The sequence below is a fragment of the Simochromis diagramma genome, unplaced genomic scaffold, assembly GCF_900408965.1.
Source record: "Simochromis diagramma unplaced genomic scaffold, fSimDia1.1 OVJJ01000371.1, whole genome shotgun sequence".
Taxonomy (NCBI): Eukaryota; Metazoa; Chordata; class Actinopteri; order Cichliformes; family Cichlidae; genus Simochromis; species Simochromis diagramma.
In genome coordinates, this window is record NW_024386920.1 from 3,488,957 (window position 1) to 3,632,483 (window position 143,527).

Sequence of the window (143,527 nt, forward strand, 5' to 3'; positions counted from 1 at the left end):
TTCCCATTGTCACCAAGTGCTTATTCATAGGGGGTTGTGTGGGGCCACTCTTGGTACACCAGCTTCCGCTCACAGTCCAAAGACATAAATGGGTTTAGGATAAAGTGTGAATTGTTGTCTGTCTTTATGTGTGGGTGCACCCTGCCTCTCGGCCGTGATAGCTGGGACAGACCACTCCATTGATTTATGTGTTTATTCTTGGCACAAAAGCCTTAATATATCTTTGTACTAACCAACACTGCCTCAAATGACATTGCCTAAAGACATTTTATAAAAACATACACAGCAAAGTCTGTTTACGTAAACGTTAACGAGTCAGAATCAGAATGCTTTATTAATCCCAGAGAAAATTATGTAAAAACAAATATAATAATAATATAACAATAATGTTTTTTTTAGCTATTATTAAAAATAGCCAATATCCAGTTCAAGCTATCTGTTGGTAACATATTTATTTATTTGACTGTATTTGGAAGAAGTTGGATTTCCCATCATCCCTGAATGTACCATAGTCTGTATGGAGACAGCGAGCAGCGGCGGCTCCCAGCGGAGCAGCGCTGCGATTGGCCGGGCCAGCGAGGAGGGGGAGGGCTTTGTCTCTCCTCCCCTGCCTCTGCTCTCCTCCCATCCTAGAGGACAGAGCGATGCGGAGACAATAGGACGCAGAGCCGGAGGAGGCTGCAGGATGCTCGACACCACATCCACCGACGCTGCTCGGAGGCTTCTCGCTGGACACCGATATCAGACGTTTCTCTGGGCTCACCTGGTCTTAGTATGTGCTCACACCTCCCTGTGTGTTTACCAGTAGCAGCCTGGGCCGACAGGGCGGACTTCACAGTCTCCATATGGGTATCAACTGAAAGGTGAGTAGCGAATTAAACCCGGGCTGACCGTTTATCCTCACCTGCACCCTGACCGACCAGGCTCCGTTACTGTGTGTGCCGCTATGATGTGTGCATGCAGTGCATCATTAGGCCAATGCCATACAGCAGCGTTCACACTGAAAACAAAACTGTGATTTCTTCTCTATGTTGTATGTACATTTTCTAATGTCATTGATCTCTAGCAAGCAACAATATCATTGATTGTAAGCATTTTAGGTTGTTTACAGTATCGGATTGTGTAGTGGAATTTTTATTATTGATCACAACACAACATCTAAAAGCCCTCCCTCACCCCCACTATGCATCCCGTGTTTTTGCAGGAGGAGGAAGGGGTGGAGGAGGGGGGTTGGCAGTCAGGTATCTGCAGGAGCTAATGCATGTCTGTTCCTTTCCGCTATCTAAGCTCTGTTACACTAAAGTGACAGTGGTTGTCCCTTCAGTGAGTGCTGTCTGAGCACACACACTGCAGGTGACGATGCAGACCTGCTGAAAGCTGAAGCCTTTAGTGATTGGAGGATGATACAAGACCAGAATGTTTACATTCTGACTGGTCTACCTGCTGTCTATGTTTGCTGGATTATACTGGGCAATTTTGGGGACTTGCTTAGAAAAATGAAGGGTTACACCCTATAGCCAATCTATACAAGCCGATCTAAGCTATTATTTTGGATAAATCATGTAATCAATGCCTCAATGCTCATCCACAGTGCCTATATATTGTGTTGATGAGATGCCAGCTGAACTTGAACTAGGGGCCGGGTGGAGAGCTGAGTGAGCAGATACCTATAAGTAGACAGAATAACCCGGATGAGGAGGTGATGGGAAGGAGTTTAAATAATGATTCTAAAGAACAGGGACTGGGTTGACTGGCTTGAAGATGCGGGTAGGACGATTGATGGATAAGACTGGTGAATTTGAATAAAAATAACCAGTATTACCACAAGGATTTTGAGAGGATAGGTCTTCCTTATTCAATTTTGATTAAAAAATCCAAATACCAAGTTAAATTTTGTTTGCTAAATATGAAGACGAAGCCCTGAATATAGCCTAGTTAGCATAAATACTAATTAAGCTAGTTGTTGCTGCCGTCTGTTTTACGCACCAATGATATTGGTGAGGTTTTTCAGTCAAATTCATCGCATCTGCTCTGTTAAGAGTTTTCAGTGATCTCCTGTTTATTGTTGATGCTAGTTAATGCTGTACGTATATTACTGGATCTTACCACTGTGTTTGATACAGTGGACTACAACATCTTGAACACTCATTGTATTGTTATTTGTGGGATGGCTTTGAACTGCTTTAAGTCTTATTTGAGTTGTAGGTGGTTTTCCATTAGCATTGGCAGTTATTCTTCTAAAACCTACCCCCTTAACCAGTGGTGTACCTCAAGGTTCCATTCTTGGTCCACTTCAGTTGTACACACACCTTTTGGGTTTATTTTTTTAAAAAACCCATCATGTTCCTTACCACTTTTTTGCAGATGAAACCCAGATTTACCTCCCTCTTAAACCCGTCTCTCAACCCTGTGATAGTAAAACTGAAATTTTAGTGATTCCTGCGGCGAATAAGCAGCCAGTTACATTTTTCACTATCCCTTTAGATCTTGAGACTCATTTCTTAAACCTCAGGTTTAAAGTCTGGGTGTTATCTTTGATTCATCTCCTTAATTAGACAGATCACAGCAGTTGTTATAGCCAGCTTTCTCAAATTAAGATATTAAATATAGTTAAAAACTTCTTTCTTTTCATGATCTAGATTGGATTACTACAAGTTATTATATGTTGGGTTGAGCAAAACACTTAAAACATGTCTGCAGCTGGTTCAGACTGCAGCTGCTAGACTCCTGAAAGACACACGGAAGCGTCACCCATTCTTAAACTATTACACTGGTTTCCTGGGAAGTACAGGATTCATTTTAAAATATTGTTGCTTGCGTGTAAGTGTTTACATGGGCTCGCCTACGTTAACTATCAAATCCTTTAGTTGTCCTATGCCTCTCACTTAGGTCTGTCGATCAGCACCTTCTAGTAATTCAGAATTCCCAACTGGCTCGTACAGGCGACAGAGCTTTGTTGTCCCCCAAACTCCAAAAATAACCAGCAACATATATTTTTTTAAATTTCTCCAAGTGCATCTCTTTTACTTTTAGTATTTCAATTTGTATTATTTACTGTTCTTTTTGATCCCTTTTAAAATTGTTATTATTATTTAATCATTTTATTGTGGAATTTTTTTTTATTAGTAAAATTTGCTTGATTTTGATTTCAGGCCTTTAAAACGTTCTAAATAAAATCTGTAAAATCAAACTAAGGTGTAAATATCTACTGCTGAGGAGCTGTAATATAAGTAGGTACTAGAGATTTTGGCAACCACATTCTGTTTTTGTTCACTTTCCACACACACACACACACACACACACACACACACACACACACACAACACACACACACACACACACACTGACTGGTGTTTTGCTGCTGGCCTCCCTCTGCTCCCTGCCAGTGCACATTTACACACAGTCACTTTGATTATGTGCGTGTGCAGCAGTCAGCAGCTTTTTTTTAATAAATAGAAGACAAATCAAACGTGTCCAGAACATTTAAAGGCTAAATATTTTTGTTGCTGCAGTTTCTCACGTGGAAGGCAGGAATGTGTTTCTTCGCAGCACATCTATCAGGAGAATAGAAACAGTCACTGAAATGCAAAAAAAATTAAGCTGTTATTGTTGGAGGGCAGCGCGGCTGCATCAGTGGGGGTGGACGTGGCTGTGATCGCTGCCTTGGCTCGTCGAATGTGCTCCGGCTCGGCCCGCTGGTTGCATAAGCAGTCTGGGATTTAGTCAGCTGCGGCCCCTGGTCGCTGCTCTGTTTCCACAGAGTGTTAAACCTGGTGGCACAGAGGGTCAGTGTTGAGCGAGTGGGGAGGGCTGGGGGGATGTGGTCAGCTGAAAGGAACATGCTGTATTTTGTGTCTGTTCCCAGAACGTTGAATTTTGCAGGCTGTCGGAGAGAACAGTCTGCAGGAAAGGAGGACTAACACAAGCATCAATCTGTCAACTGACTTTTTAGGTTTAGTATAAAACTGTCCCAAACTAGAGACCAGAAAATCTGAATTTACCATGACTCAGGTTAGCATCTTCACATTGTATAAAAAGAACCAGAAATATTCCTTTCACAATAATACACTGGACTCAGCGTGTGGTTCTTATTTGTGCTTGACGAATAATTTATTAAATATTAAACAATTATAGCAATTGTTGACGATTAATTCGCTTTGAGATGAATGGATCAATGATATGCTTTGGGGAAAATGAACAATGTGTATAATAATGTGTAGTGGAGCGAATGTTGAAGATGATTACAACAAATAATTAATATGTGAAAGGCTTATTTCAACATTAGATAACTTTGTATAAACTTACAGTATGTGGTATGCAGTTGCCCCTAACTTAATACAACTGTTTATGTATTTATACTTCTAAACACCAAAAAGTACAACAACAGCGGTGTGAGACAGAGGCTGCCATTCTCCTTCACCTCATCCTGAAAAGTTTCCCAGCATTATTTGAACGTGAGCTGCAGGGAAAATACCAAATTTGAACCCTTTTGATCATCTCATTTTACCCATCCAGCTGCTCTGCAGTTGTTCCTACCAGCGATGCAAAGCACTTGCGACACGCAGCTGCTTTTGCATCGAGTTGTTTCTATTGTTAAAGGTGAGCCTATGTGATGCACTCACGCAGTGGGACTGCAGACTTCCCCTCCACACGGAGAGCCGACATTTATCCTGGCCTGATGACTCACTGAGCTACATGAGTCTTACTGCTTCTATATAAATACAGATGCAGTTTTAGCTGTGGTAAACGAAAGCACACACATACAGCAGCAGGCCAAAAAACACACAGGTCTATAGAAGCTGGAAAAGGAAAAAAAAAAGACCTGAAAACAGAGTGTGTTAGATAAAGGCAGAGTGTGATGAATGCTGGGATTGTCTGGTCTACACACACACGCACACACCATCTTCATGTGAATATTAAATATATAAAGATGCAGAATCTTCTGAACTTTGAGACTGTAGCTTGACCTACATCACAGACTTTTTTTGCACATACTAGCTGGAAAAACTTAAGCTCTAGATCTGCTAATAAGAGCTGTGGGAACAGTTTGCAGATCACTGCTGCAACTAACCACACAAGCTGCTGTACCTTGTCAAAATTTTCCTTTTACTTTGATTTTATGAAACCAGTTTATTCTCAAAGCTGAAATTCGCTCCGTGCTCTCTCCTGGTTGTGTACACCTAATGAAATCGGGCTGGAAGTTTGGCTCCATTAAACGAATTGGTCGAGCACAGTGGAAGTGCGTTAATCTGGTTATGCTTAAAATGATTAGGGACTCAATCTAGTCAAGATCATCAGACCTAAGGCAGAAATCAATTCAGTATTAATATTGCTTTCCAGGGAGTCCTGAGTAAAGAGGTACGAAATAAGTTAAATCACATTAGCCAGTCGTTAAAGGTCTGCAGACTGTGCTGGACAACTGAACCAGTACAATGGCATTAATAGATATGGGTTCAGGAGATGATTACTGGGCCTTTTTGTCAGCCTGGGTCATATGTGGTATCTTCACAGCCACTGTAATTCCCATTTTTCTGAAGATACACTTGGTGCCAAATAGTGTGCATGTTTCCTCCTTTTTTGCAACATGTTTACTGCGTCCACAACTTTAGTTTTTTATCCATTTAGATAAAAATTAGATTCACCCATTAACTCACCATGCATGTCTGTGGGGGGAAACCAAAAAGCTCCAGAAAAGTCCAAGCTGCCTCGTGGAGTTGAACCCAGAAACTTCTTGCTGTGACGCGATGGTACAAACCACCACAGCACGTCTTTTTGCATGTTTAAATCTAGTTTGGTTTTATTCAAACAGTGGCACTTTATATTATAAAGGATAGAACTACAACAATGTGAGAAATACAATCCCTTTCCATCTTTGTGTTAGCATCTTTAGGACTCATTAGCGCTTGCTAACTGGTGCTAATTAGCTCTAAGCATTGCAGAGTGTCAATATCTGTGGCTTATCTGGGTTCCTCATCTACAGAGAGATAACACTGTTAGCAACACTTAAATCACTATATCACTATTTACTCATAACTGTAATTCTTGTTGTAAAATAACTAATTAGTTATTGGAAAATCAGTTTAAACTGTTTATTCAGTTATTTAGCACTTTTTGATGGAGCTAAATGGGAAAAAAAATGGAAAAGTTCAAATTTACTGCCCCAGTTTTCACTCAAAACAGCTAGCTTGGTTGAATTTGCAGCTTTAAGTAGTTATTATTGACTGAATATACATTGTACGTTCATGAATGTTATCGTGATAACATACCAGAGCCAAACGCACACTCACAGAAAAAGAACGAGGCACAATCCTGCAGTGCTACAGTAAGCACTTCTGATCCCCGGCAGAAACAAATGGTCTCTTCTGTTTACAACTCCCTCCTGTGCATGTGTGTTTTTATCACATGCACCCAAGAGCTTTTATTTAGAGGAGAGAGAGAGATACAGTACATCCTCTCTGTACTGCCATTTATCACCCAAACTGACTCATCTCTCCTCACCTGCTGCCGTCAGCCTCTCTTCCTGTCCGCTTCACACGCAAAAAAGATTAAACTCCCACAGAGAACGCAGAGGGCTGTGGAGGGGCGACGGGGTACTTAAAGTAGCACATTGCTGCGTGTGTGTGTTTGATCACATAGTTGGCAACTTAACGTTGTGATGCATACAACTGAATGCTACTTTCTGCATCTAAAACCAGACTGTGCAATGAAATGTTATCCATCTGTGGATGTGTGCGGAGAATATGAGATATGTGAAGTACATGGAATGGCAGGCGAGTGTGTTGATGATGAGGAGGCTGCTGTAAATATAAAGCCAATCCAAGTGTCTGCTCATATAGAGTGGCTGCTTTCCAGCACCTCGGGTTGTGTAACGAGTGTGTGTGTGTGTGTGTGTGCGCGCTCCTATAGTTCCTCCACATTCGCCTGGATCAGTGAGGGTCAGTGCTTGGCAGGTCCAGCCGCTCAGGAAGAGAAAAAAGGGAAGCAATCACTAAGAATAATCACACTGCAGCAGGAATTGGATTTGCTAGAAAGGACTGTTATTGGCTGCCTGTGTGTGTGTGTGTGTGTGTGTGTGTGTGTGTGTGTGTGTGTGTGTGTGTGTGTGTGTGTGTGTGTGTGTGTGTGTGACTCAGCTCACAGCTCAGCTCTGGTATCCCCCTTGGCGAGTAGCATTTAGAATTACTTAAGCCTTCACTGCAGATAATTAGCATTTTCAGCGGCTATCACACTGCAGATCAGAGCAGCACGCTGTGAGCTTCGGTGTCGACAGCGTGCTGTGCATTGCCGACCTTGGAATGCAACACAAACATCACATATCACATGCTCCTGTTTTGGTCCCACAAGAGGACGAGAGCCTGTTTTTCTCTTCATGTGCCCGTCCTATCACAGCCAACTTGTTGTACTTGAAATGAGGAAGAGTAGAAGGATGAAGCAGTTTTCAAAATGTTTCTCCTCTCTTCTTTCTGTACAGTGACACCAGCTGTTAGCTGCTATTGCTGCTCCTGTCCTACCCGAGTCAGTTTTTTTTGCACCCTGAAGCAGTCCGCACCATGACCTCCTCTCCGCTGGTTTCTCGAGCCAACATGGACATCCTGGATGAGCTGCAGCTGATTGCTGCCCAGAATTTGGAGAGACTAGAGGTCAACAAGTACTACGAGGTGATCAGAGAGCTGGGCAAGGGAACCTATGGCAAGGTGGATCTGGTCATTCACAAGATCAGAGGTAAGGGACCACCACAGAGTACATGACGTCTTAAGTGATTGTGCTGTCACCTTTTTGTTTTGGTCTCTGCACCTTAAGTGTAATTTCGCTTTTGGCTCCTAATGAGATGTCCCTTTGTTTAGACAGAAGTGTTAATAGTTAGATTAGTGGATGGAGTGCTCAATTGCAAGCTTGGTTAAATAACTGCATTCATAAATGTACAGACAGAAACCTCCTTAGTGAAAAGTTACAGACTAATAATTAAAATAGCAGAAATCTCAAGCACGGTCTTCTTGGATAGACGACAACACCCCCAACTGGTCACGGCAGATGGCTGCGCCTCCCTGAGCCTAATTCTGCTGGAGGTTTCTTCCTGTTAAAAGGGAGTTTTTCCTTTCCACTGTCACCAATTGCTTGCTTGAAGGAGGTCATCTGATTTCGGAGGTTTTCTCTGTCTTTACCTAACAATATAAAGCGTCTTAAGGCCCCTGTTGCTGTGATTTAGTGACATAAATAACGCTGAATTGAATTCAAAGAGTTTCAGTTCACTCCAATCAGCACAGGGGTTTAACTTTAAGCCTCAACAAAATCTAAATAAGTGAGTAATTTAAAATAATACCTCAGTAAAGTCGTGATACAAAAACAGGTTTTTTTGTGCATCTGTAAAAATACATCTGTATTTTTCCCAAAAGGTACAAAAATGGCACTGAAGTTCCTGAAGAAGAAGACAACCAAGCTGAAGTCTTTTCTACGGGAGTACAGCATCTCCCTGTACCTGTCTCCGTGCCCCTTCATCATCAACATGTTTGGCATCGCCTTCGAGACCGACGAGTACTACGTGTTTGCACAGGAGTACGCCGTGGCGGGAGACCTCTTCGATATAATTCCTCCACAGGTGCTGATTCGCAGATAACGATAGTAATACAGATGATTACTGATCCACAGTCAGAAGAAAGTTGGCTTAAAACTGTAAAATCCTCTGAATAAAATAGTGCTTTTCCTTTCTTTGGCCCTCAAGGTCGGTCTTCCTGAAACAGTAGCAAAGCGCTGTGTACACCAAGTAGCCATCGCTCTGGACTACCTGCACTGTAAGAAGCTGGTCCATCGGGACATTAAGCCTGAAAACATCCTCATCTTTGACCGAGAGTGCCGCAAGGTCAAGCTCTCTGACTTCGGAATGACTCGCCGGGCTGGCTCACCAGTGAAAAGAGTGAGTAGTGTTTGAGTTTTGTACGTTTTTATATTCGCACGTTTCCTCCAGTGACTGTAACCTGTTGGGTTTCCCCTCCAGGTGAGCGGCACCATCCCCTACACAGCTCCGGAGCTCTGCGATGTGTCCCGCCACGAGGGCTTCTGCGTGGACTACAGCACTGACGTCTGGGCCTTCGGTGTGCTGCTGTTCTGCATGCTGACCGGTAACTTCCCTTGGGAGAAGGCTCTGCCCTCTGACTCTTTCTACCAGGAGTTCATCCGTTGGCAGAGGAGGAGGACGAACACGGTGCCGTCGCAGTGGAGGCGCTTCACCGAGCAGGCCCTTCGCATGTTCCGCCGCCTGCTATCGGTGGAGCAGGACCGCCGCTGCTCCGTCAAAGAAGTGTTCGGGTACTTCAGCCACTCCTGGATGTTAGACGCGGAGAACGATAACAACAATGGCAACACGGTTGCTGGAGGTGGCGGCGAAAGAGTTAGTGGCGGAGGCGGCGGCGGCGGCGGAGGAGGTGGAGGGGGAGGAGGAGTCCGAGGGGAGGTGGACGGCACAATCTCGTCATCATCGTCCGGGGAAGAAGACGAGGAGCTTCTCGTGGAGAGGATGAAGCAGCAGACTCTGTCACCTCGCTCCCCAGTGTCGCCCCTCTCTCCCATGTTGCCAATGGCGGTGAAGAGGGGGAGCGGAGGCAGCGGGGCCAAAGGAGGGATGATGGAACCCGGCGGGGGCCACCATTTCGTGTCCGTCTCCACCAACAGCTCCGTGTCATCCACCAACAGCTACGATCGAATGCCCCGAGAAAACGGCTCACCTGGCGGCCGCATGCTAGTGCCGACACCCATAGAAATCTGCGTCTGAGCATGTCAGGGCTCACCGGCACACACTTTTATACCTCTCATCCAACCACGTAGATGTTCATGCATGGGAAAAGAAACAAAGCGATAACAAAGCACTAACACGTCTCCTGTTTTAAACATTGTGGGAAAGGAAGAGCGCAGACACACACGCGCCGGAGGACTTCCGAGGACGTCTTTGTAGAACGCACACATTCCTCATGATTGGTCGAATGTCCTGTTTTAACACTTGGAATTCAAGGACACGTTCAAAATGCAAGTGTAGAAAAATGAAGAAAAAAACGCTACATTAGAGATTTCACCACTAAATCGATCTGACAAGAAGACCAAAATATATTCCTTAAAGCAATACTTGCAGCAAAAAAAATGAATTCAAATAACATAAAAAGATAAAAAAGTCAGCAGGAGTTGGGCAGAACTCCTCGTGATCTCTTCAACACTGATAAGAAGGTTTTTTTAAGAAGCCAAGGGACAAAAGATTCGTGTTTTTGACCGAAACAGAGCTCAAGCTAACACCTTACAAGATAAAAAGACTGACTGAGCCGCGGTTTCAGTGTTTTACTTGTAACAAGAATATGAAAGTGTGAATGTGTCCGTGTGCGTCGCCGTGCGTTTGAATCTAAAACAAGTAGTTTAATTTTTCTTTGAGAATTTTATTATTTATTTGAATCTTTAAAAAAAGAAGAAAAAAAAAAAGACTACACAATCTATTTTTTCTATTTTTTTGTAAGGTAGCTCTCTTTGTTTCCCATTCGACTCAGCATTGTGATATGGTGTTGAGGTATAGCTGTGTAACAGGTGTGGTATGCTGCTGTACATACTGAATACTTGCGCATTATGTGAGATGATCTACAGCTTTCCTTCATCTCAGACTAGATGGAGCGAATGCGTGCGATGTCTCTGCTCTTCACCATGAACATATCTACTTCACAGTTGGAAGACTTTTTTCTACTCACTCCTGAAATTCCGTTTGTATGGTGTTCCTTTGAAGCGTTTTTTCCAAAAGAGAACAAGAAAAAGATCTGTCTGCTTTGCTCACGTTTTCATCCAGACCTTCACCTAAAAATGTGTTTTCTTTTAAACTTTGTCTGAAAAAGAAAAATGATCTGTTCCAATTAAGTGCAGGGGGAAAAAAGCAAACACTCAAGAGTCACTTTTTATAAACTGCATGATGAGTAATTCAAACTTCGAATCTGAACCGGCTTTAGGAGGAAAAAACGGTAAAATGTTGTGATGTGATTTTTTTTTTTTTGCAGTAGCACAATTTCTTGCATCATGTCCCAGAGTGAATATTGCTGTTATGACCTCTTGAGACATCCTAGGGCTAAAAGAAAAAAAATCTGAATATACTTACTTAGTTTCTATCCAGTGTGATGTATTTGTAATGCTATTAATGTTGTGTGCTCATCTCACCACCTTCAGGAACTAAAAAAAAAAAAGCTAAGCATGAAGACAGAGCGAGAGATTTGAATTTGAATCAAATGTAGGGACTTAAATGTTTTGCTTTTGGATTTAAAAAACAACAACAAAACTAATCCATTCCTTTTTGACTTCATGAATATCAATTGAATTATTTTTCTTTGGGGGGGTGGATCATGCGTAGTGTGTGAATGGATGTTCTCTGTGTTGCTTTTCAGACATAAACTGCATGAAACTGTATGTGCTAAAGCCCTCTTGTGAAAAACTGCTCAGTGTTTATCCCGTCACAGGCTGTAGCACTCTATAGTTGTAGTTAGTATACCGGTGACAAACAACACGTCAGTAGCCTCAGCTCGGATCTGACAGAGGACCAGCTCAGCCCCTCCGCATGATGCGTTGGATCAGCGAGAGAGTAAATAACTGCATCTTGTGACAATCTCTGACCTCATCGGCAGCCTCCTGATTCAGAACAAAGGACGGTCCTGATGCGGACACTGCTCCCCATCTGTCAACTTCAAGCAGCGCTGTGCTGTGCGGAGTAAACCGTGCGAGCCCAAGCACATCCCACACTCGCATGACCGTATGAAGCCACATTACCTCATCGCATCATTGTTCCTTTGCAGCGTTCACTCCGAAACCATCTTTCAACATTCGCGCTCTTCCCAAATAAACGTGACGTGCTTGAAGCACCCATGGCAACGTGCAACGATAAGCAACGTGAGGATTCTTGTAAATAGAGACACGTGGGAGGTTTTATTGACAATTCTTGTTACGTAAAAAAGAGCCGACACCAAACCAGTCTCCCAGTAGTGTAGATATTATTATTGATTGGTTTGTGAATTTGTGTTTTCAGCGTCACCACTTTGCTCTTGCTCGGAAAGCAGATGTGTCAAGCGAGAGGTGGATCTGACTATGAAGCGATGTTATGCGTTTTGTCAGTCACAAGTCACTGGCCAATGAGCATGGCCTCCACAATTCGCTTTTCTGACAAAAATTTGCAAAGTGAAACGAATGATGTTTTTTTTCCATTTACCACAAATGGCTGGAATTCCTATTTTAGCCACAGGGATCATTGCCTGGTGGTCAGTATAAACAGTTTGGGTTTAAAGCACCTCTTTAATGGTTTCACTTTTCAGACATGGACACCATGGCCACCTTTAATACTATTTCTGTAAAAGGGCCAGTACGTAGGGCTCGGTGATATTAAATGATAAGACTGCAGATTGCCAGCAGCTCAATACAACTTCTGGTGGCTTTCACCTCATTTCAAACACAAAAAATGGCCCTAATAGAGCCTTTGTTTCTTTGGCACATTCTGGGCTACACAGGCTCTCATGCTGCTCTACAATATTTCATTTTCCTTTAAGCTAAGTTTAGATTTGCTATAACTAAAGGGGACCTATTCTGCTCCTTTCAAAGTAATTGTTATTTATTTTAAACTGAAACGAGCTACTTTAGCTCCTCCCCTCTAAGACAACTTTCTTCTGATTGGCTGCCGATTGTAAACAGAAGGTTTGAATAGCAGACAGGTGGGATGACAGTGTCTGCAGCTAAAGCTATGTTCCTGGGATGACTGTATTGAGTATATCACCTCCCTCTCGTGACATCATATTGATCCAAGGGTAGCTATCAGAACCTGAGTGTTTAAAACAAGTTTTAAGGTAGTTTTCAGCTCACAGGCATTATACATCCAAAGACCTCACTATCTAAGCATCATTAATATGAGTATCTAACACTGTAACAGTATGTTTACGACAAAGACATGAAAATGAATAAAAGGTTCCCTTTACTTTTATGCTATGTAGGCAGTTGAGTTTTGAAAATTGTGTTTAGCAAACAGGATCCAGGATTTTTTTTCATCTGTGCCAAACAACCCCTGAATTCAGTGTTTTTAAGCTGTCTTAGTTTGGTGTCATTCAGCTTGATTTTTCTGAATTATTCTCTTGCATTAGTAAAGAGATCAACATTAGCTTATTATACCCCTAATGTAAGAATAGCCTGATGTTGCTTTTTACACAAGTAAAATTTTAATTATGTCGCGTATTTTGAAATTGAAATATTCAATTTTCTTCTTTAGCCTTGCTTCTTTTTTCCAAGCATGGAACCATCCGTAGCTAAATTAGCTAGCTAACATTTTGATAGTGGAGACAGAGCTATTGGTAAAGTCAGATGTTTTAGCATCGTCTTGCCAACATTCTTTAAAACAGAAAATTTGACTTTTTATCACGTTGTCTTATAAAACATTATACCCAAACCTCCAGTCTAACCTAACAATCCAAAGTAACTGCTGTTGTTAGTTATAGACAATTAGCCAACAGGATGTTATTTCTAATGAATGAATGATGATCAGTTGCAGTCCCTGTTTTATGAGTTAGCAAGCAAAACACAGAATATCAAAATACCAAAAAGTAAATCTTTATTTTGAAAGACACGCCCAGTACTGCTGTAGTTTCCTATCAGAATAATTTTAAGATAGTAAATGATTCACTAGAACATGTGGTACAAGCACTGTGCTCAGATGAAATACCAGTGCAGTATACAGTACGCTGCAGACGAGGACACATCCGTTCACAAGCTGGGAGAGAAGATGAGTGACACAAAACTAGAAAGTGAGATGTGCATTTGTCATACGCCACCTTCCCCTTGCTCCCTCCCAGCGTCTGAGTCAGCCACCGCTGCCTCCTCATCCTATTCATATTGTGACGTGCTGTAATGGCGTTCCAGTGTCTTTCTGTCCGGTGACATAGCTGTATTTCAAAGCATCATGGTTTTTGTGGCGTTTTAGTGAGTAGATGACCACAGCACTAGAACTTGTACCCGGTTCTGTCTTTGCAATACAACTGTCTTCCTGTAAGCTGAGATTTAGTCAATAAAATAAGAATTCTTGTTCGAGTGATATTTGCATTTTTCTTGTTTTTCCCCTCCCAAGAGTTCTTTGGCATGCAATTGAATTTCATACAGGTGAAATTATGTAATCGCATTCACACAAGGGAATCTTTAGGGGCATCTAATACCGTAAAGAATGTGGACAAATTGTATAACCAAGAAGAAATAAGTAATTTCAACACTCCATGGTAACCTGTGAATAGGCACTTGGTGATGGTGGGGGAAAAGAACTTCCTTTTAGCAGGAAGAGACCTCTGGCAGGAAAGGTTTAATTTTAAATTTTAATTTGGGGGCTCAGGTTAATGATTAAGTTAAAAAAAATTATTTGCACCAAAGCAGATAAGAGGAGAATCATGCACAGAATTGTTTTCTGCCATTTAATATGACGATCGTTAAGACATGATGGTGAATTATGCCTCTGTATATCAGGAGGAGGACTTTAAATTCAATTCTGGATTCAGGGAGCTGACACAGTAACTAACTTCTAATATTTAAGCCTAACAAGGCCATAGACGCCTGATAGCATGCAGCTAATGATGAATTAGCTTGTGACCTTCAATTTTTACTAAAAATCACAGTAAAGAGCGTTTGTTTTATAGTTTAGCAAAAAGTTGCTTTAACCTGTCGTACCCCAGTGCAGTCGAAGAACACTTGTTGTATATAAATGACTTTTTTGCATTTTTCCTGTACATACAGCAAACGTTTAAACTGATACAACATAAAGAAAATTAGTAGGCCCTTTACTTCTTATTCACTAAGTGGAGATGAACATAATGACGTTGGAAAAGAACAGCTGTGTAACCACAGTGGGTGATGGCTGAAATTAGTTGCCTCAGTTTCACAGTTGTGCATGCTGGGGCACTGCCGTGGGTTACTCAGACACTAACCGTGTACTTTATTTTCATTTTTGATAATTGTTGTTCTTTTCCCGCCCCTCTAGGACATTGTAACTAATTAATTTGCTTGAAAATATCAAATCACTCTGATCCCAGCAAATACTTGGATTCAGACAGATACTGATACACCATTCTTTATTCAGTTATTAGTTGTTATTAATATCTGGCTCTCTTCCACAGCGTGCTTTTGTCCTGTCTTTCTTTCTCCCCCCAGCCGGTCAACCGCAGATAGCCGCCCCTCTCTGAGCCTGGTTCTGTCGGAGGTTTCTTCCTGTTAAAAAGGAGTTTTTCCTTCTCACTGGTGCCAAAGTTCTTGCTCATAGAGGGTCATATGATTGTTGGGGTTTTCTCTGTTTTCTTTGTATTACTGCAGCCTTACAATATAAAGCACCTTGAGGCGACTGTTGTTGTGATTTGGCACTGTATAAATAAAACTGAATTGAAACTGAATAGAATGGACTTCAAAGGAAAAATGATATAAAAAGTCAAAAGGCAGTCAAACAAGAAAACAGAGTTAAGAGAATGGCAAACTGCATTGTAGCCCTTCTTTTACACTTTGTCTTATAATAATAATGGATTGCATTTATATAGCGCTTTTCCAATTCTACTATTTATTCACTCTCACATCCACACACTGGTGGAGGCTACAGTTGTAGTCACAGGGGCAGACTGACAGAAGCGAGGCTGCCATATCGCACCGTCGGCCCCTCTGGCCATCACCAGTAGGTGAAGTGTCTCGCCCAAAGACACAACGACGAGACTGTCCGAGCCGGGGCTCGAACCGGCAACCTTCCAATTACAAGATGAACTGCCAACTCTTGAGCCACGATCGCCCTTTTAAATAGTAGATTTACTCATGCATGAGTTCCACCTGCCTTTGTGTTTTTGCTAAGTGTTTCTCATAAAGACAAAGCAGGTGAAATATGGTTATGAATTAAACAGCAAATGCATTGCTAACTAGATATTTCACATAACAGCTGTTAATGTCAAACTTAATATCATGAATTAATAAGGGAGCTTTTCTGTTGCATTAACTTTGGCGCCCTCTGCATCCCAGTAAAATTACTGGTTATTACCAGTAAGGCTTTCAGTAGTTTTGGATCAGTGTGATTTTATAAAATGTCCTTTTGAACAACCAAGACAAAGGTGCAGTGGATTAAGTAAGGGCCCTGTCAAAACTGGATAATTGTTATTCAGATTACATCTTTTAAACGACTGCGCCCAGAGCAGCATCTACGGTTTTATCCAGTTACTGGAGGTGTCCCAGGTTTAAATGCTTTCATCCCTTCCTTCTCTTTTGGGGGTGTGTGGTTGTTTTATGTATTGCATTCAACAAAAATCTGTAGATGGCTGCAGGTTTATGCTGCTGTCCCTTGTCTGCTTTCTTCCCAACCATATAAATAAAAAGACAAAAATGTCTCAACTTTGGAAAAACTGAGCCAAACTGTGGACATCACCTCAGTATGCAGGATGAAGGGATAAATGCTATAACTATATATCAATTTCACATTTATTTTTTATCATAATATATAATTTCATATTGGTCATTCTGATGCTTTGCAGTATTCTAATATGTCTATATTATGAGATAAAAACTTTACTCAAGATAAAGATAAATGTTTTGGCTTCCCTTCATTGGCTTCCTGTTAAATCCAGAATTGAATTCAAAATCCTGCTCCTCACATACAAGGTCTTAAATAATCAGGCCCCATCTTATCTTAATGACCTTGTAGTATCATATCACCCTATTAGAGCGCTTCGCTCTCGCTCTGCAGGCCTACTTGTTGTTCCTGGAGTATTTAAAAGTAGAATGGGAGGGAGAGCCTTCAGTTTTCAGGCCCCTCTTCTGTGGAACCAGCTTCCAGTTTGGATTCAGGAGACAGACACTATCTCTACTTTTAAGATTAGGCTTCAAACTTTCCTTTTTGCTAAAGCATATAGTTAGGGCTGGACCAGGTGACCCTGAATCCTCCCTTAGTTATGCTGCAATAGATGTAGGCTGCTGGGGGATTCCCATGATGCATTGAGTTTTTCCTTTCCAGTCACCTTTCTCACTCACTATGTGTTAATAGACCTCTCTGCATCGAATCATATCTGTTATTAACCTCTGTCTCTCTTCCACAGCATGTCTTTATCCTGTCTTCCTTCTCTCACCCCAACCGGTCGCAGCAGATGGCCCCGCCCCTCCCTGAGCCTGGTTCTGCCGGAGGTTTCTTCCTGTTAAAAGGGAGTTTTTCCTTCCCACTGTCGCCAAAGTGCTTGCTCATAGGGGTCATATGATTGTTGGGTTTTTCTCTGTATCTATGAAGCGCCTTGAGGCGACTTTTGTTGTGATTTGGCGCTATATAAATAAAATTGAATTGAATTGAATTGAATAAAAAAATTCTTTCAGAAAAACAGTGAACAAAATATTTATTCTTAAACAATTACATGACCTCTGGTGCTCCAACAAATGGACAAGACAATACAAAAAAGTTACCATAAAAATAAGACGATGACAAAAGTGTGACAGTGAAGCAGTCCATGTCCTAAAACAAAACACCGCATCACTGACGGACACATGGAGGCGGCGTTGGAATGTGACGAGTAGTGTGTAACCAGGACAGAAAAAAGGCGTTACATCTGAGGAGATGAGCACTTCCTGCTACATGTGTCATTGCTCCAGTCAATGTGGGGTTGACACAACAGAAGAAAACAAACATAAAAACCCATTCGAATATCTGAGATTCAGCCCTGAGATTAACACACATACAACATAGCTTTAAAAAATCCAAGCATTTTGCAAGACTGTAATAATAAAACATTCTCCAAAATCTCTATTTGGTACAAGTGCTTGAAACTGGAAAACGAAAAACAAAGAACTACAGGCTCAGTGACACACCTGCTTACTTAAAAATGGTTGATTAAAACATTTATTATTTCACTGCAACAAAATATAAAAACGGCAAAACAGAAAGATGGCACAAATGGAACAGACATGGTGTTTTCAGGGTAGGGAGATGTGTGTGTTTGTATCCTGCTGCTGCTGGTGAGACACTAAGCAGACGAAGCCTTCAGCTGCCTCTGTGTGGATGTCTGTTGACATCGAGTAATGGCTTAATGGGCCTCACACAGCACAGCGCTGCTCCTAATGGCGCTAAGGAGAAGTACACAGACTTTAACACCAACACTGATCACAAAGACTTTTTCTTCTAAAACAAAAAACTGAGTCTGACGTCCTCAACAGGTACGCTCGGTTTGAGCCAGTCCCACAGAGTAGGTGAGCACCTGTGCAGTCAGAGGGTTTTACTAGGAGGCGGCCCAGCACGTATCTGGTATTACTAACAACAGAGTCTGCTGCATAAAAGTGCATGCAAGCTGCCCTCAGGAACACCGTGTGCAGTACATCCACGGATTTGTTGTTGGACCACAAGCTAGTGAAGGAACACCGAGTCCATGTAGCGCTGGTAAGTCAGATAAGGCTTCTTCAAAAGCAGCATGTAGGCCCAAGTAAAGACATCAGGAACCTTAATACTAGCGCGGCCATTCCTATTCAATTTAAGACTGATGGAACACCAGAGTAACTGTTGCCCCTTCTTGTTGGGTCTGAAGTCAAGCGAGCAGCTGAGTGGTCCTGTTTGTTGAGATGATGAAAGGGAAATCTAACACAGGATTCCCTTTCCTTAAGGAGTGGAAGAAAATTAATTGTTTAATAATTTATAAACCCCTAACACAGCTCCTAACAATTCAGACTGAAGTTTGTTAAGATCCAAACTGATTTAAAGATCGTACAGGCAGAAATTCTCTCAGGCCGAGGTGGGAGGCAGGCAGTTGGATCTGACTATTTTAAGTTGACAAGGTGACCAATGAGCCTCAAAAGCCAGATATAAGAGCCTGAAGCCAACAACGTTTGGAGGCAGTGGTCAGCTGAAGACAGTAATACTGCAGCTGGAGCAGAGGGCCAAAGTGCTTCCTGTGAAAATACATTCAAATACATGCACGCTTTGCGGCTCGCTCAGTAACACCTGCTGGGTGAATCTGCACGGGAAACAGAAAGCATAATGATCCAACAAGGTGTTGCATTAAATCTGGAACCCTGTTGTGTTGACGATAATCAGGTACCTTTACTCTGGGAGGGTACTACCTTGAACCACCAGCCCCTTCTTTCTGTCTCCATGACTGGCTGTTTAATTCAACATCAAAACTGCTTTAGCAATAACTTAAAAAAAACAAAACACAACACTCAATCCAACCTCTTTGACAATTGCTAAAGAAACCAATACAAGAATAAATAACCCAAATATAATCAAATACTTAGAAAATCTTTAAAAAAATTAAATATCTTTGATTGTTATTCATATTTAATTCAGAAGAAGAAGAAAAAAGAAACCAAAACATCCCATATAAATAACTACACAAATAACAAATTCAGCGTTACTTCAAGAACGGTTCTCGTCAGTCCGCGGGTGGTGTTGGCTGATGAGTACTGTCAGACTGGACTGAGGGAGGTGACCGGGGTCCTCCAGTCCCAGTGCCTGGTGGGGGTTAACAGTGCAGTTGAAGGACAGAGGGTGAAGTTAAGGTTTGCGGGTGCTAGCTGTCAGTCAGAACAACCCTGGTCCAGTGTCGCCATGGTTACCAGCGAGGTGGTGGGAAGGCCTGCGAAAATGCTGCAGGTGAATCTTCTAACAGGAGAAAAACAAAAACAAAAAAAAACCTCTCAATGCATTTCATAGAGAGCAAAAAAAGTAGCAGCAGCTGCCACTACATGAGTCGTCACACCAGGGTTCGGGATCCTAACCACCAGTAGTAGAGAAGTGTGATTCGCTGCTCCAGAGAACATGTCTCCGCTGCTCTGGAGTCCAGTGCCGACATGCTTTACACCCATGAACCCGACACTTTGCATTGCGGTTGGTGATGTAGCTGCTCAGCCATGGAAACCCTTTCCATTAAGTTCTGTACACACTGTTCTTGAGCTAACCTGAAGGCCACATGAAATTTGAAAACAATTTTCAATTTGTAACAATCGACTCAGCAGAAAGTTGGCGACCTCCGCATTCTGCACACGCGCCTCAGCATCTGCTGAAATCGCTGTGTGGTGTTATGTGGCCGATCACTTTGTGAATGAGTTGCTGTCTTTCCCATTCACTTCCAGATTGTTATAATATCATGAACAGTTAACGGAAACAGTTAAATGGAATCACTCATTTCTGGCTGCATTTCGATGTTCTAGAGGTAACAGCACGTCTACATATGATTTGATTGTGACTGAGGTTAAACTAAAACCATGCTCAATTCTGTTTTTCAGGAAGTTGATGCCTCGTGCAAATCTGTACTGTGGGTTTAGAAAACGAGCTAAATTAAAATTAGCTTGTGTACTTTTGCCGCTCAGCAGATACCCCAAACCAAGATAACCACTATACTGGCTCACAGCTTTAAAAATACAAAAAACGCTCTCTTGTTGCCCGATATATTTCAACTGTCAGTGGTTTGATCAGCAGAAAGCAGAAAAAGTATTTACTGACCTCACGAGGTTTCTGTCCCCTTTCGTCCCATCTGCTCCCTGGAGGGGCCTTTGAATGTCTTGTTCTAAGAAGACATCACAAATCCAGAGGTTACGTTTTTAAATGATCACAAGCCAAATCTTCAATAAGAGCAAACATACATTTTCAAAGCGCACACAAATACAGTTTTAAAGAGCACTGCTGCTCACCTTGTGCTTCTTACACTTCATGGAGAAGTTTTCTTCAATGAGTACACAGTCTGCAGAACAAGAACAGAACAGGAGTTGGCAACGATGCACTGATTCATCTGCAAGGCTCAAACGCCCCCACGTGCAAGTTCAGCCTGAGCGGAAGTGATAAGAGCCAACAGCCCTTCACAAAGGAGCTATTTTCAGAACAGTGCACATGCGTGCACGCACACACCGAACACAAAGCAACAGTCGTGGGTGTATGTGTTCAACTTTAACTTTGTACCTGTTAAAGTTTAATTTGAGACTTCAGATGTGGAGCAAAAAAAGTAAATAAGAAAGAGTAAAAACAGTAGTCAGAGGGGCAGATGGCATACATAAATCTAAAGTTACTCCATCAAAGTGTGGGTGGTGGCAAAAATTCCAATCACCAGAGGAAAACCTGCAGGGCTGCGTGCTACTGTAAGTAAATTCAACACTCAAGATAAGCCTGAAAAAATAGACTGTATATAAAAGATGAACCTGGCCACCAAGCCCTAAAACATACTTCGCTTTTTTGACTATTAGAGAAAAAAATGCTGTATTTAAGAAAACTTGGAACTACCAGTTAAGACTATAAAACACTCAGTAAAAGGTTTATGGATGTCACCTAGAGCCAGGGCCGTTTTTCCGCAGACTTCTATACAACTGAAAGCATTTTTCCCCAAACACAGGCGCCAGCAGAAAGAATCCAAGTTTGAGGCACTTCCGCATTGGCCAGAGTCAAATATGCACAAGGAGATTACTTCAGATTGTATCACTTCCCCTGCATTATCTCATTTTTATTTTGTGACAAAAGTCAAAGGAGCCTGGCTGATTGGGACCCACACCCATTTTCACACCTTGGCTCAGGTGATTAGAGGATCATCAGGGGGTCCTTTTGTCCCTCTTTGGGGGGGGGGGATACTCCCACTGGGTTTATATCTGGGACTCTCCGCCATTTGACCTTAGAACTGAAGAAGCTTCTCGGATGAGAGGTGAAACGTCTTCAAGCAACTTAAAGAAGTCCAGACGCTTTTCTTTGCAAGCTCCTTTGACTACGATGACCTGGATGACTGAGAACCTTCACAGACATTTCGTGACAAAAGTTTCAAACTATGACGAAAATTATTGGTCAATGAAATTAACTCGGGTCCATCTTTTACATGCAGTCTACAACTTAAGCATGCATGCAAATTTTAAAATTGCACAAGACTGGCATGATAAGAGTTTTTGCTCTGCTGCGTACCTGACTCCAGAGCACACCTGTAGTGGTACTTGTTGGGGCAGCCTTTGAAGAAACAGCCCAGCGTAGCACCTGGGTCATTGCACGCTGAACACGTCTGAAAAAACAGCAGATGAGGTTAAGAGAAGACATCGTGCACACTTCTGCAAGCTGTGATTTCCACTTTTACTACATGGGACAGGATATATAGCACTAAGGTAATTACTATATAGTTTTAATTAAAACACTGCCTCCAGCAGCAGTCGTCATAATGTACAATGGCTGATGTAAACAGTGAGGCTCTTTAACAGTCTTTCAAAATAAAGCGAAACCGAAAGGCTGCATTTACCACCAGTCTGACTCATGATGGTTTAAGATGGTTAACACCTTATCACCTTGGGAGAAATTGAAAGAACGCTGCCTTGGTGTACCCTTCATACAGGAGACACTTTGACTTTAAGATGCCAATGTTGATCTTCAGTCGTATCAGGCATCAAACTAAAAGTCCCCGAGGCATGCTCAAGCTAAAATATACTATCACCTCTATTAATTTCTATGCATAACTCCTACTCCGGTGGCAGCAGGGACATGCTGGCACTAGCTGCTCCTCCAGCTGCAGTGTCTCAAGTGTATGTGTAGAACAATGGATGAACACAAGCTAGCTCAGGTTATCTTGAGCTGTATGACCTCAACCAACAGTCAAAAGTTTGCCGTGACACATTTTGCAGGGACTGTTTTATGAAACACACATTTGATATCATCATATAAATATCGAAGGCCTTAAGTTATGCAAGATTTCTACTAATGACTTAAAAAGAGATCAATGTTTAATTTAATGATCTTATCTTAAAAAGAGGCAAATGAACCATTGGGGGAATTCTGGATTAGGTCATCTGAACTACATGCTGAATAAGGATAGTTTCAGAAACTAGAACCTTTAAATCAACTTTCGGTCATTTTCGCCTTTTCTCACAAGGTTTCTAACTGGTTATATCAAATAGGTTATAAAGGGCTAAATTAGAACCTAACTCTGACTGCACAGTGCTTGTAATTATATGGTTGTAAAGCCACTGGCACCATTTTTCTCCTTAAGAATAACGGCCTTGGAGGACCCATGTTGGAACCGGGAGTGGCGTCACTCTCGAGGTTACCAAGTCTTGGTAGCAAAGTTGGAAAATCAGGATTTCATTTGCTCCTCAGCAAGGGGGAGCGTATATATTTATTACTAATACATCACTAACAACACTCCCTATGCTTGGATTTTAGTACTTAAAAACACTGCTGCAGCACGTTCACAGACAGAACCAGGTCAGTGCATATGACTATTTTAGCCAGTAGAAAATATACAACAGTAGCTACACAGACTACAGTTAGTGAGACTGCTCCAGGTTTCCGAGTTGGAAGTCTGAGTTCAGGGAGGTGTTCCAGGTGAGAAATCCTGACTGGCTATTTGCAAATTTTGACTTTTGGCCTCAAAAGGGAATGCACTGTACCCATCTTACTGTGTAGATGGTTAAAACTTTGCCAAAAAGTAAAGAGATCTCCCCAAAAATAGCGTCTCACTGTCGTTTTCCCTGCACCAATAATTTCCAGTGTTTTTCTAACTGAGCTAATAAGCTAATTATTCACATTTCCTCTTGCAGTGATTTGAAAGCATTTAAAATATATAACTCTCTTACAGGCACAGAAAACAAGCCACCTGCAGTACATTAACATCACAATGCTGCTTTCATTTCCAGCTTCATTATATCAGCTATGAGTCCATGTGCTATTGTGCAACACTCCAAATTTAAAGTGCAGATTTACCGTCTCCTGGCCTACTTTGACAGCCTCCTCCAGGCCGTACACTTTGCCCTTCACAAGGAACACGCCTGCAGACCAGATGCCGCAGTCTTCATGAAGCCAGTATTCACAAGGTTGGAGAAGCAACATAGGGGGACTATACCAGTCCTCCACATTCGCAGAGCTAGCATCTGTCCGCACTCGTTTAGCTGCAGGGCTGCCTGTGCCGATGCTGCTGTTGTTCCATCGGTGGTTCTCCATTAGGCCCCTCTTCTTCAGCTGAGCTCCAGGCCTCAGGGCCCGCACAGCGGGCACAGCGGCACACTTCCTCCCCCTTCCTCTCATGCTGCAAGATGAAGAGTCCGAATCACTGTAGTCATCCTCTTTGAGGCCTAAAGTGCTGGCTGGTTTTTTGGTGCTCGGCTGGTAACCTTCAGGGAAGTAAGGGCCGTGAAGGTCCCCCAAGTCCATGGCGTTGGCTGACTGCCCACACAGGCAGCAGATAAGAGGGCGCTGATCCTGACCGTGAGTGGACACCCGGCCCAGCTGCAGACAGGAAGTGCTGGGTACGACTGCAGAAATGAAGCCGCTGGTATTAGCCTGCTGCTGCGAGCCCTTCTTGTGCTGCGCCCTTACCTCCTCTGGGTAATTGACGACAGTACACAGCGACGGAGAGGACTGCTGACGCTCCACGTGGATAAACGGAGAGAAACTGTCTGGCCTCATATCCCTTTTATCCTCCTTGTAGTTGACATACTTGAGCTTGATCTCAGGCTCTTTTGGGGAAAACATGGACGAAGACTGACCCGGTTTATGTTTCTTTCGCCTTCTTTTGGGAGTGCGAGCAGCCTTCGTCTTGGCAGTGGGCGACGCTTTGCTAGCAGGAGATCTGCTGTTGGCTTTGCCTTGGTTTTTCTTTGGAGATTTTGATGGTGGAGAAAATCTTGCCACCTGGATTTCCACTGAGGGGTCTGGCTGAGGAAGCAGTTCAGGCTCCTCCTTTGAGTTATTATGTAGAGCAAACTGAGGACTTGACTGTGGGGAGGTTTTCCTCTTTGACTTCACAGGGCTAGTTTGGGGTGGGTGCACAGGTTGGGAAACATTCATCGGTTCAGTCTTTGAACTCTCTCTCCGCGCAGCAGACCGGGGGCTTTTTGGAGGTGCGCTGCGCCGCGACTTTTTAGAATTACCGATCATTTCTGAATCAGAGGTAGAGTCTTTGCAGCTGTCAGTATTCAGGTTATTTGATTTGTCTCTTTTCAGAGGAGTTACTGCTTTCTGTTTCGCTGGTTTCGCTGAGGCAGACACTTTTACTCGGCTTCTCCTTTTACCTGCTAACACAGAGTCTTTCTTCTTAGAAATAGATATAGTGGAATCGCTAGATGTTGACTGGGAAGCATTAACTTTGTTACTAGTGCGTATGCATCCTGATACTTTATACCTGCTTGAATTTATATTCATAACTATGGCCTCTAGCCGTGTCCCTCTGCTGGAACGTACTGGCAGCTTCTTTTCTTTCAAACTTCTCTCTAGTGCCTTTGCATTCCCGTTCATGTGAGGAATAACAGTCTTGTGATTGTTTTCAGGAACTTCCGCTGCACAAACATCATCTGTCAAGTCGATCAAAGGCTCCAGCGCAGCCTTTCGTCTACTGCCCGGCTGTTTATTTTCATCACTTGAATCCAACCTTGTGGTGCCATCGCTGATGCCAGAGCTTGGCTGAATGGCCCCTTCTGTATTCAAGCTATCACACGAGACCCCCTCAGTTGTCTCAAGATAAGAGTTGTCGCCGCTGGGTGAGCTTGAGGCCTGAGGCAGCACAAATACATCTTCCACATCATCCAGTGAGGTAGCAGAGGGGGAAACAGGGTCCTCCAGAGGACTTATATACTCCCTGCTCAGTGAACAAAGGTCTCTGGCACCCGCACTGTCTGAGGCAACCACCTGCTCTGGTGTCTTAGACATGAGAAAGAGCACCTCAGCGCCTGCTTTCTCCTCGTCCTTCTCTGTGACAGGGGTGACAGTCTCTGGAGAGGATTCGGCACATGCTCCTGAACAGTTATCCAGATGTGGGCTGTCATCACCAGCAAGGCTGTGATCCTCTTTGCCTTGCAGCGGCTTTTTAACATCCACGTCACCGAAAGTGACTCCACTGTTACACTCATGAGAGTCCTGTGTTCTGTCCACATTGTTCTCCAGTCCCCCTTGAGCCTGAGACAATGACTGAAAAAGTTCCGTCTGTGTGGCGAGGTCCTCGGGCCCCTCAACCTGCGCCAAGTAATGCTGGTTCACTGCATAGCCGGTCTCCCCGAGCCCTTTATCTGTGTCACAAGGAGGGTGGAGGGAGAACTTGCTGATAGGCGACACACTGTACAGAGGCGAGTGTTGAGATAGGGTGTCTTGAAAAGAGAAGACGTGAGACCGGCTCACGTATGAAAGGGTGACTGTAGTGCGCGAGAAGGCATTGTCTGGCTGAATTTGATCCCCTGACTGGTGTGCGATGTCTGAGGAGCTGGTCTCTGAGAATCCCTGTAATCCAGGGTTGCTGTTCCCAGAGTTTGGGAACCAGCCGGGGCTCTTGACCATCGACAAGCCATCAAAAGCCGTGGTGGAGTTGAGGACACATTCTTCCCCTTTCCTGGTCAGGTCGATCACATTGGGGATGCAGGAAGTAGAGAGCTCTTGAGGCTGTAGATCATCTATGCTCCCTGGTGGCTGCTCCATAACAACTGCAGTAGAAAAGTGAAGAAGATATTCACGTTAGCTTATAAATGGTGGCATACAGAGATCAATTTCTGAGTTTATTTCACCACTACACAGGATAACCAGAGTGGCTTTCCTAAGACCAAATACTCTTTCCCCCCAAAAGCTCCAAATCACAGTTTTACTTTTTACCATTACATTGAGTTGACACTTTGTTACACTGTTATTCAACACACTCAAAAGTAAGCTTATTTCATTTGAAGCAAAGAACTGAACCACAACCCCGTACAAATGAAGTCATGCTATTAAAATTAGCTTGGAAACTGACGTGTGCTTGATTTTCATTAACGCTGGAGAATATGGCAAGGGTTAACTGACAATTTACGCCTTGGCTTATTTCCAAATTGTCTTAATAGTATTAAATGTTCTGAATAAAAAGTTGTTACGTTTACCCAATAATCTCTGTCCGAACACTGGGCTGACTTTTTAACTACTAGAACTAACAGGTCGAGCTTGCTAACCACAGTTAGCTTAGCCACAGCTAACGCTAGCTAGGCCCGGCTCCGGTAACATTCTCTAACTGCATTAAAGATTTGAGAACTTTAAGGGCTTTTTAGTTGAAGACTGGAAACCGTATCATACAAAACGTGATTTATCAACTTCTACTTATCGACAACAGCCACTGTTCATTTCGGCGAGGTCCACTGCCCGCAAAGTGTGATTATTCCGATAAATTGACAACTTTTATAGCTCAGTGACAGACACCGTGGCTTACATCCTACTGCGGCTCTTACTAACTTTAGTGCGAAAACAGCAGCCAATGTGATTTAAAGATGTTTTATTTTGTTTAAAATTGTGGCCTTTGCTTTATTAAATGAGTTCCGAATTGAAGAATAGATCTTAAAGATTTAGAGAAAGACATCCTGTTCGCTAGTAGAGGTCCAAACAACACGTAAACCAAGGTATTATCAAATTACGGGTTACTTTTCATGGAGTTTGGCGAGACGTTCTCTCAATTAAAGAGAACAGCAAGCATCGGGGCAAGGCCCGGCTGGATGAAACAAAGACAGAGCGGAGGTAATGCGCTGTGCTGTTCTGCTGCTGATCAAAACTTACCCGGACGGGAGAAATCGCAGCTTTTTCAAACGTCCAGTTAAGAATCCCTCCCGCCCCACATCTCCTTCAGCAACACATCTATTCTAATGAACCCCAGTAAAAATCACAAAGTGAGAAAGCCCTAAATTAAATAAAGATCCACACACTTTCCAGGAACACACTACTCTGATAGCACCACTGTCAAGTTGTACATAATCTAAGGCTTCCGGGCACTCCTTTCACAATAAAGTAATTACCAGTAGGTTTAGTGCTATAAAATTTTAACATGTCAATAAAAAGCAAAGTCCAAATACAAAAAAGGTTTCGCGAAATGAAACTTAGTATCTATTCCAGATAAATTAATTTGCCAGTTATCCAGCGGTTGCGTGCAAGCTGTCAAAGCTTCAGAACTTGACCTTGAAGTAGGCTAGCCTACTTCAAGGTCAAGTTCTGCTGCTAGTCACTGATGATGAAAAGTTTTTTGTGTTTTCTTTTTATTCAGCATTGCCGTCATCTGATATCGGGTGCCCTGACAAGTCAAACCGAGCAATGAAACAGTTGTCACTTGGCTAAGGAACAGAAAGGCATTATGGGAGAGGAGTGGTGTGATCTAATAGAAAGTACTAATCAGTGCCTTACTTTTGAGTGTTTTATGATCTTTCGTTGCTACTGATAGCAGTATTAAAGAAAGGCCAACAACAACAACAACAACTACTACTAATAATAATAGTTCAGTTTCATTATATTAGCATCAAGTCACTACACTTGAGGTGCTTTATATTGTGAGGTACTACTAATAATAACAATAATACAGAGAAAATCCCAACAATCACACGACCCCATATGAGCAAGCACTTGGCGAAGGTGGGAAGGAAAAACTCCCATTTAACAGGAAGTAACCTCTGACAGAAGAGGCTCAGGGAGGGGACCCATGCCACACCGTGAGCCATTGGAAGTGAGGTGAGAGAGACAGGACAAAACACAAGTTGTGGAAGAGAGCCAGAGATGAATAATAAATAATGATGAAATCCAAAGTGGTAACACACTTTAGGTTCAATAGCACAGTGGTAAGACTGAGATAAGGAAGTATTCCACCAATTAGTATACCACTAACATACACATAATGCATACTGTACAACAAAAGTTACATTAAAATCACTTGGTGATGTGAATAACAGTTGTTACAGTGTAATGTGTGACCGTACAGCAAGACGGTCATGGGAGTCTGTGTGGAGTTTGCATGTTCTCTCTGGGTTCCTCCTACAGTTCAAAGACATGCATGAGGTTAGGTTAATTGGTGATCCTAAGTGGCAGTAGGTATGACTGGTTGTTGCCTTCACAAAGTATGTACTGTACTATGCAGTATGCAAAACATATGCAGTCTGGCATGTACTACTTCATCATAACATCACACTTTAAACTTTGAACCTGTTTCTGTACAGGTTTTCTATAGTTGAAAATAGCTTAGCGTGCCTTAGATCTGAGTTATTTTTAATGGCCTCAAAGCAACCTGTTAATGCAGCAGAGAAATGAAAACCACAGGACTGTTCATAGGTAAGTAACAAAATTAGTTCATATACTACTGTCTAATGAATTGTTTTGCTAAAGCACAATAAACAGCTGATGACCATTATGAAGAAGGTCGTAAACAATGGCAAGAAAATAGTTTTTCAGAAATTTAAAACAGGCCTTTGTAAACATGTTCCCGGGTTTATTCAATTCCATTTTAATTATATAAGGCCAGATCACAACAGTCACCTCAACACATCTAATTATAAGTCTCATTTTGGGTTATACTAAATAAATTACTACGTCCATTTGTTAAACCATGGTCAGTAATAGAATATGCTCATTGTCGCCAAACCTTTTCACTCCAGCCTCAAAGTAATGTCACAGCAATTACTGCGTATGACTATAGCCAGACCCTTTGACACCAAGGGACAACCTTTGGAGCTGAGAAATGAAGCCAGTGTGGAAGTACAAAAAAATAGTTCCTCTACTGTAATTTTTTTGCACTTCCACTCGTTCATGTTCAATTTGGTCAACTTTGCAGAATGAAATATGTTTAGAGTTTGGTACAAAAGCCTGGGGCTCGCTCGGGCCACTTCGGAGGTGGGGTGCCCCCGGCCTCTCGGCCTGGGGCTCGGTCACTCAGGCACAGCTGGCTGCCGGCGGAGCTCACGGGCGCGTCACTGCAACTCCCCCTGGCTTCTGCTCCACGGCTGCTGAGTGAGCCCTCATCTGGGACTCTCCTCAGCTCTTACTGGGACAGTGGCGCGGCTGCCCCTCTGTTGGTCTTCCTTGGTCTCTTGTGTTCTGGGGGCCTCTGGATGTCTGGAGTTTTGATCTCCTCCATACCTGCTTCATACCCTGGAGGACGGGGCTGTGGCTCCCCACACTCCCTAGCAGATCGTTACATGGAGAAACCTTTGGAATGCAAGCATGCTGATCCACACAGGTATGCACACAGGTGTACACACGGGTATTCACAGACGCGGACTACAGCTTTCTTGGCTGCTGCCTCAAAGCACATTGTGCGCTGTCTATCTTGCGTGCTGCACAATATCGTTTATTATTTAGTATCTACTGATATCTACTGCTAGCTAGTTTATTGTGATGGTGCCGTTTTTTTTAAATTATGTTGCTCTTTGTTGTTTGCTTTCTCTTCTGTTTTTTTTCTCCATACAGGTGACCCAGGTGTTTTTGTTTTTTTTGTTTGTTTTTTTTTCTCCCCCCCCCTTCTCCCCTTTGGTTTTCTTTCTCTCCCTCTCTTTCTTTCATTCTTTCTCCCTGTCCTATCCCCCAGTCATGTCTGTCCCGTTTGTAGCAACTGAAAATAAAATAAATTCATAATTATAATAAAGGTCAATCAAATGGACCAATATGGCAAGGCCATGATGATCCACTTGGTAAAATAAATCCGCTTGGCATCTTTCTTGGCCTTAAGACAACAATTCTGATGGCTAAAGATCCAAACGGGACACAAAAAAAAAAAAAAAAAAAAAAAAAAAAAAAAAGTTTGGTACAAAAAAAAAAGGGGGGTTTTGGTTTCTGTGAATAGCTTTTAAGATGAATAATGATACTGAAAATGTTAGCGGACACTTTTATTTCAAAAAATATATTCCCTAATATTTGTTATGTGTGGAGTTGTTTATTTTCTCATTTACATTCTGTTCAAATCAACTGGTTGTTGTGTTTGTTTCATTCAAAACATGTTACAGGGGACGTTGCAGCATGCCTTCTCATGGAAAAACTATGCGTCATTAGCACTAATTAAATGGTTGTAGTGTTTCTCACGTTTTTCATTTCATTTTCATGTCTCTGGAGTCATACATACAAATCAGCAAATAGCTAATATTAGGAGAGAAATCCATATCCAAATCTGGGATGTGGTGTCTTGCTGAAAGGTGAACTTCAGTCCTTCATTGTGACTCATTTTTGCTGTAGAGAAGCGACTTCTTACCATGATCCTACCACCACTACGATTGTATTAGTCAGAAGATATGTACAGCTTTGTATTTACCAGATATTCTTAATGGGGGTGGGTGTCAGTTTTAAACAGTTTTATTTGATTGTGCTTTGCCCAACCCTCTTTGACTTTAAGCATTACAATAAAATAAGTTGTGTTCAGTGTTTGTTGAGAATATTTATCCCCATAAAAAACACACCCCGAGTTCAAATGTGGTTCAAAACTTCAAAACACACAGAAAAGGGTGCAAAAATATTTATTGCTAATAAACCTGTAGTCAGTTGGTGTATATTTGCTTTATATTTACAATAATAGAGTACAGAGGAATGGGAATGTGAAAGAAAAATCCCAACCACTTAAATAAATACAAAGGGACTGCCACTGAACAAAGACTACAAACATAAACCAACTCCAGCAACTCCTATACAGTTGGACCAATGATTGCAGTGAGAGAAAAAAAATCTATATAAACTTTCATATATATTTAAATTATAGTCAGTGAATCTTGTCCTGATGCATTCAGCTGTCGCGCACTGATTTTATCTGATTTTTTTCCCCAAGACTGCAGAAACATCTTTGATGTTAATTTCAAAGTAACACAAAGCAGCAACATGGGTGAGCACTTTTTTTCTAATGCAGACAAGCACTTTTGTTCTATAGCTTGTTTACTGAGCAACACTTCCATCTGTGCTGGAATGATAACGGAGAGGAGGAGCGTTAACGTGCAGACTGAACGCCAGACTCATTCCTACGGTTTTGTTATGCAAGTATTACTCGTCATTATGTAGTTGTAGTTTAGCCATTTAACATCACATTTATGCTTTTGGCTAGCAACAGTCTAGAGAGTTAAAACAGTAGCTTACACAGTCATAGTTCTAGTGTATGCATGAAAAATGCTCATTTAAAAACAGTATTTACAGTAAGGAAAAAAAATACAAAAAAGTCACAGTTAACTGAAGTGCATGGAATGCAAACTAAACATGAAATTCAAACTTCATAGCATGTTTTTAATAATAAATGATCTGTGTTTGGTGACCAGTGTGTAGTTGTTACTAAATAAGTCATTACAGAGCTAAAATATAGTGGGCTTCTAAACATGCAGCAAGGTAGGGGGACGTGACGTGTCACTGTCAGAACTCCTTAGTGTCTTTATTTTCAAACAGGTGGAGTCTCTGCTCCGCTGTCAGCCCTTCCTTCAGACTCTGGTGGGATGAAGAGAGAAAAAGCAGACGCTAAATAAGTTTATGATGAACACAACTCTGGACACGTGTGCTGTTTCTGAGCAAGCAGTGTTTCTCCCAGTGTAAACCTGATGTCACCCAGTGAGTTATCCCTCTCAAATAGAGTGTTAACACACCACACTACAACTGATAGCAAACCCTTCTTTAGCATGTGTGCTATGGAGTCCCAAAACTGATAAAAGGTTGCATAAAATGGGTTTAACTCAACTGTTTTACGTCAACACTTTTCCTTCACCTCGAAGTTTCTCCATTATAACTTATACATATATAAGTTCTTTTAATGTTCAGCTAATTGCACATATTCAAAAGCAGACTCCAAACCTCTTTGTTCTCACTGTTAACTTGCATTTTATTTTGCTCTTTTCACTGTAAATCATATGTTGCTTTTTAAGCTTTTACTTTGTGCACATTGAATTAAAAGTATAACAAAATGTGCAATAAATAAAATGACCATTGTGATTGAAGTTCATATCTTGGCCAACGTTTTATATTTGATTTACATTTACCTTTGTCATGAAGTCACTCAAACTGAAAAAGCATTTTCCAAGCTAGGCAGCTTCACATCAAAGCACTGTGGCAGTTAGCAAGGCTGTGACCTCTTTACTTCCTCCCTTATTCATTCACAACTTCCCTTCATAGAGATCGTGCTGATTAGTCGCCAACCGCATCTTTGAACTGGGAACTGATGCATTGGTGCATTAGTAAAAATGTGTTTAACCAACAAGAACAACAAAATATTGAGTCGACTAGATGCAGACACTTCTAGTATTATTTTACTGTGAATATTAAACTATTACTAAGACAAAAACTCTCATGTTAACAAGTCTATTTAAAGATATTCAAGCAAAATTACTTTTGTGATTTTATTGAGAAAGTGAAGATGAAGGAAAAGTTTTTCCATGTTGTTCTTGTCATTTTAATCATTTACCTGCCTAACAGTGCTGATTAATTAAGAGTTCAGGTGCATCTTGACTTGTCTGACAAACAGCTTTTTATTAGGTTTGGGACTTCATTGTTTAGCACTGTGTAAGTAACCCCCTCATACAATACAGTTCATGGCTGATAAAGTGAAAGGACCCACATATTAGTAATCAAGCCCAGTGATAAGTCACATACACAGTCACTCTGCCAAACCTGACATTCATTCTTCACCACCATGCAAGTGTGGAGTATTTGTGCATACTAATGTGCAGAATCTGATCTTTTGAGTGGCTTGAGAGGTGGAGGACAGGAGGGTGTGCTTATCCACCCATGGGTGCGTCTGGTTTGGTTTACCTAAAGGAGAAGGGGGAGGAAGCTTACACGTCGTCAGCAGCCCTAACTGTCCCAGGGCATGTCTCGACTCACAGACTGAAGACAGAAGGGGGAAAACACACAGGCAAGTGTGTGTAAGACTACTGCGGTGTTTCATTTGCAATACAATGCCTACAATGCAGTTCTGATGGGAGTCACGACATGGATCAGGAAAATGCAGCCGGTTTGCATGCAATGCTGCATGCAACTTAGCAGGTGACCTGTAGGTGGCAGCAAGTCACTGGAAACAACTTCTCAGGCTTTTGAAGGCTGGAGTTAACCACTTTCAATATCTGCTGTTGCTTGAGCAATGATACAATGGGTGATAGAGTTCAATGAGAAAACCTGAATTAACACATCTGATAAAACTCTTTGCATGCCCCTTCACAGGACACTCACCTTTGACCTCATGGTGCGCTCTGAGCGTTTCGCTGCAGCAGCTGCCATCTTGAGGATGTCAGGGTTGCTTTTGGACTTCATGATATCTGGAGGAAAAAATGTGTCGGTCACAATAAGATAAGAGTCTGGGTGTGAGTCGATTCCAACATGAGGTGTGTTTTGCGGCGCGTTTTCGTACCATAGCCCCCTCGTTCCACCTCCTCCAGCGCCGGCTCCCCGAGCGCCTCATGAGCCAGCTGCAGCTGGTCTCTGAGCCGGCCCAGATCCCGCTCTGCTTTGGCCTTGACAATGCTCAGCTCTGTGTAAATGTCCTTGTACTTATCTGTTGCATATTTCTTATCCTGAAAGCACATTGTTTGGCAGTTCAGAGAAAGGATTTATCTTTAGATCTGTGATGAATTTATGAGGGGGAAAGAAAAAAACTGAAACTTACTCTTTGGGCTGCTTGCAGTTCATCTTTGAGGGAGTTGATTTCCTGCTTCAGGTACTGGACTTCAGACTCCTTCACTCGCAGCATAACCTGGAAAACAAGACGAAGAAAAAATTATGCTAAAAATATGAGCCAAGTCACCTTGAGGGTGGAAACATTTCCTGAGGAGAGGCTATTAAAACCTTACTAGCAGAGACTCGTTTTCATACGTTTCACATCCAGGAACTTATGCGACTTGAACCTTACTTCTAACTCGTAGAGCTCCTTCCCCTGTATTGTGGTATTTGTGTCTCCCACTCCATCCTCAGAGGTCATGGAGCGCATCTTAGTGATTTCTGCTGCCAGTCGGTTGTTCAGCTCCTGAAAACATCCCACAGAAGCAAATCAGAAGACTCAGAATGACAGTGCACTTTCATGCCCACTGGGGCAGTTATAACACAGTTATTTGTGCGCTCAGGTGAGCAGTGTGCGTTTCTGTCGGCACCTGGTTGTGCGCGTTGAGCTCCTGGTTCTCTCTCTGACACTGCCTGAGGGCCTGTCGCTCTGCCTCCAGTGCCTGGGCCAGGTGGGCGTTTTCCAGGCACTTCTGGGAATACTGTTCCGACAACACCTCAATCTCCCGCTGGAAGGAACACAACTCCTCCCTGAAATACAATTCAACACCGTGCTGAGAGGAAAAAAATACTTCAGGAGTGAAAAAAACCTGAAGGTCAGGCAGGTCTTTAGCATCTGTTAGTTTGGGGTTAATGCTGAGTACTTTTATTTCAGAGCAAATAAACAGCAGCAAAATGTTCCCTGCAATTTAAAAAAAAAAAAAAAAAAAAAAAAAAAAAAAAAAGAGCTTCTCCTTTTATCCGGCATCAGAGTGAAAATAGAGAATGTAAAAAAATCGAAGCCAGTTTAAATGCAGTGTGATTTATAGTCAACACCTGCACTTCCACACATGTTCCTGTGTGAAGCATCACAGGGTGTCAAGCTGCTGAACACAGTGCATGCATGCATGTCCCAACAAGTCAGCAGTGACACCTGCACCGTCAGCAGAAACCTATTAGTACAATTATCTTACACTCAGAGTTGAGCTACACGAACCATTACTTTTTTCAGTCAACTCTTAAATACATGTGGAACATTTGTACAGACAATTTTTAACCTTGGGCTCAATTCCAACAGTTTTCTCCTTTTTAAGTCATCTTGCGGATTAATCTGAATTTTTCCTCCTGTCCAGTGGACTACTTAGTCAACAGGAATATTCTTTTATGTATCCATGACGAGCATGATTGTTGGGATTTTCTCTACATTAATGAATTATTATTAAGGTCTGTGCCTAACAATATAAAATGAACTGAATTTTATTTCTTCTACAAAAAAGCAGTCTAATGCTTTGATAGCTAACAATAGGTGTTCAGCTCAGCTGAGATTTGAGTTGAGGACAGCTGTGGCCAGAACATAACTCACATAATATTCATCCTATAACCATTTACATGGAAGGCTGCTTTCCTTCAATGTCAGGGACATAGACTCAAACCATGCCAGCCAAAATCCACCACTGCATAACAGACCTCCACACCGTACGGAGTAATGGTTCAGTTTTTACCTAAAATTGTCTTTATAAGATATTCTAAGTATACAGCGGTCCCTCGTTTATCGCGGGAGTTAAGTTCTAAAAATAACCGGCGATAAGTGAAATCTGCGAAGTAGCCTACTTTATTTTTTACAGTTATTACAGATGTTTTGAGGCTGTAAAACCCCTCATTACACACTTTGTTCAGACAGGAATGAACATTTTTACACTTTTCTCTCTTGTTTAAACTCTCAAAAGTTCAAACCTTCGTAGAAAAATAAGACCAGTATTATAGAATGAAACCAAAGGCACCTGCAGGTGACGACGTTTCATCGACATTGTTGTGTTTGTGTGGGAGAAAACTTACAAACATACAGTGCAGCACTTCAGAGTCACGCTGGTAGTGATCCAACATTTATGTAAATTTGACAAGCTGAAGGCGTTCTGTACTGTACAGGAGACACGGCACGAGATTGATTGACAGTGGTCTACAGCCAATCAGGACGCAGAATACAATGCACTGTATCTTGTCAAACAACTACTTCACAGCATTTTTGACATGTCCCACCAGGCATGATCACTGGTTCAGCCAGCCTGATAGTTTGTCAGCCCTCATCAGCTGAGATGAGAGAGGGGTTACAAACACTTTGGTGCTTATGGGTATGAGAAGAACTCACTCATGCTGTCTGCGGATCTCCTCGATGTCTGCATTCTCCGTATTGCTGTTGGCTTTGCGAGCCTTTTCCAGCTCCTTCTCCAGCTCTGTACGGTGGGCGTTTTTCATTGCTTCAATAGCTGAGATAACAAACAAAAAGTTTCTTTTTAATCAAAACTTACTGTAACGCATTGTAAGCAAGTTATGATGAGCTAAAGATATAGTAGGAAAAAGATACAGTTGGTACGACTTTTCTATTTACCTGCGATGGTGGCTGCCGTCTCCTCGGCCAGCAGCCTCTCCTTCTCCTCCTTCAGGTTCTCCAGCTCTCTCTGGTGTTTCTTCTGCAGCTCGTCGATCACTTTCTGGTGAGACTCCTCCATTGCAGCGAAACCTCTCTCACAGGTGGCCTGTGGCAAAAAGCGAGCACACTGCAGCTGTGAGTTTACAGGTCACCTGAACGTGGGACCAAAAGGTTCTCCTGATCAGGAGCTGAGCAGGAGGAAAAACCTCCTGGACCTTTATATATCATTATATGTCAGTAAAGATCATCAATTTAGTTATAGCAATTCACTTGCAAGCTTGAGCTTGTCAGCCATGAGCAAGTTGAGCCTGTGTGAGTACAAAAAGGATTAAAAGGAATGACAGGATACACAACGCACGGAAGAAAAGGGCAAAGACAATGAGAGAGATGTAAGAGAAAAAAAAAAGCTGCCATTTCCTGTCCACAGCACAATATCCGAGCTTCTGGAAATCCGGACTCCAAACAGCACTTGTATCCTACAGCTAACGCACAAATCCTAATCTGCCTGGAGGCCAAATCTTTGGTGGAATGTGTGGTTAAGCTGACAATTATATAACTGGGTGTCTCAAACATTACATGTGTCATAGGACATCCCAATCAGCTTGCAAAACTGCCACTTCTGGGTGGTGAGAATAAAGTGAGGGAGAATAATAATCCTCAATAAGAAGAGATTTCAATAGCCTTTGCACTTGCCCAACCTAAAACCTTGCCCTACTTCCGTCCTGTATTCGCTGCCACTAATCTGGGTGTTTGGTTGGTGGCTGTGCCCCGATCCAAGTCCTTCTGTTTGTCTGAAGTCAAAGAGACTATATGAGGAGCCAACACAAGTAAAACTCACTGGTGTGCTACAAAGCTGCGTGAATGATGAATTAAAATGTCATCTTCATAATGCAATCTTCATGCAATCTTGCTACTTTACCAGTCTGTATTGCACTATCCAAACATACCTATTGTCATTGGGGCTGGGCATCTCAGTTTTACTCTTGTCTGACCATATACAATGTTCTCCAGAAGCCATTTGGCTTCCAAATTTATAGCTGCAAATTTGAGTGGAGGTTGAAGGCTTTGATTCAACCTCCAGGAGGGAGGGTCAGGGGCTTCTTTCTTTGTTAACTCCCTCCTAGTCCATGGCCACATAACGCTGGCTTCACTCTGGACAGTGACAGTTAGCGGTTTCCAGCTCATGGCAGACTTGAGCCTTGCTGGTTCCTGGGCTGGTCCTCAACTTTCTGGCCAATTTCGTGTCACGTGATGGTGATTCTAGGTGTTACTGGTCAATCCAAAAAGTACTGGCAAAGAGAAATTACCAGCTGCAGTCAATCATGATCGCTAATAAATAACTAACAGTAATAAGCCTTGGTGTTGTCAAGTTAAAAGATATATTAGAACCTTTGTGACCACTTCTTAAAAGGTTTTAATGAATATATGTTTATATTTGAGCCTTTCAGAGAAAATCCAAAATGAATTTGAAATTGTTCACCCAATTCTTGTTTATAAAGTGAATAAAGATGTATGCTATACAATCATTCCAAAAGAATTCATTATTAATAACAACACTCATATCCACGATGAGTGTAAATAAACTTTTGACCAAAGCCGTATGTCCATTCCCTCTTCTAGACATGCAAAATTATAACTAGGTCCCGTTTGCCCTGTTAAAGTTGAATTGTGTTTTTCTGCAACATCTACTGAATTCATGGTGTCACAGATTTCATTATCACAGAACGTACTGTAGCTGTGAACGACAATTACTACCTCAAAACTGAAACTTAGCAGACACAACCCCAAACACTCATTCATGTAAGCATATCAAATTAAACACCCCTGCATTAAGTGCTCAGAAACTGTGTTTAATAAACAGGTATGGCTGATTGTGTTAATGTATTTGTTTGTGCCTCTGATAGCAGGATGATTTATGGGGGATGGTTTTATTTACTTTTAGCTCTGGTAGTTTATGGATGGAAATGTGAGGCCTAACATAGGAACTAATAACCATTGGAAGCCTATCCTATCTGGATTCAGGAGTTTTTGGAAGCATACCTTTGCAAATTAGAGTATAATTATGGAATTTGTATTAAACCTTCTCCAATACAAATCCTACTGAAAAACTAGGAGCTGTTGTCCTTTATGTTCAAGAAAATATCAAATAATTTCAGATCAAGATATTTATTCAGTGACGTCTTGTCACTGAGGGCATTTTCCCCATTGCAGAGGTGTGCAGTTTTGGGCAGCTCTTGGAGCCAAAGGGGAAACCCGCCCCCAACCCTGTATATGAGGACAAGCCTTTATTATCTTAGGAATGGCATTTAATTTTTCTGCTTGAGAAAATATTGGGTTTCATCACAAGTGCTGCCAATTAGCTGCTGACAAGTTCAAGAAAAAAAAGCTAGTACTGAATGCACTGAAATGTTAGCTCCTCAGTTGTCTTCAGTCACAGTATGGAATAAACAGTCGAAGCAGCAAAAGGAAAAGAATTAAAGTTAATATTAATCTGAAAACAGAAATGGTCTTTTTAAAATTCTTAACTCTAAAAGACTTCAAGGTGCTGCAAAGGATCAGTTATTTGCTTTGTAACTAAAACTGCCGAGATTAGATCAGTAAAGCACACTCAACTACCAATAGAGGAACTCATTTCACAGAACAGTCGGGCACTGACAGATTTCTGAAGCCCAAATTTGAGAGAAGCCATCAGCTTCAAACTCCAAGTCAGAGTTTGAGGCTTCAATCTTGTATTCATTAAGGTAACTTTGACAAAACATCAACAAAATGGGTTCCTCAATAAACAACTAAAGCAGCATCAGTGATAACATAAACCTACAGCAGGTTAGTTTTCATGCAACACAAAAGAAAATTGGTTTACGGAACAAAGAGCGAGAGAAGGGAGTAGATGTTGGGGAAGGGAAGGGGATCTGGGAATGCCACAAAGGAAAACAAGGCATCACAGATGGAGGATGGCAAGGACAAGGAGCACTTCCACCTTCAGGTTTTCCAGGTCTTTCTCGTATTTCAGCCGCAGAATGGTTACGTCGCCCTGCTCTTCGCGCCGTCTCATCTCTTCGGTCATGACTGAGACTTGGGTCACCAGCTCTTGGATGCGCTCTCTCAGGGTTAAGGCGTGATCCAAAGGTACGTTGTCATCTGCTTCATTCCTGCCTGCAGTTGCTAGATTCATCATGCTTCGCAGCTCTTCCATTTCCCGGTCAAACCTCTCCAGGAGACTACTCCTCTCCCTCTCGTGCTGCTCCTTCAAGTTCTCCATACAGTTCGTCAGCGAGTCAATCTCTTTTACATTCTCTTCTGAACGGAGACGAAGTGTCTCGTTGGCTTTTGCCATTTCCTGCCTCAACTTATCAACTTCCTGCTCGTAGCCATCTTTGACTTCTCGTAGCTCTTTCCTGTGCTCGGCTATCATATCATGAAGCTCAATGGTTTTATCGACTGAATCAATGGATTCTCCTTCAATCTGAATCAGAGTTTGAGACCCTGGGGCAGCTTTCAAATACGCCTCAGATAGCTGACTTTGAAGATCTGCCAATTTGGACTGAAGCCCACTGGCAACTTCTCTTAATTTTGGACAATTTGGACAATTTACGCCAGGCATCTTTACTTCTTCCTCTTTTTTCTTTAGCTCTTTCTCATACTGGACTTTGAGCCTAATAATCAAGTAAGATATGTATGCTTCTTTGAGAGATTCACGCAGATGTTCGGAAGATTGTGTTTGTTGGCCAAAGCTTGCTAATGCCAAAGAATGGAGTTTATCATCTTTATCAAGCTTCAAACTGGAGGCAATCTGCTTAAATCTCTGCGACTTTTCCTCCAGAATTTCTTTTAACTGTTTAAGAATCAGAGCATTTGTTTCATTATCAAGCCAGCTATACATCGATCCCAAATCTGTCACTCTGTCACTTCCAGCGTCTGCCTGCGAACAAATCCTCCTAATCAAGAGTATTAAACTCTTCTCTGCCATCATCTGTTCTTCTACCCCTCTGTCACGGCTCTGTCCGTCTTCCTTTGATTTTGCTACAGTGGTGCCCAACAGTTGGCTCCAGAACTCTCCCTTTAACACGAATGACGCATCTTTTCCACTCGGGTAAAATGTCTCTTCCTCTGAAGAGGAAAATAAAGTGCTTTTTAATTCACCAAGCATACTCTCAACATCAACATCTACCTGTTCTAACATTTCTACAACCTGATTCATCGATTCAGACCTCATCTCAAACTCTTGTACTACTTTCATTAAAAGTCCTTTATCATCCACATGCTTCTCTTCTGCCTCAACAGATTCAGCATCCTTTTCATCTGCACTCATGCTCATTACTAGCTTCTCTCTTAGCACCCTTATTTCATTTTCTGCTTCTTCTAGCTTCTCTCTGCTGACCTTCTCAATTTTCTGATTTAGTTCAACTAGTTTACTGTTCCTAGCTTCTAGTTCCATACAGTGCTGCTCTGTAGTCTGAAGGCTTGACTTGGTCTCAAATAACTTTGCTTCTGAGGCTTCAAGCAGCTCTTGGAGTTGCTCTTTCTCTGGGTTTAATTCGTCATCTTCATAATCTCCCTGGAAGCCCAGACCTTTCAGTGTGGCCTCTCTTAACTGTAGCTTCTTTTCAGTGTCTTTAAGGATGCTGCCAAGCTCCTCCAATGTAACGAGCGCTTCATGGAGCCTCAAGGACTTCTCATTCAACTCCCTCTCATAATACTCCCTGTCTATGGCATTGGCTTGGTTTTCAGCCAGTTCAGCTTTTAGTCTTTTCAGCTCCTCCAAGACAAGGTGATGCTGTTTGCCACCTTGCTGGCTGATGAGCTCAGCTTTCAGTCTGTCTATCTCTCTGTCAGCCTCAGTCAGTTGATTTATTATCTCCTGACATCGCTGTTTCAATGCTCCATTTTCACTAGTTAAAAGTTCAATCCTCTGAGACAGCATCCCAATAGCTTCATCACTCGACTCTGAGTAGTTCTCAGTTTTGGACAGAAGACTGTAGGAGCCCTTTAGGCTTTCAAAACTTTGCTTGTGAACTTTCCCCACCATGTCCTCCATGGTTAGAAGACGAGCTTCATATTTGCGGATGCTCTCTCCAGCTCTAGCTAAACTCTTTTTTATGGTTTCATTTTCTAACTCCTGCTGGTGCTTCCAGGTCTCCAGCAGCTTCTGAAGTTGATGCTTCTCTGCTGTGTCTTGATTACAGCTGTGTAATTTCAACACTTTCGCCAGCTCCTTTAGAGTCAGAGGATTGTCATGCGTTAAGTCCTCTAGTTCTTGAATAGCCTCTGTGGTGTCCTGGATTAAAAAGCTAACTGGTTTTTGGACAAGTTCAGGGGGAGGGCCTTCCAGGATTGATGTTTTGTGGGATTCAGAAAAGTAAGGGTCCTTGATGGGAAGGTGAGAAAGCGAGAGGCCAAGCTGTGCCTGCATATTGCGCTTTTTCAGCTCTTGCAGCTTCAGGAGCTCTTTGGTCTCCTGGTACTTCTTTGTTAAACTCTGCGCTTGAGAACTAACCAGTTCGGGCCTCTTCATCTGGGGCGTCACATCAGCCTCCAGACCCAAAGGTTGCTCCAGCTTGGAAAAGGGGACCAGACAGTTGGTTAACACACAGCAGGGGAGACACAAAGCTTGCTTATAATTTCCAGCGCTAACTACTAATTATTTCTCTTTAAATTATTATTATTAAATTAAAAAGTGACATTACATTAAGCATTCCCACATAACAATACCAAATTATGCAAATGAACAGATTCAAAACAAATCCAAAAATTTCTTTTGGTTTAAAGGTGTAAATTAAAAGCAACTGAAAGATTTAAATAGCTGGGGTTAGTTAATACCAATAGCATGCACATTTAATGGTTAAAGGTTACTTTAAGTGGTAAGTAATGCAATATTAGTTTCAGCTGAGTGGTTTATTCAAGGATAGAAAGGCATACCAGGTCCTACAAACACACATTTCACAGGTTTCACGTCCAAGTCTGAGAGGAGATAATGAAATGCATTATGCAGCTCAAATCTAATGCTTCAAACACCCTCCCAACTTTCGCAAAATAATTCACTGTCTAGAGTAAGAGCACTATACTTGAAATCTGCCAAAAACAAAATTATATATAATTTACATATATATGTATTTAAAACATCATTCAGCCTCACTCTGTAAGAACCCATCCATACATCAAAACACAAGCAAAGAAATCGACATCATACATTTACGTCAGTACACTTCTACATATAAAATTTGTTAAAAGAATAACAAATGGATGTCTTTACAGCAGTTAATAGAAGAATCGGATGTCCATGCAAATGAGTAGAATACAGGCCAAGAGGTTATTATTCCATGTCAAGACAAACATTTCAACAAGTGAAGCAATCGTGCCAGAGACTATGCAGGAAAATGTCACTCTAAACTCAAAGACAAAGTTCTCTTCATGAACTTGGCAAGAAACAACTGAAAAATGAATCAAAAAGAAAACAAGTTCTACTCAAGTTTCACTTTTTCCATTTTCTATTGCTATAAATTGAATGATGAAGTCGAAATGCAAAAGAGAAAATTACAAGGAGAAAAAAAAAAATGCCATCATTTCACTTCCGCTTTTCTAATTTTGATTTCATGTTCATCTTTTTGTATCGATTCTATGAGAAAAAACTAAAATACGGTAAATGTTTAAACACACTTCAACATTATTCTTATATTTGTGTCTGTTTATCACTTTTCACATGTAATTAACACTTACAGTGAAATAACACCTCTCCAGAAACTGCAAAACTACAGTCCTTTGGTCCAAAATCAAGAAAATTACTCAAATAACTCCTCGCATGAGTCCTGATAAAGTAAAAACCTACAACACAAAGCGAGCAGATTAACTAGTATAAGCCAATTTAGTAATGAAATCTTATCGTTTTCCACATGCAATGAAGTCATGCAAAGGCGTTTATCTGTAGCCACTTTGTAGCTTCGTCAGTTTGGTTGCGATTTTCTCTCGATAAAATACAACATGCAGAAAATGTTACGAAATGAAGTAGAAACCACTGCTCAGTTAAGAATGTACTGATCGAGTTTACAACAGGACTTCCCATAAGAGCAGAATAAAGGGACAACTCACCGGAGAGATGTAACCAGATCGGTCATCCTGCTCTCTCTCCAGAGCCATTCTCAGCTGGATCTCCAGCTCCTGTTTGTGCTTATTTGAGTCCAGGAGCTGCTTGTGACAGCTCTTCAACTGTGCCTTCAGGTCCTCAATCTGTAAAAACGGCAGGAAGAATATTAGAATATAAAATATATAATGTAGTGTGTGTATATATATATATATATATATATATATATATATATATATATATATATATATATCCATCCATCCTCTTCTGCTTATCCAATTCAGGGTCACAGGGGGGCTGGAGCCAATCCCAGCTGCCATAGAGTGAGAGGCAATTTTGAATCACCAATTATCATAACCTCACTAACTGCAGCAAACGCCCAGTTATTGGTGCTGTGGGAGAAGGCAGAGTACCCAGAGAGGAGGGAGGAGACCATGCCACCCCCCACAGAAAGGCCCTGACCATATGGTTATTTGAATAGGAGAGACTTAAAGACAACCTGAATAAATGCAAACACGCATTTTTACAATGATGACTTCATTTATTAAAGAAAAAGTTACGCAAATTTACTTGGCCCTATGTAGGAAAAGTAAATTCCCCCTAAACCTAATAACTGGTTGTGCTACCTGTGGCACCAAAAACTGCAACCAAGCATTTGCAATAACTGCAATCAGTCTTTCACATCACTGGGGAAGAAATTTTGCCCACTCTCCTTCTTGTTTGAGGTCTTTTAAAAGCATCTCAATAGGATTTCAGTCTTTTTGTTTTTGTTTTTAGAGCCCCACACCATCACACTACCACCACCGTGTTTGACTGTTGGTAAGATGCTGGCTTCATTGGATTCATCTTTCACTTGTTAAGCAAATACCTAAACTGTTACACTACAGAGTTATTATTCATGACTATGTTATACTGTATGCAGCAATCAATTCAATGACAAGTTTAAATTTACTGAAGCTCTTAAACCGATTAAAACTAACCAAATAAAATCTAAAATGCATTTTCCCCCTGAAGCTTAAATACAGGCTTAGCTCTGTACTTGCTGACTGGATTCTTCACTCTGTATATTTGAATTTCACTCAAAACAACAGCAACAATCTAAATCAAACAAGGAAACATACCCCTTGCTTATAACTCTCCAGTAGCTGCTCCAGCTCTACAGTCTCTCTAGGTTGCACTGCGGTGGGCAGCGGCACCCTCCTTTCCTCCCGCATGGGCGTCTTCTCTACCTGTCGCCAGTGTTCTTCGATCACCTCCTCCACCATCTGCTGCCTCTCCAGAGATACGGGACCTAGCGAATCCGGAGGTTCGTCTCCCCTCTTATCGTCGGTCCCCTCTCCTTCTTTAACCGATGCAGGGTCTGAACTTGTCACATTCTCGTACCTCTTCCGTCTCTCCTCTCTTCTCCGACTGCGCTCGAGCTCCCCCATGTCTGCCTGGAGACTCTCGGCTTCCTGCGCCCGCTGTTGAGCCAGAGCCTGGGCTATGGGCCTGAACTCTGCCCAGTCAAATGTCTTAGAGCGGCCTTCTCGCCTGCGCTCGCGAGCTCGGCTCTTAATGACTCCAGAAGTGGCTTCTTTGTCTACAGATGAGGCCTCAGAAGAAGGAGAGTCCTGAGTGACATCTGGTCTGACGAGACCCTCTAAAGGAGAGAATGAGCCATGATCCTCGGTCGAGCTAAACGGCGAAAGAAAGCAAAGTAAGTTTCTGCTTTCCTGTTCTTTTTTCATCTCTAAACTTTGAAATCTATCTTTTAATGTATTAATATACATGAATATTACACGAAAGCATTGAGTTTCTTGATAACTGAGAAGCATGTGTTACAGCATAACTGTGACTTGTACCCACCTTGCCACATCAGGGGCAGTGGAGGGTCTGACATTCTTCATGACTGCCTGGATCCAGTTCCTACGTATGCCTGCTGTCATGGCAGACAGAGTGTGCACTCCTTCCTGCGTCTAAACATCAAAAAGCACAGTGAAGAACACACAAAGTGATGAGAAAGAGCGATATAAAGAAGAGATGTAGCAGCCAAAAAATCCTCAATAGAAATCTCTCTTTATCGTAGCAGATTCATTAGCGCTTCTCTAGTAGCAAACCTGGAAAAGTAAGAAAACCCAAATAATCCCACATCACTACAAATACAGTGATTTCTGTTTTTGTGCCTACAAACACAGCTGCAGCACGTTCATAGATGTCCAATGAACAAAAGTAGCAGTTCAGACTAAAAGTTATACACTTTTATTGTTTCGCTTTTACGTGCGCTGCTGCCATCGTTGATTGTTAAGTCAGAGTTGATGGAGCTGCCCCAACTTTCCAAGTTGGAAGCCTGACTTGAGGGGGCGTTCCAGTTAAAAAAAAAAAAAAAAAAAATCCAACTGGGAAGTTGGAAATTCTGACTTAAAGTTGAACGCACCACGTGGAGATGTCAGCTCATGGAGCTGTGTGGTTGCGTATATGGAGTACTAGCTAAAGTGCCTGCAGCACTTTCCAAAGCCTTCATTCAGTATTTAGTGGCGACTCAAGGAAAATTAATATAAAACATAGAGATGTTAGTAATGTGCGTGTGAGACAATATTCAGGGAAAGTTTCTTGCAGATTGGAGGGCACACACACACACATTCTTACATTCTGAGTCACCAAGCAGTTTTTAAATTGGATCGGTGATTTTATGACTGCATTTATAGAATAAACCAAACAGACAGCCTCACATTACTGTTCACACATAAGGGCTTAAGATGACCACTTGGTGGCCACTTTTTTTCAATGCCTTTGAAATAAAATAAAATACATGAAATGAAAATGTTCTTCTTGTTTAAACTAAATACTGAGTGACAAAAAACACCCAGATGATGAGACAATATGACATTTTACTGTGGATATCGAGTGGAAAATCTGGCATTTACCCCAGAACACGAGCAAAATTACATGTTAAGTATTGCTAATGGTTAAGTGCAACAAAATCTAGAATCAAACACACGAACTGATACAATGTCATCAGTGAAAGATTTTTCTTTGAGCAGAAAGGTTTGAGACAAAACAGGCAAAGGCCTCTTACATGAATCTGAAAGCCATAGTTTCGCTGAGCCTGGTATTCAGTTACATTGTAGCAGGTGGACAGGTCAATCTCACCATCCAGGTCAGAGGCCTGAGTTACACAGAAACAAAGATGCATTTTAAAGGTAGAAGGAAATAAAAACATAAGGTGTGAAAGAGAACAAATAAGCCCACCTCCTCTGCAATTGAATCCTTGTAGTATCTCAGGCTGTGATCAGTCAGCACAAACCAGTACTTCTTCCACTTGAGAAAAGAATATACAGTTTAAAAACAGAGCTGTGTAATACAGCAAGGTAGCATAGCAAGTCACATATCGAGTGTCCACACAGTCCTATGTGTCAGTGTAGAGTTTGTCTCTTTATATATCTTATAAACAGTATTTTAAAGCTTCCTAGCACCACCCTCGTCTTTCAAGTCCATTGAAGATGGAACATCAAAGTGTGGCCACAGGTGTGTAAAGGCCATCGAACGCTACAGACAGACAGTGACTCAGGTTTTTGAACTCTTTTGATTTTTTTGAAGACTCCAGCAATCATTTTCATTTAGCTTTCAATGGTTAATACCATTTTCAGTTTCCTCTTTACGTTTCTCTTAATTAGCTAATAAAAATGGTACCTGGCCTTGCTCGTCAAGTTTCACCATCCAGCCTTTCTTGAAGTTCAGCAAGTCCGGCTAAAAAATACAGAAATAAATCAATAAAGAGAGGATACAGATTCGAAGAAAACGTCACAAAGCAACATGTTTTTCATTCATCGTTCTTTATTAATGTGTTGCAGCAGCAAACTACCACCACCCATCTTCATTTTAAAAGAAAGCATCAATAAAGACTTCAACTTTTCTCACAAACAGCGCCTAAATAAAACGAGAGGTAATGCAGTGGCAGTGTGTCAAATTCAAGTTCAATACCTCACTGCTAGCATTCAAAAATCAGCAGCAGCTAAAACACATGCTCACTCAGTCGGCTGCAGGGAGAAGTTGACCCTGCCAGCGGATCAGACAAGGATGAGGATGTAAATGTGGACCGCTGACTGGGGCCAACTTCTGCCACATGTGTTGCAGGGCTGTGCTGCCCACAGAACCCAAGTGCTCAGCCTGACACACACACACACACACAGACACGCACACGTGAACAGTGACCACAGGAAGCAGTAGGAAGTTGTGACGGGCTCATACACACTCAGACATAGTCTCTTTTTTCCATCTTAGATCTAGCAGAATGAATTCACGCAGCATAACAAACTGCACACAGAGAGAGCAGGATGAGAAGAATAACCTGGAGAGTAGGGGGAGAGCAGGGGGCTGCGCCGCGCCGCGCCCTGCAGCACGGGGGTTACAGCACCCTTGCACCACCACAACAAGGCCAAAGGAACATTAGGAAAGAAATCACACATTGATAAAGTTTGTCAGAGGTCACAGTTGATTTGTATCAGATATTCTATTTAAAGTCAATCTTATTTCCATCAGACTATGGCTGATGATCAATATAAAGTCAACAGAACTTGTTCCAACCTTATTTTACCAGAAAAAGGCCGATGATAATGAATTTAGCGCTACGTCGTGAGCAGCAGCACATGTGCTAATGTTGGGCCTGCTGTAGTTTTACAAACCAACACATTAGGAGCATGAGTGAAATAAACAACAACAAGACAAAACAAAATGCTAACGCTCCCATCAAAGCAGCCCTCGGCTCAAAAGACGACAGTGTTGAAAAAAAGGTACAGTGGGGCAAAAAAGTATTTAGTCAGCCACCGATTGTGCAAGTCCCCCCACCTAAAATGATGACAGAGGTCAGTAATTTGCACCAGAGGTACACTTCAACTGTGAGAGACAGAATGTGAAAAAAAAAAAATCCATGAATCCACATGGTAGGATTTGTAAAGAATTTATTCGCAAATCAGGGTGGAAAATAAGTATTTGGTCAATAACAAAAATACAACTCAATACTTTGTAACATAACCTTTGTTGGCAATAACAGAGGTCAAACGTTTACTATAGGTCTTTACCAGGTTTGCACACACAGTAGCTGGTATTTTGGCCCATTCCTCCATGCAGATCTTCTCGAGAGCAGTGATGTTTTGGGGCTGTCGCCGAGCAACACGGACTTTCAACTCCCGCCACAGATTTTCTATGGGGTTGAGGTCTGGAGACTGGCTAGGCCACTCCAGGACTTTCAAATGCTTCTTACGGAGCCACTCCTTTGTTGCCCGGGCGGTGTGTTTTGGATCATTGTCATGTTGGAAGACCCAGCCTCGTTTCATCTTCAAAGTTCTCACTGATGGAAGGAGGTTTTGGCTCAAAATCTCACGATACATGGCCCCATTCATTCTGTCCTTAACACGGATCAGTCGTCCTGTCCCCTTGGCAGAAAAACAGCCCCATAGCATGATGTTTCCACCCCCATGCTTCACAGTAGGTATGGTGTTCTTGGGATGCAACTCAGTATTCTTCTTCCTCCAAACACGACGAGTTGAGTTTATACCAAAAAGTTCTACTTTGGTTTCATCTGACCACATGACATTCTCCCAATCCTCTGCTGTATCATCCATGTGCTCTCTGGCAAACTTCAGACGGGCCTGGACATGCACTGGCTTCAGCAGCGGAACACGTCTGGCACTGCGGGATTTGATTCCCTGCCGTTGTAGTGTGTTACTGATGGTGACCTTTGTTACTTTGGTCCCAGCTCTCTGCAGGTCATTCACCAGGTCCCCCCGTGTGGTTCTGGGATCTTTGCTCACCGTTCTCATGATCATTTTGACCCCACGGGATGAGATCTTGCGTGGAGCCCCAGATCGAGGGAGATTATCAGTGGTCTTGTATGTCTTCCATTTTCTGATGATTGCTCCCACAGTTGATTTTTTTCACACCAAGCTGCTTGCCTATTGTAGATTCACTCTTCCCAGTCTGGTGCAGGTCTACAATACTTTTCCTGGTGTCCTTCGAAAGCTCTTTGGTCTTGGCCATGGCGGAGTTTGGAGTCTGACTGTTTGAGGCTGTGGACAGGTGTCTTTTATACAGATGATGAGTTCAAACAGGTGCCATTCATACAGGTAACGAGTGGGGGACAGAAAAGCTTCTTACAGAAGACGTTACAGGTCTGTGAGAGCCAGAGATTTTCCTTGTTTGAGGTGACCAAATACTTATTTTCCACCCTAATTTACGAATAAATTCTTTACAAATCCTACCATGTGAATTCATGGATTTTTTTTTCACATTCTGTCTCTCACAGTTGAAGTGTACCTCTGGTGCAAATTACTGACCTCTGTCATCATTTTAAGTGGGGGAACTTGCACAATCGGTGGCTGACTAAATACTTTTTTGCCCCACTGTAAGTGGAATTCAGTAATGTGGAAAGATTTTACATATTTAAAGTCAGAAGAAGGATCTGAAACAGTGCTGTCCTTGCACAGTTGCCCGTTTACCTGCACAATAAACTGCAAGGACAGTTACTTTCTCCTGTAAAATGCTGCAGAAGGTTTTACAGGAGAAAGGTTGTATCTGAACAGCTGACTGAAGTCAGAGAAAGTTGATTCTGTTCATCTGAACGTACCATTATCTACTGGAGAAACATTTCACCACTCATCCAAGTGACTTCTTCAGTCTTCTGAAGAAACTTTATAGAAATTGTGATTTTAATCATAGACAGAAAGCAAAGTTCCCCTTCAGTCGATTCACTCGGTACAACACATAAGTATGGGATATCACGCCCTCGCGTGTCCTGGCTGAAGAAACCTTTATTCACGCCTTTACGGCAGATGACGTGTGATGACACGCGCACGGCCCCGCCCGCACATATAGCCGCTGTCATCACAGTCATCCCTCAGTTCTTACGCTCTTCACCTCGCTGAGAACACCTCTGCTGAGTTGGGCTAGCTAGCTGCTGCTAGTTAGCTCCGTTGTCTGCCAACTTGAACTTAGCTTAACTGCCCCTGTTGGTGTTAGCCTCCACCGCCCAGCTGGTGCGTAGGCTGCCCGCGGAGCGCTATTTTCAAGTTTTTCTTGTGCAGCGTTTCGCTTTGCGTTTTGGAATGGACTCCAAACCGAAGCGAGCAAAGCAGAAATCTTCTGTTCGCCCCTGTCCTCAGGGATGCGGTTTCTCTTTGCACGACAGCGACCAGCACGATGCCTGCCCTGTCTGCCTGGGGATCGTCCACGCTAGGAGAGCGTTGACGGAGCCCGAAGCTTGTGCGTTTTGTCGCCAGCTCCGGCGCTCGACCCTGGAAAGACGGGTGACGTTTGTGGAAAGAGTGCTGGGACGCTCGGCTGTCGCACGGCATGACCCTCTTCTTTCCGAGTCTGGAGCCCCGGCTTCGTCCGAGTCCGAAGACGAGGATTTTCCGGTCGATGTCCCCGCGATTAGCTGGGCTGACCACATGGAATACGTTGACGGGTTAGCCGATGACGGGCCGGAACCATGCAGGGGCGCTGACGGGCTTCAGCCTGGGTTGAAGCCCGCCAGCGCTCCCCAGGAAGACGATGACGTGCTGGACATCGGCCTGGACATCCATGGTTTGTCGGAGGATGAGCAGGAGAGCTCATTGTCGGCCCAATGTGCCGCCGCTGCTGCGCCGGTCGGCCACGATGACACCTCTCTTTTCTCCCTGTTTCGCCGTGCTGCTGAGAAGCTGCAGGTGGACTGGCCCTCTCCTCCACCAGCTCGGAAGCCGTCGCGGTTCGCGGGGTTTTTCCTCCCACCGGAGCCCGCAACGGCCAAAAACTGCCTTCCCATGTTCCCAGACTTTCTCTGCGAGCTAACAGCGTCATGGGACAAACCTCTGTCTACCCGCGTCACTGTGCCCGGCTATGGACAGTACATGGAATTGGACGGCGCCGAGGGAGCTGGCTTAGCTAACCCACCCCCTATGGAGCCGTCTCTGGCTGCTTATCTGGCCCCGTCCCATAACCATGGTGTCGGTGGCCCCGCAACTCTGCCATCCAAGCACTGCAGATTCTCGGCCTCGCAGCTGGAGAAGATTTATCGGGCTCAGGCCGGCACTGCTCGCGCCATGAGCTCCGTCACCATGCTCCAGACGTACCAGGCAATGTGCCTGGCGGAGCTTGGATCGCTGGTTCCTGATGACAGCCCGCTGTCACCTCTTCTTAACGAGGTCAGAGTCACCACGGATTACATCCTCCGTGCGTCTCGCTGTGCAGCGCTCTCCCTGGGCAGAGGGATGGCTTCGACAGTAGTGGCTCAGAGGCACCTGTGGCTGACCCTCTCCGACGTCCCGGATAGGGACAGAGCTGTGTATCTGGACGCACCAGTGTCTGCGGCTGGGTTATTCGGACATTCACTTGAAGCCATTCAGGCTAGATTCGATCTGAGGAAGAAGCAGACGGAAGCTCTGCGCGACATCATCCCCAGACGCCAGCCCCAGCCCAAGCCCACAGCTAGCTCTCACAGGCCCGCCGCTCCTCTGACGGCTGGCAAGAGACCGGCGCCCACTGCTGGAGTGGGTGTGCCGCCGGCGGGAGCACGTCCTCCGGCCCGAGCTCCACGCCAGTCGGCCTGGGGCAAAGGCCCACCCTCGGGCCCCCGACGGGACCCGACGCCCAGGAGGAAGAAGCCTCGGCCCTCCTAGCCGTGGTTTCGAGTGGAGAAGGGGTCCAGCAGCAGGGAGACGCTGTTTTTACCCCTCTGTTGCCGCACAAGAGGTGCCGCTTAAGTTTTGTTCAGGTTGTCAGCCCCAGAAGGCGCTGCACTTTCCTATCGCTGTCTCCCAAGCACAAAACCCCTGCACACACATTGCCTCAGGTAACTCCCGGTTCAGGTGTGTTAAATGTTCAAGCGACCACATCGAGTGTTCCCGCTGTTTTTCGTTGTTGTGCCCCAGAAAAGGTGCATCCAACAAAATGTATGAATGTACATGTTTCCATGTTACAATCAATAAAGAGTGTTGTTTATTCTCAAACAATCACAAATGCTCAACCTGCAGGCGAAATGAGCCAGGTCAGGCAGGGGATGCAGTCCCCTGCAGACACACTGGGGGGCGACGGCGCCCCGCCGTCGGTGCTGCAGGTCAGCCGGCTGGCTGCTCACTTCCCTCAGTGGCGCGCTTGCGCCCCCTCTCCGTGGGTGCTGCAAACCGTTGCCATGGGTTACCGGTTGCAGTTCCGGGTCAAGCCGCCTCGTTTCCAAAGAGTTGTAAACACGATTGTCAACTCCGAGGCAGCCATGATACTCAGAGAGGAAATACGGGCGCTATTGCAGAAAAGAGCAATACGAGTGGTCCCCGCTTCGGAGACGGACAAAGGTTGGTACAGCCGTTATTTTGTCGTTCCGAAAAAAGGGGGAGGGCTTCGTCCCATCCTCGACCTGCGAGTCTTGAACACGTATCTGCGAACGTACAGGTTCAAGATGCTAACACTCAGACAGCTCTTGAGTGCAGTCGGCCCGGGAGATTGGTATGCGACAATCGATCTGACAGATGCTTATTTCCATGTCGCTATACACCCGAAACACAGGCAGTTTCTGAGGTTTGCATTCGAGGGCGTAGCCTACGAATACCTAGTGCTGCCGTTCGGGCTGTCGCTCGCTCCCCGCACCTTTACGAAATGTGCCGAGGCAGCGCTAGCGCCCCTCAGGGAGAGGGGCATCCGCATCTTGGCCTACCTAGACGACTGGGCTCTCGTAGCTCGCTCCGGAGAACAGGCGGAGACACAGCTGTCGCTAGTTCTGTCACACATTCAGACACTGGGGTTCTCTGTGAACTTTCAAAAGAGCTCGCTAATCCCGGGTCAACAGATCACTTTTCTCGGTCTGGAAATATGCTCTCTTTCCAGCCGCGCACGTTTGTCGGAGCACAGAGTGGCCGCGTTTCATCGCTGCCTCGCTCAATTTCAGCTGGGACGCAGACTGCGTTTCCAGACGATATTGCGCTTGTTGGCAGTGAGAGGGATCTGGTCCGCGGCTCAGCGCCAGCTGCACATCAACCACTTAGAGCTGTTAGCAGTGTTCTTAGCTCTAAAGCATTTCCGTCCAGTCCTGCAGGGCCAGCATGTCTTAGTCAGGACGGACAATTCAACAGTGGTGTCTTGCATAAACAGGCAGGGAGGAACACGCTCTTTTCCCCTGTTGCAGCTGTCTCGCTCTCTGCTGTTATGGTGCAGTGTTCATTTTCTGACTCTAAGAGCCACCCATGTCCCGGGCCACCTGAACCTGGGGCCGGACCTTCTCTCCAGGGGGGGTCCTCTGGTGAGAGAATGGAGGTTACACCCTTCGATAGTGGCTCGGATTTGGGATCTATTTGGCGAGGCGCAAATAGATCTTTTTGCTTCCAGGGTAAATACTCACTGCCCCCTGTACTTCTCCATAATCGACCACGATGCACCCTTGGGCTTGGACGCGCTAGCGCACCAATGGCCAGACGTGCTCTTGTATGCATTTCCCCCAGTGGAAATGATATCTCCGGTTCTGGAGAGGGTGCGTTGGCATTCCCTCTCTCTGACCCTGGTGGCCCCTTGGTGGCCCACGAGGTCGTGGTATGCGGAAATAATCAGTCTGCTTGCAGCAAGTCCTTGGCAGCTTCCTCTCCGCAGGGATCTCCTCTCTCAGGCGGGAGGGGAAGTGTTTCATCCGCGCCCGGATCTGTGGCGCCTTCATGCTTACCTGCTGAGAGGTTAAACTTGGTTGCTAAGGGTTTGCCACTTAGTGTGATAGCGACAATTCAGAGCGCCAGAGCCTCGTCTACTAGAGGCTTGTACGCTTACAAATGGCGAGCCTTCGAGCGATGGTGCCAGGACCGCCACACTCTCCCATTTCAGTGCTCTATTGTGGATGTTTTGACATTCCTGCAGGAGCTGCTGGATAAAGGCCTTTCGTTTTCGACAATCAAGGTTTATTTAGCGGCTATATCTGCTTGTCATATCGGTTTTGACGGGGTGACACCAGGTGCACATCCCCTCGCCGTGCGTTTTCTGAAAGGGGTTCGCCGGCTGAGGCCCGTGCTTAAGTCCAGTGTCCCTGCTTGGGACTTGTCTTTGGTGTTGGAGGCCCTTTGTGGCCCACCGTTTGAACCCGTTGAGTCTGTGGATATGAAATTTCTTTCGTATAAGACCGCATTACTTCTCGCTTTGGCCTCAGCGAAGCGAGTGGGTGACCTTCATGCGCTGTCTGTGCATCCTGCCTGCACACAGTTTTCTCCTGATGGCCGCAAGGTCGTATTGCGTCCGAATGCTGCCTATTTTCCCAAGATCATGCCTGCATCTTATAGTTCAATGGAGTTTGAGTTGCTGAGCTTTTGCTCCCCTCCTTTTGAATCTGAGGAGCAGGGGAGGGTGCATTCTCTTTGTCCGGTGCGTGCGCTACGCACCTACATTGAGCGCACTCGGGATGTGCGTTTATGTGACCAGCTGTTTGTCTGCTTCGCTAATCCGAATAGAGGTAGAGCTCTGTCCAAACAGAGGCTGTCCCACTGGATTGTAGAAGCTATCTCGCTGGCATACGGCACCAGAGGTTTTGCGTTGCCCCACGGGGTGGGAGCTCATTCCACCAGGGGGATGGCGACCTCGTGGGCTCTTTTTAGAGGGGTGCCTGTGGCTGATATTTGTGCAGCGGCTAGTTGGGCGTCGCCGCACACTTTTGTGCGGTTTTATCGGCTGGACGTTACGGCCCCTTCGGTGGCTCAGGCTGTCCTTTCTGCTGGGTCTACCACTCACTAAGGTTGTGGTGGTCCCGTTCCGGTTCGGTGGCTGCTCGGCGGGGCGTGTATATATGTCCCATACTTATGTGTTGTACCGAGTGAATCGACTGAAGGGGAACGATTAGTTATGTCTATAACTTCTGTTCCCTGAAGGAGAGGAACGAGGTACAACACAGGGTGGCCCCACTGAGCAGTTGGCTCGGTGAAGAGCGGCTATCGAACTGAGGGATGACTGTGATGACAGCGGCTATATGTGCGGGCGGGGCCGTGCGCGTGTCATCACACGTCATCTGCCGTAAAGGCGTGAATAAAGGTTTCTTCAGCCAGGACACGCGAGGGCGTGATATCCCATACTTATGTGTTGTACCTCGTTCCTCTCCTTCAGGGAACAGAAGTTATAGACATAACTAATCGTTTTATTACATATTATGTTATATATTGATAGAATGAAAAAATATAAATAAAAAATCCTAACTGTGTATTAGACTGAGCCATTCAGAAGAGGATTAGAGCCATTGGAAGAGGAGGGGGGGAGACCAAAATACAAATTGAGGACTTCTTTTGGACTTTTTTGAAATCTGATAATAATCTCAGAATTGTGGTTAAAAAAAAATAATAATAAAAAAAAATACTGGCCCTAATCCTCTCCCATAGTTCCAAGAGGCAAACTCTAGGGCTGAACAATAAGCCTGCTTAAAAAATAAAACTGCCAGTTCCTTTAAAGGTCACTTAAGATTTGCTCCAAAAACAAGTCAGTCCCCATAGACTCATTACATGCACCATTTAGTTGGACTTTTGGGGTATTAAAAAAAAGATATTTTTATTTGGTAAGATTTAAAATTAGGGGCAGGGCTAGTTTGACTGCTAGTGATGCTAGTACAGCAAGCGGACAGCTATGGGCTAAGCCTCATATGTTGCTTGGTATTAACTAGCTATGTCTATGTGTTGAACATCTGCAGTTTAGCTGAAAAAGACTGCTAGCTGACAACTGAGCGTGTCATGCTCTCATTGAACACTCATCCAAATAGGATACCCAAGATAAGTGTAGCCAAATGCTGACATTTAACCCCCAATGTGGGATCTAGAAACCAGCGGGTATCTTTACGGTGGCTTTGTGCTTCTTTTATTTACAGTGTACTCTAAATGCTCAGTTTCTGACATTTTTCCCCCACTTAGATCTAAATGATGCCAAAGAAAGGGAGCATCCTTCATACGGTCACTTTAGGCATACAGTGCTGGTTGTGTGCTCCATCAACCTGCTATTCAAACCTACTGTTTGCGAAGGAATGAGCAGAAAGTTTTAGATAGTGGCTGGAACTGAGGGGCTTCACAAGACCCAGTAATAAAAATCAAAGAACTATTTTGAGCTGTGAGACTACTTGTAGCGCAAAAAGAGTAATATCAAGGTGGAAAAGAACAACAAACCCATGTGCACCGTAACGCTCCACTTGCACCATCAGTGTTAATACCCCCACTAAATCTGTCTATAGAATGTTTTCTGTGGCATACTGTTGGGTGATGTCTGCTGAGAGTTTGCTCAATGTTTAATTCTCCTAACTGTGTTACCTAAGCGAATCACGCCTCTTAGGCTCGAACAACAACAAGCCAGCGATCTCTCTCTGCTCGGCTGAAGCCCTGGCACTGCGGCTGACCTCTGATCCTCCGGCTTAACAGAACAAGAGCAGCTTTGTTTACGAGGCCACAGACAGAACGCACTGACCTTTCAGTCCTGGAGCGTTCAGGTCTGAAAATTATTAGGACAAACTTTGAACCTGCTCCTTTATTCATCACCCTATTGAACCATATTCATTACTGGTTCACCGCGGCTTTTAGCAGCAGCATGGCATGGCTTTAGCAGAGATTACAAAACAGTTAAATAAGACACTTTACTATTTATGGATTAAATATTAATATCAATATTCAACTCCCACTTCAGCCAAACAGTCCTGATAAACTTACTGTTTGCTACCTGCACAAGCGTCAAGCAAGCTTAAAACTACCTTTGCTAAGTTGTTGAAGACAAAACAAGAGTCAAAGTAATAAACTGGATTTAGACGCGATGTGTGGAAATGTGAAACTTCATGCGTACTCTTAGTTACTGTATATGACAGTTTTCATGTTGTTCTCCAGCTTAACTATATTTTAAGTAAATTAATAAATATCTTAACATATTTATTAATATCTAATCTTTATTTAGATATTGAATAATATCTTTAATATTAAAGTTGATTCATTTTTAGGCAAAGGTTTTCCCTAAAAATAATTCAAGATTAAAGAGGACTTATTGCTACCATTTCCTGCTCCATATTTTGTATTCATGGATTTGTAGCGTTTTATGATTCACAGTGTAAAACATAGATAAAGATTCATTTAATGAGCCTTGGTTCTTCCCCTCAGTTCACACTGACTGAAACAAGTAGTGCTTTTCCAGCAGTACCTACTCGGCAGGGGGGTTCCAAGCAATCTGAGGTGATCCGAGAATGTGACGTCGTCAGACTGCTGACTGAACGGCTAGTCAGCAGCTTCATTCGACGAGTCATGAGAGCACCCCCTTCACGAAAATCTAAAACTGTCATTTTTGAAACCAGCAACTCGGGAAATGGAAGAAAAACAAACAACAACACGGGTGTCCCCGAGTCTGACAAAAAGCCACAGACCGAGCAACACATATACCATCGCATACAAATGACAACGTGTGATGTTTGACCGGGTTGCTATAACTACTCCACTCACGTTAAGTGGTACTTGATGTAATGAAAAACAAGCTGTAATGAGTTGTGATGCGTCAGCTTGCGTTAAGCCAATCTGAAAAGGTACTCACAGGGTTTACTTGCGCTGACATGGTTAAGCTGTACATACTCTGATTTTACCATGTTTAACATGAGCATCCACCCACTGTCAAAGTATACGAGGAGGGAAAGTGTTTGTTTTTTTAAAGGAAACCTACTAGAGTCCCTATAAACGGGGCTCTTTTAGCCCAGTGAAACGTCCCTATGAGTGGCTTTAAATGTAAAGCCAACGTTACACAACATGTTCAATGAATATAAACAAACTGCGGTGCTGAAATTTTTCGATCATCTTATTTATTCATTAAAAATCACAAACAGTTTTTTAGGTAACTAATGTGTGAGACAAACGTATAACATAACAAACGAATAATGATGTAACGCGGGATGACGAACTAACAATTCCCATCAACATGCTGAGCAAACAACAGCAGCTGACTTCTTATCATCTCCGCTGCTGCAGTGACTCTTGCCAATTAGTGAGTAAGGCTGGAAAACAAACTGTGCTCACTTTGAGAGGTCAATTCTCTGACAGGAACATTTGGAGTTTTAGCATGATCGCAGACTTTACAAAAACAAGAGAACACTCACCGTCATGACTGACTCAGTGGTCCTCCGGTCCAACGACTTGGCTCTTCTCAGAGGGGGCAGGGTAGAGGGAAAGTCCAGACCCTGACCCACGTCTTGCCTCTGTTCCTAAACAACACACGCATATAAACACCCTTAAAGGAGCTCTCAGCAACTTCCAAGAAACTACTGTCACTACTGACACCCACAGCCTTTTAGTGAACTACAGTCAGCATTCCCATGCTCAACATCAACAATACAAGTGATGAGTAATTTATAACACTTTGCACTGCATCCTTCACATAGAAAACAGTCCATAGTACAGATGAAAAAAGGAAGCATAGATGCATGTTTGAGTTTTCTGTGAGATTTGTGTAAATTGGCTCTACCAGAATGTTTGCATAATAGTGCAAGTAATAAGTAGCGGGCAAATGTTTTTATAGAAAACACACAGAATAGGCAAGAATCACTGACCCATTCTTTTGTAATCAGGTCTGTTTGAGTGGGTATTAATGAGCTGTGGAGAAATTTCATGACAAACACTACTTTGTTGAGCCCATGTGTTTTATGAGGCCGAATTCGGCACTGAATCAAAGAGGCTGAAAACAAAAATACACACTGTTAGCATGAGGCTAAATGCGTCAGCTGGAAATGTGTGCATTGTTTCAACGCAACAATAAGGAGAACAGAGCGTTTGTGTGCAGTAAGAGACACACAAGCAGTCTTGGCTGCTTTATTTGCGTACGTGTACGTAATATTTTTATGGTGAAACAGATCCAGGGCCAAGTGGTGTCCGAGTGGGGACTCTGTGTCGAGTCACTGTCTTGCTAAACTCAGGCCCGAGTTGCTCAAACCTAGCGCAAGGGGCTAGGGTGGGAAAGGAAAATGTAATCACCAGGGGAATCCCACCACAGAGTGGAAACTGGAAATGAATACAGCAACCCCTGCTGACCTCTGACCTACAAGCAAAACAAAGACAGGACAGAGAGAGGGAGAGGACGGAGGGAAGAGGGTGAGGATAAGGGAAAAGAAAGAGGAGGAGCGGTGGGATAGCAGCGGGGCAGAGGGGGAACCAAAACTTGTCCTGGTAGGGCCACTGCTGAGAACACATCTGGCTTTCCATGTGATGTTGTTGAAAATCACTGTTTACACATATTACCATATCTATTGTGAACTGCAGCACAATATTGGCACTGTTGGACTGAACACACCCACACTCACACACGTTACCTCTCTCTGGAAGCGTCTGTGTTCACTTCGGCCTTGTCTGACTCTGCTTCTCCCCGACTCCTCCACCTCCATTTTTTCCGGATTCTCCAACTCCAAGGCCTCCAACTTCTCGATAACACCGGAGCGACTGCAAACAAATGCACACTTTGGTTAAACATGTAAGGCGTTCAGTTTCTATAAATCGTCATGAATGGTAATGACACTGAAAGGCTCTCAACTGGCATGTTGACCTAACTTGAACAGTTTTTAACACATTACAAGACGCTGGAATTGGGAATGAGTTAACTGGAAGAAAATTAGAGATTTTCTTCTACAGCAGCCTGACAAACATTTAGTCACTAATCAGATCAGTTGTCCTAGCTCTGGGATCATCTGCTTGTTTCTGTTCTTACAGTCTTGATGATCACAATGGACTTGTGCTGTTAAGACTGGTTGATTTACAGTACTGACTAACTCATAATAGAGTATAAATCTACAGGTCTGCTTAAAGCAACCTGTAGCATTATAGTACAAATGGATTACCAATTCAAAAGTGCTGGGCCTCTCTGTGTGGAGACCACATGTTTGCAAAATTACCCCCCAAAAAAAGCGTCATTCTCCAAATACTTTAAACCCTGGGAACTTTTTCCCTTTGGCACTGATCATCGGTGCCACATACTGGAAGCACAAACTTGCTTATATTTCTGACCCTGCAGTCAAACAGCAGGTAAAGTTGTTGATGCGTTTAGAAAGCTTTTGCTGCTGCAGGATTAAAGTCATTATGGGTTAATCTTCAGGTCTGTGACACTGTAGCAGCAGGTTTTTAAGTCACGCCTCCTAAGGGGAAATGAAAGCTTGCTCTGCCAGTGCTGTCAAGAAATGTTTCCTTGGGCGAAGGAAAAAAAAAATGCAAATACTTCAAATGTAAATGTAAAGAGTTGAGATGTTCCCCGTAAATAGTCATGGGTCTTTGATGTAGTGGACAGGCTGATCATCTGCAACAGATTACGCTAAAGAAACTCATTCACAGAACGATCTCTCAAGGGTAAAATGAGTGCTGGATCACAGATCTGAGAACAGCCTACGCGCGCTCAAGTCCATCTGCAACCTTCCTCAGTCTGTGACACACAACACCGCCTGCTCTGACACATTCCCACACAGGCCTTTTGTTCAATAACAGAAATCTGCATTACAGAGAGGAAGAGGGCAAGAAGCAGTGGGAAATATTATATTACTCTTTTGCTTAAATGCTGCCCTTATTTGGGGACACTTCTGCTACAGTCGCTGCCCTTAAAAGGGAATAAAGCAGAGGGGAGGAGGATGAGGACAGTGTGGAGGCCACCGTTTGCCCCCGTCAGGCTCACATGAAGTTGTCAGAAATACACATCAGATGAGGAACAGACAAGGACCAGGAGTGCACATGCGCTTTCTGGCTAAGTGCTGTTGCTTCTGTTACTTCATTTCAGTTAGGAAAAAGAAAAGCACCACTTGGCACATGCTGTCTTTTTAAAGGGAATTTCCTTGAACTTTAAAATATTATTCAAATTAAAACCAAATGACTGAATGTGAAACAGGGCGAAATGACAAAGGTTCATCTGTTAGGCAGGCAGGCCTGGACCAGACCATGTAAGCCCATCATGCAAGGACAAAAGCTCGTGCCTTTTGATAAACCTGCACGAGGTAGCCAGTGTGAAGGATGGAGACTCAAAACTAGCAGAAAACTAACACAGTAGTGCCACGCTGCCAACACTGGGCCATGCAGTCAGCTGTAGAAAACCCTTTATGATCCTTCCACAGGTTTACCTTGTTGCGACATCTACTTCTAGATGGATCTTGCTGACCAGAGGCTTTGCTTCTATCATCTCATCCTGAGCTGAACTAACAAACTCAGCAGTGAATAAGTATGAACTTTCAGGAAAGGGATTTCAGTCGTAACGGGATTTAATGACATTTCTCAGTGAGGGACCACATCTTCGAGTTGTTGTGTCTATTTTCCATCCTTGGCCCCATTACTGCAATGTCAAAAAATATAAAGCTGGCTGCTGTTGCTACGCAGATGCCTGCTGTGTTAATGTGCCATTTACATAATGGCACATTAACATTGGTAAGTGTTGGAAAGCGGCTCCTAGGCTGCTCCCCTGGTTGCTGTACAGACAGATGTGTGCTCACTTGAACATGAACTGGTTCAGGACACTAATAATGTTCAAGGGCCACTTTCCTCCTCCTCCTTTTCCCTTTAGGCCTGGCAGGTATGGAGCTATCTGAATGGCACAGGAAGCTGGCTCTGGGAGGAAAATGATGACCCCGCTACCCCTGTAACAACCTCACCTACTAGGTTTGTTTGAAGTGTTGCCCTCACTGGTGTCTGTGTGTGCGAGAGAGACCTTTCACAAACATAACCAGTCGTGGAGAGTCAGATTGCTGAATGGAAAGTACAAAACCTGCACTGTGCGCTTTTTTAAAAGGAGGAAAAAGTTGAAAGGCAGGGGTGATTGTTAAGGAACACATTTTCCCATAAAAACACGGGTAAAATACTGATGCTATCCAATATAACGCAGAGAGCTGAGATTCTAAGAAAGCATTCCACTGACCTGGTTCATCAGGTTTAATCAGATGCTGATTAAACTGCTAGTTCACAGCAGATCTTATCACCTTTGGTTATCAACATGCTACCTGCATGCTCATATGTAGTACTTTTTTCAATCAAGTCCATCTGAGCACAAAAAATACAACTAAGACAGAGCTAGAGTTCATAGTTTGTGTATCACATTTAAATGTCTGTGGACAAATGACAACGCTGTGTGACTTAACCTAATCGTGATCAACTTCCAGAGAGCTTTACTGACAGTCAGGAGTGGGTGGCTATCGACCGTAGCTACAACTTAGAAGAGGTAGTGTAATTTATTTTCTGAGCTATTGGGAAGATGAGACAAGATGGATCCAAAAGACGGCACAATAACTGTACAAGGCTGCACAATTCACCATTTCCACTGATCAGTCTGACTGAATTAGTGACAAAATCAGCCAGATTGCATTAACAGCTGTTTGCATACAAAGAGAGACGTCTTGCGAATATCTGTGAAATCAGATTATCATTAATGTAAAATGAAAACAGCTCAGCTTCCAAATGCTTCACTTGTTGCCGTTTTGCTGGATGAAAGTTTAGAAGTCAGTGAACACTGACCTCCTCTCGGGGCTGAAGACGGCCTCTCTCTCCTGCCTGTCTGGGCTCCTGAACCGGCTCCTCTTCTCAGCCTTTCTAGCCTCAGCCTCCAACCGCCGAGACCGCGTCGTGTCGTGGTGGCTGTAGGAGTGACCGCTCCTCTGGGTGGCCGGGTGGCTGTCTGTGCTCGTCACCGTGCTGCCGCTGGCATCCGAGTCGAGAGAGCTGACCGAGCCGCTGATGTGAGAGCCGTTGGAGAGCAGGGAGCTGCCGGAGGGGAAGGGGTCGCTGGGAGCTGGAGAGAGGCAGCGCGGAATGCCTCCCAGGCTGGAGCAGGAGCCGGTCGGGGACAGCAGGTCGCTGGGAGGCTGGGGGGTGGAGCCGTGCAACGGCAGGCCGCCCCGGTCCACTTCATCACCGTTCACTGAGCCTGCATCAGAAGCCTGGGCCGCAGATGCAGAGTCCCCTACAGATGAGGAACAGAGGATGCCATGATGCCATATATTTATTTAAAATAAAATTAATTGAATACATTTGACTTAAAAAGACAAAAACCCATTTGATTAGACTCTCTACCTTGGAAACATGTATTTTTATGTCATTTTAAATTGCTTTAATTTCTTCTTCAATAATAAACAACCCATTATCTAGAAAACAACTGGCTGGGTAAAGCCTAATGAAAAACTTAAATGTGGTGTCTTTTTTACTTGGTTACATCCTTTTTGAATATCACCTTTGATCTTATTTATACTGTCTTATTCCTCCTTACCTGTAGGGGGCAGTGGTGATCCTGAAGGTAGCTCAGCAGCAGTCCAGACTGCTGCCCCTTCAGCCTCCCTCTGGTTCAGTTCTTCCTGCCAGATGATGGAGCTTGAATCTGGAACTTTTTCCGCTTCTGGGATACCGGACCCAGTTACTGCTACCTTGGCTGGACCCGGCTCCTGGATGTGAACGCACAATGAAGTCAAAAATGACGGCCTAAAGAAGGTGGCGCATGATCCTGACCTTTGAACGTTTGTGTTGTGAGGAGGATTACCTGGGAGGTGGCAGGCTCAACTTTGCGTTTCTTCTTCTGGTTCTGTTTGTTGGTTCGGGGGTAGACAATCAGCTGTTCACTCCACCTGCAGGTGTGTGCGTGCACAAACACACATGCCCAAAGATTTCTGAATATCAGACATCAGCATCCAACCCTGTGACAACCCATCAGTAATCATATCTGGACAAATTACCCATTGATGATCTCCTTATTCTCTCCTCTGATGTAGTACTCCTGGTCGGGTGTGATGATGCACAGTGAGTTCTTCTGGCCCGTCTTGGGCTCTGCATCAATGACGTCTGTACACAGGTTCATGTTGACTGTGCCCTGAGGGAGCGTGCTTGGCTAGAAAAGACACAATATGAAAAAATGAGCAGAGACATATCCAAATATTTGGATATTTATACACTGTGTAGGTATCCAGTTTTCACTTTGGAGATATGGGTAACTGTTTTACTTTTTTTTTTTTTTTTTTTGCATGTGACATGTGAAAGATCTCTACTATCTCCTTCATGGAAATCTCCCTCATGGCCAATCATTATGTTTAACATGCATGTATGGTACTCAGCACAGACCTACAAATTAGCCTCCATATTTGCTTGTGCTTGTGCGTCACATAGCTAAGCGAAGCGAAGTGTTAGGTTAGAGACCTAAGACCTGTTCATTTTAAAAACAGAGCGAGAACAAATGTGTGGTGTGCTCGCCCAGCTAAATACTCATATCACGTTCCAAAGGAAAACATGCTTCAGATCTGTCATACTGTACGAACCCTCGGCTGCTATCGCCACGTCACCATGGTAACGAGTTGAGTTCTGTTATAGCACACTGAGTGAAAAGTGAAGGTAACAGCATGCTCAGTGAAGAACAGAGCTGTTTGTAGCATGGAGACTGATAGCTTTCAGCGTCATGGTTGATCCACAAAGCACAAACCACAGTCAAAGCTCTGACTAGGGCTGGGCCATATCATACTGTTCACGGTTATACCGGTATAACATTTGTGTTGTTTGTGTTGTTGGGCAACGATAAGAAAATGAAATATCGCGATAGAATATGGGTAAAATGCGCATGCGCAGTGCCTTTGTTTTCATACGCACATGGCGGCGACGCAGAACGAGAAGGGCGAAAGCGGATCGGTGAATGAAACAGATGAATCAGAATTGGTTTGTAAAAATGCTGCAACTTCACTGGTGTGGAACTGGTTTGGCTTTCGTCCATCAGATACACAACAAAGCACTATTTTTGGTAGAGCATGCTAGCGGGCCGTCGTTATCACCGTGTTGTTTGGAAAATACGGCACACTTAAAATCAATCCTTTGATTTTTCTGAAAGTCGACAGTGCCCCTTATAATCCCGCGTGCCTTATGTATGAATTCTGGTTGTGTTTACTGACCTCGAAACGATTTTATGTACACCGCGCTCGAAAATCTGTCAAATGTTTTTGCTAAGCTACGAACCCACATCGCTTGATGGATTGTCGGAGCATTATGGCTATCGTAGGCAGGAGCCTGGCGGAGTGATACGTACTGTGCTTCAACATAATATTACCGTATTGTGTGTGTATAACCTCTTTTTAAGTTTTGTGGATATTATACATGGTTATGCTGAGGATATGTCGGCCAATTTCCACTGGAAATGCCTTTTGGTTAAACTGTCAGCGAGGAATTTGCATTTGCACTGTTACATTTTTATATAACTTTAATGCACATAAAAAACAGCTGCTTGTTTAAGTGAAAATACATTGATGGGTTGTTTTTTTTTTTTGCATTAATAAAGTTGTGGAGTTGTAAAGTATTTTGTCTAGTGTCAATTATATTGTCAGTTACATCGTTATCGCAAATTTTCAAATTTATATCGTGATAAATATTTTTGGTCATATCGCCCTGCCCTAGCTCTGACGTCACTTCCCTGTATGTTTTGTGTGGTCCGACTGCCATTTGAACCTGTACTGTCTCGTTAATGTCGAGAAAACCCCCCAAACTTCCTCTCCGACCTTCTCAGAATCCTGCCGCTCTGTTATCAGCCTTTGCTGCACTGTGCCTGCTACAGATGTAAAACAGGTGCTGGGTCTTTTTCCAGCTCCTTTTAAGGCCACTGAACACAGATCCAGCTTTATTAAGATCTATCTGTAAAGCCCTAGGGCCTGCCAAATATGGCAATTACATGGCGTCGTACCTCAGAACTGAGACGCTGTGGAAGAATTTCCTCCAATAGAAAGAAAAATGATCATGTGTGAAAATAAGGACCAAATGGCTGACAACTATGTGCAAGCCCACAGGGTTGCAAGACTAATGCCACATTAATAAATCGAACGATATTTGCTGTGATCAGAGAAGCTGAAGCCCAGCAGCGCTTTAAGAAGTGCAAAACAATTCTGAGTCGGTGTACTCTAGTAATCTCTTCTCAGCATTAGTACTTTCTGACTCAACTTTTCTACGAAACAAACAACTAAGCTCAGGAAACCTATCCCAGCTGTCTTAGGGTGAGAGGCAGGGTACACCCTGGACAGGCCAGTCTGTCACAGGGCTAACACAGAGAGACAACCATTCACGCCCACATTCGTACCTATGGGCAATTTTGTGTTTCCAATTAACCTATCACCACTAACTGCATGCCTTTGGACTGTGGGAGGAAGCCGAAGTACCCGGGGAACCCACGCAAACACGGGGAGAACATGAAAACTCTGCACAGAAAGACCCCAGCCTGATGGTGGAATTGAACTCAGGACCTTCTTGCTGTGAGGCAACAGTGCTAACCACTGTGACACTGTGCTGTCAATTTTTAGAAGCTAAAATAGAAAAATGAGTACCATGTCCACAAAAAAGCAGCATCAGTTTTAAGACCCAATGTTTTATCTCTGCTTTAAGGCTGAGGAACAGAAATATTGTCCCTTTGATGGGTGGAGACTTATGGGTCTGCACCAAAAAGAACACGGTCTTTCTGGTGCAGCACAACACAAGAAACACATAAATGTAATGTTGCTCAGTTTGAACATTTTTACTCATTCAGCATGCAATTATTGACATTTATGGCCTTTATACTGCCAGGTCACTGAGTTTCATACTCGTCCTATACACCTGTGGCCATTAAAGTGATTCAAACACCTGATTTTAATGATCTGAATGAAGGAATGAAACATAAAAAAAAATGCTCCACACACACACCCAATAGTAACTAGGCCGCAACCTAGTAGCTGAGGCCTAGCAGACTCTGATCAGCTCTAGCAGCCTGCATCTCTGCTATATTTTAATGTTATAAAATTTGGGCGTTTAGCATAGAAAACTCCTGGATGTTAGCCTCTGTTGGATCCAGCCTCAATCAGCGCTATTTTATGCAATGAAAATCATCTCTCTTTGCTCCAACACATCCAAACTGTTTACTACATACGTAAGTGCACCACACCGCAAACATAACTACGCTTCTTGCCGAAGCATGACTGGGAATCATCAGCAGCATGTCTGCAGGAAAAAAATGTTTGATGGGTGCGACGGAGTACTTCATATTAGAAGTTAGTGATTTGTTGGTGTGATACGCATGTAGTAACCTGTTATGCAGGAAACTTTGTGTTGTGTTGGGAAAAAAAGAGAATATTTTATAAAATAGCGCTGATTGCATCATGTGAAGATCTGCTTTGCTGGCTGATTGCACGACTCGCTACACCCGGCCTGGTGAGGTAAAGCTGGAGTGTGAACTCCAGCTTGTCGGTCTGGTGACTCAAACAGGGTCTCCTCTATACAGATCTCATTCATAAAGTGCTTTACAAACCCGAACATTACAGATAACAGCTGGATTTTCCCGTTTGAGTGCAGCTAGCCAAAATCCGTAGAGCCACTTACGTCTAAAGAGACAGTGAAAGTGGACAGTATATCCTCAGCTTTAACATAAAACTCATTGCTGCAGCCTGGGGCAGCACAAAAGTGATCCATTTAAACTGATTTTTAGTTATAGTCTCCTTATCTTCCTCTGAATTATCAATTCTTTCACCGGTTATCTAACATAAGCTAATGCTAATTCGCTGCAACCAACCAAACCACATGACAACATCAGTTCAGTACTGACAGCAGATGGCACTAAACATGCTTTTGAAACTTTAACATTAAGCACTTATTTCTTAAATCCAGCTTCACAGACAGAGTTGATGATGATGATGATGTAAATTAGCCTTCGTGTTAGCCCTGCGACAGACTGGCGATCTGTCCAGGGTGTACCCCGCCTCTCGCCCTTTGACAGCTGGGGTAGGCTCCAGCACCCCCCGCGACCATGAAAAGGATAAGCAGAAGCGAATGGATGGATGGATGTTTAGTGCTTCATGTCCTCCTTAAGAGGCTCAAAATTAGACGATGACTCCTGAAGGTTTTCCTGCCTGCTAGAAAATCCCTTGAAAGTTCTGAAATACAATGGCCTTACTGTTTTCCTATGCAAATACTGACTGTAAAATATTGCAGCCTTACTATTTTTAATGTGTTCAGCATGTGGACTTTTAGGAAAAGCAAACTTGTTAAAACTGGATTTCTTGTAATATATTTGCTAGTGTTTGATCCAGTAAGTAAGATTGATTTCGCTGTTCACTGTGCCCGAAGGTGGCTTTACTGTATTTTGTTGCTGCTAGGTGGAGCATGAACTACTGCAGTCCAGCTGATGCTGACAGCATAAAGGCAACTTGTTGCTTAGAAACTGCCCTCAGCTACTGGCACCAAAACAAAGGAGATGTATCTGCCAAGGCTACTATTCAAAAACAAATGAATTGTCCTGGGTTTGATTTTTACAAAACCAGGCCAATTCCATATCCTCCAATTGTGTCCGTCTTCCATGTGGTGACTAATTTTAGCTTGGCTATGGGGTATTATTAAAAGAAACGACTTTCTCATACAGTCCTCTCGAGATCTCTGGCTGACACGACACAAGAAACAACAACACTGAGAGAAAACGGCACTCAAACAATACAACCCACACGAGACTGACAATTAAAATGCTTCATGCTAAGAAAATGGACTTTTAGGTAAAATATGTATTTAAAAAAAACATTTTATGTTACAGCCCCAGCCCAACAGTAAACTTTCCAGAAAACTGTTAAAACGGCATGAAAAAATAAGTGGGCCAGCTTTAGAATTGAGTGGAGTACACCCACTCCATAAATGATAAATCCTCCAGGAGGCTTTTTACAGGCAGAGCCAAAGGCAAATCCGCCACAGCAGGCTCTGGAGAGAGACTGCTGTTTTATGTGCTGCTTGTTCCTAGATACAGTTCCCCACCATCAAAACCTTTAACACGGAGAAGCCTAAACAATGTTAAAACAACCATCAACTGATTGAGATGTGCTAGAGTGGGTTATTCTAGCAGCACTGGTGACAGAAATCCCACTGTTTCCCTTTCTAAAACATGATGTAAAACAGAAGCAGCTCTGGATTAAAGCGGTCACCTCCCGACCTCTTCTTCAGCGTGTTCTCATGGTCATTGACCTTTTAACCTAAAAGCTTTCGGGGTGGTCCCACTCTGTGTTAGATCTTCATGAAAAATGTCTCACTTTCCATTCATTTACTTGTTTAAGAGTGACGTTCAAGTATGGGAAGCATTATGATGGGCCAGCATCAGTGGAGCAGGGTGCTTACTGTGGCAGGCTGTGTGTGAGGAATGTCTGGGTCTGGGGCATATCTGACGTTTCCTCTGTGGGTTTTTTTCCCTTTTTTTTTTTTTTTTTTTTTTTAGGGGCTAGTGCTCCTTTTCTCTTTCTCTGTATGGTCCCGGAGCTGCAAGTACACTGCAGTTCACCAAATAAGGGCATTAAAGGAGGAATGCTGCATTAGACAGAAAAGCATCTTTCCCTCTTTTCATGGAGAAAATAGTTCAGCATTAAGGGTGTACTGCTTCAGATAGACTGCTGCCTAGATGGCGAAAAATATCAGACGACGTCATTGCTCCAAGTTAAACAATCTTGGGATTCAAGGAAACCCATCGTTTTCCCTCTTACTTTATCTTATATACAGTATATACACTGTTCCAGTGGCAGACGCTCATATTAAACGCAGCCAAAGAGTTAAGTCCAATTAATCCTTTTAATCCCTGAGATTTCAGTGAAAGGGGATACTCTTAGTGGCCGTCTCCAACACGCAGTTCTGGCAGTGAGCACAGAAACCTGCCTGTGTTACCTGTTGTTTGTGTGGAGAAGCCAATCAGAACAAAGCTTGCTTATATGTGGGTGTCTGTAAAGCAAGAGGAACTAAACAGTCGAGCAGAGCATGATTTCTGAATATTAAAATAGCCAGAACATTAAAAAATACTATATATATATTTTGTTACTAATTCTTGTCTAAAATATTACTTAACATTAGTTATTATTATTCTGCCCTTGAAGGGAAGGAGTGTGTAATCGATTCTGTCTGTTTGCTAGCAGTCTAGTGTCCGCAGTTTTCTAGATATCATTTTCATATTTTGTGTGACGGTAGATAACAATAAGAGCTAGTCCTGATTTTATCAGTGTGAACAGTGGGTCAAGGTCACGCCGAACGTGAAAAATCAGCAGAACCTTAAGAGATAATATACTAGGCCTGGGAGGACATGAATACCTAGGTTGGCTTAGTATTTGACCTTGACCTTCATTGTCAGCGCCCAAAGTTCACCTTGAAAAAATTTCAAGAAACCATATTGAGTAATATATCATACGAAAGGGCACGGAGAGCACACTTTACGCTCTACGACATCATAATGACAGCATAACGACAGCATAACAGGATGTCATCATATTGTACTAAAAACAAAACATCAAAGGTTAGTCTATCCTTTGCCCTTTGGGGCGAGTTTCACTCTGCGTGGTCTTGTTTTTTGTTCTTTTTTTAAAATTTTACCGGCGTGTGGTAGGATTTTAGTCAGGTTTCCAGTCACTCCAAATGTTTACTTGTCCTTCCCAACTAAACAGCTTGTTTCAGACATTGGAGGAACTGTGGCAATTCCAAGGATTTTTTTCTAGTCACACTGCTGAGCTCTACAGTGACGGAGAGAGACAGCGCTGTATTCTATAGTCTTTACGCACATGTTCAGCACTTTGGCTAGTGGCTGCTGTTTGAAGTGCTTTATAAATACATTTGGCTTGGCTTTGCAAGTGTGTGTGTCAAAAATCTGTCTTGTCTGTTTAGCAGAGAAGCAGCAACAAGGAAGAATAAAGAAGAGGAAGGGTTAGCATTCTGCTGCTCAAATGCAACAAGTGGTCTACAGTTTAGAAAGTATTATTTATAGTCAAGAATGCCATATAGTACCCTGTGACTACACAGTGCAAATTATTGGTCAATAGTTTTACAAAATGTAAAACCTTACACAGCATCTCCACCTGACTGAATGAGTGTGAACCATAATTATAATCAAAACTATTGTTTTAGTCTTAGTCAGTAAAAAGAAACAAACACTGAACCCTTCTGAAGCATCTTGAGAGCAAAGCTATAAAATAAGGTTCCAAATGTGTCGTTTTCCCTTCATGCGACAATAAAAGTGTAGAGAATGCCGTCAAAACAGTTAAAGACAAAGAGCGAGTAGGAGTGGCTCATCTAAATCTCTGATACAACAAGGCCAGAGAAAGTCAGAGAAACAGGAATAAATGTCAACCTCAATCACATCATTTCAACCCTCCATTGGTGGCTTGAGCTACTCTGTAAACAACGATGAGCCTGATGAGTTTGAAAACAGTAACGGTGGTCATAAGCTCCGAGGGCTTGGAGAGTTCCTATCTTCAGGGGTCTAGAGCACAAAGCGGCCACTTCCCTGACCCACTTTTCCTGCCTTGTGGAGCAGATGAAAAGACCAAAAGACAATGAGGCAGACAGTTTTGGAATCACTGTTACAATGAGAGGAAAACAACTGCACACCAGCCTGGGTGTCGCTGGAAACACATTACACAGTGGAAACGTGCACACGCACGCTCACAAGCACCACATTTCCTCCCATTGTCATCACTGGCAACAGAAAAGAGATTCACCATGTGCTGATGTAAAGTCAGCTCATCTCCCTCCCCCTCACTGTCCTGCTCACTCACAAAAAGAAAGATGAAAGGCAAAGGTAAACACTCGTGTGACCTATGATTTCTACAGAATACATGAGAAAGTCACTCTCTGTGTTTCCGGCAGGCTGGTTGGTAGTGTGCGGCCCCCAGTGTTTACTCACAAGCAGCCTAATCTCCAGTCTGATCGGCTGGTATGGGTTTGGTCACCCGTGTCGCATTCCCCTGGCGCTACACTAGCACAAGGCGCAGGCTCAGAGTGGGCAGGAGACACTTCCCAGCCTTTTACTCTCTATAGTTTGGAAAAAAGCTATAGAGAGTAAATTTTTAACTCAAAGTCTCCACAACATTAAACATGCACCTTTACTTATTTCAATGAAATGATTCAGTTCTATTCGCTCCTCCGTGAACTAGTGAGGAAAGTTTCTAATGCGGTTTGAGATTTTCAGCACTGCTAAGTGTTTTTAATCAACCTTCAGTATCAAGACCACATTCCCAGACAGAACTGAGAACACGCTACAAACAATAAAACACTAAATGTTTCTGCTGCACAGCAGAAGCAAGCGAAGCAAGCAAACTTCCTAGGAGAACGTCTAAAATTGGAAATGTCGGAGTCAGAAATCATTAAGCCACATCACATGATTTTAGTAGCTGCATTACTTTTGACTACGCAGCAACAAACCATATGAAGTGCTTACTAACTGCATGCTTTATCCACAACATGCATCAAAGTCATTATACACACACAAGCAAGCATGGGGTCTAAACTGAGCACAATTTATTGGATGAAGTGAAAAACCATCCATACAAATATTGACTGATTGATTTAAGAATCTTTTAGAGTTTTCCATTGTTCCTGTAAATGATTAGAACTCTTTCTGCTTGCATTTAAATGTTTCACGCTTTAACATTTCTCAACTGCTAACCAATAACAAGTTGCCTTTGCAGCTGTGTTAAAATCAGCTGGTCTGTGGGTAGCTTATGTTTGTTGTATGCACTGCTGTTGCTTTTTGCTTCGTGGTGGAATTATAATATATAATTCCTCCAAGTTTCTAAGTAAAAAACAAAGTTTTTTTTTTTTTAGCTTGGTGAGGGGAAACAGTTTTAAAAACGTTCCCCTACAGCCACCATCTGTGCTTTTATGCTGCTTTCCCCCCACCTGTTTCCTCATCAACGTGAGCTCCACTCTTACTCTCCATCCTGTTCAAGCCAACTTTTCACCTTACGCATACCGTTATCCCGGTCAGGTTGCATACCCCAAAATCTTTTACGCTGTGCAGCCAAATACCCAGGTAAACTGACAAACACAATACCAAATTTGGCTCAAGTGCCTTTATTTTAGCCAGTCTTGTAGCTGCTTAGTAGAGGAGAAGCACAGTTTTTCATTTTCTGTGGCATCAAACATCTGAATAACTGTTATACTGAATCTCGGGTCTGTCTAGACAGTTTATGGTTGATTTCAGTAACATAATCACTGTTGCCAGCCGCAGCTTCCCACACAGTTGCAGCAGAGACAGTGTCATTCACTTCTCACAACAAATGCCAACAAAGTCATCTTCTAGCTAGCACATCACCTTCACATCTGCACCACTTTCTACATAGCTCACGCCGGTCTTTATAAACTTTTTTATGTCCTGACATATAATCATGTTAAATGTCACATTTCTCTTAAGTATACTGATATAGGAGGGTTGTTTTTAACCATATTGCAAAGCCTTAATGAGCAGTTTCCAAAACATCTGTATAGACATCACACAAGAGTATAATCAAGTAAGATCAACAGTTATTGTAGGAAATGCTCCTCTAAAGAAAGAGAGTGACAGTGTTAGTGAAAGCCCTGATGGGTCGAGTGAAACTCAGTGAAAACTGATTCAGCAGCAAAGCCTCAGTCACAGCAAGCTGACTTTTTCAGTGTCTTTTGAAGTAGGAATCACACATACCAAGAAATTGCACTACCCCTAAACTGTACAACTACAACACGCAGACATGGACACCTGCTATGCCCTGAAAATTTTGATTTTCACCTTCACAGCCTGGCTTCCACGCCCATACAGAACGGAATGCAGAAAAAAAACATCCTTTACTCACCGATTCGTCCAGGGCAAAGCGCAGACAGCCATGTTCGTACAGCACAAAAAATCTCCGTTGCCATTTCTGTGAGAAGAAATTAGGTATTAGTGGCTAGCCTCAATTGTATCGACTTAGAGGCATCATACTCAGTACTCCTCTTTCAGGGCATTTCTGGTAACTGGAAGTAGGTGTGCAAGTATTAATGTCCATACAGTACATTGTACGAACATTTTATAGAGCAACATGCAGGACTACAACAAATGCCCTTACCCGAGATCTCTGCATAGGATTGTCAAAGTCAGTTCCTTCAGGGGCCAAGCACAGCCAGCCACCATAAATAGGTTTGGCCTGTAAAAAGAAAGAGGAAGAAAAAAAAAAAAAAAAACAGCAATTAAGGTAATCGTTAAAACTGGAAAAGAGTGGGAAATAAAGGCGATGGGAAGGAGAGGGAGAAGGTTTTTTGGGGGTTTTTGGATGTTGCCTCTCTTCATGCATTGAATTTTATACACAAAACCGCTTTGCGTGTCTTTTAATGTAATCAGCTCAATATGATGACACGCTTCAGTGCCTCTTTAAACCCATGTGACCACAGTAGATGAGATTCATATGACAAACTGACTGATGGCGTGTTTGACTGAAAAGTACCTCAATGAAAAAGATGGACAGAACTTCCATATAAACACCAAATGTGATCGCAGTTTTTTGTCTGCTAGTAGCAACAACTAAACTGAGATGAAGCTGGATGTGAAGCCAGCTTTATCATCTGTCGTTTTATGCATTTGAATACTGAAAAAAATTATTTGTGTATCGTGTATGTAAAGCCCAACTAAGGATAAGGGTTGGGAATTCGCATCAGCTACAATTGTGTATAGGGATGGGTACCGGTATCCGGTTCTGTCATAAACTGTAGTAACCAGACCGGAAAGCAGCGCACTTTTCGGTGCTTTATTTCGGTGCTTTTTTTTTTCCTGAGCTGTGATACACTTCTAGCCAATCATTTTACGTTTCCGAGGATAGTAGGCGGGTCCAGGTACATACGTTCTTTTAGAGCAGAGCTACAGATTAAAAATGCCCAAGGCGAAGCGGTCAAAAGTCTGGCTGTACTTCACAGCAAAACATGCAAACTCAGCAGCCTGCAACAAGTGCTTTAAGCTGATACTGCGATACTGTCAAAGGAGGTAACACCTCAAATCTGATGAAACACTTGGCGACGCATAGCGTTTTTTTTAAAAGCCGAAAAATGCGCCGTATTTGATAGCTTGCTGCGAGACCTCACACCGAGCACATCTACTGCGGGTGTGGTGCCTGTTATCGGACCCGGAGTTAGCAACATCCCCCAAGAACCCGAAGAGGAGAGTCCTGGCCCCTAGCCCTGCCAGTGTAGCAGAAATGATGACGGATGATGATGGCAGCAGCAGCCGTTCTTCTCTGCGTGAGTAGCTTAATGTTGTTCGTGTGTAATTTACGTTGAGTAGGCTAACCACGTTATTACATTAATGCATGTAAGGTGAACTAGCAAACATCATCATAGCTACATGCGGCTGTCTTCTTGTTTGATGGCAGATACTCCCTTCACCCTGGCCAAAAAGGCTAAAATGACCAAAGAAAAAGAGGGGAAACAATTAAACATGAGAGGTTTTTGGACAAAGTTTGTGTTTTTTCCATTGATTAAGCACTGCTTCCAGCCAAGAATGATACCATATATGCCCCACAGCTGCAGAAAAGGCTAACATTGTTATCTTTTTACCAAAAAAAACCAAAAACAGCTGAACATGAGTTTTTGGCCCAATTTTGTGTTCTCCATTCTTTAAGCACCGGCACCGTTTCAAAAGTACCGGTTTGGCACCGGTATCGGATAACACCTAAACGATACCCATCCCTACTTGTGTATATTGGGTGCAACCAACAAGTTGTGGAACAACATTAAACTTATTATCAACGACACCACTAGCTGCATTCCTCAGAACTTCATCATCAGAAGAATTTGGTTCATTCTAGTTGGCTCGGAGTCTGCCACTATGATTTCAGTACAAAAAATTTAAATGATTTAATATGCTGCAACTATTAGCTTTCTACGTGTAATACTATTTTCATGTTGACTAAAAAGGCATGGAGCGTGAACTGTAGCAGATTTAGTTCACCCAGAGAAAAGGTGCGGCTCTTACACCCCTCCATCCTGCAACCAATCGATTGGCTGAAGAGCAGATCAAGACCATCTCTGGTTCGCCACACTCCAGGCCAAAAGTGACATCATAAATGCTGGCTCAAGTGCAGCAATGACAAGCATAAACTCTGTGTCACACGGTCTCTGTGCTTTAAACGTTATTCATTAACAAGCGTCTCGCATACAAGCACTCACTCTCCCACCTCCTCAAAAGAACCCAACTTAAAAAGATTTTTCTGGAAAGTAAATGCATCCAACTGCTAGTGTGTTATTCCAATTCTCCTCCATGTCACTGCATGCCTACCATAAATCCATACGTGCCTCGTTCAACTTGCCTTGGCATGCCACTTAGTGGAGTTTTGGTGGGATGAACCCAGTATAAAGGATATTTAGCATGGGTAGGTGTGATACAGGTCAAATCTGGGGTCAAGAGCTCAGATCTTCATACAGTTAGACACTCCTAATGTGGTTCTATTCATTCACGTGACCAGCGTTGATTTGTTTGCACATACAGACATGTACACAAGGAGATCGCAAAATTCTTGTCATGCAACAACACGGATGTGGAAAGTGTAAACATTGCATTTGTAGCAGTGCATTGAGGGTTTAAGGCACAGCTATGGTCACGAAGCATGCCTCCCATGGAGTACTTGTCACTACCCCCTTAGACTGCAGTGGTTGTCCAGATACTACATGAGGATAGGAACTTCAGTTTATCTTTGGACTGGTGACAACACAGGGAATCCAGCTCTCACCTACAGAATAAAACCCACGTGGTAGCCGTCTGCAGCTGTAAATCCAGCTTAACTTAAGCTTTAGTCTCTGTGATCACTTACTTTTAACACACAACAGAGGTGCTGACATCTTTTCCTGCTGTGCAACTATTCATTCTGTTCTCTGCTCAGAACTGCTGTCTAACAGGACCTAAAAGTACTTCCTGGACAAACCTTTAATCATTTCTATAATTGTGCCGCCGCTTGGCAGCATAAACATAATTATATCACTGACTGCACAGTGTTGTGTGATGAGTTTCACTGACATGCAAAATGAGCAATCACTGACACAGATGACAGAATGTTGGCTTCACCATCACTGTTGCACAAAGGTACATGGGTTATCGTTAAAAAGCTCTCTAAATGTTTCTTCGAGCACTGCTTCTCCACAGAAGACACCATATATATATATATATATATATATATATATATATATATGTTATATTTTAACAAAGCAAAAAGGTCTCCACTGCATATCACAGTACTGATTTTTTCTGATAGGGTGTTGAGAAAAATAAATAAAAAAAACATAAGAGAGATGCATCGGTGGTTCCCAACTAGTTTTAGTTCGTTTATTTTAGTCTAAAGCTAGACAAACAGACTCCAAACTCCACAAAGTCTGACGACAGGGATTTAAAAAAAATGGATGAGAGGAAAACAAATCATTGCCATTTGAGCGTCCTTTTTAGGTTATTGAGACAGCTAACTGCTAACAGCTAACAGTAGTTTACATTTACTTAAAGCTTGTAACTTTCAGGGCTCAACATATTGCATTGGTCCAATGGCCTGGAGCAAGTTAAATAAAACAAAAAGAAAAAAGTCAATTCACTTTATTTTATTATTATTTTTGCTTCATTCTTAACACAGCAACAGCATAATTTAAAGATGAGGAAAAGTAAAAATTTACAAAGCAGTAACCATTGTTAAAAAACGAAAACTTTTTCCTGGTGCTGATACCGGGCACAGGTCAACTTAAGCCTGGCCTGACAAACTGGTGGAAATCATGGTTTATCCACCAAAAGACCCAGGAACTGTCATTTTACAGTAACTGTTATTCAGGAAGTACCCCACTTTCCCAGTTCGTCGAACAGAATCAAGATTAAGCAAACACACCCTCCACATGCCATCCTTTGCAATACAGGACAATTGGACTTTGTCAGTCATCGCTCAGAAAATCTCGTGGTCTGCTCCGACGTAATTTCGAGAAATGTTTGCAGCGGCTGGTTTTGAGGAATGCCAAGTAACAGAAGCTACCAAAATGCATATCATACTCTAATGATCGGCACATCCTGTTCTCTAAAAGCTGCTGCAGCTTTAGAGAACACTAAGCATCTTGCTGAATTTGAACTGAGGCAGTGTGTCCTCCAACTGAAATGCAGATAGAGGAATCGAGTGGTAGTTCTAACTGATACTCTGAGAAGTACGTTTATTTAGCCGGGGGTGCTGTTTTCACTGTCCCAGCTTGTTGGTGACAAAAACAAACGCAGCTGGGTGCGACACCAGGGGACCCATGTGAAAGCCATCCCACTATCACAGCAGTGATCCTCCACACAAAAGACTGGAACAGAACTGACAGGCACAGAGCCGTGGATATGATCTCTAGCCCGTTGGGTGTGTAGTGCAGCCTGCAGTCAGTAACTGCGTTGGAACATTTGGTACATGTTAAACCTATAGGCTGGCTCATAAGCTCAAATAGTGGGATGTTGAGCAGCTGCCGGTGGGGAGCTATTTCCCAACCCCGCACTTCCTTTCTCTCCCTGTGACTCCTGCTCCCACTCCTCAAGTCCCAACACATCCCAGCTCGTCTTTCTCCGGGTCTCCCACGTGTGTGTAAACCTTCGCCTGACTGCATGCTCCATCACTGTCTTGCCTCCCACCAACTCTCCCTGAAAACATGATCAGTTTTCTCCAATGGGAAGAGACCGCCAGCTCCAGTCTGCGAGCACAAAGTCACAGATTGAATGCTGTGACAAAAGACGGGGACCTTGTCGGGGCACACAAACTCCTTTGGTGCATGCCGACTGTAACAAAAGAATTTGAGGCAAACTCCTCCCCCAACCCACCTTTTATTCCAACAGCGCTGAACCGAGAGATTGTTTATACTGGACACTATCCTTCAGACATTCGGCTCTCATCTCTTTGCATAACTTTTCAATGCGGGCTGCGTGTTTCAAAGCTGAATCTGCAATCTTCAGCTGCTTTTGAGCTCTGAATAACTTTATTTAATTTAGGACTGAAATTCACTTAGCCAAATCAGCTGGTCATGGTGTTTTAACAGCATCACGCAGCTTTAGTGGAGCCTCCTTTTCTCTGGGTTGTTGAGTTCATCCCCTCAGTCTCTGCCTGGATCAGTGTCTCAACACTGGGAACAATTTTATAACTCCTAACCCTCATCTTGGACCTGCTGAACAAGACTCAGAAGTTTAACACTGATTAAATGGTGTTACATAACACAGCTTTAGGCCAGTAATGACCTGGTGTCTGGTGCGGAGGGCTAACTGGTTGTAAGACTGTCCAGAAAGCATCCTCACAAACCTTACTAATGCAACTGAGCTCTCTGTAAACTGTTTGAATAGCTGAGACATTGTCCCAGTCGCCCATAAGCGACTGGGACAACAGAGATGAGCAAAGACTGATTTCTAGAATGCCAGAGAAGTAAGACTCTCTGGTTCCTGTGGGAGAGAGTGCGGGCCAGGTCACAGGGAGATTAAAGGAAGTGATGTAACCATTACTCAAACCATCCAGACTTGGGGGTGTAAGAGTTAACATCCAAAAAACTCTTTTTAAAAAAAGAAAACAAGTGCATGCCCCCCACACACTCGCACAGAAGATGCTGACGTTGCTGTTACAGCTCTTAAGCCACGTTCACGGGCCCATCTGGGTCTCATCATCTGGGATCAATTACAGGATACAACAGAGACTAAACTGATCTGAGCACGAGGGACTGAAAAAACTCGCTCATGACATGATCTCAACTGAATGCAGCCTCACTTCACAATCCCATTCAATGATACCCATGTGGGGCTGTGAAGCTGTAATGTTTAAGTATCGTACAAGCAACAAGTGAATATAGGAGTTGTTTTTTGTTGTTGTTGATTTTTTGGCATTTCTGTAGTTTTATTCCACTGTGGTGTGAACTGTATCATTGTTTCCACAGGACGTTAATCTAGGTAGTGGGTTCGCCACAGTGGACCCAAAGAGAAGAGAGAGAAAAAAATCAATGTAAAATGCTTCTGTTCACTTCTGTCCACTATGAGTCTCTTCTTGTGAAAATTAAGAGCTTGTTTTAACTAAACCTAACAATCAGTTCTCAAACACATCCTGGTCCTGGAACGTGACAAATGCAGAACTTGCACTTCACTAAGGCTGAGCCATCGGTCAAATGTTTGGTTAACCTGAGATTTCGACTTCCAAAGATGATAAATCTACGTAATCAGGACAGAACTACATTTTTGGGGCTTTTATGGTTTTTCAAGAGGCATGCAGCCAAGGCTTGGTGAGACTGGCTAAATGGGCAAATACACCAATTATTTTCTTAACTTACTTCCTTTTCATTTGAATTGGGCTGTACTTGAAGTTTAAGGTCATCGCAGTTGAATAAATGCTTTACTAATGTTTACCACAAAGGCGGTAAATGTTAAAAGTACAATCACTGACCAAAATAATTGTGATTATGGTTTTTGAAATAACTGAGCAACACTACTGCTCACAACCACCGTGGAAAAGAGGTGTTAGTCCCAGTGTAGGCACCGATTCTCCAAGTCTCTGGTCAAACACAATTTTTCCAATACATATTCCTTCAATTAGTCTTTTAATAAAGGTCATGGCTGTCTAACACTTTTTTTTTCATTTCAGAGATGTACTCGAGATAGCACAAATGAAGCATTTTCATACTCATACTATTCTTGTAACAGTGACAATAAAAATCTATTCAGTGACTCCTGGCGCCCCGCGGATAGGTGACCATTAAAAAAAAATGCCCCCCACAGGATACCATCGTTTTTTTTCCCTTTAGATTTTCACCTGTCTGTATATTAAGGAAGTAAAGAAATCCTAAGAGCTCTTATGATTCAGCCAAAATAAACACGTCTCCTTGACTTTCTCTACGCAGACACTGCAATGCTGTCTCGCAAGTCTTTGGTTGCATCACAAGCCAAGAAAAACTGTTTCTTTATTGACGTGATCGTTAATCAGCTCGACTCATCAAGAGGGCTGTGCCAACCTTTTGTCGTTTAAATATAACACATAACAGCTTTATAGCAACAAGCCTGTCACCGCCAACCTCAATTCTCCAAAGCTTGATTAGCGACCAGTAAAATCTCTCTTTTTAAAAAAAAAGAAGTTATTTTAACACTTTGACAGAAAAAGCTTTTAAATCATTAAGCCTTCTGATCTTTTTTCTTACCTGGGTCAAATCCTGGTCTGTCAGTAGGTGCAGCTCCCGGGGTTTGAAGCAGTTCTGACATTTACTTTTGTTGAAGAAGTTTGCTTGGAATTTCCTACAGGGATTTTCTTTAGCGGTAGACATTATATTTCACCTCTTAATAATTATAATATTTTAAAAAATGAATAATTTCCGTGGGGAAACGCAGAAGGTGCAATCTCGCTGTTTTCTTGTGCGTCTCTTCTTATCCTAACTTGAAAAAAGCCCCAGCACACCGATGCATTGTCAAGCTAAAAAAAAAGAAGGACCAAACCAAGAGTTTAACAGTTCTGGGACGACGTTCAAAGCTTCTTTTATCGCTTTAGCTGTATCCAATTGCTGCCTCCCAATAAATAATTAGCTGCCATCAAGCCAGCCTTCTCATCCTTCAGTGATGAATGCCTTTCAGTCCATGGCCTGCAACCACAAAGCGTAGCGGCAAGAAGGTGGCTAATATCCTGTTAGCTTTCCAATGGGTATCCAGATCAATAACGTGATGGTGTGAGCCGCAAAAGCAACATTTGTACACAGTTATGGCCTTCGAGCTCCGGGAAAACAGTGTCATTTAAGTAACAACACACTCCCATATGAAAGACTCAATCCAAAAGGCGGCTCACAGTCAGACAGGAGGCTACTATCCCGTTCGCAGCACTCAGTCCATGCGAAGTTCATCCAGTGCTCCTTGCTAAGCTAGCCCAGTTAGCTCGCACACAGATAGGCTAGCTAATGAAATCCTTCCCTTGCTGGCGTATTCAACTTTTTAAAGAAAAAGACTCGGTCAAAAAAATCAAAAAGCTTCATGTGCTTTCCTCCCAGGTGGGAACACAGTATGCAGGGCGAGCACCTCTTGGGCAGTCACAGATGCCAAAACGAGTACTTAGGGCTTGGTTCCATAACTAGCCTGGTTAGCAGCACTGGGTTTATTTTCTTCTTTCCCAACGGAGCAAGGGGGGAGAAGACAGAAGAGAGAGCGCAAATACACACAAGCGCCTGGAATTCTACGTGCTCTCGCGATAACTGCTCACTGCCGCCACCCACCGAAAGAAGACAGTAAATGAAACGTTTTAGTTATACTTGGGGGCCTAGGCATAGTCAGGCTTATGTTATTGAATGTCAAATGTGATCCTTTATTAAAAATATAATTAATACCACTATTAATACCACTTTTCTTGATTTGTGTAAATTGTGTACAAATTTTGCCAGCTCAACACAACAACAACACACAGTTCAAAATATGTATTGATAGATGTTTTTGTTTTCCCCTATTTGAAAAAATTGACAACAGAATAATATATAATTTGGGAAAATGTGTTTCCTCGAAACAGCAGTACAATGCAAACTCTCTGAAGACCAAGTGCAAGTCACACTCACTTATCGTCCATCCCCTCAGGCTGGCAACAAGGAAACATGCCTTAGATGCTGCGCACCACATATGTGTGTATTAATGGCTGACTCAAGCAGAGGCTATTATAAGCAGTAGGTTCCAGTGGACAGCAGCAAGTCAGACACACAGAGAACAGAGCTGTGTGAATGGACAAGGGACACTGAGGGAGGAGAAAGGCCTCGGTTACCTAACTAAACCCTGAAAACATCAACGGCCAGTCTTGCTGAAGGATTAGCTCCTGGTCAGCGCTGTAAGTGAACCAATAATAACACAGATTATAGGTTTGTGCATGCCTGTTGTGTGGTTGCTATAGATATGCACTTCACAAGCTGACTTAACCTCCAATCGTGTGTCAGTCCAAACATGGGGCTAAGCTGGGAATTGGATCTCTGGATCATCAGTTTTAATATGGTTTAGGGGTTTCCTTAATGTGTTTTCCTCAAGTAAAGCAGGAAAAGTAAGGTTATTTAATTTATTTATAAATTATATTACATTATAAACGTGAGGCTCCCTGGCTGCCCCCCTTAGGGTATCCTATGACACTATCCTGGAGGTGACATAGTGCAAGAAAATTCTGTGGCGGCATCACGGCCAGAATATATTTAGCTGTTCTCCATAAACTCACTTTACATGGCAAGTGTGTAGCAAGGCCTCCAAATGCAATCTGTTACCCCAGGACAGTTAACACAGTTATAACAGAAGAACACATTCAAAGCAAATGTGCCTACTATATTGGTCTCAAAGTGTCTTTCAATATAGGGAAGGTACAAATGACATTTGTCATTATAGGGTATATACTGATCTGCTTTTCAGCTACAGTTGAGAAGAGACTGCTAACACCACCCTCACATGTGTGCAAAATTATAAGTTGGATCAACAGCTGATTATCTCAGCTTAGTACTAAGACTGGAAGCAGGGTGAAACAGCAAGCTTAGCCCGTCTAAAGGTAGAAATTTAACCTACAAATACAAATGTACAACATTTCTATTTAACATATTAGTTTGTATGTAAAATAACAACAGCAAAATAAATAAATAAAATAAAATAAAATAAAATAAAGAGAAAAGAAAATATATGTGGTTTTTCACTTAGTTACTCCAGATATGCTGTTAGGCTTTAACTATTTTTTTTTTCAGTGTTTATGGTTATCACATTTACGTAACATGTGAAAAATGTCCAGTTGGAGAGCAGGAGGGGGTACATACTTCTGGGAAGGTTTCATCAGAAAGGACATCTGGTATATTTTGAAACCATATATTATACGATATTATATTATAGTTTTTATGAGTACTCTCCCCACACTGACCCGTCTTTTTTCTCTGCTACAGAACATGGGCCTGCCCTCGGTGATAGTGCTGCCCCTGCTGATCGTTGTGGCAGCAGGCGTGTACTACATCTACAATGAGATTTTGCACTTCATGTCCAAGTCCTTAGTACGAAACAAAGTGGTGGTGATCACTGATGCTGTGTCTGGGGTGGGGACCGGTAAGGGATCCAACTTGTGTTTTTATTTTTTAATTTTACTTTGATCTGAACTCAACATTTAATGAACATCATCTTCTTTTCCAGAGTGTGCCCGCCTCTTCCACAAGGGTGGGGCCAGACTGATCCTTTGTGGGACTGGCTGGGATAAGCTGGAGTCTCTGTATGACTCTTTGACAACTGATGCTGACCCCAGAGAGGTGAGGAATTTATCAGTTAACTTTTAATATGGCTGTTTCAGTAAAATTAATGTCTGTTATTATGTGCAGGAAGCTTTTGCAATAAGGTGATAACCCTTAGCACACAGCAAAGCCTCCTCCTACTATACCAAAACAAATTACCAAAATAACTGACAGGAATTGACATGTGACACCAACTTGGCTTTTCAAGTTTTACAGTTTTCTTAATTAGCAGAATATCAGGTTTTGTCCTTTACCGTAATCCTGCTCACTCACCACCTCACAGGTCACCACTTCCTCTGGAGAACACAATAGCAGGATATCATGTCAGACAGCAAGTAGTGCACCACATGCCTTCTATGTACAAGCCCAAGCACATGGATGTTTATGGGATGAAATCTAGTATATGTATGACACAAAGCTGAAACCTTTCTGCTTAGAGTTATGGTTGCTATCCTTGGAATATCCTTTCTTTTATTAAGGACTGTGTTCTTGATCTTTGAAGACAGAATGGTGACAGAATTACTCAAAAAGCTCAGTTAACCCTCATAACCTCTTTCTAATGCTTTTTAATTTGATATGAAGTCAAGAATAGAATACTAAATTTTGTTAAGTGAAAATGGAGCTAAAAGAAAATCTTAACGCTAATATGAAGCTCGTGATTAGCTTAGCTTAGTAGCCTGTAAACCTCCAAGCAGGAGGAAAACAGCTTCAGTCTATCTAAACATAGTTGTCCATCAGTTACACACGTGTTCAAATTAAACTAACCCTTGTTTATCGACAGACATTTGCCCCAAAGTTGGTAATTCTGGACTTCAGTGATATGGACAGTATGGAGGACGTGATTGCTGAGGTGGTTGAATGTTATGGTTGTGTGGACGTGCTGATCTGCAATAGCAGTATGAAGCTGAAGGCGCCGGTTCAGAGTATCTCCTTGGAACAGGACAGAAATATCATGGATGTTAACTACTTCGGCCCAAGCACTCTAGCCAAAGGTGGGGTTGGCATTCTTAGAAACCCAGTAGCATTTCTTTGAGTTTGTTATTATTAAGATCTTATGAATGATATTTTTAAAAATGTGGCAGGTGTTCTTCCAATGATGATTTCAAGACGATCAGGCCACATTGTACTGGTCAACAGCATCCAGGGCAGACTGGCTGTTCCATTCAGAAGTTCATGTGAGTTCCCAGCAAAGGTCTCTACAACTCTTTAGAAGTACACTTAGCACTGAATAAAAACAAGAGCAGTGAGCAAGATCTTTGCAAGTAATACATTTTTACTTTTTATATGTGATTCCATTTTAAATCATCTTTACCTAATTATTTAAACATATATGGAATTGCTAGTTAATGGTTAGGTATGCCTAGGTACAACCTATGGCGTCAAAGGACAAAACAGGCAACAATTGAACAAAGTATGCTGTATGGTATGTTTGGAATTCTTCCGTGCTTGCCACACTTCTTTTGTGAGTGTATCATTATGCGTGTTTGTGTTCATACCTGTCAGATGCCGCGTCTAAGCATGCGGCGCAGGCCTTCTTTGACTGTCTGCGAGCTGAAGTGGAAGAGTATGGAATAATTGTCAGCACCATCAGTCATACCTTCATCAATGCTTCTGAACCGCCGCCTGTAGAGGAACCTGTTCCCAAACCAAACCCCGTAGCTGAATGTGAGTAAAACAGTAGCAATGAAGCATTAAGGTGACTGAATGGTTCATGGAATGAATACATGTTCAGATTTCTGAAATGTTCCTGTTATTGTGGTGCATAGGCAAAACTAAACAAATCTGTCCTCTCACAGTTATTGCCAGACAGCTGACCCACGGTGTGCGCCCGTCGGTCCTGGCCAATGAAATAATGCAAACCGTGAACAGGAAGAGGAAGGAGGTTCTGCTGGTCCACCCCATCCCCAGGGTGGCTCTCCATCTGCGCTCCCTCTTCCCCCCCTTCCTCTTCGCTGTGCTGGCTGCTGGAGTGAAAGACTCAGTGTTGGCTGAGCAGATGCAGTAAAAGAAAGGCTAGTGTGTGCGAGAAAGAGATGAGCAGTAAAGCTCACTTATTTTTTTTTTTTTGGATATGCCAATTAAGTAAATGTATTAAGGACTATATCCTGAGGATTCCAGACGGGTTTGTAATAATAATGCTGAACAGATTGTTAATAATGACCAGTAAAGCATCTTAAGATGCAACGATAGAGGCCTTAAAGGTGCTTTTTGGAATTACCCTCTGCAGAAATGAATGACTATCACCAGGGGGCAGTGTTTTACCTGTGGCTGTATAGAGATACGTGCTGCTGTTTAACCTTTTAAAGTATGAACCTTGAAACAATTACCAGAAAATTCTCGTTTTTGGGGGGGAAATGGAGTGTTTATTGGAGCTCCTGACATATAAGTTTTAATTTGTATCATATTTGCTACATACAACATTTTTTTGTCATAATTTATTGCTTAAAAACATATTGTGCAATTTATTGTTTAAGTTTTTCAGAGGAGTGGTGTGGTGGGAGAGAATCACACTGATGATGAAGAAGTCTCAAAAACTCACAAAACCTCTTGTACTAAATATGATACATTAGGAGCTAAGGGGTTAACTTGTAATATTTCTTTTTTGCTGCCACTTTAATTCTTTGTCCTATAAATAATGGCTACATTAACTTACTGCACCATCTAGTGGTACAACTGATCTTACACAAAAGTACTACAAGCCCCTTCAGTTTCAAATGATAATGCTCAACACAACTCATCAATCCATTTTTGTTTTTAACTTTCTGAAAAAGAGGAATTTCTACCGTAAATGAATGAATTCATAATAGTTGCTTTTAGACAGAGGATGTTTTTGCCCATTTGTGGCAGAGGAAACAAGGTGTGAACCCATTAATCTCATAAAGCTTGAAAGGCTAACATGATAGCATTTAATTAGAAAGCCAACAAGCAGATTTTGATAAGATATAAGCTCTCTCGCATCTCCACCAGCAAGCATCCAGCTCTTTGTCTTCACTGCTCAACAGCTTGTGATGAAAATGAAATTATATCAAATCAAATCACTGACCTGGGATGACCTCAAATGTTCCTCATTTATTGTAATTATACGGGTTGTGCTTTTTCACCGTATCTTATGTTGCCTGCCTGTTTATTCCTCTTAATTTAGACATTAAGTTTCATGTATAGATTAGATTAGAGTGAAACTGTACTGATGCCTGCAGGGAAATGGATCTGATTAAGTGCAAGTCAAGCAGGAAGCGCTTTTGATGATTACAAAACCAAGAGAAAATGGAATAATTGCAATAAATATTAGTCTTAGCTCACCATGTTTCCTGTCTTGTATCTTGCAGTACATTGGCTATCCTATTAGCAGATAAGCCCTTCTCCAGAAATTAGTCTTCCCATAAGAAAATATAATGCATGATGGTGGTGTTCATGAGCTACACACACAAAATGCATGAAATGATAGAAGAGTAAAGCGATTTTCATCATATAACCTATTTTATTTTATTATTTTTCTTTTTCATGCAGTCATGGTAACAGGTAATTACACTGATCATTAATATACCTTTAGAAAATGCCACCAGACCGTATTCTCATGGAAGGGCTGGTCCTTGGGCCTGACTTTTGTTTCCTTCTTTCAGGTCCTAATTCAGTGCTCCTCCCATTTCCTAAAGGAAATGAGTTCACTTTGTTGGGAGTCTAAATAAACTGTTTTCCTCCCAACATCTCTCTCTTTCTCTCTCTCTTTCTTTTTTGAGGTGCTATCAGTACAAGTGGACTTAGTTGAATTATTACTTTGTCGATCTCTCTGCTTGTTGTGTTGTGAATGAACTGGGAATAATAAATGGGAGCTGATATACACTTTTTGGTAAAATATTATCATGTTTATAGCTACAAATCAAATCTGGGAGACTCCGCGTTGCTGCAAGAAAGATGTGCATCCAAGAAGAACTGAGCGGGTTATTAATGCATTATATGGGTCTAAGGATGATTGTTGCCAGTTAGCTTTTTGATTCATGATATATAGAAGTGGTCTGGACCCACAAGCCCATAATGCCGATTCTGCTAACTTCAATACACAGACCTGCCAGAACCTAACAGTAAGTAATGTTTTGTGTTCTTCTGCACACTGTTCAGGTCAGGTTTACATGGAGTAATAGTTTGATGTAAAGTAGCTGTAAATTTAAGAGTAACTTTATATGTTCTTCAGTTCAGTCTGTCATTTGATTACTTTGACACCCCCCTCCAAAAAATCTTTAATTCCTGGACTTTGTTTAATTATTACCTTTAAAATTCTTGTTATTACTGATATTTTGTTCCTAATTATTTGTACCTGCTTGGTATTCTTTCTTATTTGAATTTAATGTGAACTGGTGTTGTGCTGCTGGAATCATAATTTCCCTGAGGGACCCTCCCCAAAGGATTAATAAAGTTCTATTCTATTCTATTCTATTCTATTCTATTCTATTCGTCTTTGAAAATGCACATCTGACACCTTGCCCCTTCAATATGGTCTTTACAACATAACTATAACATTTACTTATGAGTCATGGAAGCATTATGTTATATGAGAAAGATGCGTAAGTGGGCACATGTATGTAAAAGTCAAACTATAAATGAATGTATTTCCCTGTGCATCCTCCAGGTGGCAGCAGCTCATAGTTATTATGAAACCACCACATGACTGGCGATGAGCCTCCTTTCATAGTTCTTATCCAAGGGAAAAATCGCCCCAGCATTTATTCTGATGAAATATTAACTCACTCTGTTAATTTCTGACTTATGAAATGTATAATGTATAATAAATAGACACAAATTCATAAGCTGTGACCTATTTTTCTTCAATTTTGTTTTTTGTCACGTCTCACTATGCCACCTCTCCTCCACTGTTGCAACAACTGTTTTTGCTGTGCAATAGAAAATAAGAAAACCAAAACCAAACAAAAAAATCCCACAAAAAACAAGAAACCATATGAATTCCAGTTTGTTAATAACACTGGTTATTCCCTTTAAAAACTGCTGCATGACAAAGACCTTTTTCATGATGTTTACACAGATGTCTTACGTCTAATTACACGCCGCTCTTGGATTTATTGCTCTCATCACTTCAGGGCTGCAGGACACGAGCTGCTAGAATGCTTTGGGATCAATATTCACCCATGTGCTTGGAACATTTGGCACATTATATCAGAGACAACACGTCATACAGGATGTCCAGTTCTTCTTGTTACAACCGTGACGTTAATGAGGAGTAAATTCAGCAGATCTGGTCGAAGCAATGTATGTGTGGGAGGAAGGGAGAGAATATGTGCACCAAGTCCAGCTGGTATGCGTGAGTCTGTCCTCCAGGTCACTCTCCTCTGGGGAGTTCCACATTTTTTTGTCTCCGGGGCCTCCGGACAGGAATGCCCCTTCAGTGTTCACATGAATAAATGCAGCCCTGACACATTTCCACATGTCACACAGGAAGGATTTCTTTAAGGCACTCAGCTGGAGTCACCAAATTGGCATTTGGATCAGACACATTTACATACGTCACATATGTCATGTATGTTGCATTGAGTGCAAAAGAGGCCAGCTCTTACATATGAATAATTGTTTAACAAGAGTTTCCTGGGAAGACTGCGAGCACGCTGCATTATATCAGCCATAAAATTGTCACATTCATTTCTGCTTAAAGGTTGCTCAAATGGAAAAGCATCAAGGTGCACGGGGCTATCTGTGAATGATCTAAGCCTAATAGTTTCTCTCAATCATCTGTCTGGGGTGGGTGAGCAATATGTTGATAAGACCCAAACAACACGGCGGGGATGATTGTCCTGAAGCGATATTCAGAGAGATGCATCCTGTATGCAAGCCATGACTTATATATGAGAATCACCTCACAATGACGTCTGCTGCTCAGAAATGCTCTTTCCATGAGCGGGGTGATCACCCTTATCAATTTTTTAAAGCCCGGGTTATTGACACTGTCCTGACTTATGGAGGTTATGCAGAGGCCATGGTAATGATTCCCTAAGCTTCCACATACAACACCAGAGGGGCTGGCTCTTACTCTAAAATATTGGATGATACCAGATTTTACTGCGCCATTGAGCATTACTGTAATGTCTTCTTTGTCCATCTGGATATTTATATTCTCCTCTGTGACATGCAAAACAAGACATATTGCAGAAAAAAGGTCAAAAATGACCAGTGAGCGTGCATGCTTTTCAATATCGATTCAGTATTATTATTTACAGGATGCTGAACGGGTTTTCCTCAGCTGAAGTACAAGCTGCACAAAGAAGACTCAGACACCACAATCAACTAGCTTTTTATTTGGCTTTGCATTTACTTGGATAGTTGGATAATCTTTCATTAATGACGAACTTTACAAATAATGGCGTAAGTCCAGCTGTGACAGCCATACATCAATTAGTGTAACATACATCTGCACAAAAAGCTGTTAATGAATTGCTAGTTTGCAGCATTAGTTCTTTGCAAGCACTCATTTCTCCTAAACACCCCTGGAGTTGACCCACCACCAAGAGAAGATATTAGCTCTTAAGGGAATGTGAACAGCCATCAGTCTGAATAGATTATCTATAGGATGCAGTTAATGTTAATATGGTATAATAGAGTGGCAACACTACTGCCACAAATGTGCAGGTGTCATAGGCGTGTATACTGGAAGTAGGTTGTCAAAAATCCATCCGCTTATCCTTTTCAGGGTTGCTGGAGCCTATCGCAGCTGTCTTAGAGGCAGGGGTACACCCTGGACAGGTTGCCAGTCTGTCGCAGGGCTAACACATAGACAACCAATTTAGAGTTTCCAATTAACTTATTTTCCCACTAAGTGCATGTCTTTGGGAGGAAGCCAGAGCTCCCGGAGAGAACCCACACAAACTCCACACAGAAAGATCCCAGCCTGATGGTGGAATTGAACTCAGGACCTTCTTGCTATGAGGCAACAGTGCTAACCACCGTGTTATCAAAAACAACAAAAAGCAATTATGACAGTCAGCTCACACAGAGGCTATTTTGAGCAGATGTATATAGTGAAGTTTGGCATGTGACATCACGTCCAACAACTTATGTTGTTTAAAGGAAATTATCGCTGCTGTTTCTTTCCTCACAGTGCCTATATTCTGCTGTTGGGTGCAGCAATCACCCCCAACTGTTTATCTGATACAGCAGCATCAAATAAATAGTAGGGAGATAAATAGTTGAATTAGTTATAAATAATTAGAATTTTTAAAATCACCAGTATCTATTTCAAACATTTGATCATTTTACATTTTACATTTTTTATATTTATATTTTTTATTTTCACTACTCTCCTCATATCCATCTCATCCTTTTCCTCTTCACCTAAAACCCTCTCTCCTGAAGTTTGGATTTTAACTAATCCTACAGAAAGACGATTATTTATTCTTGATATTCTCACAATTCGTTATTGACAGCAGATAAGAAATATTCTACCCACTGTGGACAGCTGACAAGAGCGGCAAAACAAGATAACATTATAAGCTAACAGAATGCCAGCTAATTTTAGACTGCAGTGTCCTAAAGGGCCAAGGTACTTTCAGGAAATCATATTTATTTATTTGTATATCTACTAATCTAGAGAGAGGAGAGGAGAGTTCGTCCACTAGTCGAACCTCGGATACAGGAGGAACAATGCGGTTTTCGTCCTGGTCGCGGAACACTGGACCAGCTCTTTATCCTCTCGAGGATACTTGAGGGTGCATGGGAGTTTGCCCAACCAGTCTACATGTGTTTTGTGGACCTGGAGAAGGCATTCGACCGTGTCCCTCGGGGTGTCCTGTGGGAGGTGTTGCGGGAGTACGGGGTGTCTGGCCCATTGCTACGGGCCATTCAATCCCTATACAACCGTTGCAAGAGCTTGGTTCGCATTGCCGGCAATAAGTCGGACTCGTTCCCGGTGGGTGATGGGCTCCGCCAGGGCTGCCCTTTGTCTCCGGTTCTGTTCATAATTTTTATGGACAGGATTTCTAGGCGCAGCCAAGTGGCGGAGGGCTTTCGCTTTGGTGGCCTCAGAATCTCATCTCTGATTTTTGCGGATGATGTGGTTCTGTTGGCTTCATCGGGTGAGGGCCTCCAGCTCGCACTGGAACGGTTCGCAGCCGAGTGTGACGCAGCGGGAATGAGGATCAGCACCTCCAAATCTGAGGCCATGGTTCTCAGCCGGAAAAGGGTGGAGTGCCCACTCCGGGTCGGGGATGAGTTCCTGCCCCAAGTGGAGGAGTTCAAGTATCTCGGGGTCTTGTTCGCGAGTGATGGGAGAAGGGAGCCGGAGATCGACAGACGGATTGGGGCTGCGGCTGCAGTAATGCGGACGCTGCACCGGTCAGTCGTGGTGAAGAGGGAGCTGAGTGTAAAAGCGAAGCTCTCAATTTACCGGTCGATCTACGTCCCTACCCTCACCTATGGCCACGAGCTGTGGGTAGTGACCGAAAGAACGAGATCGCGGATACAAGCGGCGGAAATGAGCTTCCTCCGAAGGGTGGCTGGCCTCTCCCTTAGAGATAGGGTGAGAAGTTCGGCCATCCGGGAGGGGCTCAGAGTAGAGCAGCTGCTGCTCCACATCGAAAGGAGCCAGCTGAGGTGGTTCGGGCATCTGGCAAGGATGCCCCCTGGGCGCCTCCTGGGCGAGGTGTTCCAGGCATGTCCCACCGGGAGGAGGCCCCGGGGCAGACCCTGGACACGCTGGAGAGATTATATCTCTCGGCTGGCCTGGGAACGCCTTGGTATTCCCCCGGACAAGCTGGAGGAGGTGGCTGGGGAGAGGGAGGTCTGGACCTCTTTGCTTAGGCTGCTACCCCCGCGACCCGACCTCGGATAAGCGGATGAAGATGGATGGATGGATACTAATCTAATAATGTAATAAAATAATCCTCATGTAAAAAAAATAAGTAATTCAAATAGTGGTTAAGTACCTTTGTGAAAATCTATTGTAATCAAAAGATAGACTGCTAAGCTAGCGTAGTTAGGGTTTGGGTAGCTAAGAAAACTGGGGGGAAAATCTACTCTTTGATTTATTCAATATAATAAACTCCTCTATAAAGATAAAGAGATAAGCATTCAAACAGATGTTTACATTTTGTCAAACAAGAAAAAAAAAAGTAAAATAGCTTTAGCTACATTTTTGAAGTCTCAGCAATAACTAGCTAAGCTAATGTGCAGATGCTACATTTAGGTTTAGAAACTGTAGCTGGTGAAAATCTTTGTAAAATGGATTTTTACAGCCTACTTAAAACATGTTTTAACTAACTGCAAACAACTAATTATGTAATCTGTTTGTTCCAAACATTTTAGATAAAAAATAACAGCTGTATAGCCAGATGATTCAGAATATAACATAATGTGTTGATTTATAATTATTTAATTTTTTTTGTCACTTTGTTTTGTTTATACATGCAGTTGCCATTAGGCCTATTATAATTCAGGGGCATTTGCAGGACTTTTTTTTTTTTTTTTACATTGGCTGGTACCAAGAGAGAAACATAAAGATATTAGGGGCCAACAAGAAATGAGAAATAATTACAGAGTGCAACACATTTTACTGCACAAGAGTTTAAACTTTAATCTGTATTCGTTTCAAGTGTGTTTACAATGCAGGTTTTGGTTTAAGTACTCCATAATGCATCGAAGCAACAAAAACGACTATTTTTTCAAAAGACAGTGAAAAGCAGTAGGACAATTAAAACTACAACGCAGGGTGGCAATTTCAGAATATAAATACACTAAATAGCATCTGCTGAAAAATAAATAAAGCTACACCTATAACCTTCAAAAACTTCAAAGAAAGGATGAATTTACCAACCAACTAACAAACTCTATTTATTGTTTAAACCTGATTGAGCTCTAATAAACATCTGTTTGTGTAATATTTGGTTCCAAATGGAGAATTAAATTCAGACAAAGGGGAAGACTTTGGACAGAAGCAACCAGTCATCCTAAGCAAACTACACAGGATTAAACTATTCTTTCAAGGCATTATCACAGCATCACGTCATGTTGATAAGGGATTTCTTTAGTCATAGAAGTCTTCCTAATCCCTCAGTCTTGTTTGGTTTAAAGATTACACATATTTAATCTTAAAGCGAAAGTTTGCCTTAATCTCCCATAAATCCCAGCAAGCGCTACTTCCCACATATCCGTGCACTTCAGAAACAAGTTTCTCACAGACGCAGGGTTTTTTTTTGCAAGAATAAGGCCAAGCTGCTAGTTACAGATTAGGGATTTTTAATGTTTAATCCTTCGATTTTCTTGCTTTTGAGACAGAAAAGTATTATAATGTTTCTCATGACCCTCAAATCAAGAGGGAGCGCAGATATAATTATGTTACCAGAGAGATTTGAATCAGCATTACAGCTGGCCAGGCGAAAGCCTTCAGTCCTAATCCAGAGTCTTTGTTCTGAAAATAGATTTGGGTTAATTTGACAAGTGCAGAGTTTATGGTTTCTTTTTAAAGTTTAATTGTGACCATCGGTAACAGTTCTCTTAACGATCCCACTCAAAACTAACTGAAGATGTTAATAAAGTTCGAGTGTCTCTATTGATTGTCTGTCTATTATCAGTCAATGTATTGGGTAGTAACTCAATGTTCAATGTCAGGCGCTGCCACTGCCTTGGCTTTATTGCTGTCCTTGTAAATAATCTACTCTTTTCGATTGCACGGACAAAAAAATGGACTGTGTTTGTAACCTAAGCCCGTTAGTCTTTATCAGTGTGCAGGGCTCATGAAAAAAGTATTTGAAAAGGTGCTACAGGGGTAAGATTAGAGTAGGAATGGCTGTCTCAAGACTGAAGAGTTCATGCAAGACTGTAAATTAAAAGTTTGAGGAATTTGAAATGAAAAATTTCTTACATATAACAAAGAATTCTTTCAGATTCTATTTCTACTTTTGAACAGATTACTGTTCATGGAAATGATGCAGGAATGACGCTCCTCATTCTAGGCAATCAGAATGTAATTTCTGTCATGATGAGAGGGTAGGGACTTTAAATGTAGGGAATTTGGCTGATAAAAGGTGAGAGCTGGTTGATATGATGAGAAGACGCTGAGATTTTTGTTGGAAGTGACCAGTAGGGACAAGTAACAGAGGTAAGACTGAGAGGGTTTGTGTGCAGAGGAGGGATTGTGGATGCAATGGACAAAGGATGTTGAATAGAGAGCTGCCAGGCAGGAGGAAAAGAAGAAGACCTCAGGGAGTAATCATGGATGTAGTGAGAGAGGACATGCAGAGGGTTGGTGTGGCAGAAGAGGATGTTAGGGATAGGCTGAGATGGAGACAGATGATCCTCTGTGGCGAACCCTCAAAGGACAAGCCAAAAGAAGCGTTGGCGTCTTAGGCCTGTGAATAGGGTCTGAGGTGATAACTGGTTTCTGCAAAATATCCCTTGTACGGTGGTTCAATTCAATTTCACATCAACAGTCACCTAAAGGTGCGTATATTATAAGGACGAGACAAAAGGCACAGTTTTAGAGATCCAGACATTAATAACAGGGTATGGTTAACTGCAGAGTACAAACACAGTGAAGAATCCTCCAGCAGCCTAGACCTATTGCTCCATAACTAAGGGAGGATTCAGGGTCACCTGATCCAGCCTAATGCTTTATCAAAAAGAACAGTTTTAAGCCTAATCTTAAAAAGAGAGAGAGGGTGTCTGTTTTCTACAAGCAAACTGAAAACTGGTTTCACAGAAGAGGGTGTTTTATTATCCTAGGAACCACAAGTAGGCCCACAGAGAGTGAAGTGCTCTTTTAGGGTGATATGGTTATATGAGGTCTTTAAGAACAGATGGCGTCTGATTATTCAAGACCTTATATGAAGGATTTTACATTTGTTTCTGGATTCAATCAAGAGAAGCCAATATGGGAGAAATATGCTGTCTTATTCTAGTATTTTGCAGTATTTTGGACTATATGAAGGAGTTTTTAGGACAGCCTGTTAATGAATTACAATAGTCCAACCTAGAAATAATAAATGCAGGAAATAGTTTGTCAGCATCACTTTGAAATACTGAAGTTTAAAAACAGGGGTGCCTCTAGAAATAAATATAATTTAACACACTGCACAAGTAAAGATTTCACCAAAGCTGCAGTCTGCAACATGATACCAGCATTTATGCACCTCGGCCAACTTGCTGAGCGGCAGCGTATTGGGTTCTGATGAGCCATCCATCTTTGTGCATATTGTATGAGAGCTATGGGAATCTAAATGCAACAATATTGACACTGTGCAATTAGAGTGGGGTCATTAGGGCTGCTTGCTGTTCACAGGGAGAAAAGCAAGAGCTGCATCACAGGAATCCTGTCAGGATGGGAGATGGAAAACACAAACACACACCAAAAAACTTGGACACACACACACACACAAACAAACAGTCCTAACTCTACCCGCCCCCACCATCACACACACACATGCACCCTCACCCGCTTGTCCGCTCGTCATCTAAATTAGAGCGGGGTGATGATGGGAGGAGGTGGTGGCTAATGAAACAGAAGGGGCATCGGGCAAGCAGGATTTCTAAAGTCTGTCATCTCTGGATGCTTTGACCTCAGCTCAGCGCTTCATCTTTCCAGCCTCACTGGGCCACCAAAATCTGACCCAGCAAGACATGGAGAGAGCCACAAGCTTTTCAAAGGACCTGATTGGAGAGAGCGGGAGAAAAACAAAAGCTTGTGTGCGTGCTGCAGCGTAGCGATCACTATCCAGAGGATTATATCTATGTTCCTCTTGAATCACTTACAATAACCCTACATAAGCTATGTTAGAGGAGAAGACACACTTGTGCACACACATCCTTACTTTAATTTCAACATGTGGTGTTCGGTCTCAAGCTCTACATCCACTTTAATCCCCCTTTAGTCTGTTGTCATGTGTGCTGTTCACATGGTAATCATTTACTATGAAAATCACTCCTTTTCATCAAACACTTAGAAGCCTAGCATACAGCTATCAGCTATAGCTTATTTATATATATATATATATAAAATACATTTATTAAAAAGGGGAAAATCCCTTACAGAGACCTAAACATTTGTATAACAGGCTGAAAGTAAAGCTGGCCATTTTAACTTGAGAATTCATAGAGATTCACTCACTTTTGGTGTCGGCCTCAAGGGATATTCCAAGGACTGCAGTTTTTGGGATTTTGCAGTTTCAATTTTTACTATAAAATTAATCCTTCCGCCAGCCTAGTGCAATGCTAGAGCTTAATATTAGCAGTAAAGCAAAATAACATTGTATAACAAGTCGTTACCCCTGTGTTGTTCGAACAGATGAGGACAGGGCTTTATGGCATTGACATATTTGTATTGCCTTTAGCCACATTACATTCCCTCACTGGTCTTTGTTTAAACTTTTCTGGTCTCTTTTTCATTTCCCTTCGCTTTGGTGTTAGCAGAAACTGACAGCCTAAACAGGCCTGAAGGATGGTCAGTCTAGGGGTTGAAAAGAGAGACACTGACAGAAAGAGGGGGACCGGAGTGAAAATAGGGATAATGTGGGAGAAAGAGTGAAGGCATGCATGGATGCAGACAAAAACAGCAGGAAAAATCCTAATTGTCTGTTAAGAAGACTTTTGTTCCGTTATGTGGGGCTGACAGCATTTTCTTTATGTACCCAGTAAAAGGTCCAGTGTGAATGTGTGTGGAGAGAGCGAGAGAGGGTGTGTGTGTGGCTTTTACATGGCTGCTAACAAGTCTCGGATCACTGGTTATGAAAAGAGCTGCTGGTACCCGTTGTGTTTCTGCCGGTGGAACTCTACCTCTTGATTGGCTGGCGGGAGCTATGCTGCTGCTGCAGGCAGGAAGGGTTATTTTGAATTAGTGAATGAAGGCCATGCGAGCTGTTGGGTAATCTTTGTGGTGAGCTACTGGGTGCCGGTGGAGCAAAGAACATGACTTTCTTCAGTGTATATGTGTTTCATTACTCTATTATAATTAATATATGTTATCTCAAAATAAATTAATCCAGGTTAAGATGGGGGACAGAGCTTTATTGTAAAATTAGAATACAAACTGCAGTAGATACATTATTGGCATTAGGTTCACTAAGTTATATTAGGCATCTTTATGTGCTTCAAGCTAAACTCGTTGACCTGTTGGAGCTAATGTTTGTTGAATAAAGTTACAACAAAGTAAGATGGGTGAACTGACAGATTTGGGATTGGAAGAAAAACAGTGAAAACAAGTAAATGGCGGATGCTACATTAGTGGATTACTGGCTGCTGTGTTAGCATTATGAGATAGAGTTACAACTTGTTACAGTACATATTACATTTTCTTTATAGAGGAAATATCTTTGTGCAAACCATTATGCTGCAATCATATCAGCTTGCATTTTTACTGGTCATGCTGCTGTCAAGCAGAACAATCAGTTGTTTTTCACAGTTAGATTTCTGCTGTCAGATCACTATTTGGCTGATCACTGATCAAGACTGGTTAACTGATTTCTGTCTCTGACGTACTGATTCGTTCATCTTTTATAAATGTTACTCAAACAAATACATCAAGTCCTGGAAATTTCTTGGTGATAAGGAATTGCCCCCCCCCCCCCCCAAAAAAAAAAAACCCCAAAACAACTAATTGCATCTATGCAAAATTAGCAATGATCTTCAAATCAGTTTGGTGTTTAAAGTATAACACAACTCACAGATTTACTTCCCTACAAGTTCCTTCAGTTCCCCAAACTCCCACTGGTGGTCAGACACATTGTACATGAGTCAATGTGCATGGCAGAAGCATGAGCACAGGGGACAGAGAAGGACTTGTACTCAATGAAAATTGAATCAAATTTAAATCTCTCTTGTTTGTTTTTGAAGAGGAGATTCCTTTTTGAACTTTTTTATTTGATTACACTTTTGTTATGAAACAGGAGAAATCAGAATTCCATTAGATTTTAAAATTCCATTCAAGTGACATCCCTTTAACACATGGATCAAATTACACTAAGCCAGTTTGGAACCTAAAAAGCCTTTGTGGGCATTTTAACATAGCAGTGGAAGATGGAAGTGGAAGAACTCATTTCTTTAAATAAAATATATCCATAATTATGATTACAGTCCATAATTATTTTAATATTGTCACATGTGCCCCTATGTCATTTGGGGGCATTGTGGATCTCTCAGAGAGGAGCCGGTTGCAGAGAGGCAGCAGCACTGAAGATTTTGTCCCTGAAAGACTGTATTGTGGTGTGAGGGATGAAGAGCAAGCCTTTGTCTGCAAGTCTGGGATGGGGTGTAGGTTTAAGGAGGAGAACAGATAGTAAGCTGAAAGATTTTATAGATGTGGGAGAAGGTGGGGGTGATGGGTTGCCAGGACTTAGTGCGGCTATGAATTCTGACAGCTGAGTTCTGAACATAGTTCAGCACATCCAAGGCTTTGATAGTGAGACCAAATAGGAATGCATTTATAGAGGTCAAAGTAGGAGGTGATGAGGGCATGCAGGGTGTCCACTGCAGAGTCTGAGGGCACTGGCTAGAATATGTGATGAGAATGAGAGGATGAACAAGTGTTGCAGATGGGAAATTTTCATGCAAATGATGAAAAGAAGAGGCCCCAGCAGAGATCCTTGAGGGACTTCTTGTTTGACTGGAGCAGAGGAAGAACACGAGTCTCAGCAGGTGACAGTGTGTCCTGCCACTAAGGCAAGACTAAGACTGAAAGGACGCTACACCAGTGAGACCAACTTAGTTAGATAAACCCTCAAGAATGATGGAATGAGTGACAAAAGCTGCTGAAAGGTACAAGAGAACGAAAATGCTGACGTGGGAAGAGTCCGCAGCAATGAGGAGGTCATTTGTGCTCTTGATAAGAACATTCCAGGTTCTGTGATGTGGTCTGAAACAAGCTCCGAAAAGTTCATGGATAGACATATGGTGCTGGAGTTGGGCAGCGACTGCTCTTTCTTATTTACTGATGAATGAAAGGTTTTTGTTTTTTGTTTTAGATCTGAGGGTACGAGTCTGATTTCTAAGGCTTTGTTGATGATGTCAACTATGATGGTACACTGGTTAGGTAGGCAAGAACTGATGAAGGTTGCCAGCGTGCGATTCAGAGGACAGCTGGAGATCTTAGCTTTCACTGAGCTTTCCAAGGTGTCCAGTGGAGAGGGAATGAAGTGAGTAGGAAAGCATTCTGAGAATGGCAGAGAGTTTAATGCACTGGTGAACCAGGGCACAAGACAAAGGATGAAACCATAGAGTCAAATCATTGAGACAGCACACTACTGTAATATGCCACTTTGCCATCCGCTTTGTGGTTGGGAGTGTCAGAGGTCAAGTAAATCCCAGTGATGCTGGCTAGATCTGATGTATTAACAGACTTGATGTTCCTGTATGTGATGTATACCTGACACTGCCTGGGAAAGGAGGACAGAAGCAGAGAAAAGAATGATGTGGTAATCAGAGACAGCGATTTTAATACACTGTGGGCCAGTGGGGGTTATACCAGTGGAAAACACTAAGTCTGGTGCATAACCTTTGACATGAGTGGGGTCTTTTACATGCTGTAGCAGTCTAAGAGTGACATAAATTCTGCAGGACAGGGGCTGTTATAAGCATGGACATTGACGTCCCCAAGGAGGTGACGAAGATAAGCAGCTCAGGCAGCCCAAAACTGAAGACAGTGTAAGCTTCTGGCAGGTGCTAAACCAGAATCACCTACACCTGCATAAAACCAGCCAATGTAAAAAAAAAAAAAAACACTTTCAAAAGAGGTGACAGAAGGTACAGACAGCTCTTAAACCACAATGTCAGGATGATATGTAACAGCAAGCTCACCACCACACAGAAGTGTCCAAGCCACACTAGTGTAAGTCCTAAAATTTTGCCATATCTAAGTAAAGAACTTAAAATTAATATTCCTGCCAGTGATGATGTCATGTATAAGTAATGCTTTGTTAATGATAGAATGGTAGTGAAACACGTGGAATTAACAATACCGCCAACACAGACCGGTGGCCTCAGGATGCCGGGCAACAATGTGGTTTGTTGTGATGACGCCAGTGCCTGTCATAGAGAAGAGCTGGGGTGGGATGCAGTGTAAACAAACCTCCGTTGGGAACCCCAGTGTACATAACAGTGCAGATGTAGAAGTTGGAGTGACACTGAGTTATTCAGGAGTAAGGTGACAGCAAAGACTCAGATGTTCAGATTTTGAATATTTTAATGGTTTTATGTTGGTAAAGCATGAAAACTGGCAGGTAGTGACTTGGACCACCTTAAACATGCTGTTGAAGGTAATGCAGAGTATCCAAAGGTGACCCGCAGACAAACTGTTATCAGAGAGCTGATACACTTTGAAGCAGTAATGCATCACAGTTAGTTCACAAGAGCACGGTATGACATGAGTATGCAGGAGCAAATGAGTAGTGTATCAGCAAAAGGAATAATTTTTATAGTCAAATTTGCAGAAAAAATATTTTAAGCATAAATCCAAAAATGAGATTTCCTCACTTTAAACTTTAAATGGGTATTTTCTCTGTTTTGCTTTTGCAGGGCAGTATACACAGTTCAACTGCATAAACACATTACCATTTGATGGATTGAGAATTGTTATCAGTTCTGATGGAGGCCCCACTTTAGTCATTACCACAGGGACATTGGTAGAAGCTTTGCTGGACTCATGGGACTCTGAGGATAGATGGATAGACTGGTAGTTGTGATCTCCTCTGCTCAGCTGAAATAGGCAAACAGCTCTGGTCTCTGTGGGAGTATTAGAGTATGTAGATGATAGCAAGGCTGCTTTGGAGAAGCTTAGATGAGCCTTGGCAGAAAAAAACAACAGCACTTAAAAAAATAGCAATACACAAAGCCATTACAGCATAGATGTTTCTAAATATACAGTCTATTAAATGAAGCTTTTATGTCTAAGACAATGCTTCCATTAGAATTCAATGATGTTTACTCTTTCACTCAACAGAGAAGAAGACAGATATTGGCAGACTGGGATTTTTGCCCCTATAGCAACATTTCTCTGGGGCTTTGGGGGCAGGAATAATATTGGTTGATGTAAATTATAAATCCAGTTTTATTTGTTAGTCCCAAATCACAACAGCACTCGGTGACCGTAGGAAGGAAAAAAACTCCCTTTTAACAGGACGAAACTTCCAGCAGGCTCCAGGCTCAGGGAGGGGCAGCAACTAACGGCAAATGCTCCGCAAAAGAAAGCAGAAAAAGTCTGTGAACAAAACAAACTTTTTTCTTATGGAGAAACTGGAGTGAAATATTTCTGAATACTTTTTAATGCAATGTCAGATTATCTCATATGTATTTCTGTATTATAATATTTATATTTCAATATTTATATTGAAGTTAAATGATAGTGTTGGCCAAATGGTGCCAAGTGGAAGGATTCATTTGTTTAGCTATGTCTGAGTGTCAAAAGAAGAAGCTGGTAATATTGTGTATATTAATTTATTTAAAAAAATGTTACACTGTTGTTAATTCTGTGGTTACATTTTTAAGGTCAGAATTTGTTTAGTTGTAACTAATAATTACTAAGAAACACTTGCAGTATGGGTCTTTGCTTTAATGTTAGGTCATGATCTGTACAGTGGTAAATTTATACAAAATGCTGATTGTAATAATATAACAAATTTGTTATATGTGATATTTTTGTGAGCAGCCTGTTGAGATTTAATACCCAAGGGCTGCTTCATTCAGTGTCCCATACTGTTGCTCTGCTGTGCTATTTTCTAGACTTCAGCTTTTTTATTTATTATTGATCAAGTTATCTAAATAAGCCATATTTATCGATAATCAGTAGCTGCTTAGCTGCACTGGGAAGATTAAAAATTTGTGCTGCCTGTTAAATTTCCTTGCTTTTTAAATAGAGCACAAAATCACAACAACAGTTGCCTCAAGGCACTTAGTTTTGTAAGGTAAAGAGCCTACAATAACACAGTAAAACCTCATCAGACGACCAACTTTGAGCAAGCACTTGGGGACAGTGGGAAGGAAAAACTCTCTTTTAACATGAAGAAACCTCTGGCATACCGAGGCTAAGGGAGGGGCAGCATCTGCTGCGACTGCTTGGAGGGGAGGGACCAGTCCACTCACCCATAGAAGATGATAGAGAACATACAAACAGACATACACTACGGTTATTATACTATGATTCTATAAACCTTACCCTGGCAGCAATAATAAACAATCCCCCTCCCCCCGCCAATCATTTAAATAGTTGGAATTTAAATTCAAATTTAAAAATTTGTAAACAAAGTGTGGTGTGGAGCGAATATTACATTGAGAGCAGCTGTGGTCCATATATATTTATGGTGTGGTGTCCTCAATAACCTTCTGTCACTGTAGATATTCCTTGATAAAGACAATAGTCTTGTCATCCCAAGAGTCATGCTGTGTGTGTTAGTCTGTTTATTGTGTAAACACAATACAAAGTGATTGTGTAGGCCCATTAAGTAAAAGCGACATATGTCAGAGCTCAGTCACATGGGCTTCTTTCTCTGTGGGAATACAGACAATACACAGCTGGCAATCACAGGACACACAATACCACTCAGATATGTGCGGACAGCACGAGGAAAAGATATGTAAAGCTGGCCTACATGCTTAATCTGGTTGCAAGATGTGATTGTTTTCACTGTATAATTAGGAGTAATAGGGTGTTGGGTAGAACTGTTTTTTTTAGATACAACAGAAAATAATTTTGTGCTGTTTAGATTCACCATATCCAGCAGAAATACAAATATTCTTAACAACCTCTATATATAAAAAATGTGTTTTGATAGATTTTTTTGCATTTGTGTAGAAGATGAAGCAGCAGAAGATATAAAGACTATAAACCAGCATGTACGTTAAACTTTTCTGGTGAAGATGACTTTTTACCATTTATTTTTAAATGGAGTTTAAAGTTTATAGCTTTTCTCTTTTGCAACTTGCAGCTTTTTCTGAATTCAATTAAACTTTGGGAATGCAGACTCACAAATGGATCTAAAATCGATTGTGTTATTGTTTATGCCTCTATGTACTTTCAATCAACATTTTGGTATTGAAAAATAAACGCGCATTTTGTCATGGTCCTGGGTCAGTGACCCAGTGTTTTGAATTTATTAATAGGCTTTTATTTCATAATTTAATCTCTAGGTTGTGTTTCTGTGCTCCTCCTATGTTCCATGTTTCCTGTGTGTCCTCAGTCAGTGTCGAGTCTGTGTCCTTGTAGATGTCTTTGGTGTTTTCTTTTTTTTACATTGATAGCCTCCTTTTGAGTTTTGCTGTCTGATTAGTCCCAGCTGTGTTTCCACCTGTTCTCCATCCTCTCCTTATCCTGCCTGTGTATTTTAGTCTTCAGTCTTCTCGTTTGTTGTTGTGTCATACCATCACTGCATGTACTGTGTGTTTCCTCTATGCTCTTCGTCACTCTGGCTTCTAGTTTATAGTTTATGGTTTCTCAGTGTCTTAGTTCCTGGTCCTTAGTTTCTAGTTCTCTGGTTTTCGATTTTCGTTTACTGTGTATTTTTTGCTACAGCACAATAAAGTTCAACCTCCTCTTTCCGTAAGTTCTGCTTTTGGGTCCTTCATCCTGCCTGCTATAGCACCAAATCGTGACACATTCTATACAATAAATTGTTTGTAGATAATGTCACCTTTGTAGAGTATCATGTGTAAAATTATACCCATCAACAAACACATTTTTAACAAGCTTAGAACTTGACAATTACTTGAAAGCTAGCTAACTTTACATTTACTTTACATTGAATGGCATATAAGAAGATTAAATCAACCTTATGGCACATATGGCTGAGTGCAGGGAAAGCAGGCAGACTAGCACCGAAATGTTCTGGCAAAGTTAGCAGCTAGCAACAGTGTTTTACCAGGTAACCAATGTTTTTAAACTCACCTTTAACACTAGAACCAGTGTCATTTTTATCCCTTGGCATTTTAAAAACCACGTAACTCTGTTTAATTAAATGTGGTGCTGTCAGCATTAATCTCGTTAAAATGACGTTAACGCCATAACTGCATTAATGCGGCAAATCTCCTTTAGCGAGTTAGTGCGGATTGCCCCAATGCGTTAGCGCCGTTAGCTCGTTAACGTGTTGGCGCTGTGCAGCCCCACGCATGGGGTGATTCACGCTAACACGCTAACACGCTAACGGAGATTTGCCGTGTTAACGAGGTTATGGCGTTAACATCATTTTAACGAGATTAACCCTGACAGCACTAATTAAAACCCATGATCTCATATTTCATGATGTTTTCTAAAATTAGTTTATTCATCATAGAGTGAATTTTGGGGTGAGTTGGCAAAAAAAAAAAAAAAAAAATTAATTACGACAAATATCTAAAACTGCTGAGGACGTCATTTTTTTGTAAAACAACATTTGCCCGTGCTTGGTTGCCTAGCAACAGTCATTGTTTATACATATTTAGATATTAAGAATACCGTAACATCAGCCAGATGTGACTGATAGATAAATATATACAGGGCTGTAATTAGATCAAAGATGAGCAATTACTGCAGGGCTGAATGGGTTGCAGATGGGAGCTGGAGCTGGGTCAGAGTGTGTGATTGAACTCATGGAGAACCTGGCTGTGTGGAGCAGTGGGAGAGTTGTAGCTGAACTGAGCAGAGGAGAGAGTTTTAATTTGAGCAGACACTCAGTAAAATCAGAAAACAGAGCAGCCAAATCAGAAAGGTTTTGCAGGCATGGATGATGTCATAAACGTTTGATTTTCTAACCCTACTTAATTTAGCAAAATGTGATTCTTATTTTGCCAGCTGTGTGGTCAGTTCAGCCTATTTCACAGTTAGCCCTTTGTTTTTAATACCTTCTTTATTTTAGCGTAACTATCTTCTTTCATCCATAATTGGTTCTTTTCTTATATTTATAATGTACGCATAATTTATAAATGCAAATTTAACTTCTCTTACACAGTCTTACTTCTATTATTTTTAACCAACTTAATTTTTACTTTTTCTTGGTTTATATATATATATAAACCAAGAAAAAGTAAAAATATATATATGGACGGTACAATTCTTTCTTTCTATCTATCTATCTATCTATCTATCTATCTATCTATCTATCTATCTATCTATCTATCTATCTCATAATATTCTATAATCATTGCATCATTATTTGTGTTAGCTCTTGTGTCGCTTGTTGAATGTGAGATGTATTTCTACTATTAAATCTGTATCAGGTTTCTGGCCAGTTCTAGAAAGTGCCACGATTTACATATCAGAGGTGTAAAATCTGCACAAACATTTTCTTTTTTTTCAGGCTCACATAATTTCACTGCCTGCATTTGCTATCCAAGCTAGATTTTTAGATATTCAGACCCGAATAAACAAACTTGACCAATCAGACCACTGCATTCATGATACAGCTTCAACTCCTTCAGTAAGAATTCGTGAGGATTGGATAAACCCAGGTCATCCATTCCTTCCTTTTCTTTGTTAGAAAGACGAGCTCATCATTGGTTGGTGCTGATTTCGTTTCGCTCACAGTGCATTTTTGAGGACAAATCTTCAGTGAATGAATATACGTTACACAGCATGTTTGGATCCAGGAAATTCAGTAATGGCCTTTATTCTTAATTAAATACATAGACACATACACACTCACACAAACACACTGGGGCCTTGATCTTATTGGAACTTGCCAATGAGATGGAGGCCCCCAAGGAACCAACTAAATGAACAGGGTAATCAGTCCACGGCTAGTTGCTGCCTTCAGGACCAGACTTGGGGGAAGGAAGCGGGGGAAGGGATGGACAGTATTTGTATGTAAGTATGGACATGGGGATGACATTGAATGGGTACTATTGAGTATTGAATAATGCCTGAAGCTATAATGATATTTGAAAACCAGAACATTAAACTCAGGAAGCTGACGCTGGTGAAAAGTAACTTAGCTGTCAAACTGCGACAAATCTGAGACAAACACCTGCTTTGTCCTACAAATTAATCATCTGATATCTGGTCATGATTGCAAAGTTTCTGTGAATCAACACTTAAACTGACGAAAGGCTGGTAACTACACTAAGCATCTAATCCCGATTGAAATCAGAGGTTAAAGGTAGCACTAATCTAGTGGTATGAAATGCAAGAGGGAAAAAGTTAATCCCTTTTTCAGCCGTGCATGATTACTTTTTCCTCAACATACCCTGCTTTGGTGATCCAGCACTTAAATAAATAAATAAATAAATAAATATATATATATATACAGCACCTTCCATTTATTGTATGAGAAAAACACTGTCAGATGGATAGCTAATGGGTCAAATAAACAAATGATAATGAATATGAATAAAAAGCCCTATTGTTTAAATTGGACACAATCCTGAAACGGTGCAAAACTGCAAATCACTTTATAGCCATGAAAATGTTCTTTCTTATTGTAATCAAGCAAAAGCCTGAAGTTGGACAGAATGCATAATTATTCCGGCAAATCCATATGAGCAATGCTTGGATTAATTTTCTTTCATTGTAAGCCGTGGAATGAAAAAACGAAACAGCTTTCACAACAATGATTCGTCCATTAGTTGCAGAGGCCGTCTCTGAGCCTCAAAATGAGCTTGTAAATGATATAAAAACACACTTGCGGAAACAATTTTGTGAAGAGAAGTCCTTTTGATGACAGCAGATTTTATAAAAGGTGAAAGAGAAAACTGGATGGGATTACTCTCATATTGCTATGCTTTCTCTCTGTCTTTAATCCCCTTGCAGAGAGTATCCCTGCACAAACCCTGGATAACAGATTTATCTGGGATAACGTCCATGTCGTTACACTGTCTCCCCTCCTCTCAGAGGCAAAGGGGAGCAATAATCCGTCTCTCTTTACAATGGGATGTTAAACAATGCTAGCAGATGTGTCTGAAAGCCTGCGGAAATGAGGACAGGCTTTCCAGGTAGTCTTAATCTCTTTTTTCTCCCCGTATCTGTCTCTCTCTTACGCACTCGTACACTTTATCTTTGCACTCAGCCCCGCTGAGTGCCGGGACATTAACCTGTTGTCTCTAGCGGTTAGAGTCAGGTGGTTTGGCTGAGTGAGGTTGGATCCTGTCAATGTGTGTTATGAGTATTCATCCGTGGCCTATGTAATAATACATTTTAATGGCAGAAAACTGCGAGAAAAATACATCACACCACTGGTTCTCCTTGTAAAAGGCAAATCAATATGGAATGCAAGGTCTTCATGCTTCAGCTCAGACGGGTCAATACTAAAAATGCATCAAGACCCAGAGAGAGGCTCTTTGCAATTACAATTCATTATTATTCCATTAGGATCCATAAAGGAACACTTCTGTCGATACACACAGAGTCTTGCAGCACCTGTGGGCTCATTCCAGCTTCTGAACTAACTCTAAATGTTGTCCGTCCCTCCATGTGGAAAAACCTTCATCCCTTCAGCTGTGCTAATCTTTTAACTTAGGGCTTAAAGGGTGTGGCTCCGCTGATTAGCCTGACTGTGAGGACACGTGGCTATGCTGATAGCCATGTTGGCACCTGAATCAGGGCATTAGGGCAGATTAAGGCTGGCCTAGCAAGCCCATTATACCCCCCTCCCCCCCGGAGAAGTTCTTGAGATCTAGAGAAGTCACAACCTTACCCAACTGCTGAACAAGACTTTAGTCAGGTAAGACACTGAAAGCAAAATATATCAGTGTAAATACCCCATTTACATCTAATATGACCCAACAAGTCCTCACTTTTACCTCTTACAACTTTAAACACAAGTTCACGCTCCCAGTTCTGTCCTGTATAAAGGTTAGTAAATGTTGGTAAACTAACACATAGTTCACAAGCACTTTCTAGCACAGCTACTAAAGGGCCAATGAGTTTAAAATGTGAATAAAAGGTAATTGTAATCAGAATCATCAGAATCAGAATACTTTATTGATCCGTAGGGGAAATTATTTTGGTTACAGTGCTCCAGATTACAGTAAGGAAAAAAAAAAGAATAAGTAAGGAAAGTAAGGAAACAAGGACAAACAAGGTTGTTGTTCTGGGAAAAGGTAGTGTCTGTGTTGTGTCTACGTTATGATCTGTAGATTATTTGGATAATGACTGCAGTAATGCATGAACTAATCTTGTAACCACATATTTTAATCAAGTTAATGCCACAATTTGACTTTTACACATCTACCTCTTCCATAAAGCATAAAAAGATGAACTGAGATTAATTTAGCTAAAGCTAATGTACTCTTCTTTTCTAAAGTGGTTTCTCCTGCAGTTTAAATGCTTCATTAACATGCAGAGCAGTGTTTATATTTTTTTTAAAATCTTATTTTAACCAGGAAGTGAAATGCCTAAGATTAAGACTCTTTTGTGAGAATGAACCTGGCATCAACAGGCAGCAAGGTTTTTCAATGGCAGGAAAAACCAACGCTCCTGGAGAACACGCTCAAACACTGGGAGAACATTCAGTGCAGAAGAGCCCCAGGAAGCTTTGCAACTTTGAAATTTTCAAATTTCAACCACAGATGCTTTTCCTTATGGACTTGATCACCACAATTTATTTAGAAAGATGCACAATACGTCACCACTTAGGTTATTTAGACACCTCTGCTTTCTGCAAACCATGTCGTATAATGATGGTTGTATAATACATAATGCATATAACTGCATAATCGTATAATGACAACTTGAATAAGTATTGACGTGATAAATAATAATACAGCATGACTGTGTCACGTATATAAAAGATAAAAACACTGAACCTTGGAGTGTTTTATTATTTAATGCTGAACACGAGAAAAAAGCTCCTAGTTGTCACTCAAAGGTGACCATAAATAACATTCAACCTTAACGGTTAGTAATGTGTAATAATTATTTTTGCTGTAAAATGATGCATTTTACATGGAGGTCTTTGGGACTGACTCACCTTTGGAAGCATTTGAGGAGGTGAATGTCATTATAATTATGGACAATGCTTTACATCATTGTGATCACTTCACAAATCAAACTGCAAACAGCAAGTGTGGCCTTGATGATCTAGTCAGTCCTGTGTTCTACACTTGTTACATGTAACAGTGTGTGTTATCATTTATCCAGACATGTTATTAAGATACAAATCAGATCTTAATATAATAATAATTCTTTATTTAAAAGGGACAGTGCAGTTTAATATAGTCCAAATATAAAACATGATATTGATGTACTGCACATAGCTATTGCTAATTTAATATTTAAATGTTGTACTGTACATTTTCTAAACACTGTAACAGATTATATATGATTGTGCATAAAGACTGGATCAGAAGGTAAGGGTTAGTGTCCCATTTATTTCCTTAATTATTAATGATGATGATGACCTCAACTGTACCTATGAGGGAATTTGCCACTTAACCTTTTATGTCTGCCGAACTTTATCATTTACCTTTTGAAAAATTCCCTTTTATACTGAAGATTCTGACATAAGCCTAGCAGCTGCTGACAACAAAATGTTGCTGCCAGTGAAGTTACAAGTGTTAAAATTGGATTTTAAGTGTCTTCACTGTCAAAACATAATTGTGAGCTTATTTTCTCTGACATGATTTTGAGAATGTTTTGTCGAAAGCTGACTAGCTGGTGCTGGAATTGAATTTTGAAGACTGAAATCTGACTAATATTTCTTCTTGCTGAGTTTAACCTGTGTTCTGAAAAATAAATTTAAGCAGTAGGGTTACAAAGCTCATAAATAAAACCTGGTTGCAACCCACAGACTTACCTCATTGAAACAGCTGAGTCGATCAGCGGAGCATGACCTGGATTTTCTAACCACGCAATAACCTCATCGTAGCTGCGACATGAAGGGGTCAAAGAAGCACCTTGCTCATTAAAACCAAGACCATACACACAAGAAAGCCCTGAGGGCTCACACAAAGGAACACACACACACACACACACACACACACACACACACACACACACACACACACACACACACACACACACACACGACCCTTCTGAAAGCAGCATAAGTAGAGCTTATCCTACTTGGAAAGCCTTGATCTGATCTGATCTGGCACCTACCTCTGATCTCTGTTCACCCTATGGGTCAATCACACACTCACACACACACTTACTCGCTCTTCACCAGGGCACTGTGTGGTTTCTTGGCCAGCATGTGAATCAAATGACAGGTGGAAAAGGTGCTGGGAGAGCAGGAGGTGCAGCCCTCTGATCAGGGTGTGGCTCTGGCAGGACTCATTGGCCCAGCAGTCCTCTAATTTAGAGACACCAACAGGACACCAAGAGCTTCAAAAGAACTGTAGGTACTATATGTGCAGTGATCATAATACTTATTCATTCTGAACCAAGTAGCATTTTTACACTCACACACATTTACTAGAACAAAAGCAGGTCAGAACTGAATTACTTTGATGCAATAGTATTAGAAACATCTAGAAAAGCTAAACGATTATTTGATTTTACTCAATTCACATTTCTAGGCAGCAAATAAGAGGTTGGCTAGCTCAGTTTATGGGGGTCTCTGTCAAACAAGTTCTTCACAGGCTCAACCGTACTGTATGCCTAATGTGGACTAATCTCATACAATCTTGTCAGTGCTCTTAATGCTCCTTTAGCATAACGCCTGCTGTTGAGACATCAGAAGTCATAATATACAGTCATCTTCTTTATAGTGAAGTAAAACTGAGTGATAAACAGTCAAAACTCTCCACTGTAGTCACACTATATGTATTTGTGCAACTTTTTTTCATTGCACTTAGTCTGCTAGGCAGCTAGTTTCTGTGTTGGATGGATTCTTATTTATCATAGACTCCATATGAAAAATGGTCATACTCGCTACATTTAGAAGCCTGAATTTAGGAATATAACCGCTGCTGTAGTTGGTACTTTTTTGGAGTCAGAAGTTAGCCCTACTGTATTTGGATACAAGGTGCAGTGTGTGCTAATGCTTGCAAGCTTGGTTAGCTTGCAACTGTTAGCTTGCAAGCTTAGCTGGCAAACTGTTTAGGTGGCACCAGTGTTGCCAATTCCTCAGTAAGGAAAATCGCTATTGGCTGTCCTAAAAGTCGCTAGAAGTCGCTAAATGATGTCATCGCCTAATTTGCATAATTGGTCATGCCTATGTAATTGTAACAGACGCTGTAGGAGAGAGAAATAACATCACAGAAGAGACATAAAGTGAGTAAAAAACACCATAAAAGCATTTAGAATACATTTAGAACTACAAGTTATTTTGTGTGTGTGAATGTGTGTCTGTGTGTGTCTGTTTTATAGTTTTATACCTTGTGATCCATAAAAAGTAATGGCAAAAGAAGAACATTTTTAACCATTAAAATTAAAATGGACACAGCAAGCCTCACCAGACAGCTTCAGTCATATCGGATGTACAAGACGGACTTAAGGCTCAGCAAGGGCATCTGATTTCTAAGTTTGCAATGATGGGAATGATATATTTTAGTGCATTGATTTATTTTAGTAAAAAAAAAAAAAAGTACATTTACTGCTGCTCCCACCCTGCATTACAGTGTGTGTGTGTGTGTGTGTGTGTGGGGTGTGGGGGGGCTTTGCTCATGTGCTTTCATGTCAAAAAGTCATCATAAATAAGTCTTCAATAACACCAGAAAAAGTCGCCAGATTTGTCGCTAGTCGCTTTTTAGAAAAAAAGTTGCTAAGGGGGTCTGAAAACTCGCTAAATATAGCGACAAAGTCTTTAAGTTGGCAACACTGGGTGGCACCCATGTGGTGGAAAGGTCAGGTTCATTGATTTTAAAGTATGTAGTTTCTCCATGGATATGTCTCCAAGTCCCTGGTGGCTGGCTGCAGTATAGGTCAAACCCTTGCCCTGCCCCCCAAAATAAAAGTCTGTCTCAAAAAACCCCCACATGAAATATGTCTTCTGTTGTACAAAGTACTTTTTTATTTTTACTTCTGAAAACCAGTGTTCCTTTTGTATGTATTGTACTGTATGAAAACCTTCCCCTCACACCCCCCTGTTTGTCTTTGTAATTTATGCTTGTAGTTTCACAGAAAGATTACTACCCTTTGAAAATAGGACGTTTCAAACTGGATTGACACAATAAAAACATACAATGACTCGTGTCACGCACTAATGGCAGATGGGTTTTAAAGAGTATGGTCAACCAAATCCCCCCAAAACACATTTTGTCTCATTCTCGATGCCATTAAGTGAGAAAATATGCTCTTCTCTCTTTTTTGGTAATGTGGGTGCGGCGACCTTGTAAGCACTCCACAAAAACCACTTCAGCACGGCCTGTGGTGCTGAGAGATGTTAATACCAGGTCCTTATGTTTGAAATGGATGGTGAGGTCAGTTTGTTAGTTTGTGACTGTGATTGGCTGGCAGGTATGAGGCTCTCCACTGAGTGAGTTATGGCTGTAATTTAGCCCTGATTACATTTACCATTACTTTACCTCTAATTAGACTGTCAATCAGGGCAGGTGAAGATGAAAGATGCAGTCAGACTGACTGTATAGGAATTATACTAAATTCAGGGTTGGTGACAAATGCATTGATTCAAGACGAGCTCGTGTTGCACAAAACCACCTCTTAACCTTCTGAAATTAATTACACCGTCAAGTCAAAGAAACGTAAAACATCAACAAAAGTACAGAGTGGCTCGCGTTCATATATTTATGTTTTTTAAATAAACACTCCCCATTTTATACATCGGGATACAGAATGTATTAATCACCTTGCTCTGTTCCCGTTTCGGATAATGAATCCCCGCCTAGGTTCCAGCCCTGACCTCAGGGTCACACTTTATAGACGACCACTTCATCACAGAACAATCTGCAGGGCGACTGCAGACAAAAGACACACAGCCTCACCTGATGACCTTGCATCTTGATCCATGGAGAAAGGCTGGAGAATAAAATAAACAGGAAATAATAGGATATACAAAGTGTAGTTGATCATCTCTATGGAGCCTTAGTGTACGTGTTTTTTATGTGTAGTTAGAAAGAAAGGAACACTTAAGGGTGACTTTGGTATAAGTGTTATTGAGTAATTGGGGCATTTAATGACTCTCTTATTTCAGGGTCAATTGAGCAGTGGATGGAGTTTTTACTGAACTGACACTTAGGGGTTGGATGGTTTTGGAAATTTATCAGAGTAGGGATATTTTTGATGGTCTCACCAAAAGGTTAAAGTAATTGATATTTTTCAATGTTCTGTTTCTTTTTATACATAAGAAAAGCGCATAAGAGCTGGCGATAAGTAGTATCTCCAAAACCAATGTTGATGCGATTGTATTTGTTGGGCTTATTTGGGGCAGGTCTGGCTTTACTTGTGTCACCCTTGTTTCATTTTTTTTTGCCATAGCTGCTGTGGCTGGAGAGGGCCATACAGGAGCCCAACAATAAAATCAGTGTGAGTAATGTTGTCTGATTGCTGAAAGGGTCAGCCACACTTGATGTTTTCAAAATGAATCTAACATTTGTCCCAGTGATCTTTGGGAACACTCCCAAAAATAAGTGATAATAAGTAACAGTGGCTAGGATGTGCCCAAGGCTTTGACTTTATGTATATCAGGTACTTTCACATTGACAAGTACGAGATATCTGAAAACAACACAATCTAGGGAATGGAAACTACTTCATGTAAGTACTTTGCCCCAATCAAAAGCTGTTCAAACAAGTGATTGCATTCTCACTTGAACGGTTTGCTGCAGATTGCCCATAATTTTTCTGGGTAGAGTAAGTCAGAATAAGCTCTGACTTCTGGCAAAACTGGATCAGATGGAGTAGGGGATGCATGTCCTTGCCTAGACCATTTTGCACCATCCCAAAACAGGTGTGGCGCAAAATACTTGCTATTACTTCTTTTCCCACCAACACAGTGCCAGTGCCTCATCTAGAATCACTTCTATGGATTTACACAAAGACTAATTGGGGTGATCGTGGCTCAAGAGTTGGGAGTTCGCCTTGTAATCGGAAGGTTGCCGGTTTGAGCCCCGGCTCGGACAGTCTCGGTCGTTGTGTCCTTGGGCAAGACACTTCACCCGTTGCCTACTGGTGGTGGTCAGAGGGCCTGGTGGCGCCAGTGTCTGGCAGCCTCGCCTCTGTCAGTGCGCCCCAGGGTGGCTGTGGCTACAATGTAGCTGCCATCACCAGTGTGTGAATGGGTGGATGACTGTAAAGCGCTATATAAATACAGGCCATTTGCCATTTTGATTTGCATCAGTAGCTCAAGGAAGGGAAATGTAGCAATGATTTGCAGATACAGGCCACAGATTTTGTTTTCCATGGTTTTCTTTAAAACAAAATGATTCCAGAGTCAGTCATGTTTGATTCCCAAACTTCCACAGTGGCACCAAATCAGCGTAAAATTCAAATATGTGTCAAATGAAACAAAGACTGTGGCAATGGAGCCTAAAACACCACAGTTAGGAACGCAGACTTTTCTTCTCCAGTTGGACCTGATGGATGCTTATAAGCTCCACAAGATGATACAGGGCATGTTTGCGGAGACTCCATTGGCATCATGGAGTATTTGTAGTATGTTACAGCTGGTGGCTTTCATCATGACCCTGATTCAGGGCTCAAGACGTGGTTAAGCAATAAAGCTGCTCTGTACACCACAAACTGCAGCTATGACCCCTGCCCACCACCTCTCAGAGCTTTCCCAGATTTACCAGGGAACTGACAGGGACAAGAAGAGTCCATATGCCCTTCATGATGAAGAGAATAAGGTTGGAAGAGTAAGAGTAAGAGCAATAAGAGTAAGAGTGAGCATTCATAGAGCGAGATGTATAGGATGTATAGGATGTATAGGATAGGATACCATTCTTCACAGGTGTATTTAGGGAATAAATAGTTGTTGACAAAAGGAAGGAATGATTTTATTTTTTGGTTTTTGAACATCCACAGGTGCACTGTGTTTCCCACATTTGAACTCTTTTGACTCACTGGGGCATTGATTTAAGCAGTCTGATGGCAACTTGTCAATAAAGTGTTAATGAGACAGGAAGGAGCAGAACAATAGAGTGGCTAAGAGTAGATTAGATTTTCTCTTTCATCATCACATGAAAAGCACATATAGTAAAGTATATATGCAGATCTATGAAAAAACATTCTCCCCCCCTTTCTGATTTAATTAAATATCAGACAAAAATACAGTAAATACAAAATGCAGTTTTTAAATGACGATTAGACTCATTAAACAAAAAAAGCTATCTGGCCCTTTCTAAGTCTTTGGGACTCCAGTGAACCCCAGTAACAGTGATTATCCACACCTTAACAAAATTTGTAACACGGAGAAACCTTCCCACAAGTTTATTCAATTCAATTCAATTCAATTTTATGTATACAGCACGAAATCACAACAACAATCGCCTTTATATTGTAAGGTAGACCCTACAATAATACATACAGAGAAAAACCCAACAATCATATGACTCCCTTTGAGCAAGCACTCTGGCGACAGTGGGAAGGAAAAACTCCCTTTTAACAGGAAGAAACCTCCAGCAGAACCAGGCTCAGGGAGGGGCGGGGCCATCTGCTGTGACCAGTTGGGGTGAGAGAAGGAAGACAGGACAAAAGACAAAAAAAGGCATTGATGATCTCAGTGAAATGTGGTGGTGATAGTGTAAAGGTCTGGGGCTGCTTTGCTTCTTCAGGACCTGGATCACTTGTTGGAATTGGTGGAACCATGAATTCTGCTCGCTAACAGAAAATCCAGACGACCTTCGATTCCCCCCCCCCCCCCCCCCCCCCCCCCCAAAAAAAAGACTGTGGAGTGGTCTAGTTATAATCCAGACTTAAATCAGATTGAAATACTTTGACTTGACCTTAAACTGGTCATTCGTGCTCTTAAAACCCTCCAGTGTGGGTAAATTAAAACAATTCAACAAAAGCATGGACCAAAGATTCCTCCCCAGTGATGTCAAACACTCACTGCCAGTCACTGCAAATACTTCATTGTTTTTCGTAGCACAGCCAGTTAGGTTGGCATTTACTTTCTCACATAGGGCCAGGTGGGTTTGGACATTTTTTCCCCTAAATAAATGAAATGATCACTTAAAAAAAAACCCAACATTTTATATTTGCTTGGGTTATCTTTGTCTAATATTAAAATTAGTTTTATGATCTGATACATTTAAATGAGGAAAATATGCAAAAACCACAAAAAAATCCTAAAAAATCAGGAATGGGGCAATACTTTTTCACGGCACTTCAGCTTTTCACAATACTTTCTTATGAATAAATGTATCACTATAATAAATAGAAGTATGATTATGGCTAAATAACATAAAGTTTATCTTGCTGTAAATAGATGGTGGCTTTTATTAATCTATGCAGGACAATGCAGTGGTTTTATGGCATGGGTCACATCTGCTATGGGATAATGACAGGGGTAAGCCAAATGGAACATGAAGTATGTGCTTATTTGTGTGGGTAAGTGAACGTGTGCGTGTATGTGTGTGTGTGTGCATGTGTGCACACGCGCTGTGCAAGTGTGGTTGGGAGGGGGAATAATGAGTCTCCTATGAGCTATTACCCCTACCTTAGCTCCGCACTCTGCAATAATAAAAGCCAACATTGCAGAGCTCCCTAACAGGAGACTGCAACTCAACACACTCCTGATGCCAGTGATAAAGCGTTCACTTTTGACATGCAAACCTTTTTCCTGGATCAAAAATAAGTACGCTTTTCGATTCATGTATCAATACCATTTGTCAATAGTTTGGGAGTTTATCATGTAAGGGATCAGAACAGAATCACTGCATCCTACACAGAAAACAAGGTTTCAAGGCATTTCTGAATGATTCACTGTGGGCTAACAGTCTGTCATTTGAGGTCAGTCAGCTAACTATTGGCGGCTGTACTACATCTAAAACTGTCTGACCCTTAAGCCAATTATGCCATAGGTTTTACAGTGCAGAGTTTCAGCTCTAAGTACGATAAATCCAGATCCAAATGACACCAATACTTCTTTGGGGATCCATCAGAAGAGTTTTCCATCTATACAAATATGCAATGGAGAGAGATGATAATGCTTGATGCGCTGATTTGTAGCATAAAGTCCCAGAAATTAATCATTTCTTTTGATAATAATGATTACTGAACATGTGAGGTGATCTTTTTCTTTAATAACTTCTATAAGTCTTCCCCAAATAAATAATACTGTAATTAAAAGAGCCTCAAGCCATAACCCCGCAATCAAAGATATCTGAGGGAAAAGAGAGAGAGAGAGAAAACTGTGGACGTGAATCCCCTTAGGATAAGCCGTGGTAGAGAGACGCAGAGTAATCCAGTGAAGTGGGGAGAGAGAGAGAGAGAGAGAGAGAGAGACCCGCTGCAGCGAGGCTCTGATATCAGAGCGTTATTAGTTCCCCTAGGTTGCCAGGGTGGGTGAGTAAGTGGGCGCATATCCTGGATGTCACGTAAACACTAGTTCCAGTGATTTACTGAGTTTGAGCGGCTTTATGGTTCGAAGAGTTCTCAATATGCTCCAAACACGCGACGTGAACGAGCAGGAGAGCAGCGGAGCGGACTGACAGAGACTCTCCAAGAGTTCACGGGATGTTCATGGCGTTAGGATGTGAGCTGAACTTGTGGTAGAATGGCCCATTATCACACATGGGCCTGTGAGGAATGGCAACTTTTTACCACCACCACCACTACAACCATCATCATCACCACCACCCTCCGAACACGGACCTGCGGCGGCTTTTCCACCGGCTCACCATCGCGTCCTCGCTGAGCATCCTCTGCTTTTCGTTGGTCTACTTTCTCACTGGATGCTGCGAGTCGGAACTGACAGAAAACTCTGAAATAAAGTCGCCCACGAGCGAATTCCTCGTGTCGGGGTCAGGATGGCCGTACGAGAGAAACGGAACCAGTTTTGCCAAAGAGAGTGTCACCGCAGCTGGAGAAGGCGCATTCGGCAGCGAGCATCCCGAGCTGGAGGCGAACAGCTCCGGGAAAGAGTGGACAGCCACTCGGAGGTTACCCCAGGCGCTGATTATAGGGGTTAAAAAAGGAGGCACCCGAGCACTGCTGGAGTTTCTTCGGCTCCATCCAGACATCCGCGCCCTGGGGTCTGAGCCGCACTTCTTCGACCGGCATTACGCACGGGGATTGGACTGGTACAGGTACGCGCACTTTACGCACAGAATCCAGCTCACCAGAAGTGCTGAAAGTACTTTAGTTTTTGCACGAGTTGCTCTTTGTTTTATTTTTCCTTTACAAAGTTTATCCTAAGAAGATGTGTCTTACAAAAATCTGTATTTTTTAAAAGAGAAAACCAAAATGCTACAGTGCCCTAATGATTCTTGTCATTTAAATGACACAAATGATTCCAGTATTAGGTTTCTGTATTACATTCGAGAGGCAATTAGCAACCGCCAGCTTCATCTTGTGTACCCAAACACATCTACTGCTATTCCGAAGAGGTTTAGGTGACAGTCAAAGAGAATTTGCCATCTGGCTATGCCAATCTGTGCATGCGTACACGTGTGTACTTGCCATACTTGCTGTGTGCATGCATACGTGCCTGTTTGTTTGTAGGGCTGCAGAGAAGGAGAGCAGAGGCCTCCCAGACTGACTTCTCACAGAGCAGCAAAGTAATCATCTCTGGAGCCAGAGCCAGATGTTACTGTTGTCATGTGGCTCAGTTCTTGGGCTGTTTCATGACAACTTGGAAACACACACACACACACACACACACACACACACACACACACACACACACACACACACACACGCACGCACGCACACACACACACACTCTCTCTCTCTCTCTCTCTCTCTCTCTTCTAGGTCCAATTCAAGTTACTTAGACCTGGTAGAGGGGACTTTGAGGGAAAAAAAAGTTCCCAACAGATGCTGGATTACACATTTTTGATTTTCATTCTGCTTTTCGAACTGTGCCTACTGTAAGCCTGTGCACCCACAGACCCGCAAACTGCTCCAAATATGACAGATTAAAACTGTATCCAAATCTGGATACAGTGTTGCATGCTGTTAACCAGCTTACAGTATATTACAGGGGCTCAATAATGGCTCTCATTGGCCTGGATCTGGGAGCCTGTTTGATACGTCAGCAGCAATTTAACCTATGACTCAGAGAGATAAAGTGAGAGAAGTAATATCTGCTTCCTGGGGAGTGTTTTTACATTGATGTGATCACATGCAAAGACAGGAAAACACACCACAGCCACCATCATGTCAAAAACTGTGGGATGTAAACATAATGAGAAAATTCCACAAATCTGGAAGTACTGAGAAAGCCACAGAGGCCTCATCTGTCTGCCTACATGTCTGCTCTGTGTGAGAGTGTGTATGTGTCTGTGTGTGCCACAAGATTATGTGTATGTGACACCAGATTGTCACATCTTACCCTCAGACCAGATGGGCCTCGCTGCATGTTGGGCCACTTGACATCACTGTCAGCTCTGTCAATTGACCTCTGACTCTAGGTCACTTTACGCTGAGAGTTAATGATGTGTTCACACCACTTCATAACAAGCAGTTCACAAAGGACAAAGGACACGGACCCCTTTGTTTCTGGTTATTGAAAAAATTCTTAAATTATTATGTTTTTTATTTGTATTTTCTAATGTTGATTTGACTGCAGTTCAAGAAGTTATACTATATATATATATATATATATATATATATATATTATCATGTGAACAAAAACCTTTCTAGTGAGAGTCTGGGACCTCCTATTAGTCCTATCACTGCAAAGAAAACAGTTTAATCACACTGCTGAGCTATGTCTCACAAAACGAAAGCCAATCTATCATGAAGGTCAAAGCTGAGCTGTAGAGGAAACTTTTCAGCATCATAAGAGAAACACAGCGCTCAAAAACATTACATTTATTTGATATCTGCTGTAACACCGGGCAGCATGGTAGTGTGGAAGTTAGCCCTGTTGCCTCACAGCAAGAAGGTCCTGAGTTTGACTCCACTGTTCTGTGTGGAGTTTGCATGTTCTCTGTGTTTTATGTGTGTTCTCTCCAAGTATTCCAGCTTCCTCCCACGGTACAAAGACATGCAATTAGTCGGGTTAGGTTAACTGGTCATTCTAAATGGCCCATAAGCAAATGGTTGTCTGTCTCAATGTGTTAGCCCTGGCTGGGAGCCTAACACATAGAGTGTACCCTACTTCTTGCCCTATGGTAGCTGGGATAGGCTCCAGCCCCCCACAACCACAAGGATGGATAGATGAATTCTAACAAAGAAGTAAATATTGCCAAAAGCTTTAAAAACTTTATTTTGGGGCAAAGTGACCAAAGTTTTTTTTTCAGATTTGACTGGTCTTTCATACATTTTTTTTATGTGTCAGTGAAGTTAAAGCTATTATAGACAATGCTCAAAAACAAACTGAGTAAATGGGTGCATAGAAGTATTAAAGATGGCTGCCAAGTTATGAGACTTACTTCTGGAGTGACCACAAATTGCTTCCTTAGCTACTGGTCACGCAATCGTTATTATTATTATGTATTTCTTGACAATTGAAAGTAAAGTTATTCTTGTTTCTGTGCAAGTTTGAAGGAACTTAATACATAAATTACAAAATATCTTTAAAAAGGCATCATATTTTTTTTTAAACAAAATGTAGTTGATTTTGTTTTGCTTCTCTTCTATAATTTATGTGTGAGATGTAAATGCCAGAACATGACATGCAAAAACGAATTAGCATATTTTTGAGGGGGGTTAGCTTACAAGTAGTCTTATTATTGTTATTTTTTTTCCTGATTAAATACTTGAACCAAAGATGGAGTTTTTACAGGGAGTGCAGAATTATTAGGCAAGTTGTATTTTTGAGGAATAATTTTATTATTGAACAACAACCATGTTCTCAATGAACCCAAAAAACTCATTAATATCAAAGCTGAATGTTTCTGGAAGTAGTTTTTAGTTTGTTTTTAGTTTTAGCTATTTTAGGGGGATATCTGTGTGTGCAGGTGACTATTACTGTGCATAATTATTAGGCAACTTAACAAAAAACAAATATATACCCATTTCAATTATTTATTTTTACCAGTGAAACCAATATAACATCTCCACATTCACAAATATACATTTCTGACATTCAAAAACAAAACAAAAACAAATCAGCGACCAATATAGCCACCTTTCTTTGCAAGGACACTCAAAAGCCTGCCATCCATGGATTCTGTCAGTGTTTTGATCTGTTCACCATCAACATTGCGTGCAGCAGCAACCACAGCCTCCCAGACACTGTTCAGAGAGGTGTACTGTTTTCCCTCCTTGTAAATCTCACATTTGATGATGGACCACAGGTTGTCAATGGGGTTCAGATCAGGTGAACAAGGAGGCCATGTCATTAGTTTTTCTTCTTTTATACCCTTTCTTGCCAGCCACGCTGTGGAGTACTTGGATGCGTGTGATGGAGCATTGTCCTGCATGAAAATCATGTTTTTCTTGAAGGATGCAGACTTCTTCCTGTACCACTGCTTGAAGAAGGTGTCTTCCAGAAACTGGCAGTAGGACTGGGAGTTGAGCTTGACTCCATCCTCAACCCGAAAAGGCCCCACAAGCTCATCTTTGATGATACCAGCCCAAACCAGTACTCCACCTCCACCTTGCTGGCGTCTGAGTCGGACTGGAGCTCTCTGCCCTTTACCAATCCAGCCACGGGCCCATCCATCTGGCCCATCAAGACTCACTCTCATTTCATCAGTCTATAAAACCTTAGAAAAATCAGTCTTGAGATATTTCTTGGCCCAGTCTTGACGTTTCAGCTTGTGTGTCTTGTTCAGTGCTGGTCGTCTTTCAGCCTTTCTTACCTTGGCCATGTCTCTGAGTATTGCACACCTTGTGCTTTTGGGCACTCCAGTGATGTTGCAGCTCTGAAATATGGCCAAACTGGTGGCAAGTGGCATCTTGGCAGCTGCACGCTTGACTTTTCTCAGTTCATGGGCAGTTATTTTGCGCCTTGGTTTTTCCACACGCTTCTTGCGACCCTGTTGACTATTTTGAATGAAACGCTTGATTGTTCGATGATCACGCTTCAGAAGCTTTGCAATTTTGAGACTGCTGCATCCCTCTGCGAGATATCTCACTATTTTTGACTTTTCTGAGCCTGTCAAGTCCTTCTTTTGACCCATTTTGCCAAAGGAAAGGACGTTGCCTAATAATTATGCACACCTGATATAGGGTGTTGATGTCATTAGACCACACCCCTTCTCATTACAGAGATGCACATCACCTAATATGCTTAATTGGTAGTAGGCTTTCGAGCCTATACAGCTTGGAGTAAGACAACATGCATGAAGAGGATGATGTGGACAAAATACTCATTTGCCTAATAATTCTGCACTCCCTGTATAATGCAAACATACAAGCTAGCAACATGTATAAACATAAATAGCCTACTCAAAAATGCAGATTTTCAAGACAAAGCTTAGTTGTGATAACATTAAGGCTGAATAATAATTTTACTGTTTACTTTCCCTTTAAAAAAGTCTGGCTAACCTGTAGCTAGACACAGCTCTCTGTGAATGGTATTCATGGCCATTGATCAATGGTCTTTGATCAGTAGTTGTTGATCAATGGTCATAGTAAAGATCAAGAAACTGACCTCACAGCCCATTGTTCCCTCTGTTGTACCAGCTTCAGTCATTATGCAAATATGCTGTTTATAATGTCGGGGAAACCTGGAGTCAGCTGAGACTGAAGAAGTCACCTGGATGATGACAAACATTTCTCCCACTGAAAACGCCACGTGCAGACGAACAGAATCAGCCTTTTGGGAGCTAACCTGTAGGTTTGTCAGGCTGCTCATATTCTGTGCCACGTTCCAAAATATCAATAATTATAGCTTTACAATGTTTTGCAAGTGAACTATAGCTTAGAGAATACAAATAAGACTCAGCATCAACTTTTGGAAATAAGACTCATGTTGTAATAAATGAGAATGAGGCATAAGGCAAAAATGCACTTTTTCTAACAGATGGTTAATGGAGGGTCAGCTTCAGTGCTTACTTTGTCAACATGACATTTTTGTGTAGATACTTTTGTTTTGTTTTTTTTCAGTTTAAATTAAAGAGGATGAGATATAGTGTATCTTCTTTAGAATCACCCCCTCTTCCATTTGGGAGTAAAATAACATTTAGCTTCCCCAGGACTATTGAGATCAGAGTCCTTGACAAAGATCCACTAATGGCGTTGAAGCAGAGATTGGATCTGGAAGAGCGCTGCGATGGGCCCCGAGATGGACTGGAAGTTTCCTCCTTACTGTGCTGCCTGGGATCGATAGCGCTATCTCCTCGCTCTGACCTTGGGTTGACTCCAGCGTTAGAGCAGTTAGCTTTGGTCAGCTCGGCTTCTGTTACAATTAGCAGGAAGCTTTCTCCTACATTGGCATAACCACCCCCCTCCCTCCCTTTCTCGCATAGGCACACAGGGGTCATGTTACTCACAGCTTTTTTCTCTCCAAGCAACTCCGGACGAATCCATTAAAATTGCTCAGCTAGCAATTCACATTCTCCCTCATGATGCTTTCTTATTGAAAGATGGCATGACTGGCGGATGGAGAGCAAAAAAAGGAGGGGGTGAGGGGTAAAGTGGATGAGGAAGAGATAAGGCTTGGGTGAGCTGGAGGTTAAAGGGTGAAGCCAGTGTTACCGCAGCCTCACACATCTCTGCTGACCTTTGCTTCAACCCAGGGGACTGTTATCAGAGCTGGGCTCGTGTGTGTCTGCATGTTTGTGTGTGTGTGTGTATCTTTGGGTTTGGCTATAGACATTCTGTCCTCCAGACAGCTGAGCTGGTTGTATTTCGTTCCTGAGGTACAGTGAGATTTATCAATATATTATTGATTCTGATTTACTGGCAGTAAAAAATGTGACTCTTTTAATGAAAAGCAGCTTTATGCTTTGTGTTTGGAGGCCCATGGATAGCCATAGATAGTATAGACGATGAATGTAGCTTCCATATTTGTAAAGTAAAGCCAACATATATGCGTGAAAAAACTGCACCTGTGACACTTTTTGATTGCTAAAAAAACTCTAGTTTGCTGCAACAGTCTGTTGTAAAATGGTCCTCAGATATCTGCTCTGTGAGCTTAGTAAACACATTTCTGAGCATATCCAGTTTCACAACACTACGATGGTGAGAAGCGTGCAGCTCAGGGCTTTACGACAACCAGTGGCAGGTGTCATGGAGGCTACTACCTGTCTAGCTAGCTAGCCTACTAGCTAGCCAGCTAACTGTATATAAAAGATGGATCATTAGTGTTTTGATTGCAGAAATGGTCGATTTCTGGAGTAAAACTGGCTGTATTTGGCTGAGAAAGTGTTATCTGTTAAGCATTCACAAGCAGTCAGGTGCAGTGCAAATAGACACGAAGGTCAAAGTCAATAATTCAAATTAGCAGAGCTGAGGCAGACAGCTGCAGTTTAAAAGTGTAAAGGAGAGATCACCCAGACTACAGCTATTATAACGTGGAGAGCTGTTTAATTATTTATTTATTTATTGGTACCATGGTTGAAAAAAGTTTTTTAATACTGTAAAGTTGGGCATTTTAACATGTGATTTCATGGGAGGGGTTTATCTAACTGCTATCTGAGACAGCCTCATGTGACCACTAGAGGAGCTGCAGATTCTGGCACGTCAGTGTTAGCATCTTTTTTCAGATGTGGAGACAGCCTCTTTGTTCCGTACACACCAACTTACCTTGGCATAAATCTACAAGTTCCTGAAAATTGATTAAAAAAACACCCCAAAAACTTTTATTAAGTTCTTGGAGCAGTGTGAAATCCTAAAGTTCTGCTTTATTTGTAGTTACTTTAAGTTTAGTCTTCAGCGGTGAATGTTAGATTCTTCCTGAGCCTCACAGATAATTTATTTTTCACTACCTCGACTTGAAATTTATGCTTAGGATCAAATAAGCCAATAACATTTTAAGATATTTAAAGGCATAAATCTTTATGTATTTTTATGTATTTAAATAAGACCAATTTCACTGAAACCTTTTTAAAACATAAAACTATTTGTTGAAATTTATTCCATAAATAAATAAATAAAAAATAATGTTTTAATGCTCCATTATTTTACTTTCTCCCCCAAATTGGTATTTTTTTTTTCCACCAGCACTGATATCAGGGGTTTGATTTCATAGTAAGCTGTTAAAACTACACTGACTGAGAGGTTTTCTAATGCTGTGGGAGACCTACTGGGACTTTTAATTGCAATCCAGGATCAGCTGCTCTGATGGCACCGGTGCATTTGCAATTAATCCTGAACTCGTTAAGGGATGCTTTTAAATTCATACCAATACACTGCTGAGTTCTTCTTGCAATGACACAACACATGGTGTTACTTTTGTTTTTTGTGTATGTGTAATAGAAAATAATTATCATGTAAATAACACAAGAACAGTTGCCTAAACATTTGATGTCCAGCAGGAGTTAGAGAGAAACATGAAACCGAAATTTTTAGATGAATCTGATCTGATTTATTGATATTCTTTGGTGATATTCCACACACACACACACACACACACACACACACACACACACACACACACACACACACACACACACACACACACACATTTGTGCGCACATGTGTGTGTATAATTTTGATAAGTTGTTATGAAACAACACACTAAAGTATGAAGTAATTAAAGCTATACTTGATTTTGGTGGCTTTGTGTAACTGGGGTTCAGGTGTGATCTCTCTGTTCCTCGTACTGTACAGGAGGTAATCACCATAAGGCCTAGACGGGTGGGGCGATCTGGCTCTCATTAGGGCACTCCCCCGGGGTTTGGAAAGCAAAGGCTGGGGGTGGTCTGGGGCCCCTCTATGATGGATGTCTCCTGGAAGTGGACAGGGCACATCCACAATAGACCGACCACTTAATGGTCCCCCATACAGAGGAAATGGATGAATGGTCCCTCAAAAACACAGTCATGCATATGTACAAACACAAAAATACACACCCAAATCTCATATTTGACTCATAAGCAGGCAGCCAGGTGTGTATAATGAATTCCGCCAATATGTTGCTGCTCTTTAAATGGCTATTGTTTCCTCCTTGGATCAAACATCAAAGATTAACAGACCACTTTTTCATTCTTTGATCCAGCACACCCTCAAATCCTCAGATTCTTTGCTGCATATTTCCTGCTATACATGATGAAGAATGCAATTGCTTCACATTTATTAACACACACACATCACATGAAACAGTATGCTACTGATGAGCCTCTAGAGGGTCCTGGCTCCTTTAGTCTCCACCTGCTTCTCTTGGTCCCAGCTGAGGCTCAACGCTGCATTACCAGTTGTACTCCATCCCTTTACATTCACACCAGCACCCCCTCACTTCCCACCCCATCATAACATTCACCCCAGGTCATGTCATCCCTACTGTCACTGGCTAAGCACCATTCGCACCCACCTATACATGGTAACCCCTAAGCCCCTACAGGATCAGCAGCCATTGGCCTTGGCTGGCCTGCAGTAATTCACCAGGGAGGTGTGCAGAAATATTGGAAATCAGGAGACAAAAGAGTGATTCCTCAAAGGAAAAGGGGCTCATTGTAAGCGGCTGGATAATCCACGTGTTCATCTTCCTGGATGTTTGATCTCGCGCTCAGGAGTAAATGAGCAATGAGCGGTAAAAGGATGCAGCTAAAACAGGAGCTTCAAAACTGCCAATTTATTAAGCTTTGTTGGGGGGTGGGGGGGGGGGGCATTTTCTCTGTAACACATGGTGTCTCCAGGCAGTTCTATTCGCCTGCCAGTGAACACAAGAGGTTAATACTACTAATGTGGGGACAGACCATAAAAAGATACCACTTTGTCTCACTGTACAAAAGTAATGCCATCATAACATGTTAATGTTGGCATTACTCTGGGAACGTTTGTGATGCAGTATTCCTATTTATTCACCAGTTGGTGACCCCCCGAGGCTGTTTATTTGGTCTACTTTGGGTTTTGGTCACGCACTTTAGTGAAGTTCAGGTTACTTAAGTTATACTTAATTGGGAATAATATTTCTTCACATAATTTTCTTCACGAATAGTCATGCAGAACTACATGTAAAAAGCGGACTTTTTAAAAATACACTTGTAATATTTAATTTAGTTTGTTACTGTTGTTACTGTCTTGGAGGAACTGTGATCACATCATTTCCTTCTGATTACTCATTTATTTTTCATACCAATAACAAGTAAATATATCACACACTATAGTTTTTTCCTAGCAAAATTACTCTTTTTTGATCCTGCCCAGTCAGCACCACTTCAACCAGTGACATTGTTTCTGATCTGGACGAAATGTTGCATACCTTTATTCTTATATCTCCAAGAGCACAAAGTTCCCTATGCCAAAAGTACGATGAAGCCATATTTAGTTATCAGAAAAAACTAATGGCTATTTTGTCAATCAATTAGTGTGTCTTTGCTAACCTCATAGCAGAAGCATATTTGGAATACATCTTATCTTTTGATGGTGCTCTTAGGAGCAGTAATTAGCTCTTTGTGCTTAGGTAATGGTATGGGGGCTCTTGGCTCTCAGGCTATTCACAGACAGATTGCTAATGGAGGTGCGTTTGTATCCACTCCCATCATTCCTTCATCAGTCACCCACCCCTTTCATTTAAAACACTCTAGCAAATGCTCTGGCACACACACACACACACACACACACACACACACACACACACACACACACACACACGATCTTTTAAAGGGTCTGGTAAAAATCCACTACACCCACCATTTATGTCTTCAGAGCATTTGTGTGTGTGTGTGTGTGTGTGTGTGTGTGTGTGTGTGTGTGTGTGTAGGATGTTTCTTTTTTAAATGTGTCTTTTTCTGTGTGTGTGTGTTAGACTGTGAGAAATTGGTCCACAGGGAGACCAGAAGCATGACAGCAAATGCTTGACTAATGAGTGAATAATGAGTGTATGTTTGTGTTTTGCAGAATGTGTGTGTGTGTGTGTGTTTATGGGGCCATGTAACAGACTGTACGGCTCCTCCTGTCTAGGGTATTGGAGTTAAAAGGGAAGTCTTCAGGCTAAGTGGTGGTGAGCACTGCCTCACACTGATCAGATCAAATGAAATCGCTCTGAGTGTGTTTGTGAAACTCCTAGAAGTAGGGCCGTGTGGTGGGTAGTAGGTGGATGTATTGACAGGTTGCAGGTGCGACTGAAGCCTGACTGAGCTGACAGGTAGAACATCAATTGATCAGCAGTGTTTCTCTTTCTCTTTATCCTCTTTTTGTAAAAAAAAGTATCTTCTTATTATTATTAAGGTGTCATTTATAAGAACATTTTTATTGATTCTGTTTTCTGATACAGCCTTTAAATAGGAGGCTGCATCTCACTCACACACACACACGCACACACACACACACACACACACACACACACACACACACACGCACGCACGCACACACACACACACACACACACAGAGTGAAGATACCTTATTACTTATGATTTGTTTCCATTTTGACAGAGAGGGATGAACCAGTGATAAACCAAAGACCTTAGACAGAAACACATCAATTAGAATATTACTTAAGGATTTGGCAACAGTGGGAACAAAGAACTCCTTTTTAATAGGTACAAATGTCAGAAGCAGAAAATTACGACCAGTTTCCAAAAGTTCTGTGGAGCATTTTAGTTTTTCTGAATACCATCACTAAACAGGTTTATAGTGTTAGTGACATTTATGACATGACATGAATCTGGTGTATGTAGCAAAGCATTTAAAAGCAGCCAGTGATCCTATATGCCTAAATTATATAGCACATAATAGCATTGTGGATATTAGTAGCAGTCAAATTATGAACATAATTCTTCATTCTGAATCTCAACTAAAGCTACAAGAAAAGTTTTGTTAAGAGAATACAGAATCCTAATTTAAGGTGATATACAGTAGGATTAGCCATAACAACTTCCCATCTTTATTTATTATTTATTTCTATTTATTTATTTATTTATTATTATTTATCTATTTCTTTTATTATTATTTCTAATAAATCTGTTTCTATTGTTTACATTTTTATTCTCGGATTCTTCTTGAGTAGCTTTGCATCATCATTTCAAAATTATCCTAATTTACTGTCTCTTAGTTCATCCCTTATCTGAAACAAGCCTTTTTAGCTTTAAAACAGCTTTTGTCTGATTGGCTGTTCTATTTCTCAAAGGTGCCCAAAAATAACTAACTGAATAATTGATAATGGAAATAAAAACACATAAAAAGGTTAAATCATTTTTATCTTTGCCAAATTTGTTGTGATGTTTTTATCATGGAAACTGACTGTCAGTCATCTTACTGCTAAATGAGACCATTTAAGGTCTACTAATATTCAGTATCATCAAATATAGAGAGGCTGTCTTTACATTTCATGCAAAGATTAAATTATAACAGGACACCTTGTCCATTGGGGTCTTTTTGGAAACAAATGAGATTTTCCTAAATACGCTGAAACCCTGTGTTTGCCTTAACTACCTATTTAGAATCAGCTCTTTAGCTTACAACGTAACACCAGCTGAAATGCTGATTCAGAGCTGCTTATGATCGTTCCACTGTGGCTGCTTGTGTTTGGTCAGCCAGTCAGGTGTGTGGCAGGTGTGTTAGCAGATGTCCCTGAATCCCCAGACAGTCCTTTGGGGCCTCTGGAGTCTTTTATCTCTAAATGAGTCCCATCTGCTGGGCTTCTGCTGCGGAGGTGGAGGTGAACAGAGTGAGGTGCATTCAAGGAAATCTGTTTTACGTACCTGCCTCTTTGTCTGGTTCACAGAAGAAATCTTGCTCGGACACTCTGATGCGATGTGTGTCAAAATGATTAATAGGGTCATATGAGGGAATGTGTAGAGACCTTTGTGATTACTGTACCGATTTTCAAGAAAATACCTATATGTATCCATATGTGCAGATACATGTTTTCAGGATATAATTTCAAATGCTGAACTAGTCATTTAAAACCTTTATTTTTACTCTTTAAATAGTCACATGTTAGACAAAATCTCACATGGTGGATAATGAAGAAAATGTACTAACATTAAAAACATCGATCCATCATTTTTCCAGTGGAGTAGTTCCTCCATATACACGCATTTCATACCAGCCTCAATCTTTTGCAAGGATTTATGTTTCTGACTTGTGTAAATTCATCTGCTTACTTTCATGTGCAGAAGTATAATGCCCAAAGCCCTGGATGGCCAGATTGTTATGGAGAAGACGCCTCGTTACTTTGTTACCGTGGAAACACCAGCGCGAGTCCATGCCATGTCTAAAGATGTGAAGCTGATCGTAGTCGTCCGTGACCCTGTGACCCGAGCCATATCTGACTACACACAGATCATCTCCAAGACCCCAAACATCCCCGCCTTTGAGAGTCTAGCCTTCAAGAACCAAACCACAGGTACAGATACAACTAAATGCGAGGATTTGATTGTACTTCTCATGAAGATGTTTTCATTTTTTTCTATTATGTTTTTTTTTTTTCAGTTTGCCCAGTATTAAGTCAGCTATGCATAGCATCTCTAACTTTATGAGTCAGAGATTAGTTTAATTTCCAGACAGCTCCACTATCTGTAGGCATTTGCAAATGCTGCCACAAGCTGCATTTAATAGTTGTAACAATTAGCATTTATTTACACCTGCCAAAGTGTTTTACATCCAACATTTTGACAATGAGAAGTTTCCTGTTTCCTTACTAGGAGCTTGGGATGCTTGGTGTTTACAAGATATCAGCATTCATCTTGGTTCTAGTGATATAGATGATTGGTGTGGGGTCAAAAAGTGAACACAGTGGGCGAAATCCTCATCATCTGACCATCCTTATCTAGGAGTAAAGATGACATAAATCACATGCATTGCTCTCTCTGCCTCCCGTGCCTTTGTCTCTAGGTCAGATCGACTCTCTGTGGAGCCCGCTGTGGATCGGTCTGTATGCCCAACACATGGAGCGTTGGCTGGCCTGGTTCCCCAGAAATCAGATCCATCTGGTCAGCGGGGAAAGGCTCATCTCAGACCCAGCCGGGGAACTGGGCAAAGTCCAGGACTTTCTGGGCCTCCAGAGGATTGTCACAGACAAGCACTTCTACTTCAACAAAACTAAAGGCTTCCCCTGCCTCAAGAAGCCGGAGGGAAGTAGTAAACCGCACTGCCTGGGCAAGACAAAAGGGAGGACGCACGCCTCCATCAACCCAGAGGTGATTCAGAGACTGAGGGATTTCTACAAGCCTCACAACCAGCGCTTCTATCAGATGGCAGGACAGGATTTTGGATGGCAGTGACCCTTTGATGGGGTGGAATTTGGGGCTTTTTGTTGGCACTGTTTTGAATAGACGCCTGTGCTAACATGCCATCTGATTGAGACAAATGCAGCGACTCAGAGTGCAGAAGAGAGAGCCAGTTATCTGCTTATGACCAGCCAAGCAGCATTGCAGAGACTTTGTTAATAAAAACCCTGTGTCAATCCATTCAACTCTACCAATCAATCACCTTATGTTTGAAAGACAGCCGTGTCTTTTTCTATACGACAGATTGCTCAAAGTGGTTAACATTTATGTGTAAAGGTGGTCATGAGAATGTGGTTGCTGTAAGTTGTGGCTGTATAATTGTAGAACAGTGAAAACACTGTAGCTTTTAGTGTCTCTGCAGTTTAATCCCGGTGCTCAGTAGACTGTACAAGGAACTCAAGATCTGATGCATTTTCACCCTCCTCAATTTCCGTAACTTTCTCTTTCGACCTGTTTGTTTTCTAATCTTGCTGGTTAAGAATTTAAGAGCAATCAGTGCCTACATGTTGAGCACCATCCTCCAAGCATTGTTTCTGAAATAAAGTGGGATGAATCTTTCATGCGGCGAGCAGCAGAAGGGTGAGCAAGAGAATCTTTGTATGAGCTCAGATTTGACTGAGTGGTTTTGTATTCTTGAATAATGAATGCGGATAAATGGATGTAGGGGAAGCGGTGTGGATCGCTTGCCGCTTGGCACATTTATGTGAAGGATTTAAGTTCGTATCCTGCTGCAAAACCAGCATCCTGTGCTGCACCTTGAACAAGGTAAAGGGAACCACTGGAGGACAACAGAAACAAGAAGTTAAATGAATGCAGAGGTTCGACCCGTCGATGAGCCATTTCAGTGGACTTTGATGTACGAAGCTTTTCCGCTTCTGCTTACAGGGTTGTCAGTTTTCAGTTTGCATGTATTTGCACTTGTATGAAAGCATAAAAAAGACACCTATTTTTCAGCAAAGATTTCTTTCCCACAGCTCTTCTTGCTCATTGTTTTCTGTTGCTATAAGCTCTTACTGAGCTCGAATGACAAATGATTGAATTTCTATTGAATGGCATTAGTGCAATTGCTTTGCAAATGTAAAGGCTGCAGATTGCCTCGGTGGTAAGATTCAAAAAGTCTGGTGGTATCTGTAATAAAGTGAAACAATACTTTAATGTCTGAACACTCACGAGTGTGGTTACTGAGTTGGACTACAAGGGTGACTGGGGTCAATCTTTTGATTAAAAAACATCTTTATGTGTGCGTGTGTATGGGGGCAGCTTCTGCTAATTTCAAAGGTAGGCAACACCGCCATCTTGTGGTGAAAGCGAGGAACTGTGGGGTTAAAGCCCAGCAGAAAATATGATAAAAACAACTTCTTTATTATGACATATGCTCCTTGATTTCCTCAAATTAAATCTTTTCATAAAAATGTATTATTCGTATTAACATATTAAGCTTAAAACAATTATCCACAAAAAAGCAACTAATGAACACTGCACAAAAAATGCCACTGTAAATAAATCATGACATACTCGTAAAAACACAACAATCCATGCTTCAGCGTATACTGCAACCCAGGAAAGTCAAAGATAATTTAAACTCAAGAAGAATAAGCTGTCAGGTCATCTACGTTTACATTTCACGTTAAACTGAACAAATAAATAAGGTACGCAAAGATATACTTTGAAATGCACTTAAATGACTGTAAGTAGCAACAATCCCAGTGTGTCAATACAAGAAAAACACCCCCATCATCAAGTAAATATTAACACAGAGAGCTTCAAAAGACCCGCGGTTCTCTCGCTGATGGGTTTTGGCAGTTTGCACAGACAGCTACATGTTTCCTCTAAAGCAGTCACTTTTTCAGAGAAACACCACTGCCCTTATTCATATGTTGTGAGCACAGAGCATGCTGCGTGAGCGGAGGCATGCTGCTGGAAGTAAAGGCACTCAGCGTGGCCTGCAGGCATCCTCAACCTCCAGAACCTTCTTGCTATACACCTTAAAATCATCTTTTGTTTCCATGTGTTAGACAGAGCAATGCTGCTACAGTTCCTCGATCGTGGTCGTACTTCTCGGTTCTAAAGACCTAATGCAGTGTGTTTGATGCCACTAAATCCCATTTGGTTTACATGTTTGGTTAGGTGTGAGGCAGTGTATCAATATATGGATACTGTCGGTCCAGCAATGTCTATTTACAGCTGAGTGAGTCATGGACACACGCAGCTTTAGCAACTTTGTACACCTTCATCAATAGTTAAACTTTAAAATTCAGCAACCCAAGACTCTTTACGCCTCACTGAACTAATTGGAGATGTTGGAGAAGCGATCAGATCACTGTCCTTTCTATGGAGCTTTTCTCTTGGCCTTTGTTAGGTTCCTCAGCTTCACCTATTCTCATTTATGCTAACGGCCACCATGGGGTGACTCCTACATGGAAAATAAGAACGACTGAAGAGTGGCCTCTGTACAGCCAATGAGAAAAATGTATCCTATTTCTCAGATGATTTACAACTAGAGCAAACATTTCTGTAATGTTGCTAGTTTCAATAGATGATGAGATTTATATGCTTTGGTGCACAGCTAACCTTCATCCAGTGTCTTCAGGTTCTCATCAGATCTGAACCATGCTTGTTACGCCCCCTGATGGAGACGGCCAAAACACTTAGGATTTCAAAACATTATGATGGGTATGTCTATCTTTTATGAACGGGGAAGAACGACTGTGGTGGGCTCAGCGACTAGAAGTACTAGACATGGAAGGAGCTACATGTACCATTTGAGCATCGGTGTATGCAGAAGTATCCCTAGTTATGTTTTGTATATGTTTTGGTTTCAGAAATCTGGATAAGGCTATAACCCAGTTTTAACGGGACAGCTATGTAGGTTATAGGAGGCTTGATTAGCTTTAAACAGTTGGCCTGAACCAACTGGATCCCTGTAGAGTCTTTTATGTATCATGTTCTGACTTTTATCAGAATCAGGATAAGTTTCCAAATCAAATTTCCATGTACATTTGATGAGTTCTGAGGTAATAAACAATCACTGTGATCACTGAGATCATTGCTGAGGAGACGGCAAACCTTCATTTTGAATTTTACAGTAGTGTAATTAGCGTCAATGGTACATTTACTGTATATTGACAGTATATTTGTTGATATGCTGTGCCACAGCAGATCAGGTTTGACCATAATTTAAATGGTGAAAAGCTTATTTTTCAGATTTCTTTGTTGTTTTATCATTACACAAATATACAGAATAAGTTCCGAGTAAATACCTTCCCTGCTTTTTGTGAAGGGCTAAATTATTTTCTAACAAAAGATGATATGATGATCTGAAAATGCAAGTTAGTTTTTTTTATTGACTTTTTATTCAAAGTAAGGTAAATAGTCTTCCTGCTAATAACAATAATTGTTGTAACCTTGCTAATGACGCATGAATATAAAACTAAAACTGGATTTTTTAAGGATGTGTAAAAAAACCCCAAACCTTAAAATCTTCTGCCTTAAATATGAAGTTATTATGCTGAAAATATGTAATATCCTGCTGTGCTTTTATGGTTTTGGGTTCATGGCTTTCATCACCCGTCAGCAAGTATCTGTTGAACACAGTGAAAAACTTGAAATTAAACATCCTGTTGTAGTTCTCAGGAATGGTGAAGACCAAACAAGAGCTAAAATTAAAGCAAATGCCAGAGTTATGTTTATCAAGTGACCAGAAATATGCTTCCAAATTAGTGCTCTGATTTACGAATGCTAAATGAGGAACATTTTGGATAATCACTTAAAATCCCCAGAGGTCTCAATCCTGATCTCATTATCCTTAAAGTATTTACATCCTTGTAAGACACTGGACATGACAGTGACAGAATCATGTTTCAAAATGCTACACGCTGCTTGTCTAGCAGTATTCCTCTCCCTGTGGATCTGGCAGGTCATTGAGGTCTAAGAAGATGGAGGTGTTGGACAGCTTGCGTCCATCTGACGACAGGTCGAGCAGTTCCTCGGCAGTGCTCGGCACAGAGCTGATGTACATGTCCCACACCTGCTCCGGAGAGTCCAGCTCCAACAGCTTCTGCTTGATCTTCAGGTTCTTCTCAATGTTCCTGCGCTTGTGCTTGAACTCCAGGATGGTTTTGGTGTAGCGGTTGATGGTGGTGACTGAGGATGCCATGCAGGCCGTGAAGGAGCTCCATGCCAAACTAAGGAAAGAAACGAAAACACCATGAACTCCTTCATTTGCTCCATATTCAACAGCCTTTGTTCAGTTTTCTATCCTTTACAGAACCTGAGCTAATCCTTTGATATACTAACATTTAAATCGTGGCCACTCCCAATAAAAATGTCACATTCTTCAACTCTGGCACCTCCACCTCCTTACTTTAACCTCTTAAGCCCCAAGCCTACCTTTTGCCCCCGTATCAGGGGGCGTTGGGGCTTAAGAGGTTAAATACTGATAGCAGACTAGGTATGACAAATGCATCCTCAAGTGAAAGCATTCATAGAAACATGAAAATATGATTTTGAAAACTTTATCTTGATAGAAAGTCTCTTTTATTTAATGATCAAAGCACAAAAAGCCTCTTTCCTCCAAAATTCAGACTACTGAAAACAGGTTGTCATATTATTTTGATATCTTGGGAAAACAGTTACTTTGTGACAACATAAAATGCTGTCAAGGTAATTTTTTTTTGTCACGATCAAGTAATAATAATTATTTGACAAGTAAACAAAGGGGTGGCTTTGATTAGGGATCAGAAGACAAACAATAGCTAAAAAAATATACACGCCTGTTTAGATAGGTTATGAATTTTACAGCAGCATATTACACGTGTGCACTATTGTTTAAAAGTTGCTATTCACAGCTTTATAGACTAAAAGACCATCTAAATCTGTTTTAATGACAGCACACTATGAACTTTTTAGCATAACAAATGGGTTTTCTGGTACAGGGAGGTGAGTCAGTAAGAGAAAGCATTGCATATACAACAATGGCTACCTCACAAAAACCATGCTTATAGATACAGATTAAATACAAGGAGGGAAGGGCAATCAGGAACAGGTGCAGTATGTACAATCTCACCAGTAGACGGACTGGTGCTTATATCGCACTTTTCTACTTTAAGCGCTTCACACAACTTGCCTCATTCACCCCGTCACACGAACACTTTTCTATGTTTTTCCTATGCAGGTGCCTTTTATCAAACATTCACAGTCTGAATGGATGCATCGGAAAGCAACTTCAGGTTAGCATTTTTAGCGCTGGAACAGACAGGGATCAAACCAACAACCTTCTAATTAGTAGGTGTGCTGCTCTACTGCCTGAGCTACAGCCACCCCAATAGATGTCAAAAGACTGCAGACTGCAGTCGACTGAATCCTGTTCATAAATCTCAGCTACACTGGCCACTGTAGGACAAAAAACTCTGTAGGACTGCTGGTCATCTGCAGTAAGTGTAGGGTGTCATTCTACTGTTTAGCTCAGCTGTCTGGCACACTAGCTGGCACAATATTAGCTTAAAACCAGCTGCTGTTTTTGTTCAGCTCATTGTCCAGAGACGGTGAGTAAGTAATTGCGACAATATTGAGACTAAATAAGCATATTTATGAACCTTTTCATGTGTTAGAGCCCCGACTTCAGTTGAGGAGATGAAGCTTGAGGTAAAGAGGAAGAGGACGAGGTGGAAATGAGGAAGAGACAAAAGCAGAGGAGGAGGACAGAGGCATAATGAGAAGGAAATGATAAGAGTATACATGTACTAATGCTAAATAGCTGGAGCTTAAAAGAGCTGTTTGTGATCTTCTAATTAAAAGTAACGTATAAGGCAGGCAACGTATATCTCTAGCCATGAACATAGAACACTATTATGCTACTGTGTCTGCTGTATTCAAGACGGTGGTACAAGATGGTGGCTTCCAAAAACTGTCTCTCTTTTCTTTGTAATTTAGTGATTTGATCCCAAATTTACAAGAATGAATAAATTATGATATTTATGAGTAAAAGATTCTTTTTTTCTATATTAAATAACCACCAGAAATGATGTACTATGCTGATAAAAAACTGTCTATGTGCTTTCATCGTGTTTTTGCAGAATAAAAGTCCAGCCAATGTGAAGGAGGAATTGTCCTCCTGGTGGCGCTGATTCATCACAAAAGCCCTGCAAACCTGTCTGCTTCATTCAGGCATAATTGTTAGTTTAACCAGGAATAAACATTGAACTGATGAGGTTTAACTAGAGCCAAACCCATTTGTTGTCAGGCTGATGTTACTGGCCAGTATTACCTGTGTGCTGATTTATCAACATTAGTATTTATAGTGATTGATAAATACAAGCTTTCCCACTAGCACCACAGAAAAAGAAAAAGATATTGGCTAATCTGTTGAAATGTTTGCCTTTCAAATCACTGAATACTGAGTACCAGCGTTCAGTGATTTAAAATTCAATATCAGCTGGGCTCCAAGTTTAGCACAAAGCAAACAAAAGTTGAGAAAAGAACTGCAATGCATGGTTAAACTAAGTATTCCATATTTCTGCTGTTCTTGTGCAATTTAAATTGATCAAAGATGAAATAACCAATGTATAGAACATTTTACCAAATCATTTCAATGCTTTGGGAGAACAAACAAGTGAGGACTCAAAGGGCCAAGTGGTGAAACAGTGGGATAAGAAAGAAATTACTACAAAGACTGTAATGGGAGGGAGCGGGGTAAGGAGAAATACAGAAAAGTAGGCTGAGAGCAACAGCACAGGAGACACAAAGAGAAAAGACTAAGCTATCTTGTAGAGTGGGCTTTTTCCTTTATCCACTTAACAAGCTCAGTTTTTGGACCTGTGATTGCAGCAGATGAAAAGACTGAAAAGTAGGCTACAACTGAGGTGCTGAAAGGTTCAATCTGGCCCACAGATGGCTTTGCAAACTGTTAAAATTGCATTGAAGCGAGGCATAATTTGTGGACAATTTACTGTACCAGGAGGCACAGGAACACAAAAAACCGCCCCTGTAAAAGCTCATGTTTGAAGTTTAACAAGCTCACGTATTTGGCAGTGAGCAGAACATAAATGTTCAAATCCTAAATGTGACAGAAAAGGAGTTTCATGCAAAAAAAATCTTGCAGTTATGTCCTTACACATGGTGTTGCACATGGCTGCATGACAATGTGTAATTTATAGATGTGCTATCTGTACAAAACTATGATTAGAAGGAATCATTGTTGAGTTACAGTCAGTTCACCGATTTTGCTACAAATAAATTTAAAAAAGACGTCAGAATTTAATACTCAGAAAAATTCTCCAAACTTTAGATTATATGTCCGAACAAAAACTTTGAAAGACTTCCAGAAAGCCTGGAGAATTATTGTTCAAGAGCACTTTAAAAATGACACGAATGCCTGGCTGCTTGGGAGCAAAATAAAAAGAACCAACATCACTCACATGTATGACCAGCTGTAGTCCCACGTCTGAGGTTTCCAGTCCTCTGGGCCCAGACTGACTGTCAGCTGGAAGGCTGTGGTGAACATCATGTGGGCTACCATCCCCAACAGACCTGGACACACACACGTACACAAACACTGATAAATCAATAAGATTTACCCACACTGGCAGCCAAAGAACCTGCTAAGTGTATTTCTTGATAGCCACCACTTGATGGCAGTATTGCACAATGTAACACATGACGACGCATACACGAGCAGCTGTTTGCAACCATATACATGTCAAACACTGCTATTACACAAAGTTTAAACCTCTAAGAACGCAATAAAAAAATAGAGCAGAAGAATTTTCTATAACTACCTCTCAGCTATTTAACATATCCTTTGACCAATCCCAGGATATGAAACCACAGAACTAAAATATTATTAAAAATGAGTATTAATGGTCTAATAATTCAATAACACTGTCACATGGACTGATTAGTCATACTCTGTATTTGCTGAATCTGCATGCTTCCTTCACTATTCATTTTACTGCAAGGGGTACTGAGCTACAGTGAGTCACTGTTTAAGTGAGTCACACCGAGTACTGCTGCTATCTACAGAATGTATTTCTTTTAGGGTTGGCAAATGATCACATACAGAGAGAAATATTACAGGAGCTGAAATTCTAACTATGTGGCCAGACTAGGCATTGATTCTCTGTTTCTTTACTCATTTCACACATTCTTAAAACGAAATAAATACATAAAGAAAAATAGACAAGACTTCACTAACAGCTGAAAAATCAATCAGAAAAGTCCAAGTGGAGCACAAAATAAAAATAAAACTGGGAGAAATAAACAGTGAAATGCAACTTTCAGGTGTACCAACTTTTCTTTGTCTACTGCATTATTATTTTCTCATTTATTCCTTAATAACCAGAAGAAGTACAGCGCACCAAGGAACTGGGAACAACACGGAGAACTCTGATAAAAAAGTTTTTAAAAAATATTACATAAGCTGCGGCATTTAAATCACACGCGGTTGTTCAATCTTGGCTAGCCTATGACCCAGCAGGTGCCGCTGTTTCTTGTTTTTAGCTGGTACATCGCGTGGTCTTCTGCTGCTGCACCCATCTGCTTCACCTGGTTCATTCAGAGATGCTCTTCTGCGTACTGCAGATGTAACGAAGGGAGCTTTGTTGCTTTCTTATCAGCTCAAAGTATTCTGGCATTCTCTTCTGACCTCTGACATCAACAACACATTTTCTCCCAGTTTCTGACAATTCTCTGTACACCCTGGAGGTGATTATGTGGGAAGCACCCAGTAGATCATAAGTTTCTGAAAGGACCAGGTTGTTGCCAGGCAGACCAGCTTGCCTGGCAACAACAACCCTCCCACCGTCAAAGCCACTTAAGTCAACGTTCTTCTCCATTCTGATGCTCGGTTTGAATATCAGCAGGACATCTTCACCATGCCTACTTACCTGAAACCACTGGGTCCCTGTTACAGTGATGGATTAGTATTTTTACCTTAACAAAGTGGCCACTGAGTGCATCTCATAAGCTCATAAGATTCGCTCTGTCACACCAAACACATCATATCCTCCTTCTCTACATCCATGAATCCCAAACTGTCTGTCTGATGTACTCATTTCTAATCTTGTCCATCATTTCCAATGAAAAATTTAACATCTTCAACTCCGCCACCAGCTCCCACTTTTGTCTTTTTGTTAGTGCCACCATCTCCAACCATATATTATAGCAGACCTAACTAGTATCTAGTAACTTTGCCTTTCACTTTTGCCATCCTTGTGTCTGCACTTTGTCGGTGTTTTAAACCATTCATTGAAGAGAGCTTTTTGTTATGTTAGTGAGTAATTAATGTACTATTTTTCATTAACTATTAGTTAATTATAAACTGGGTGTATTTTACCATTTTATTTGAAAACATGGCACAGCTACTGCTCCCAAAGCAGCCTCTGTGAGCAGCTCCTGCTAAAGTAGGTATATCCAGGCCCACAATTTCCCATGATGACAAGCTGACTCACGAGGTGAAAACAATACCATCCACAGTGGTGCTGCTGCTAATAAATCTTGCAGTAAATTTCAGAATACAGCAGTGTTGGTGGAGTTATTTACTTTTGCACGTAAGCAGGCTTCTGCTTGGGAATAGGATCAACTAATGCAATGAAAGAAACGAAGGCATAAATATGGTAATTACAGCCAATCTCAGCGTGCCACTGTTTGTGAGATGAAGACCACGAGAGTCAAGGGGAAAACAGAGAGAGAATTCATTTTTCCCTAAACCCTGTTCCCTTTAAGCTTCTGTTGCTAGGCATGCTAAGCTCAAGGCCAATATGCAATTTACAAGGAAAACAACAAAGGTTTTTAACTAATTGTAATTTTTACACTACATTTGAATCAAACAGTTGAGTTACACCAGCAACACGCTGGTGAAAAACATATTTTGTAGAAACATTCATCCATCCAGTTTTGGCTGCTTATCTGTGGCTGGGTTGTGTTGGCAGCAGTGGAGCAGAGAAACCCAGACCTCAGACCTCAGGTAATGGTAGGAGGGTAGAGCTGAATTTCTCCCAGCACTGCCTTATTCTCACCTGCCTTTAATCCTAACTGCACACCAGTAAACATTCAGAAAAGCATCTAGCACAGATGCAATGCACCCCAATGATATAGATGTGGTGATTTATGATTCCAATATTCTGATATATCAGGTGATATTTTTTTCTTTTAGACACACGACAGGAAAATAGATTACCCTATAATTTGGTGTTAACAACACCCAACATTCAACCCCTGGTGGATTGGAGTGTTTCTCCTACATCTTTTTTCGCTTTTAAAATTTTCATTTATTGGCCATTATAAATGCTGTCGCTAGCAGATCATCAAAAAAGCTAATATTAGCTTTTAATATCAGCCCTCCTATAATACTGATATTATTAATTTGATAAAATACATCCACAGACAGAACTATATATAGCAACCTATGAAAGGACTCAAAACTGCCTTGTCAAAGTGTCCTCAGGGTCACATTCGTCTCAAAGATACGTGTGAGTCATTGCAATACAATAACACACACACACACACACACACTAGACTAAACAAGGTAAAAAAAAATATTAGCCATGCTGTTGGT

The 143,527-nt window shown here is 41.8% G+C and overlaps 7 protein-coding genes across 17 annotated transcripts in view; 4 read left to right on the plus strand and 3 right to left on the minus strand.

The window, feature by feature from the left end:
- The first annotated feature begins 618 nt into the window (after positions 1-618).
- On the plus strand, positions 619-14,077 carry bsk146 (brain specific kinase 146). Its single transcript, XM_040036794.1, has 5 exons — positions 619-863; positions 7,472-7,722; positions 8,394-8,596; positions 8,720-8,911; positions 8,993-14,077. Exons 2-5 carry the CDS (start codon positions 7,551-7,553, stop codon positions 9,764-9,766), a joined length of 1,341 nt encoding a protein of 446 aa, XP_039892728.1. The 5' UTR covers positions 619-863; positions 7,472-7,550; the 3' UTR covers positions 9,767-14,077.
- A 3,281-nt stretch (positions 14,078-17,358) lies between these two features.
- On the minus strand, positions 17,359-27,754 carry si:dkey-94l16.4 (transcription factor 20). Of its 4 annotated transcripts, none has more exons than XM_040036779.1 (6): positions 27,479-27,754; positions 23,684-26,388; positions 21,902-21,995; positions 20,656-20,705; positions 20,468-20,531; positions 17,359-19,627 (listed from the first exon to the last, which is right to left on the minus strand). In XM_040036779.1, exons 2-5 carry the CDS (start codon positions 26,381-26,383, stop codon positions 20,469-20,471), a joined length of 2,907 nt encoding a protein of 968 aa, XP_039892713.1. In that variant the 5' UTR covers positions 26,384-26,388; positions 27,479-27,754; the 3' UTR covers positions 17,359-19,627; position 20,468. The 4 variants fall into 4 exon arrangements, with proteins under 4 accessions (XP_039892713.1, XP_039892712.1, XP_039892711.1 ...); XM_040036778.1 differs by lacking the exon at positions 27,479-27,754 and adding an exon at positions 27,347-27,472 and having other exon boundaries at positions 17,359-19,601; XM_040036777.1 differs by lacking the exon at positions 27,479-27,754 and adding an exon at positions 27,347-27,472.
- A 3,412-nt stretch (positions 27,755-31,166) lies between these two features.
- LOC120736645 (myosin phosphatase Rho interacting protein) lies at positions 31,167-82,767 on the minus strand. Of its 6 annotated transcripts, XM_040036898.1 has the most exons (25): positions 81,735-82,766; positions 74,663-74,740; positions 74,411-74,476; positions 64,535-64,686; positions 64,342-64,426; positions 64,075-64,246; positions 63,327-63,771; positions 60,164-60,290; positions 58,958-59,062; positions 47,557-47,613; positions 47,116-47,184; positions 46,943-47,032; positions 45,733-45,842; positions 45,006-45,561; positions 43,893-44,030; positions 39,787-42,363; positions 36,768-36,915; positions 36,528-36,645; positions 34,774-34,933; positions 34,536-34,649; positions 34,293-34,379; positions 34,038-34,200; positions 33,860-33,945; positions 33,443-33,517; positions 31,167-32,128 (listed from the first exon to the last, which is right to left on the minus strand). In XM_040036898.1, the coding sequence occupies exons 1-24, from the start codon at positions 81,855-81,857 to the stop codon at positions 33,485-33,487; spliced, it is 5,859 nt and encodes a 1,952-aa protein (XP_039892832.1). In that variant the 5' UTR covers positions 81,858-82,766; the 3' UTR covers positions 31,167-32,128; positions 33,443-33,484. The 6 variants fall into 6 exon arrangements, with proteins under 6 accessions (XP_039892832.1, XP_039892831.1, XP_039892830.1 ...); XM_040036897.1 differs by lacking the exon at positions 33,443-33,517 and having other exon boundaries at positions 58,958-59,056; positions 81,735-82,767; XM_040036896.1 differs by lacking the exon at positions 33,443-33,517.
- On the plus strand, positions 32,126-55,987 carry LOC120736647. Its single transcript, XM_040036906.1, has 3 exons — positions 32,126-32,200; positions 43,743-43,746; positions 53,835-55,987. Exons 1-3 carry the CDS (start codon positions 32,171-32,173, stop codon positions 54,560-54,562), a joined length of 762 nt encoding a protein of 253 aa, XP_039892840.1. The 5' UTR covers positions 32,126-32,170; the 3' UTR covers positions 54,563-55,987.
- A 412-nt stretch (positions 82,768-83,179) lies between the features above and the next one.
- On the plus strand, positions 83,180-88,099 carry dhrs7cb (dehydrogenase/reductase (SDR family) member 7Cb). 3 transcript variants are annotated; one of them, XM_040036904.1, is made up of 8 exons: positions 83,180-83,386; positions 84,273-84,373; positions 84,465-84,621; positions 84,706-84,818; positions 85,582-85,792; positions 85,883-85,975; positions 86,304-86,465; positions 86,597-88,099. In XM_040036904.1, exons 3-8 carry the CDS (start codon positions 84,468-84,470, stop codon positions 86,803-86,805), a joined length of 942 nt encoding a protein of 313 aa, XP_039892838.1. In that variant the 5' UTR covers positions 83,180-83,386; positions 84,273-84,373; positions 84,465-84,467; the 3' UTR covers positions 86,806-88,099. The 3 variants fall into 3 exon arrangements, with proteins under 3 accessions (XP_039892838.1, XP_039892839.1, XP_039892837.1); XM_040036905.1 differs by having other exon boundaries at positions 84,317-84,373; XM_040036903.1 differs by lacking the exon at positions 84,273-84,373 and having other exon boundaries at positions 83,181-83,386.
- A 30,929-nt stretch (positions 88,100-119,028) lies between these two features.
- hs3st3l (heparan sulfate (glucosamine) 3-O-sulfotransferase 3-like) lies at positions 119,029-134,331 on the plus strand. Its single transcript, XM_040036826.1, has 3 exons — positions 119,029-119,830; positions 131,863-132,092; positions 132,581-134,331. Exons 1-3 carry the CDS (start codon positions 119,331-119,333, stop codon positions 132,967-132,969), a joined length of 1,119 nt encoding a protein of 372 aa, XP_039892760.1. The 5' UTR covers positions 119,029-119,330; the 3' UTR covers positions 132,970-134,331.
- Positions 134,332-136,515: 2,184 nt separating this feature from the next.
- Positions 136,516-143,527, minus strand: part of LOC120736586 (germ cell-specific gene 1-like protein) — a 25,282-nt gene continuing 18,270 nt past the window's right edge. Inside the window, exons 4-5 of the mRNA XM_040036827.1 lie at positions 140,391-140,502; positions 136,516-137,159 (exon numbers count right to left, since the gene is read on the minus strand). Of these exons, the coding sequence (XP_039892761.1) occupies positions 136,859-137,159; positions 140,391-140,502 (413 nt within the window). The 3' untranslated portion in view covers positions 136,516-136,858. The remainder of the gene's footprint in view (positions 137,160-140,390; positions 140,503-143,527) is intronic.

What these genes read in the sequence shown, in the direction of transcription:
- bsk146 (XM_040036794.1), top strand. Translation starts at nt 7,551, where the DNA reads ATGACCTCCTCTCCGCTGGTTTCTCGAGCCAACATGGACATCCTGGAT. An exon ending in GGTCATTCACAAGATCAGAG is followed by an intron (nt 7,723 to 8,393) that starts GTAAGGGACCAC and finishes TTTTCCCAAAAG; the next exon opens with GTACAAAAATGGCACTGAAG. An exon ending in TCGATATAATTCCTCCACAG is followed by an intron (nt 8,597 to 8,719) that starts GTGCTGATTCGC and finishes TTGGCCCTCAAG; the next exon opens with GTCGGTCTTCCTGAAACAGT.
- si:dkey-94l16.4 (XM_040036778.1), bottom strand. An exon ending in TCAAAGTAGGCCAGGAGACG is followed by an intron (nt 21,996 to 23,683) that starts GTAAATCTGCAC and finishes CTGTTTTTTCAG; the next exon opens with ACGTGTTCAGCGTGCAATGA. An exon ending in CAGGTGTGCTCTGGAGTCAG is followed by an intron (nt 20,706 to 21,901) that starts GTACGCAGCAGA and finishes CTTGTTCTGCAG; the next exon opens with ACTGTGTACTCATTGAAGAA.
- LOC120736647 (XM_040036906.1), top strand. Translation starts at nt 32,171, where the DNA reads ATGATGAACACAACTCTGGACACGTGTGCT.
- LOC120736645 (XM_040036896.1), bottom strand. Translation starts at nt 81,857, where the DNA reads ATGTCTACCGCTAAAGAAAATCCCTGTAGGAAATTCCAAGCAAACTTC. An exon ending in CCACTGAGTCAGTCATGACG is followed by an intron (nt 47,614 to 58,957) that starts GTGAGTGTTCTC and finishes TGTATTTTTTAG; the next exon opens with CCGGACTTGCTGAACTTCAA. An exon ending in GGTGGAACGAGGGGGCTATG is followed by an intron (nt 33,946 to 34,037) that starts GTACGAAAACGC and finishes TTTTTCCTCCAG; the next exon opens with ATATCATGAAGTCCAAAAGC.
- dhrs7cb (XM_040036904.1), top strand. Translation starts at nt 84,468, where the DNA reads ATGGGCCTGCCCTCGGTGATAGTGCTGCCCCTGCTGATCGTTGTGGCA. An exon ending in CTGATGCTGACCCCAGAGAG is followed by an intron (nt 84,819 to 85,581) that starts GTGAGGAATTTA and finishes GTTTATCGACAG; the next exon opens with ACATTTGCCCCAAAGTTGGT. An exon ending in CCCAAGCACTCTAGCCAAAG is followed by an intron (nt 85,793 to 85,882) that starts GTGGGGTTGGCA and finishes AAAATGTGGCAG; the next exon opens with GTGTTCTTCCAATGATGATT.
- hs3st3l (XM_040036826.1), top strand. Translation starts at nt 119,331, where the DNA reads ATGGCAACTTTTTACCACCACCACCACTACAACCATCATCATCACCAC. An exon ending in CGGGGATTGGACTGGTACAG is followed by an intron (nt 119,831 to 131,862) that starts GTACGCGCACTT and finishes TTTCATGTGCAG; the next exon opens with AAGTATAATGCCCAAAGCCC. An exon ending in CTTCAAGAACCAAACCACAG is followed by an intron (nt 132,093 to 132,580) that starts GTACAGATACAA and finishes CTTTGTCTCTAG; the next exon opens with GTCAGATCGACTCTCTGTGG.